The 144,179-nt window shown below is 50.1% G+C and overlaps 1 protein-coding gene across 1 annotated transcript; it reads right to left on the bottom strand.

Moving 5' to 3' along the window:
- Positions 1–45,719: 45,719 nt before the first annotated feature.
- Positions 45,720–137,041, bottom strand: SPTLC2 (serine palmitoyltransferase long chain base subunit 2). The gene is made up of 12 exons (XM_055132001.1): positions 136,844–137,041; positions 103,930–104,124; positions 82,985–83,139; positions 80,558–80,706; positions 77,959–78,083; positions 71,387–71,480; positions 68,004–68,109; positions 66,584–66,803; positions 62,875–63,001; positions 54,024–54,159; positions 53,470–53,599; positions 45,720–51,907 (listed from the first exon to the last, which is right to left on the bottom strand). The coding sequence occupies exons 1-12, from the start codon at positions 136,970–136,972 to the stop codon at positions 51,788–51,790; spliced, it is 1,686 nt and encodes a 561-aa protein (XP_054987976.1). The 5' UTR covers positions 136,973–137,041; the 3' UTR covers positions 45,720–51,787.
- Positions 137,042–144,179: the final 7,138 nt, after the last annotated feature.

The raw sequence follows: 144,179 nt of genomic DNA, 5'->3' as shown, positions 1-144,179 counted from the left end.
GGATGTTAGGAGCAACAGTGCAGGTATGACACTAGCCCAGCCAAGAGGCTGCATGTCCCCATGGGGACAGAAACAGTGTCATGAAGTATGTGGGTGCTTTGTGACCTGCAGTGAGGGGATCAAACCTCTGCATGCAGATAAGGGGTCCTCTGCTGAGCCGCACCCGTGCCCCCCAAGAGAACAGCAAAGCATCTCTTTGAGCTATTGTGAAGCAGCAGAATACACTGAGCATCCTTTGGGGGAAACAGGGTAATGTGACGGAAGGACGAGAGGAGCCCAATTCTGCCTCCACTGGTAACATCCTGTGGATCAGCATCCATTAACCTCTAGTTGGTGCGTGTGTGCTAGTGCTGAAGCTCAAACCCAGGACACACACACACACACACACACACACAAACACACACACACAAACACACACATATCCCACACATACATTTATGCACACATATGCACAGACCTGAAGATACTCAGAATATTCTCTCTGTCTGTCTGTCTGTCTGTCTGTCTGTCTGTCTCTCTCTCTCTCTCTCTCTCTCTCTCTCTCTCTTTCTCTCTGTGGGCCACCAGCCCCGCAGCACCCACAGACGCAGCACCCCACTCTGAACCCCGGGAAAGCCTCTCCCTGCCACAGTGCTCGACTCAGCGGTCGCTCCTGGCACAGCCCAGTGCCCCGCCGCACCCCAGCTCACCTGCGCCTTCCTGAAGGGGTTCCCGGCCGGGGCTTCAGGACTCTCGGGCTCCGTCACAGGGACCCCATGGACAGCACCCAGCAGCAGCGTGAGCAGCAGCAGGCCCAGGAGGGGCCGCGCTCGTTGGAGTACCAGAAGCCTCATCTCGTCAGTGCTCCACAGGGACTCGGCGCCTCTCCAGTGCTCTGTGGCCTGTCCGGGCTGGGGCTGGACGTTTTCTGTCCTGGGGAGGGGGGTGTGGGCGGGGCCACACCCACCTTGCTGCCCACCTCTCCCTTACCCCCAGGGCCTGCCCTGCCCAGGCCTGATCAGCCCCAGGATGGCCCTGCCCTCCCCAGGGGCTCTCAGTGCTCAGGGCCGCTGGGCCCCAGGGCCGAGTCCTGAGACCTGAAGCAGCTGCCTCAGGCCCCAGAGCTGTCACAACTACCCTGAGCAACTTCCTGGTCAGGGCAGGGGCCTCTTCTCTGCCTCCTCTTCCCTCCCCAGTGACCCGAGGCCACTCCTGGGACCGGGACCCCAGGGCCGGCAGATCATGGCCACTGTCTCCTGTTCCTCAGGAAGGTTTCTGGGGAACACGGCCTGGGGGCGACTCCCCCAAGTCTCCAGCTTCCCTGGTGCTGGGAGAGACGAGAGGAACAGACCCAACTTCTCCTCTCTACACTCAGGGTCTCAGGGTTTCCATGGCACCCCCAAACCTGACGGCGTCAGACTCCAGAGGAACAACGATGACACCTTGGGGGGCACATCCCAAAGAGCAGAAACTGACACTGGGTGTCACCAGGCTTCAGTGGCCAAACCTGGGGCCTCCCACCCTCTAGCAGGACATGTGGCAGGTCATCACAGGGCCAGCTGCGGGTCAATATTGAAAATCTTATGTCAGATAAAGCCTCAGGCCCAGGCATAGAAACGTGGGTGTCTCAGGGTCCTGTTGGCACGAGGAGCTCAGTGACCCCGGAAGGTCAGTGCAGGGGAAGGCATCAGGGCGGGGCCCACCCTGGCCCTAACAAGGAGCCCGGGGCTGCTGGGCTTCAGGGCAGGGAAGCAGAGCCCAGAGGTGCTGGGAGGCTGGTCGGGACAGGGGCAGGGCCAGCGTGAGATGTGGGGGACTGGGCAGAGGGAGCAGCACGGGAGGGGCGCAGGCCTGACCCCCACCCCACCCCATGGCCAGCAGCACAACCGGACATGCGGGTTCGAAATGGTGCCGGCCCGGTGGCCTCGGGATGGGGCTTCTGCGTCTGGGACGCACCGAGGAGCTGACGGCATGGAGAGTTCCTGGGCTCTGTGTTTGTCGTCTGGAGGAGCGTGTGTGAGTGTGTGTGTGATATGTGTGCATATGTATGTGTGCTAGTGTGTATGTAACCTGTGTGTATGTGTGAGTGTGTGTGTGATATGTGTGCGTATGTGTGTGTGCTAGTGTGTGTGTGTAACCTGTGTGTTGTGTGTGTGAGTGTGTGTGTGTGATATGTGTGCATGTGTATGCGAGTGTGTGTATGTGTGTGTTCCTGCTCCCACATCCTGAGGAACTATAAGAATCCATGTTAAACGTTAAAATGCAGTGAGTTCTCCCACAGAGGCGGGGTGGGATGGGGGGGGACAGGATTGGAGGGTGGGAGGGATACTGGGTTCATTGGTGGTGGAGAATGGACTCTGGTGGAGGGATGGGTTCTCGAACATTGTATGAGGGAAACACAAGCACGAAGACGGGTAAGTTTGTAACTGTACCCTCATGGTGACTCACTAATTAAAAAAAATAAATTTAATAAAAAAATAAAAAATAAAAAAACAATGAATAAATAGGAGTATTAAAAACTTAACAGAGGGGCTGGAGTGATAGGTAAGGTGTTTGCCTTGCACGCGGCCGACCCGGGTTCGAATCCCAGCATCCCCTGATATGGTCCCCTGAGCACTGCCAGGAGTAATTCCTGAGTGTAGAACCAGGAGTAACCCCTGTGCATCGCTGGGTGTGACCCAAAAAGCAAAAAAAAAAAAAAAAAAAAAAACTTAACAGAGTAAAAAACAAAACAAATAAATAAATAAAATGCAGTGAGTTCTCTTACATCAAAGGTTTATTAAGAAGGTTTCGTTTGGGACTGTGGTTTGGGTCTGTGGTATGATTCTTTTATTCTGGGAAGAGGCGGTACTTATAAATCCATGTCTAAATGTATACACTTATAATTTGGGGTAGGTGACCATTGCTTTTGCTCTTTTTTTAAAAAAAATATTCACAATAATTTATTACATTCAATATTCTAACACCAATTCCACCACCATTATACCTTCCCATCATCATTATTTTGAATTATGCCACCACCACCCAAGTCTGCCCCAAAAGCAGGTCCTAAATAATTTATTTTGTATGGCTTTTTATGAATAATCTGCTAATATGATCCAAAAAAGTTTCCTTAGAGGAAAGTGTGTGAAGATTGTTATTTCCCACCCTGGAGCTATTAAGCCCTTCTATAAGAGATTACTAATATGTTGTGACAGATTGAGCCATGTGTGTGCATGTATGTATGTATATATATGTGTATATGTATGTATATATACATATATGTATATATGTGCTTTTTTTATCAAGATCGATTGCCTTCTACTTTGTACTCCATCAAATGTGGTTCACTACTCTTGGTACATCAGTGGTATAGAGTATGAGATGTTGCACCACCCAATTCCAGGAATTCTAAAATTTTAGAATTTTAGAATTAAAATTTAAATTTAGAATTTAGGGTGATTCAGCTGGAGTTAAATTTTTAGCTGGATGGTGACTTAGGGGTCTGGAGCCATCTCTGAATCTTGTTGCTCACTTCTGAGATTTATTTGTGAGTTTCTGGATCATGGCTGCTCATGCGCATATACGGTGCCAGGGGCAGTTAATGGGCATAACTACCAGGCTTCTGGAAGGACAGGGATATGTGGGGAGGTACCCATTCCCAACTCTGTGAGATCCTAGAGATTTTGGTCACAAAACCTGCATACCTGAGTTTTTCAGCAGATTCATTCTCATGGATGAGGCTTGTCCCGAGCTGTGGAGTCTTGCCGTGAGTATGGCAACAGATGGATTGTGGAGGTTTCCGTCTGCTGGGGCTCTGTTTGGGCGGGTAGTGGGCTTACCCACCCCGCTCTGGGGTGCCCCGGATGAGACTCAGACTGGTGCAGGCTCCAGAGGCATCTCTGCAGCTTGTTGGGCTTTTCCAAGATTTATTTGTGAGTTTGTGGTATGATTCTTTCCTGATGTGTATGAGATCCTGGGTCTCATCCCCGACGGTGCAAAGAAAGAAATGGGTGTCTATTCCTGGCACACTTAGGCGGGTCAACCTGTTCAGAAACTGGTCCACGAGAAACCTGCCTACATCCTCCAAAAGACCTGGGGTGGCTCCTGAGGATGGAGTCTGGAGGCATCCAAAAGAGCAGTACTGGGCTGGAGCGGGTAGGGCGTTTGCCTTGCATGCGGCAGGCCCGGGTTCAATCCCCAGCATCCCATCTGGTCCCCCCAAGCACTGCCAGGAGTAATTCCTGAGTGCATGAGCCAGGAGTAACCCCTGTGCATCGCCAGGTGTGACCCAAAAAGCAAAAAAAAAAATAGAAAAAAATAAAACGAAGAAAGAGCAGCACCATGCAGATCCCCATCGGCTCTCCTATCACACCACCCCAAACAGAAGCAGGCGCCCTAAACCCCACACACACAACTGTTGACTGTGTCCCAAAAAGGCTGGGAAGGTTTCAAAGTCTGTGCAGTCAGGCCAACTTTGAGGCCTTCCCAGTATGAGACCTAAAGTTCTGTTGTGTTTCAGGATTTTCTTTCTGAGGGAATTGGGGTGGGGGAGGAGGGTGTTAGAAGAAGGGCCACACCTGGCAGTTCTTGGGGCTTATTCTTGGCTCTGTGTTTCGTAGTGACCAAGGAACCCCCGGCAGTGCTCCATCGTGCTGGGGATTTGGGCGAGAGTCCTGGCCACAAGCACCTTCCCCGCTTTCCTTGCTCCCCGGCCCGCTCCCAAAGGGCTGCCTTAACCCAGACACAGGTCAGCCGGGTCTTGAGGCAGGGGGGCCACGTGCCCGTGCCCATGACCAGATCAGCCTCACCTTCCCTACGGAGGAGCCAAACTCATTGTGGCAGTGTCCAAGTAACAAGCGAGAGTCAGAAAGCAAATTGAAAAATGAATTTTGCTTTTGTGACCCAGAGACAGCCCTGTGGTTCATTGCCCAGCACCACATGGTTTGTTTCCTACCAACACATGGTTTGATTCCTGGCACCACCCCTGAGCGTCTCGGGTGCAGGCCTGGAGGCCCCCACAGCGTGTGGGGTACTAAAGGGTTCATCAACACGGTGTCCTCGGGCCTTGACTGGAACCCTGTTCTTGCTGTCCAGGAATCCTCAGTGAGTCCCCGAGTCTCCTAAACACAGTTTGGGGATGCCCTCACCCAAAAAGTGAAGCTTTTTAAAATTTAAAACAAAAGCCCCTGAGTGGCTGGAGCGATAGCATAGCGGGTAGGGCATTTGCCTTGCACGTGGCTGACCCGGGTTCAATTCCCAGCATCCCATATAGTCCCCTGAGCACTGCCAGGGGTAATTCCTGAGTGCAGAGCCAAGAGTAACCCCTGTGCATCACCAGATGTGACCCAAAAAAAAAAAAAAGCCCCTGAGGTCTGAGGCCCTGTAACTCCTACAGCCTTGACTGGCCTAAGCCAAGTTCACCTGAGACTTTAGGATTTTGTTTTCTTTGGAACTGGTTGGGAGGACGGCAGTAAAAATATCAGCATCCAATGAATCTTTTGCCGTTTCGTCAACTGTGTCCCCCTTTGTGGCTGTTACTGTTGGAACCATCAAGGGACCCGTCTGGTTGGGTTGCTCTGGGGGGCTTGCCGGGAGTTGCATGTTTCTTTCTGATGCTGCTGCTCCTCCTGGTGTGGTCTTTGCTGGGCTCACTTTGGGGCCAAACACCCTATTAAAGCATCAGGAGTCCAGATAGCACAGGTGCTGGGCCATGCCTGCGTGCGTGTGTAGCCTCTGGCAGCAGCCACTGAGTCATTCCCTGGGTCCTTTGTTAAACTGGAGCCCACTTCACCGTGTCCAACTGCAAAGCAACTTTCATTCATTCAGCCCTCTGTCTTCCACTCAGTCCCGACCTCTCAACTCTGTTGCTGTCCCCCTTACCTGGAGAGACACAATAGCCTCTAGAGGAGGCCACGTCAGTGTACACCCAGGGATCTGCACCCACTCAGGGCTCTGGGTGACTCTCAGATGTGTTTGGGGACCGTGCTCTCCCAGCACCGGGATCCGAGTTTCCGCATGCACAGCACACACCCCAGCCCCGGGAGCCCTCCATCCTGCCCCAGAGCCTGTCATCTGAGAAAGGACATCCCGACAGGATCCAGCAGCGGGGCATGCTGTTGGCAGGCAGTCTTACACGCGAGACAGCAGTCAGCGTGACCGGCCTTATCCAGCCTATGATTCTGTATGAGATGAGCCGGGATTCGGGGTGGGTCTGAGCATCCTGGACTTTGTGGGGTTAAGTGGATCCAGGGGCTGGGTGCGGGGCCACTGCTGGGTCCTAGTGTTGGGACAGAAAGGATCCCTAAGAAGGCAGATGGAATAGAGATGGGATCACTAAGAAAATGATGGCTGGAGGAACCAGTTGGGATGGGAGATGCATGCCGAAAGTAGATAATGGACCAATCATGATGACCTCTCAGTGTCTGTGTTGCAAGCCATAATGCCCAAAAGTAGAGAGAGAGTATGGGGAATATTTTCTGCCATGGAGGCGGGGGGAGGGTGGGAAAGGGGGGATATACCCCGGATATCGGTGGTGGGGAATGTGCACTGGTGGAGGGATGGGTGTTTGATTATTGTGAGATTGTAACCCAAACATGGAAGCTTGTAACTATCTCACAGTGATTCAATAAAATTTCACTGTCACTGTCATCCCATTGCTCATCTATTTGTTCGAGCGGGCACCAGTAACGTCTCTCACTGAGAGACTTATTGTTACTGCTTTTGGCATATCCAATACGCACGGGTAGCTTGTCAGGCTCTGCCGCATGGGCTCAATACTCTTGGTAGTTTGCTGGGCTCTCCGAGAGGGGCGGAGGAATCGAACTCAGGTCGGCCGCGTGAAAGGCGAACGCCCAACCGCTGTGCTATCACTCCAGCTAGCCAGTGCAGTGATCCACCTAGACAGACGGGGGCCAGGGCTGTGGAGTGTCAGGAGCTTCCTGACGCTGATCTCCATCATTCCTGAGCAAGTTCAGTGGCCTCCTCCTCCTCAACTCGGTTCTCTGAGCCTGAACACCTATGCGGTGGCTCCAAACACCCTTTCGTAGTTCACCTCTCTCTAGAACTGTATCTTTGGCTTCATTATTTAACTAAGCTACTATTTTTTGAGCTGCAACAACACTGCTCAGGGGACACTGCGTACCAGGATTCAGGTTCCGAATGGTGAATAAAAAAAAAAACAGGCGTGTGCTCTACCGCCTGCTTATCTCTTCAGGCCTGACGCACTTTTCTCCTATTTAGTTTTAGGGCAGGGGAGGGGGACTGGGCACATAGGAGGTGATACTCATGGGCTTCTCCCAGCACAGTGCTTGGAGTCCATGCGATGTGAGGATCCAACCCTGAACAGGGACTGTGATGAGTGACGAATCAGACACATTCCTGGCATCCCTTATACCCTACACGGACAAGTCACAGCTGAGCATGCCCATGAACTCTTAAAACACAGTTACTATAAAACAAAAAAAGGTGGCATGATCCCGTTTGACTCCATGTACCTGACATTATTATTTTTTTAATTTTTAAAATTTATCCCAACAAGGGGCTGGAGTGATAGCAGAGGAGTAGGATGTTTGCCTTGCACACGGCCAACCCGGGTTCTATTTCCAGCATCTCATATGGCCCCCCGAGAACCACCAGGGGTGATTCCTGAGTGCATGAGCCAGGAGTAACCCCTGTGCATTGCTGGGTGTGACTCAAAGAAGCAAAAATAAATAAATAAAATTAAATTTATCTCAACGAAAGCCCTCTGACAGCTGAAAGGCATTTTCAGGAAGGCATACAGGCTTGGGAAACAACTGATTCTCCTCTTTGGGTTAAAACTGACCAACAATGGGTAGCAGGAAACTTCCCCGTTCGAGGAAAAGGCCATGCTATATTTCAACAGATGACGGCCACGACACTCTGGGTCCCGCTATGCCGTTCCATCAGGAATAGAGACACGAATCCACCCAAGCCAGCCACAAACTGTCCAAGACTCCACAGCCCTCCAAAGGAGCCTGTCGCCATGCTGACCTCGGCGGGAAGTCACAAGGAAGTCGGTGGGGGAGCCCGAGACAGAGGGCCTGCCAAAGAGAATGCAATCCCTATGGATCAGAAGAAAACGTCCCCAGAAATAGGCCTCTGACTCCTCTAACATACCACGGGGTCATGGTAAGGACCTGACTCAAAGAGGAGAAGCTGCCCTCAGACCCTCCAGCAACCCACTCACCCTCAAAAGTCTGTTCCTAGCCATGGCGGCAGTCTTGTCCTACAGTCCTGGGCTAAGTGAAGCTAAACAGGTTAATTGGACTTACATTCCTTACCCCTTGCTTATACAGGTCACAGATTAGACAATGCCAAGACCCCGTGTATGGACTAAGGACTCCTTCCTTTTACCCCCTCCCTGGGACCCACGGATGCCCCAGTTCCCAAATGAAGAAGGAACCCCTTTGAACTCGCTAGGATACTTCCCTGATCCCATTTGTGTTAAACCTCCTCCTGGTCTCTCTCCCCGCCCCTGGGCATGGATTCCTACCAAGTCCCCAATGCTCACCATTTCTGTTTTTGTTTTCTTCTTGGGTCATACCCGGCGATGTACAGGGGTTACTCCTGGCTCATGCACTCAGGAATTACTCCTGGCGCTGCTTGGGGGACCATATGGGATGCTGGGAATCAAACCCGAGTCGACCACATGCAAGGCAAACGCCCTACTCACTGTGCTATCGCTCCAGCCCCACTCACCATTTCTGACCACTTACAAAAGGTGTTTTCTCTCCTGTGGGTTTGTTTCATTGATGTATCAGTCGCTAACTTAACTTCTCTAGGCCAACCCTCCCTTCCAGTTTGTGAGTCCATCTCTACGAAAGATTGGACAGTCTCACCCAGGGACTGGACAGAATGCCGGTCCGCCCTAGGCAACATTTCTCACCGTGTTGGTTAACAAACTGGGGGCCCAGAGCCAAGTTTATTCCTGGCTGTTTTGATAATCTGAATTATGCTAAAAGCCATTTTCTTCCTCCAGCCAACTGGCGTTACACTTCCCCTCTCAGCTTTCTCATCCAGACCCAGGAGCCACTGGGCTGGCATGACTGGAACACGGGACCCCCTCACCCTCGGGCGAAGAGCAATGGAACACTTTGCCCCCAGCATACTGACCTGTGGAAGCTGGCCACAGCCTTGAAACTTGGCCACTATTGGCATGGATACTCCCGTGGCTCAAAGCAACCCAGTTTTTCTTATAACATCAACCATAACTCCTCTTGCCACGTGAAAGCATGTATAAAACATCCTATGTGTTTGCTTGAGGCACTTTCTATTTTAACCCCATAAAAAGAGGTTTCTTGTCATGACTGTGCTTTCTTTATCTGACTCGATTCTTCCCTCTCAGTCCAAAGTTCTTCCTAAAGTATGATTTTATTGCAGGCCAGGTCACATGGACGGCTGCCAGTGAATCTAACCAGAGAATGGCAGTGTTCCTCAGCTGAAGGACTTGTGACCCAGGTCGTGACAGGCCTGCACTCTTGGAGGTTCGCTGGACTCTTCATGGTTGCTCTCATGAGGCTCATCACTGTTGCCACTACAGCGGCTATTGCAGGCGCCTCCATCCAGATGCAAGATTTTGTCAAAACGTGGCAAAAAGACACTGTCCACCTTGAACAGTGCAAGCCATGATCTACCGTGACATCGAGCAATTGTCGATTGGACGTTTTACAACAAGCGCTGCTCTGGCTCCAGGCCCAGGGGCAGGTTGAGATTTTGGATCTCAACAAGTAAGACTGTTTTGTGACTGGAAGAATTAATTCCTCTTTCTGGTTACCCCCACCCCCCCATAGATGTAATAGATCTGGTTATTCTTGGGACAAAATTAGATGCCACTGGCAGAATTTGAAGGAAAATATGTCTCTAGATACTCTCGCCCTTCAGGATGAGATTGTTCAAGTATTTAAAGAAAATCTCCCAGAAATTCAGTATGAGAATTTAGCCCAGGGGGGTTTCAGATGCACTGCGGGGCCTCAACCCGAGGTTGTGGTGCCAAAGCATCACCCACGCTGTTGGCAGCGCTGGTACCATCTTGCTTATCATGTTCACTTTATTAATTCCAGGATCCTGGCTCTTGCAGAGAAGACCAGCCTATGCAAAGACCACGACCTGTCAGGGCTGTTTTAGTTTTTTGCGTTTTGCAAACAGAAAAGTGGAAGATGTTGAATCCCCTACTGGAATCTCCCCTGAGTCTTCTAGGCTATACTACCATTGATTATACATCCGGGGGTTCTTCTTGAGTGTGAGATTTTTTGAGACATTGCCTCAAAAGCAAAGGACAGTGCCCCAAATCGGCGCTGTCTCTCCATAATTTGTGATTATTGCTCCTCTATTACGAACAGTTCAGCCGGGCTCAGGTCTGTTCCCTTGCCAGACCAGTTAATGTTCATTGAGTTACCTGCCATCCTCTGTCTCGCCCACTGCAATGCTTCTGTGGCTCATCAACTCCCCTGGGATATTCGCAATTCCCCGTGCCAGGGTTAAGCTTCTCCCATGTGCCACACTTCCCCTGCACTGTTTCCCAGCCTACCACTTTCCCCCCACTCTCTAGCAGGGCCTCTCCCCTGTATCTAGTCTGTGGAATTGGGAATAAAGGGTGTTGATTATTGTCTGGCGATCTGTGACCCCGTGACTGCGGGTCGGTGACATAGACACAGGAAATGGGAAAATATTCCTTGTTCAACTATGGGAAGAATCAATGTTGTCAAAATGACAGTCCTACCAAAATTATCATATAGATTCAGTGCGTTCCCAATCCAGCTCTGGTGGTATTCTTCAAGGACTCCATCAGACAAGGTGAAGAGATGAGATTTATTGGGGGGGTTGGGGGGAGAGGTCCTGAGCTTCAGTGTGGCCCGAGGGGGCCTAGGGATGCCTGACCTTGGGGCTCCATGACCCGAAGACAGGGGCCACCTGAGCACTGCAGCCCTTAGCAGGCAGGGACGCAGGGCTGGGGACACAAGGATGAGGCAGGGAGGTTCTGGGAGAGGCGGGAACCTGCTTTGAGGTCATCAGTTCCTGGTGCCTGTGGACCCCTGGGGACCCCACAGACCAGGCTGGGCTCTAGTGCTGAGCAATCCGGGCCCGTGTGCGTCCACACAGCCCAGCCCTGAGAGACCCGAATTCATGTACCAGTCTGCACAGGCCCTGGGGGAGTGCAGGTCTGTTCCGCAGCAGCCCTCCCACACACCAGACTCTCCCCAGAGATCAGTGACCCCCCACCCCAAGTGTGTCTGCGTGAAACCCACCACCCCACTGGGCCGTGCCCCTCCCAGTCGACCACTCAGACTGGAGCTCGGGGACCTGGGGGACGAGGAAAGGGCCAGAACGAGGGAGCCCTGCCCTGCCCGCAGCCTGCCTGGTCTCGCTGCCTGATGCCCGTGTGCCTGCCTGTGTGTCCATCTGTCTGTCTGTCTGTCTCACTGCTGAGCTGCAGTGTCCATCAGAAAGCAGGAGAGAGGAGCTGGAGCGATAGCATAGCAGGGAGGGCGTTTGCCTTGCACGCGGCCGACCCGGGTTCAAATCCCAGCATCCCATATGGTCCCCTGAGCACCGCTAGGAGTAATTCTTGAGTGCAGAGCCAGGAGTAACCCCTTTGCATCGCCAGGTGTGACCCAAAAAAAGCAAAAAAAAAAAAAAAAAGCAGGAGAGAAAGGACCCCCGCGAACATGTCCCCAGCACCGCCCCCACTAGGCTTTGGGGACGGGGTTTCCTTCCTCACCCTGCGCCTTCACGCCTGTCCCGACCCCACACAGACACCTGAGGCTCGGGGCTGAGTGGGGTTCACGGACAGAGAGCACGGGGGCCCCCGACGGGCCCACCCAAAGCTGCAGTGGAGGTGGGGCCTGCTCCAGGGACCCCCCCCCCACCACGTCAGTACTCCTTGGCCTCCCGCAGTTGGGCCTCATATATCTCCTGGGAAGGGCGCTCGGGACAGGACAGGCCGTTGTTGGGGGGCAGCACCTTGTGGATGCGGCTCCAGTCCCCCTTGCAGGCTATCCAGGGGAGACGGTCCACTATGTAGTGGTCTATCGGCAATATGAACGCGCTGACGAGCTCGGGGTAGCCGGCGCCCTTGCCCCGGGTCAGCAGGCGGAGGCGGCGGTCGTAGCAGCAGACCTGGGCGCTCAGGGTGACGGTGACGTTTGGGGGCTTGGAGCGCAGGCAGCGGTGCGCCGAGGCGTGGTAGATGTGCTTGTACTCATTCTTCCCGCTGGCGTCCTTCCAGCAGAACGTATTGTTCCGGCGCTGGTCGAACAGGCTCGCGGTTTTGTTCTTGTCCAGAACTGGGTGCGTGCAGGGGCAGTCGGGCAGCTCCATCTGAATCTTGGCTATGTACTTCATGAAGAAATCTTTCTTGCAGCTCATCCACCGGTCACACAAGTCCATGTCTGCAGGGGAGGGCAGGGGAGGGGAGTGGTCAGTCCTGCAGGTCGCGGGCAGTGATGCAGGGGAAGGCCGGACCTCACGGGGTAAAGCTGCAAGCTTGGCAGGGCCTTAGAGGGGGAGGGACCCGCCTAGCGGGGAGCTGCTGACAGATACGGCCACCCGCACCCCAGGACACTTGAACAGGAGCCCTGCAGGGGATGGAGCTGGCCTCAGGCTGAGCAGGGCCTGGAGGTCCCTCTGTGCAGGGCGGGTCCTTCAGGGGCTGCATGGGGGAATCCCGGAGTCCTGGGGGGCAGGGATGAGACTCTGAGCTGATGGCTGAGAAGCACTGTGGTGTTTCCCAACCAGCCACTCTGACCCTGAACTCGGCCTTTTTCAGCCTCTCTGCCCACCCCCCAGCCCCCCAATGTTAAAGTGCTCTGACCCCCACAGCACACGGGCGCCTTCACTGTCTCCCTGACTCTGGGGGCCCTGGGTGGGGCCGGGCCCGAGGCTCAGGTGCATCTCCCGCAGGTGAGCTGAGGGCAGGTGACAGGCTAACGCCGGGAATCTCCACCCCAAGCTGGGGAGTCAGGCCTCCCCCACCCCCGAACCCCACCCCGGCCAAGGTGAAGGTGAGCTTCCAGCCCTCACGGCGAAGGTCCCTCCACACCCGAGAGAGGTGCTGCCTGCCCCAGGGGCCCCGACCTGCTGTGAGATTGGAGAGTGCCTTCGCGATCTGGCTTCTGGGACCCTTGCGATCCTTGGGGCTCCGGTCCGAGATGTCTGTGGGGAGACGGAAACCAGGTTGGAGGTGCTCAGGCTGCCCCAGGGGGTGCTCTGAGCTCTGGGGGGTGCCCACCCCGTCTCGGCTCTGGGTGCCTCCACAGCTGGGGCGACCCTGACAGGAGCTCCCCACCCGAGTCCACCCCACCCCGGCACCAGCTCCAGGTGCCCGTGCCGGGCCAGAGTGTCGCCCTGCCCTGCAGGCGGGCCCCTCCCCAGGGCAGGGGCGCAGTCACAGCTCAGGGCTGCTCTCGGGGTGCACCCGGGAAGCTCCCGGGAGGCAGACTGAGTCTCCCTGGCACCCCCAGCACTAGCTGAGCACAGATCCCCAAACCATTCGTGTGTCCCAAGGTGAACAGGTGACATGGCTGGTGTGGGGCTGGCTGGGTCGGTGCTGCAGCCCTGAGTGCCCCCCCCACAACCCCCAGAGCCGGGCAGCAAAGCACTCAAGACCCCCTTAGCCCCAGGAAGCCGCCTAGCCCAACTGTGGCTATTGCCCAGTCATCCCACCTGCCCTCAGCTGGGCCCCCTGTGTCCTGGCACTGCCAAGCCTGTGCCCAGGAAGCTCAGCCCAGAACCGGGCAGCGCCTCTGGACCCACAAGGCCACAGCGAGGGTGACACCTGGCCCATCGCGGTCACCCTCCGAGTTCTCTGGTTTGTGCGTGATTCAAACCCAAGGGGTCACCTGGAGGCCACCTACTCCGTAGCCCCTCCCCCAGCCCCCCGGAGTTCCAACCTGCCACCTCTCATTTCCCCGCAGGCCCCAGGACGGCTCTCCGAGACACCCCGGTGTGCTGGGCGTTGGCAAAGGCTGCTGCCCACTCAGCAGGAAGGCCACCCCGAGCTCCAGGAAGACTCGGGCCACCACCGCGCGTGCCCGCGTCTCACCCAGACACACCTGCCTGTCTGGCCCCGCTGCAGCTGGCTGTGCCCGACGGGTCAGCGGCAGCTCGCGCCCAGCCGGGAGACGCACAGCCCCTGCCTGTCGCTCTGCGCCTTCTCAGCACGCAGCATGCCCGCTGAGGCTGCCACAAGAACAGCGGGCATGGAGCTACTGCCCACGCCCAGCAGTGGGCCCAGGGCAGCGCTGGTTCTCATCTCCGTCACCAGTGTCCACTGCGTCCTGGGAACTGCGCCTCACCGCGCTGTGCAGGAAAGGCTGGTGCGCGCGTGCGCACAGAGCAGGCGCAAACGGCTGTCTGCGGGGGCCCAGTGGGGGAGAGAACTTTACCGGTGACTTCACTGAGGACGGTGTGTGTGTGCAAGCTGGCACCCTGCTTCCTGCTGCCCTGAGCTCTCAGCCCCTGCCCCACCCTCTTTTTCTATCGGGGGCCTCAAGACCATCCACTGGACACTGAAAGTGTGAGGCCTCAAAGGATACGGGCAGGGCCGCGCCTTCCCATCTCCCCACCCCTATGGGGTCCTGGCTGTCAGGACCACCATGATCCAGAGATTCACAGATGAGTCTCGGCACCGGGCAGCTCGCTGTAGAGATGCCTCTGGACCTTGCACCAGTTTCACGGGGGTGCCTCAAAGGGGAGCAGGCGTCGTCCTTCCACCTGCCCCCTGTGAATCCTGGTGGCCAGAGACCTCCAGAACCCAATGGAAAACCCAGGTACGCAGGATCAGTGGCTGCAAACTCCAGGCCTCAAGGGATAGGAGACGGGCCAGTCCTTCCCTTCTCTCCCCTACAGGGTCCTGGCCGTCACACCCACACACTTCCTCCAGGTGCCATTTAAGTGCACTAACAGCCATGACCCAGAGACTCACAAATGAATCTCAGCACCAAGCAGAGGTGGAGACATTTCTCTGGACCCCTAATTATTTAAAATTTTAGAATGCCAGGAGCATCTCATGCTATTTTATAATGAGCAATACAAAATAAATAATCTAGCATCTGAAAAAATAAAAATAAAAAGACCATCCACTGGGGGTGCAGGAAGCAGATGGGGGGGGGGGGCTCACCGGAGTTCTCAGCAACAACTAAGACCAAGCCGTCCTCCTCTGATCCTTGCTGCTCTTCGGAATGCATCCCGGCCTGGTCATCGTCTTCCAGGAGCCCGGTGCCGCTGGGCTCCATCACGGAGCGGGGCTTCCGGAGAATGACCACCTCGGTGGGTGGCTCGAAGTCGGCCACAAAGGTCTTCTCGAGAAACCGAGTGCCGGCGTTGAGCAGGGGTGAACTGGTCGTCCCCTCTGGCTGCTTGTCACCCCTCTCCAGGATAATCACCTGCATCCGACAGATGGCAGGTGACCCGTGACAGAGGCTGACAGTGGATCTGTACAGGAGGCGCCACTTGGGAAGGACAGGGTAGGGGACGGGCTCCCCAGAGTCGCAGCAGCACCCTCGGGGGGTGGAGCTCGTGTGCACGAATGCAGGGCCTTTGCTTGGCACGCGGCTGACCCGGGTTCAATCCCTAATACCCCAGATGGTCCCCCGAGTCCCACCAGGAGCTCTGAGCACCTTCCCGAGTGTGGCCCCCAAACAAACAAAGAATGGTAGAAAGCAGGATTCTCTCAGCTTTGACAAGCTTCTCAAAGGCCAGGGGCTGGGACCGCTGGGCCAGGACATCTGTTCTACCTGGGAGGGCACACAGCAGGGGACAAGGACGGACACCCCACAGTAGGAGCAAATCCCGCGCCCCCCGGGGCTGCCCTCCTCTTCTAGAGGGGACGCCAGATCGAGCTGGCTCCTTCCTTCCTCAGGAACAGTCCGTCCCCTGCAGCTCTCCTGGGGGTGCCTCTCTCTGGGACACCAGGACCCAGATGGCACAGCCCAAAGGAGCCCCCGAGCTGTCTCCAGCCCCAGCCTCTCTCCTGGCCTCCTCTCCCACAGCTATTCCTAACCCCCAGTCAGCCCCCCCACAAAGTATGCTTGGACTTTTAGTGACTATCACACATTTCTAAGTCTAAGACCGTACAGAGACCCCTCCCTGACTCGCCCACTTCCTGCCGCCTGCCTTGCCTCCACGACCCCCCAGGGCTCCAGTCCCTCTCAAGATTTGATTTAAGAGGCTGCATCTGGGCAGGGGGCGGGGGGCGATGATGGTGGTGGAGGTGATAGAGGGGGTCACAGGACTGAATGTGTGCAAGCCTGGCAGCCACTCCGATGAAGTGTGGTGGGGTAACTGACCGCCCCTTCTCCCAGCCAGTGTGTGCGCTGAGCACAGGGGCTGCAGGAAGGGTTCGTTCAGGGCGGCGGGACATTGCAAGGTGAAGCTGCTGTGGCTGGAGTCCTTGGGCTGCTGTCACAGTGCTCCACGCAGCGCTGGTTTCTCCCACACCTCAGTCCCCCGCCCCGCACCCCGCAGCTCACCTTTGGCTGTTTGGGCTGGGTTGCAGGACTCTGGGGCTCCATCACAGGGAGCCCACAGACAGTGACCAGCAGCAGAGTGAACAGCAGCAGGTCCTGGGGAAGCCGCACTCGTGGGGGGACCAAAAGCCTCATCTTCCTCGCTGCTTCACAGGGGGCTGGGCGCCGCTGCCCTGCTCTCTGGCCTGCCAGGGCTGGTGCTGGACCTTTTCTTCTCTGGGGAAGGGGCTGTGGGCGGGGAAAACTCACAGCCCACTCAGGACCCCGCCTACCCGGGACGCTGCCCGAAACACATCCTCTGTTGCTGAATTTTGACATGCTGTGTGGTCTCCAGGGCTGGAGCACATTCCTGCCTCCTCTTCCCCCCAACCCAGCCACTCCGGCACAGGGACCCCCCCAGGGCCTGCGGATGGGGCTGATGATTCTGTGTCTCCAGCACAGTTTGGGGAGGTGGGGGGGAGCTCGGTAATGTTCTGGGCCAGAGAGGGGGGCTCCCATCAGAGGAAAGGCAACAACCCAGCCCTTCACTTGCAGTGCTGTTCCTCCAGGGGGCATCTCTGAGCACCCCCACAAGCAGGAGTTGACCCTTTGGAGGGCATGGCCAGGAGGGCAGGCATGCAGGGCCCTTACGTGAGTGTGTGTGTATGTGTTTGTGTGCACGCCATGTGTGGTCACCGTCACCACCTAAAATCTCCATCTGGGATCAAGTTGCTGATGCAGATAATCCACTCATTCTTGTCTCCATCTCTGGGTTGTTCCGACACCCCCAGCAGCCTGCTGCCCTCATTCTCACTCCTTCCAAGTGCTCGTGGAGGCCTTGCTCGCTGTTTCTCTTTTTTTTTAAAAAAAAGAATTTTTCCCCTGGGGCTGGAGCAGTAGCACAGTGGGTAGAGCGTTTGCCTTGCATGCGGTCGACACGGGTTTGATTCCCAGCATTCCATATGGTCCCCTGAGCACAACCAGGAGTAATTCCTGAGTGCAGAGCCAGGAGTTACCCCTGTGCATCGCCGGGTGTGACCCCCACCAAAAAAAATAAAAAGAAAGAATTTTTTTCCCTTTCTTACCACACCAGGCTACACGGTCCAGGTACTATTCTCAATCCAGGAGCTCGAGGGTAGCTATTTGGGAAGGACCAGGCATTATCGGGATCAGACTCCCTCTCCCTCGCACACTTAGACCCACCCTTTACCCATCACTCCCTGCTTCCTCTGTCTCCTTCTTTCTCTTCTTCTTTCGGCTTACTTTTTTTTTCTTTTCTTTTCAAGACATGGTTCTAATGAATGTTTGTGGCTGTGATGTAGAAAGTTACTGTACCTTTGCCATCTCCAAAGTAGCAGGAGTCTACCCCACTGTCATTCTGCCACTTCCTTTTTTCTTTTGGCTTTATTTGAACACCAGAGTTTACAAAAGTTGTTCGGGATGCTTTGTCGCAGGCATTCAAGATCCCAGCACCAATCCCAAAACCGTCACCTTCCCTCCACCACTGTTTTCATTTTCCCACCCCTCCAGCCTGCCTACAAAGCAGGCCCACAATGATTTATTTTAAATTTATTTACCATTATTTACCACTTAATGGCTAACCATTAAATGGCTAACGGAATGAGCAAAGAATTATCTCCATAGGAAAAAAATTGTGAAAATTGTTCTGCGTCACTATAGGTACATTAAGTTCTTGTCTGAGGTTTTACTAAGCTGTTGTTGCAAGTTGAGCCTGCCGTGTTAACGTTTGGGTTAGTTGACATTGGTTGGCTTCTGCGTTACATTTTCCACCCAATCTGATGTACTGCTACCAGGATGTCAGTGTTGTAGAATTTTGACATGCTGTGTGGCCACAAATGTGGTTGTGCACCCGAGAAAATCCCGTCATTCTGACTCTTCTAATACTCTTCTTCCTCCCCTTATCCCCACTTCCCACTGCTTGCGAACCTCAGTTACTACGATCTAAGAACACCGGTTTGTTACAATCAATAACAAACTCTTCCTTTGTGCGATATCTTTACATGTCACAGGTGAGTGAAACCTGCCAGTATCTGTCCTCCCTCTAACTTACTTCAGTCACGTGACATGCTCCAATCCCACACACGTGCAGACTGCATGATTTCATCTTTCACCGCTCCCCCTTTATATTTCACCTCTCGCCCGGCAGCATTGGCTCTTTCCAGTCCTCTTGACACCTTGTCACACCATTCTCACTGGGGTGAGATTTCTCATTGCCAAGTTGATTTGCCTTTTCCTGATAATAGGTGGTGACGGGGGACTGGCTCTCCCACACACATTAGGCCAACAGTTCACTAGCCTATTCCAATCTCACGAAAATAGCAGTGAACACTAGAAACTGAACAAGCCTAATATAAAAAGAACGCATCCTCTGAAGCTGCACTAGAGGCCTCACAGAAGTCACAGAAGAGCACCAAAGAGGGAGTTAGTATTCTAGAAGGGGGAAAAGGTGACCACCATTGACTGAGTCATCCAGAATCCTTTCCCACAGTGAGAGGGGGACACTATAGTGAACTGGAGGGTCCCACCTCCATACTACCACAGCAACATGAAGAAACAGCGCAAAAACTGACCACGGGGAAGTGGATGAAGAAAAGAGCCCAGAAGTCTCAACAGGGACTACCCACAAATACAATCTCTCCGATAGAGAATTCAGAGATGGGGGCCTCCAGTGAGGAGGGTGTTTGCCTTGCACATGACTGACCTGGGTTCGATCCCCGGCATCCCATATAGTCCTCTGAGCACCTCCAGGAGTGATTCCTGAATGCAGAGCCAGGAGGAACCCTTGAGCATCACCATGTGTAAACCATCGCCCTCAAAAAAAAACAAAAAGAATTCAGAGATGAAATGTTGAGGATGTTCAGTGAACTCAAAGGAACAGTGGAACAGGTATCTAGAAAATTAAAGGAGGACATAAGAGAAACAGTGGAGGGCTGCAGTGATAGCACAGCGAGTAGTGCATTTGCCTTGCATGTGGCCAACCGGGTTCGATTCCCAGCATCCCATATAGTCCCCCAGCATCACCGGGCGTGATTCCTGAATGCAAAGCCAGGAGTAACCCCTGTGCATCACTGGGTGTGACTTAAAAAGCAAAAGAGAAAAAAAATAAAAAAAAAACAGTGGAACGGACAGCCAATAAAATACAGGAAGAAATGAGAGCAGAAATAAGCTACAACAGAAGTGTCACTAGTAAAGGATTCAGTAGATGAAACCAGGTGTATCATTGCTTCCTCAGGACAAACACATTTCCCTCCAGTGACAAGGAACCTGGTGTGAGCCCCTGGACAGCAGCAGCTCCTCCTGCCCCACAGGGCCCTGACAGTCCCTTCGGGTCCCTCCTGCTTAGCTGGGTGGGGCGGTCACCTGCACAGCCCTGGGAACAGGACTTGGGCACCAAGCAGAGCTCCCACGCCCTCTCCCAGGGCCCAGAGATTCCATCAGATACAAGGTGAAGTGCCAAGGTTTATTGGGGCTGGGGGCAGGGATGGTCCTGAGCTTCAGCTCAGCTCAAGGGGGCCTAAGGCTGATGCTCAATCATGGGGCTTCGTGACCCGGAGACTGGATTGGGAGGCACCTGAGCACTGTAGTCCCTAATAGGCAGGGACGAGGGGTCGAGGAGACAGAACATCCCATCAGGTAAGGGAAAGGAGACCCCACACATATACCCACTGTCCCAGGTCCCCAGGTCCTTTTTTTTTTCTGCTTTTTGGGTCACACCTGGCGATGCTCAGGGGTCACTCCTGGCTCTGAACTCAGGAATCACTCCTGGCGGTACTCGGAGGGGACCATATGGGATGCTGGGAATCGAACCCAGATTGGCCACGTGCAAGGCAAACGCCCTCCCCGCTGTGCTATCGCTCCAGCCCCCATCCCCAGGTCTTGGGCACTAAGCTTCCTTCCTCACTCTGCCCCCTGTGTCCCTTTCCCCCCTCTCCCCAGCCCCACACGAGCACCTAGGGTGCAGGCGGCACTGGGTTCCTAGGCAGTGAGCCCAGGGGCCCCGCCTGCATCACCCCCTCCCCCGGGCAGGGAGAGGGGGGTGGGGGCTGAAGCAAGAACAACCCCCTCGTGTTACGGCTGGCTGGCCTCCTGCAGCTGGGCCAGGTACACCTTCTGGGAGGGACGCTGGGGGCAGGACAGGTCATTGTTGGGGGGCAGCACGCTGCGGTAGCGCCTCCAGTCCCCGTGACAGAGCTGCCGGGGAAGCAGGTCCAATACGAAGTGCAGGTCCGGGGAGTAGTCGGGGCTGACGAGCTCGGGCGTCCCGGCCCCCCAGCCCCGGGTCAGCAGGCGGCCACGGGAGTCGTAGCAGCAGAGCTGGGCGCTCAGGGAGCTGAGGGCCTCGGGCAGCAGGGAGCGCAGGCACGAGCGCGCCGAGGGGCGGTAGATGTCCAGGGCCTCCTCCGGGCCACTGGCGTCCTTCCAGCTGAACATGTCTTGCAGGCGCTCGTCAAACAGGCTCACGACCCCGACTGCAGCCTGGAGGGGATACTGGCAGGGACAGCTGGGCAGCTCCTGCGACTTCCTCTGCACGTACCGGCTGATGAACTTGCCCTTGCACCTCAGCCAATTCTCACACCTGTCCTTATCTGCACAGAGATGCAGGTGGGGGGAGCGGTCAGCCCAGCGGGCAGGGGACTGTGAAGCGGGGAAGGCCCAGATCCTCCCGCTGGGGCAAAGCTGCAAGCCTGGCTGGGCCTTAGACGGGGAGGGACCCGCCTAGCGGGGAGCAGCTGACAGATACAGACCCCAGGACACTTGAACAGGAGCCCTGCAAGGGATGGAGCTGGCCCCGGGCTGAGCAGGGCCTGGAGGTCACTCTCTGTGCAGGGCGGGTCCTTCAGGGGCTGCATGGGGGGATCCCGGAGTCCTGGGGTGTGGGGCGGGGGGTGGCAAGGACGGGACTCTGAGCTGATGGCTGAGAAGTACTGTGGTGTTTCCCCCACCGGCCACTCTGGCTCTGAACTCGGCCTTTCTCAGCCTCACGCGTCTCTCTGCCCCCAACCCCGCACTGTTAAACGTGCTCTGACCCCCACAGCACACGGGCGCCTTCACTGTCTCCCTGGGTGGGGCCGGGCTCCGGACTCACACGTGTCTCCCCCATGTGACTGAGCTGCCGGGGGATGGGGGAGCAGGTGCTGGCCTGACTCTGGTGCCCCTGATTCCTGCCCCGCGTGTCTGTCTGGTCTGGAGGTCAGGGGTCAGTGTGGGCAACCACCAGTCGCCTCTAAGGGGCAGGAGAGACTCAGAGAAAGTAGTGTAGGGTCCCTGGAGGCGGGACAAGGTGCCCTGTGGTCTCCAAGCACGGGACCCCAGCAAGGGTCTTCCCAGCAGAAACAGCACCAAGCAAAGTGAGGGGCCCTCGAGGTTCAGCACCCTGCACTGGGGAGTCGGCCCTCCCCCCACTCCCGCCGTGTGCACTCCTGCCTCCCAGGGGGAGGTGGGCTTCTAGCCCCCACAATGACACCCCCAACCCAGGGGAGGTGCTGCCACCCCCAGGGGCCTCCTGACCTGATGGGGGAATGTTCAGTCCACCGGGGGATGTGAGTTGCCTGGAGTCCATGGCCTGGTCATCGGGGTTCTTGGGGTTCTTGGGATCCTTGTCCTTGGTGCCTGTGGGGGACAAAACCCGGCTGGAGACACCCCAGGCCACTCTGAGCTCTGAGGGCGTGACCTGCCCTTCTAGGCTCTCAGGGCCCCGACATCTGGCGGATCCCACCCTCACCCCCGGCCCAGCCCAGCCCCCGTGCCGGGACGGAGCGGCCTCTCCTCACCGGGACAGGGCCGCAGCCTGCAGCTCTGGGTCTCGCTGGTGACACAGGCGTAGCCACAGCTGCGGCTCCGGGACTGGGTTCCATTGCCGCAGGTCCTGCTGCACGGAGACCAGGGCGTCCACACCATCAGGAAGTCCCAGTCTGGGCCAGAGAGAGCCGGGGGTCAGCACGGGCCGGCATGCGGCCGACCCCGGCTCCAAACCGCCAGTGACCCCGAGCCTGAGCACGGTGGGGTGTGGCCCCAACTCCTTCCCTCCAAAGGGGAGAGGAAACCAGAGGGGCTGAGGGCACCCCGGGCCTGGGGCGATGCACCCGAGACTCCCACCACCACATAGGAGGCCTCCGGGCTTGGCCCTGCTCAGTGCCCGGTCCCTCCCCCTCCAATGGGCACCCCCTTGCCCTGGAGAGCCCGTGAGAGCCCAGAGAGCTGAGCACAGGAGCACCGCCCAGCACCCCCGGACCCCACAGCCATGGCGGGGTGACTGGTCAGAGGGTGGCCCAGCTCTCTGTCACCTCTGAGCTCTAGTCTGTGCCTGATTCAAGGCCCAAGGGGGCATTAAAGACCGTCCAGCACCACCTGCTGCTGAGGGACTCCTGGTGCCAGCTGGGGTGCAGGGAGGTGCAGTTGGTGCTCACCACTGTTGGCTGAGTGCCCGGGGTCTGGTCCTCGCTGCTCTCCCGACTCACTGACCTGCATGAGACAGATGACAGGAGACAGTGACAGGCTGGCTGCAGGCTCTGTGCAGAGGGCAGCCCGGGAAGGGAGGGAGCCCCACTTCTCCACAACCAGCTCATTCTCTCCAAGCCCTTGCTGTCCCCAGGACACATGGGGTAACCACGTGGACGGGCCATCCCTCGGTCCCCATCCACTGGGCTCCCTTGGGCACCTACACGTGGGTGAAGTCTGGCAGAGGACACAGGGCAGTGCCAGCTTAGCTGGGGAGTGCCACCAGTTGAGAAGAAATTGCTCTGCATCCCCCGGTCATGGGGGTTCCAGGATTAGAGGTGATGAGCGTTTGTGACCCTTCAGTCCTCGAGGGGTCCACATGGGGACAGAGACAGTGCCATGAGGTGCGGTGCATGGGGACCCGGTGTCCCTGCAGTGAGGGGACCAGGCCGGGGCCTCCAAAGGCTCCTCTGAGCTGCACCTGGGCACAGGTGAGTTCCAAGACTCCCCTGAGGGCCCAGGGTCAGAGCACAGGGTCAGGGCACTGGCCTTTCATGTGGCTACCCGGGTCAACCCCTAGCACCGTACTTGGTTTCCCAGGCCTCACCAGGACTGATCCTTGAGCACAGAGCCAGGAGTAATCCCTGAGAACAGCCAGATGTAGCCCCCAAATGAACAAACAACAAACAACCCTGGAGTTGCTGTAGAGTAAGAGTGGAAGCTGAAATTTGGGTGAACGGGGATCTGCATAATATTAACAAAAAGCAAAAACTCAAATTCTGCCCCAGGCTGAGCAGTGTGAATTCCAGGGGGTTTATAGGTGAGGGTTGGGCACTGGAGCTCAAAGCCAGTGTCTCCCACCTTGTGACGTAAGGAAGGAGCCATATGTCACAGGGACACTGCCCAGAGCTCCACAGTTACAAAAGCACAGGAAAGCATGCAACATAGGTGAGCACACATGAAGACACACACAGGTGAGAAGACACACACACACACATACAGCCATAAACACATACACGCACACACGCACACACACAACACAGAGACACACACACATGCACACTCATGCACACATATGCACATACAACACAGAGACACACACGCACACACACATACATGCACACATGCACACACACAACAGACACACGCATACACATACACACATATGCACACACAACACAGACACACACGCGCACACACATACACACATGCACACATGCACACACAACACAGATACACACAACACACGCACACATGCACACACATAACACAGAGACACACACGCACACATGCACACACATAACACAGAGACACACGCACTCATGCACACACACACACACACACACATGCACACACCTGACTAAGAGACGGAAGGGAATTCCAATACTCAGGAGAAAGTCATGTGAGGGTGTCTGTGCAGAGGGAGCAGGAAAAGGGTCATCAGTGACTCGGACCCGATCCTCCAGGACACGTGGCCGCAGGGCTGGGCACCAGCAGGCAGGCAGAGGCAAGCTGGAGCCCAGGGGCAGCTGGGCGATGTCCAGCAACGTGGACTGGGCACTCTCGGCATGTGGGGGACAGAGACTCGGGTGCTGCTCAGAGCCTGTGGGATTCCCCACCCCACCCCACCCCCCAAAGTAGCACAGCCCAGAGCAGCAGGTGCCTGACTATGCCCTAGGGGGCACAAAAACTCTTGGTTCGCGCCATAGTTGGACACCCCAGAGGGTGGTGGTTCCTCAGCAGGTGACGCATCTGGCCTGCCTGTGGAGGCTTGGGTTCCACAGCCGCACCACCGAGCCCTTAATGGCACTGGGTGAAAGGAGAGAGCAAGAAGGAAAGTGTCTGCCATAGAGGCAGTGGGTGGGGCGGGGGTGGCGGGAGGGATATGGGGGACATCGGTGGTAGAAAATGTACACTGGTGGAGGAGTGGGTGCCTCATCATTTATGACTGAAACTCGGTCAGGAGAGCTTTGTAACTGCAGCGCGTGGTGATTCGAACATGCGCTGGGTGTCGCCCCAGAAGGAACTGTGGGGAAGGCCTTTCTCCCGGTGGCCTCCGCAGGTCTCGGCACGGGCGCTCACTGTAGCCCCAAATCTTCACTCCCTCACAGACCGCCTTGGGACCCTCAAGGTCCTTAAGCGGAGAGTGAGGCGACCAGCTCTGGCCTCTCCTGGAGTAGCAGAGAGCCCAGGATGACGCCCCCCCACCCCCCCCCACCAGGCGGCCCTGCAGACTTGCAGCAAGGGTGGGGGCAGGGCTGCACGGCAGCCGGGGGGGGGGGGAATGCTGACCCTAGGCCTCCACAGAGCTGGCAGTGCCTCCTCTCCGAGGCTAGACCTCTGGCTACGCCTCCACAGCCCCAGGACCCCAGAGGGGACGCCCCAACAATACTGACTCCCCCGCACTTCCAAGTACAAGATCACATAAAGGTCAGTGATGCCCCAAGTTGGAGCACCCCCGAGCTACCACCTGGCCTGGGCTGCATCCAAGCGGGAGGCTCAAGCTCCCCCTCAGATTTGATTTTGGACACTGCACCCCTGGACGCAACCTATGAAAGCCCAGCTGCCCGCCCTCAGCCCGCTCCCTGTCCCCCGAATTCTCCCAGTGCGCACACCGACAGCGTGGGCTGCAGGAAGGGCTTGTTCAGGGAGAGGCACCTGTGTGGGGCAGCCCGAGGCACAGACGAACGCAGCCTTTCCAGAGTGTTCCAACCCAGCAGGCTTCTCCCCACGAGAGACCTCACACGTCCCCACTCCCACAGCCCCACCACATGCATCTCACCACAGGTGCCTTCGAAATGTTCCTGGGCGGGGTCCCGGGGTTCTGCGGCTTTGCAGGGACCCCACAGACAGCACCCAGCAGCAGCGTGAGCAGTAGCAGGCCCGAGGGGAGCCGCGCTCCCGGGGGGACCGGAAGCCTCCTCTCCATCAGTGCTCCTCGGGGGTCTCGGCGCCTCTGCAGTGCTCTCTGGGCCTTCAGAGTCCACATCTCACCAGGAAACTGTCAGGTTCATGCCAGGGCCAGGCAGGGTGGGGGCGCCAGGCTCTCCACCCCCTCTGGCCACCACCTGACCCTGACACTTGACCCCACTGCCTGGGTCCAGTGCCCCGATCCCCCAGCATGCCTGAGGGCACCTCCAGCGCTGCAAACGGGTCCCAGCCTCACAGCGGGCAGCTCCCTGGGAGCCGGGCATCTGCCTCTGTCCCAGCACGCACCCACTGGACCTCAGCAAGTTCCTGGTCAGGGCCAGTGGCCGCCACAGCCCTGGGCTTCCAGCTGCCCTGCAGGCCCCGGGTGGCCAGGCCCACCCTCCAGCAAGACATTCCTGCTGGGTGCTCACGTGGCCACACGTGGTCTGCAATGCGACTCTCAGTGTAGGGCCAGGCCAGGCTCTGGGGCAGAGACCGTGTAAGTGGCTGGGAGAGGCTATGGGAAACAGGAGCTCAGGGACCAGGAAGGTCAGTGCAGGCAGGGGAAGGCATCAGGGCGGGGCCCACCCTGACCCAAACAAGGAGCCCGGGGCCGCTGGGCTTCAGGGCAGGGAAGCAGAGCCCAGAGGTGCTGGGAGGCTGGTCGGGACATGGGCAGGGCCACCGTGAGATGTCGGGGACTGGGCAGAGGGAGCAGCACGGGAGGGGCGCAGGTCTGACCCCCAACCCATGGCCAGCAGCACAACCGGACATGTGAGTTTGCAATGGTGCCGGCCCGGTGGCCTCGGGATGGGGCTCCTGCCTCTGGGACGCACAGAGGAGCTGATGGCATGGAGAGTTCCTGGGCTCTGTGTTTGTCGTCTGGAAGAGCATGTGTGAGTGTTTGAGTGTGTGTGTTTGTGTGTGTGTGAGTGCATGTCTGTGTGAGAGTGTATATTCATGTGTCTGTTCTATGTGAGTGTGTGCATGTGTGTGCGTGTGTGCAAATGTATCTGTGTGTACCATTGTGTGTCAATGAGTGTCAGTGTGTGAGCGTGTGTGCGCGTGTCAGTGTGCGAGTGTATGTATGCCAGTTTGTATATGTCAGAGTGCTTGTGTGTGTGCATGTTTATGTATGCGCAAGTGTCTGTGTATGTGTGCTAGTGTTTGTGTGTGCATGTGAGAGTGTGTGCAATAGTTTGTGTATGCATGTGCATGTGTGTGTGTGTGTGTGCGTTTGTGTGTTTGTGTTCCTGCTCAGTGTGAGGAGTAACAAGAATCTGGTTTGATGGACAAATCTATATTGGGATGAACTGTCGATTTTGTCTCAGACTAAAGGGTCCATTACTGGGACCAGAGAGAGAGAGAGCACGGTGGTAACAAACTCGCCTTACATGCAACTAACCTGGGTTCGACCCCCCAGGACCCCATGTGACTCCCCAATACCTTCCAGCAGTGATTCCTGAGTGCAGAACCAGGAGTGATCCCTGAGTGCTGCTGGGAGTGACCCCCAAAAGAATAAATAAACGACTGGCCTGCCTGGCACGGGGGAGGGGCTCAGCAGGAGCGCCTGGCCGTGCCATGTGAGACTCTGGCTCCATCACCAGGCTGAGGAGCTTCCCCCTCTGTGCCAGGCTCGATGTGTTCAGGTGGTTGGTCCCGGGAAACCCCCCAGTGCTCACCAAAGGGCCTGGGATGGAGCGCCTGGGACCCTGGGGGTTTTGACGAGACTCAACGCAAGGCCACGGTAGCGCTTTGCCTTGGCTCTGCTTACCGCTTTATTTGGTGGGACGTGTACACATATTTTTTTCTTAAAACACCGTAGTTTACCGAGTTGTTCATCCTACAGTTGTTCCAGGCATTCAAAGTCCCAGCACCAATCCCATCTCCAGTGTGACCTCCCTCCCGCGTTGTCCCCTGTTTCCACCCACCCACTCCCCAAGCTTGCCCCCTAGCAGGCACGGGATAATTTATTTTAGATTTGCTTGTTGTGCCAAAATGGCTAGTGGCCTCATTGAAAAATCCTTCAGTTGAAAGGAATTTGTGAAAATTGTTTTATCTCCCCGTGGGGTCATTAAAACCACTGAGAGTTTGCTGAGCGGTCTGTGGCCCATGGAGCCTTCCGTGCTGTTGTTTCTGTTTGTCGAGCAGACGAGCAGACGTGGCTTCTGTGCCACTTCCCCATCTAATTGCTGTGCTCCTCCCGGGCTGTGGGATTCAGGGACGCACAGGGGGCCTGAGCACCAGGAAGTCAGGACCTCACCTTGCATCTCTCCCAAGGTGAATCCTGAGGCTGTGATGCGGGGCCATTGTTTCCCCGGCAGAGACTAGGGGGTGTCAGTGTGGCTGCAGGGGGGGGCCTTTCAGCAACATGTGGTGGGGGAGGGCTGCCCACTCTTATTCTGAGAAGGTCCCAGAGTTTTCAGCCCCCAAACCAGTGTACCTGGAATTTTTCTTTTGGTATCTCTGCAGAGATTAGCCATTAAATTGAGCCATTTGCATAGTTTGCATAGGGATAAGGGACTCAGCCCACCCCGCCCCAAGGGCACCCCCGAGTTTTTGACCTGAATACCTATGTACCCATGAGGTTTTTCTGTTTTTTTGTTTCTTTTTGGTTTTTTGGGTTTTCTTTTTTTTTTTTTTTTTGCTTTTTGGGTCACACCTAGCGATGCACAGGGGTCACTCCTGGCGGTGTGACCATATGGGATGCTGGTAATCAAAACCAGGTCGTGCAAGGCAAATGCCCTACCCGCTGTGCTATCGCTCCAGCCCCTGTACCCGTGAGTTTTAGCAGCCGGTTTGCATCTCTTCCGAGACTAGTGATGAAGCTGGAAGGTTGTGTGGCAGCCACGGGATTGATTGACTTACAAACATTTTCATGTCAACCTAATACTCTGTCTTTTCATCAGACTCATTTGCATGGCGGGTTTGCATGGAGGGCAGAGGGCCTCCTCTTGCCCTCTCTTTGTTGCTATAGTTGTTAATAGAAAACTATCAATTTTGTTCCTTGATTGAACTGAGAGAACGCGCAGCTAAAGCCAGCAGTGCTCAGAGCACTGTGAGTAATGGAATTGAACTCAGAGCATCAGACATGCTGGTCGTATGCTCCACCTGTCCCCCCTGGTCCTGGCTGTATATTCCTTCCTGTTTATTATTTGTGGGTGGGGAGGGAGCAGGATAGTGGGGGCTGGGGCTGGAGCTCCCTGTGGTGCGACCCGGGTCTGGGACTCCAGCAGGCGAACCCTGTGCCCCGCATGTGCAGCCGTCTTCAAGAATCTGCCCTGATCCTCAGGAAGACTCTGACATGAGGCCGGTTACGGAGTGGGCCGATAGCACAGCTGGTGGGGCGCTTGCCTCACAGGCTGCCGACCAGGGTTGGATCCCTGGCACTACAGATGGTCCCCGAGGCCTACTAGGAGTGATCCCTGGGCACTGAGCCTGGAGTAAGCCCTGAGCACCACTGGGTGTCGCCCCCCACAACCAAGATATACAAATAGGCAATTTAGAGTGTCACTTCCTATAGGTTGAAACTGAAAATGGCAGGCCTAAAGAGAGAGAGAAGTGTAGGATAACATTGGTTTGTCCTTTCTCCCTGGCCACAGGGAGCTTAGGTTTACTGAGTAATCACTTGTATCATATTTCATACCGATGTTCATCGGTTTGCTCCAATGGGCGCCAGTAACGTCTACATTCATCCCTGTCATGTGCTAGTGTAGCCCAGTGGTGTCTGCTCACTCCAGGAATACAAAGAGCCTTAAACCATTCATTCAGGGTCTTGACGAAGAAGTCTGACCACCTCATAGGTGGGCGGCCACACGTTCATTTGACATCCCATGGAATCCAGTTGGTAACAGTCTAGTCCAGCGGTCGTCTCTGAATCGCATTACATGTCCGGCCCATCAGGCCTTGGCAAACGAGACAGCATCTCTGATTCTTGCCTGTCGACAGAGGTCAGAACTCCGGATTCCTTCTCTCACTTGAGTGAAATGTGATACTCCTAGCATAGCTCTTTCAATTCTTCCTTGGGATACCCGAATAGCGTTCTCATTCTGTTTGCGTAGGGCCCAGGTCTCTGAGGTGTATGTTAGTGCAGGAAGAATGATGGAGTCGAAAAGATGTGCCCAGAGCTGGAGGTTCTTCACCCTGGGTGTTACTGAGTAATACCAATCACAATGTTCCCGAAGCACCTCCACTTCCTAAGTATTCATCTTTAACTTCTCTGTGCTCTGCTTTCTCTACCTGTTAATCACTCATTTTCCCTAATCAGTACCTGTGACTTGTAAAGTCAAATTCCTCAGAAATCTCTGATTTCATACATTTAAGTGAAACATTGCTTTTCTCCTTCCCTTATGTCCTCTTGCATAGTTTACTTCAATGTCCTTTCTGTATAGACACAGGAAGACAATTAATGCTATGCTTTTGAAACTTGGGAGTTAACTGACTCCAAATAATATTCACTCCTGGACATCTGTTTTCTCAGCTTAAGCCTCAGTTGCCCTTACTTCCTAGCATCCCAAAAGCAGGGGCCCAACGAGGGACTGGATGGACCCAGGGCAAGCCATGAGCTACCCTGGCATTGAAACGTGCCAGGCCAAGCACCATAAAAATACTTAACTATAAGTTAAGAGCCTGGTCATGGACAAACTCTGTCATGATCCAAAGAGTAACAGCTGGATTAGACCCTGCTAGGGTTAGGAAAGACGAATCTGGCCTGAGCACTGTAGTCTGAGATCTATAGCGAGATGTCCCCAGGAGAGACACCCTACAAGCTTAATGTATCTCTTACTGTGTCCATACAAAACGTCTAAATTAAGAAGCAGAATTAAGATGAATGTTTAAATGGCTGTTAGACTAAGAAAAGGAGAAACACACCCTCTGGTGGTTTTTAGATCTTTGTTTTAGCTTAGAAGAGGCTCCCCGGAGGGAAGGGCTTTCATGTGTTGATTGTGCTACCCACCTGGGTACAGTGGCTACCCCCAATTCTTGGAGGGGCTCGAGACCAAGGCTGAGAGACAAAGCGTGGAGAGAGGAGACGGGAATGAGGGGTGGGGTGAGGCTGGAATGGGGAGCTCAGTGAGACTGAAACAGTCGTGTGGGCAGAATGGAATAAATGGCAGCTGGTCACCACCCAGCATGACTCCCTTTCTATCCTCTTTTCATCCATCCCTGTCGGCCATCTCAGGTGGGAAAACAGCCTAACCACCAAACACACATGAAGAAAGAGTGTGCTCCCTTTTGGAAGGAAGGAAGGAAGGAAGGAAGGAAGGAAGGAAGGAAGGAAGGAAGGAAGGAAGGAAGGAAGGAAGGAAGGAAGGAAGGAAGGAAGGAAGGAAGGAAGGAAGGAGGGAAGGAAGGAGGGAAGGAAGGAGAAAGAAAAATAAAGAAGAGAGAGAAAGAAAAAAGAAAGAGAGAAAGAAAGAAAGAAAGAAAGAAAGAAAGAAAGAAAGAAAGAAAGAAAGAAAGAAAGAAAGAAAGAAAGGAAGGAAGGAAGGAAGGAAGGAAGGAAGGAAGGAAGGAAGGAAGGAAGGAAGGAAGGAAGGAAGGAAGGAAGGAAGGGAGGGAGGGAGAGGGAGGGAGAGAGGGAGGAAGGGAAGGAAAAAAGGTGTAGGTTAGAGACTGCTGTTTGGTAAAGATTTAACTTAGTGTATTCCTGTGGTAAGGGAGTTAATAAGAGATATGAGGGAATTAGCAGTTTTCTGGTCATATAGACACTGAACTCTCTGTCCTCTTACATCAGAGTTTCTGCTAGGCCAGGGGACAGTGCTCAAGGGGCAGACTCAGGCCATGCACTGGGCAGGCCCTGAGGCCTGTCCTGGCCCAGATACCCGCAGCCCCTCCGAGAGTGGCCGCTATGGAGTCTCTGTGAGACCCTCCGCAGTTCCCTCTGCATGAGGGACCTGGCCCGGCTCTGGGCGGCAGCCGCTCCTCCTTCCCCGAGCCCCGGCCCCATCCCCTGGCAAGTACTAGGCCCCGCCTGGTCCCTCCTGCCCAGCTAAGTGAGGCGGTCACCTGCACAGCCCTGGGAAGGGGGCTTGGGCGCCAAGCAGAGCCCCCGCACCCTCTCCCTGGGCCCAGAGACTCCGTCAGACACAAGGTGAAGAGACCAGCTTTATTGGGGGTGTCCTGAGCCTCAGCGCAACTCACAGGGGCCTAGAGCTGATGCCCGACTGTGGGGCTCCATGACCAGGGATGGAGGGGGGGCACCTGAGCACTGCAGCCCTTAGCGGGCAGGGACACAGGGCTGGGGACAAGGGATGAGGCAGGGAGAGGAGGGAACCTGCTTTGTTCCACCATCAGTTCCTGGTGCCTGTGGACCCCGGGGACCCCACAGGCCAGGCTGGGCTCTAGCGCTGAGCAATCTGGGCCCGTGTGCATCCACGGCCCAGCCCTGGTGACCCGCACTCACCCGGTAGCCTGTGCGGGATCTGGGGGAGCACTCGCACCACAGCAGGGCCCACAGACTCCTGGAAGCGGGGTGACCCCATCTCCCAGGGCTGGGTCAGCACCTCCACCAGGCAGGAGAGGGAGGGCCCTGCAGACATCTCCCCATTGCCACGGGACAGGGCTGCCTTCCTCACCCTGCACCCCCGTCACCCTCTCCCCGGCCCCACACGGACACGGCGGCTGCCGGGCTGAGAGGGGCTCAGAGGCAGAGCGCACAGGGCCAGCCCGGCCCACCCAGGCCAGTAAGGAGTGAGACGGCAGAGGCAGGAGTTATATTCCCAGCACCTCTCGAGTCCATTCTACCCAGTGCTCCTGGCCCTGCTTCCTGGGTGGGTGCTCGGGGCAGGACAGACCATTGTCCGGGGGCAGCGTGCCCTGGTAGCGGCTCCAGTCCCCCTTACACAGGACCCACGGCAGCCGGTCTGCGGGGACATCCTGGTCAGGAGAGAAGCTGGGGCTGAAGAGTTCGGGGTAGCCGGCCTTCCGGCCCCGGGTGAACAGGAGGCCCTTGGCGTCATAGCAGCACTGCTGGGCGGCCAGGGTGGGGCTGTCCACCTCCAGGACGGAGCGCAGGCAGAAGCGGGCCGCGGGCCGGTACACAGCCAGGAAGTCCTGGGGGCCGCTGGCGTCCTGCCACTTGAACTCGCGGCCCAGGCGCCAGTCATACAGCTTCACCACCCCGAGCCGGGCGTCCTCCGGGTAGTGGCACGGGCAGCTGGGCAGGCTCTGCACCATCTGGTCCAGGTACTGGAGGAGGAGGTCGCTCCTGCAGCTCAGCAACTTGTCACAGACGTTAGCATCTGCAAGGCAGGGGGTGGGGGGCAGACAGCCCGGTGGGCGGGGGGCAGCGAGGCAGGGAAGGCCCAGGCCCAGGGAGGGACCCGCCTAGCAGGGAGCAGCTGACGGATAAGGGCACCTGTACCCCAGGACACTTGAACAGGAGCCCTTGTAAGGCTGGGTGCAGGTGCCACAGGGATGGCAGGTGGGCACCATGGACCCAGCTGGCAGCCTCCTTTTGGGGGGCAGCAGAGACTCAGAGACACAGAGGCAGTACACTGTGGGCGGGACAAGGTGCCCCCTGGTCTCCGAGCGTGGAACCCCAGCAAGGGTCTTCCCAACAGAAACAGCACCAAGCAAAGCAGGGGACCCTCGGGACTCAGCTGCAGGTCCCCACCCTGCACTGGGGAGTCGGCCCTCCCCCCACTCCCGCCGTGTGCACTCCTGCCTCCCAGGGGAGGTGGGCTTCCAGTCCCCACAGTGACACCCCCAACCCAGGGGAGGTGTTGTGGCCCCCAGGGGCCCCCTGACCTGCTGGGGGCAGGTCTAGACCAAGGGGGCGTGTGAGTTGCCTGGAGTCCATGGCCTGGTCATCGGGGTTCTTGGGGTTCTTGGGGTCCTTGTCCTTGGTGCCTGTGGGGGACAAAACCCGGCTGGAGACACCCCAGGCCACTCTGAGCTCTGAGGGCGCGACCTGCCCTTCTAGGCTCTCAGGGCCCCGACGTCTGGGGGATCCCACCCTCACCCCCGGCCCAGCCCAGCCCCCGTGCCGGGCCGGAGCGGCCTCTCCTCACCGGGACAGGGCCGCAGCCTGCAGCTCTGGGTCTCGCTGGTGACACAGGCGTAGCCACAGCTGCGGCTCCGGGACTGGGTTCCTTTGCCGCAGGTCCTGCTGCACGGAGACCAGGGCGTCCACACCATCAGGAAGTCCCAGTCTGGGCCAGAGAGAGCCGGGGGTCAGCACGGGCCGGCATGCGGCCGACCCCGCTCCAAACCGCCAGTGACCCCGAGCCTGAGCACGGTGGGGTGTGGCCCCAACTCCTTCCCTCCAAAGGGGAGAGGGAACCAGAGGGGCTGAGGGCACCCCGGGCCTGGGGCGATGCACCCGAGACTCCCACCACCACATAGGAGGCCTCCGGGCTTGGCCCTGCTCAGTGCCCGGTCCCTCCCCCTCCAATGGGTGCCCCCATGCCCTGGAGAGCCCCGTGAGAGCCCAGAGAGCTGAGCACAGGAGCACCGCCCAGCACCCCCGGACCCCACAGCCATGGCGGAGTGACTGGTCAGAGGGTGGCCCAGCTCTCTGTCACCTCTGAGCTCTAGTCTGTGCCTGATTCAAGGCCCAAGGGGGCATTAAAGACCGTCCAGCGCCACCTTCCACTGAGGGACTCCTGGTGCCAGCTGGGGTGCAGGGAGGTGGGAGCTCACCACTGTTGGCTGAGTGCCCGGGGTCTGGTCCTCGCTGCTCTCCCGACTCACTGACCCCCTGGATGAGACAGATGACAGGAGACAGTGACAGGCTGGCGGAGGGGAGCCTGGAAAGGGAGGGGAGCCCCACTTTCCTTTTTCTTTTAAAATTTATTTAATTTTGTTTTTTATTGAATTACCAGGAGTTACACAAGTTTGTTCATGAGTGTTTTCAGCCATGAAATGTCCCAATACCCATCCCTTCACTCGTGTACATTTCCCAGCACCCACCACCCAGGCCGCCTCCATGGCAGACACCCCACGCTTCTCTCTCTCTCTCTCTCTCTCTCTCTCTCTCTCTCTCTGCCTCACTCTTGCTCCCTCTCTCTTTCATCTGGGGCATTATGGTTTGCAATACAGGTACTGAAGGTTTATCTTGTACAGCCCTTTACCTACTTTCAGCACACACTTCTTATCCAGAGTGACCATCTCCAACTATCCTGGCCACAGTTGTCCCCTCCCTGTCCCAACAGCCTTCCCTCCTACCACCCATGGCAAGCTTCTAACCACGGACCAGTCTGCCTGACCCCTGTTTCTACTGTTCCTGGGTATTAGTCTCATGCTGTCTTTTATACCCCACAGATGATTGAGAGCATTCTGTCTGTCCCTCTCCCTCTGACCCATTTCACTCAGCAGGGTACGCTCCATGGCCACCCATGTATAAGCAACAGTCACGATTTCATCTTTCATCCACTGTGTAGTTGTACCAGAGTTTCTTCATCTAGTCCAGACGCCCTGTTCATCCAAACCAGCTCATTCTCTTCAACCCCCCGGACACTCAGGGTCTCCACTTGGGATACACCGGGCTCTGGGGTCCCCTGCAGGTTTGGGGCTCCCTTGCATGTGCCATCATGCACTGCACCACTCTGTGTGGGAAGACCGACCATCCCCAGTCTGATGTCCCTAACGTCCCTCACACCTCTCCACCTTGTGCTCAAGCCAGAGCTAAGGGGACCCTCTCCCTAACACCACCAGCCCATGCCTCACCCCCGACATGCCGACACCACCCAGGAAAGGGAAGGAGAAATCAAAATCCACTTAAATCCTGTGTGGCCAGGAAGAAGCGATTTCTCAGGCCAGGCACGTTTGTCTCTGGCAGGAATTCAGGCCTGGGAGACCCCAACACAGCACGTCCCAGCAGCCCCTGAGAACCACGGGGTGTGCCCGAAACCCAAACTAAAGAAAGAAATGGCGAGGAAAGGCAGTGGATCACAAGACACGCTCCACGCATGAACTGTGGGCCGGGGCCTGGGCGGGGGGGGGGGGGGGGGGACTTTGCCCCGTGGCCTCTGCAGATGGCAGCTCCTAGGTTCCCACTGTCACCCTCACAGCACACTCAGGGCCTCTCTGTGTCCTCATCCAGAAAATGGGGGCACCAGCTCTGGCCCCGCTTACCGAGTCCTGGAGGAGACAGGACCCCATGCCTGCAGCAATTGGGGCGTCCCAGGGCACTGCAGGGGGATGGGGGGAGCAGGGGATGCAGAGACACAGGGTTCAACTGTCCGATCACAGGGCCCCCTAGAGCGTGTCAACATTTCTGACGCCCCCACCCCTCTAAGCACAAGGGTCACCTCCCGTCCCTGCCCGACTCTCCCGTTCTCCTGGGTGGAGCTAACATCGCCCTGTTCTTTCCTCCACCCACCCGGAGGCCCCAGTCCCCTGCACTGGGGCATTGCAGGGCTGGCCCTACAGCAGCCTGGCTGCCACTCAGGAAAGCGTCCCCTGTCCCTGACTTCTGCCCGGGCACGTGGGCTCTAGGCAGTGTGTGTTCAGGGCGAGCCCACATTGCGGGGGCAGCTCACTGTCCCCACGCAGAGCTGGCTGCTCCAGGCTGTCAACACCCGGATCCACCTCCCCAGGGAGCTGCTTCTCCCGTCACCACCACCCCTGTGTTCCCGAACCAGCAGCCCTGAGCCCGGCTACTCACCTCAGCCTGCTTTGAAAAATTCCTGGGCGGGGTCCCAGGGCTCTGCGGCTTTGCAGGGACCCCACAGACAGCACCCAGCAGCAGCGTGAGCAGCAGCAGGCCCAAGGGGAGCCGCGCTCCTGGGGGGACCGGAAGCCTCATCTCCATCAGTGCTCCACGGGGGGTCTCGGCGCCTCTGCAGTGCTCTCTGGGCCCTCAGAGTCCACGTCTCACCAGGAAACTGTCAGGTTCATGCCAGGGCCAGACAGGGTGGGGGCGCCAGGCTCTCCACCCCCTCTGGCCACCACCTGACCCTGACACTTGACCCCACTGCCCGGGTCCAGTGCCCTGATCCCCCAGCATGCCCGAGGGCACCTCCAGTGCTACAGATGGTCCCGGCCTCGCAGCGGGCAGCTCCCTGGGACCTGGGCATCTGCCTCTGTCCCAGCACGCATCCACCGGACCTCAGCAAGTTCCTGGTCAGGGCCAGTGGCCGCCAGTTCCTGGGCTTCCAGCTGCCCTGCAGGCCCCGGGCGGCCAGGCCCACCCTCCAGCAAGACATTCCTGCTAGGTGCTCACGTGGCCACACGTGGTCAGCAATGCGACTCTCAGTGTGGGGCCAGGGCCAGGCTCTGGGGCAGAGACCATCTAAGTGGCCTGGGAGAGGCTGTGGGAAACAGGAGCTCAGGGACCAGGAAGGTCAGTGTGGGCGGGGGAAGGCATCAGGGCGGGGCCCACCCTGACCCAAACAAGGAGCCCGGGGCCACTGGGCTTCAGGGCAGGGAAGCAGAGCCCAGAGGTGCTGGGAGGCTGGTTGGGACATGGGCAGGGCCACCGTGAGATGTGGGGGACTGGAAATGGGCTCCCTATTTGTTATCTGGAGGAACATGTGCGAAAGTACGTGTGCAAGTGTGTATGTGTTAGTATGTGTGTGTGTGTGTGTGCAAGTGTGTGAGTGTGTGTGAGTGTGTGTGTATGTGTGCAACCAGGTGTGATGTGTGCATGCAAGTGTGTGGATGTGTATGCAAGTGTGTGTGTGTGTGTGTGTAATAGTAAGAATCCGTGCTGAGGGTTCGGATTAGGGCGGACTGCATTAGGGGACTTGATTGTGGTCAGGTGACCATTCCCAGGCCCAGGAAGAGGCTCCGCCTGCTGGAACACACTTGCCTGGCACGCGTGAGACCCGGAGTCTATGGGAGAAACAAAGTGAGGACACTGACCACTCCCCCTGCCCTCTGGGTGGCAGCTGGCGTTGGCCTTGGGAGATGGCCCGGCTAGACCGCTCTCAGGGTTGAAACCAAATCCTGTCTGTTGGGCTTGGGACACCCTCCTCGTGCCCCTGATCATTCTCTTGCTCTGCCTTCGCCCTGTGTGCTAGAAGCCCCTCCTTGCTGTCCTGCAGTGGCTTGAACAGACTGGCTGACTTGCTTGTCTGATTGCACTGGCCCGCGAGTCCCAGTGACAGCGTGTAGCTGCTGGCTGACCAGTGGCCTCTGCACACTCTCCTGGGGCTGCTGGGTCTCTCAAGGCTCTGGGCATGCGCTGTCCCAGACCCCCGGCACCCCCACCCAAAGCAGGTGGTAACGGTGTCAGTCCTGGACAGTCACCTGATTGCACCTGTGACAGTGCCTGGTCCCCGATAAACCCTCAATGTTCACCTGTAGACCTGGGGCTGGGCACCCTCGACCCCTAATGGCTTTGATGGCAAAGTCACCGCAGCTACTTGGGCTTCCTTTGTTCTTTCCGATGGTGGATATAAAAAAATATATATTTTCACTGCAGCCTAATACTTGGTCTTGTCATCAACTCTCCCGCCTCCCTCTGGCTGTTGTTGGAATGATTAAGGGGCCCACAGGGGTTTGCTGGGAGCTGCACGTCGTTTTTTGATGCTCCTGACCCTTCTGCTGTATCCCCACTGTGGCCACTAAGGGGTCAGCACCCTGTTATAGCACCAGAGGTCCAGAGAGCGCAGGTGCTAGGGCCAGGCTGGACACAAGTGGAGGATGCCGGGAATCGCACTGACGGCCTCGTGCTTGCAGAGCAGGTGCTTTAACCCCTGAGCCATCCCGGGACCCGTCATCCTATTCGGCACCTCCCACTGTACTCAGAGTCCAGATCTCGTTTCACGCATCCAGGTCAGCCTGCTCTGGCTGCCCGGCGCCTCTCTCTGGATCTCTGGAGAGCCGCACTGCCCCCTGCCTCATCTTCGCTTACTCTCTTTCCTCCCAGAACCACTGGAGGGAGGGCTTTTCTTCTTCAAACCATTCGCATGGATGTGTGAGTTCCCGGAATAGATATCCTTCCTCTTCCTCTCCTCCGTCCACATGGAGGTGTGGCACTTGCTGGCCCAGGGTCCTGACGTTGCAGGATTTCCTGACCATGCTCTTGCCCAGCTGGTTGGCCGTCCTCACCCGTGGGGAACTATGGTGCTCCCACATGCAGTCTCTGAGGCTTGCCCTCCTCAGGCTTACGGCACATGCACATCTTTGTCAGTGCCTTGTGGGCGTCACACCTAGCTGCGGTGTGGCTGAGGTTGCTTGAATCCCAGTGACCAGGGTCAGCAGAACTGCTAAGGTCCTGCTCGATGCAGGAAAAGTAGTGTTGGACTCACTGCTTCACACAGCCAGGGAAGTGCTTCAGCCACTGAGTCACCTCCTATTGCCCCCCTACACACACACACACATACACACACACACACATACACACACATACACACATACACACACATATAACACACACACACACACAACAAACATTTTCACTGGACCATTCACTGCACATTAAAAAATTTTTGTTTTGTTTTGTTTTAGATTGGAGCAATAGCACAAGGGATAGAGCGTTTGCCTAGCATGTGGCCGACCCAGGTTCGATTCCTCCGTCCCTCTTGGAGAGCCCGGCAAGCTACTGAGAGTATCCCACCCACACAGCAGAGCCTAGCAAGCTACCCATGGCATATTCAATATGCCAAAAACAGTAACAACAAGTCTCACAATGGAGACGTTACTGGTGCCCATTCGAGCAAATTGATGAACAACAGGAGGACAGTGCAACAGTGCTTTGCTTTGTTTTGGGGTGTTTGGGGTTTGTTTGGGGCTACACCCAGCCAGGGCTCAGGGCTTGCTTGCTCTTGACTGCACCCAGGGGTCACTCCTGGCGGGACACGAGGTTACCATAAAAGGTGCTGGGGATCGAACACAGGTGGGTCATGTGCAGGTCCCTGCTCACTGTACTGTCACTTCAGCCCACAAATGTTTACATCTAGGTATCAGCAGGGTGAGATCCAGGCCCCCAGAACATCCATGATATAGGACCTTCCCGTCATCCCTTCTGTGCTCGGTGAGGAAGTCTGTTCTCTGCAGAAACCAATGTTTCTTTGGAGCCAACTCCAGTCCTTCTATGCCTTTGAATTAAGTCACAATTCTCAGGATTGTGCAGAACTGATAGCAAGGCAGAGAAATTTCACCCTTAGAAATAGAAGTTTTGCCCTGTTTTGTTGAAATACAACTGAACTTTCTCCCCCTCCCAAGTCTGCAAGAAATCTATTTGCCTTTACTTGCACATCCTTTTCAATTCTCCTGATCTAGAAATGTAAATTTTAATATACCTTTTGAACTGGTGTAACAGTCACACCAATTCCCTCATGACAGTAGGGACTTTTATCAGCTCTCTGGTTAACTTCTGTATCATGAAAAATCATCATTTCTGGGCCAGAGCAGTGGGAAGGGCGTTTGCCTTGCATGTGGCTGACCTGGGTTTAGTCCCCGGCATCCCGTATGATCCTCTGCAGTAATTCCTGAGTAATTCCTGAGTATTATATTCCTGCATAACTAATCCCTGAGTATTGCTGGGTGTGACCCAAAAAGAAAAAAATCTTAGGGCCAGAGAGGGGGCTGGAGTGATAGCACAGTGGTAGGGCGTTCGCTTTTCACGAGGCTGACCCGTGTTCAATTCCTCCACCCCTCTCCGAGAGCCTGGCAAGCTACCGAGAGTATCGCTCCCGCACAGCAGAGCCTGGCAAGCTACCCGTGGTGTATTCGATATGCCAAAAACAGTAACAATAAGTCTCACAATGAGAGACGTTACTGGTGCCCGCTCGAACAAATCGATGAGCAACGGGATGACAGTGACAGTGACAGGGCCAGAGAGACAGTACGGGGGTAAACAGGACTTACCTTGCATGAGAACAACTTGAGTTCAATCCTTGGTACCCCATAAGATCCCCCAAGCACTGCCAGGAATGGTTCCTGAGTGCAGAGTCAGGAGTAAGTCCTGAGCATTGCCAAGCGTGGCCCCAAAACCAAAACCAAAACCAAATCATCATTTCCTGGGGATGGAGCTCAGTAGTAAAGCCCCTTGTATGCCTGAGTTCAATTCCGGAACTTGTCCCCACTAATAATAAGATAAATGTTGATAAATAATCATGATTTTGTCCAATAATCTTTTGTTGCTTAATTTCTGGTTTGGTTTTGGGGCCACTCCCAGCAGTAGCGGGGGGCAACTCCCAGCGTGGTGCTGGGACTGTGGGGTGCTCGGGGATGTGGGTGACTGTGGAAATTAAGGTGCTCAGGGGAGTATGTGGGGCTGTGGATCCATGACCAAAAAGAAGCAGGGGGGACCGTGGCAATGAATGTCTCGGGACAGACTGAAACCATGATGTGATCTAAGGGTTACCAGCCTCAAACCCGCCCCATAACATGAAGGATGAACTCCTTTCAGAGATGCAGGGAACTGTGGCCCAATCAGACTCTAGTTGGCACCCTTGCCAGTCCAGAGAAGGTTGGACCCTGCCTCAGGAAGGGAGAAACGTCAGCAGAAACGGAAAGCCCTAAAAATGAGAACTTGAAAGAACCCCCAACTAAGGCTCAAAGTCCTTTCCCTAGATAACACCTTAGCAGTAAGACTTTTTTTTTCTTTTTTGGTCACACCCAGTGATGCACAGGGATTACTCCTGGCTCTGCACTCAGGAATTAATCCTGAGGTGCTTGGGGGACCATATGGGATGCTGGGAATTGAACCCCGTCAGCTGCATGCAAGGCAAGCGCCCTACACACTGTGCTATCACTCCAGCCCCAGCAATAAGACTCTTAACCCCTCAGACAGCCTCAAGAGGGTTGGTTTGGGAAAACCCCCTAGAGAACCATCTTTGCAAAACTAACTACCCCATCCTGGCGTCATCCACATCTCAACTTAGGGTATGTAAACCTGAGGTAGGAAAATGACCAGTGTGAGTAGGATATGAAATGACCTGAGTTATAAACTTTTATTTAAAAAACTGTTTCTTGGTAAATAAATGTTCTGGGTCTGAAGATAGTACAGAGAGTAAGGTGATTGCCCTGCAGGCAGCTGACCTGGGTTCAATCCCCAGCACCACATACGGTTCCCTGAACCCTGCCAGGAGCAATGACTGAGCCTTAGAGCTAGTAATAAACCCTGAATACAGTTAGGTGTGGCCCAAAAACAAATGTTCCGATGCGGAGATTATCACTTCTTCGAAATGACTTATTCTGCGTATGAATCACATGATGTTTTTGTCAGAAGTATATTATTGATGTTAAATTACTCAAGAAGTGAGGACAGTGAAGACCCAGCCTTGTGGTATACTGGTTTGAGCCAATGGAGTCCAGGATGAAAACCCAGGTGACCACAGAGAATGAATTCCGGTTTCTCCTGACATACATTTGCATAACAAACATCATACCCACCTGCTCCATGACCAAGTGTAGTCACAATCCCGAAATCTCCACGCCAGAGTCCTCCTCCTTCCCTGAAAAATTATAACTATTCCACTCATTCCTTTTTTAAAAATTTTTTTTATTAGAGGATCACTGTGATGTAGTTAGAAACTTATGAACTTTTGTGTTTGCGTTTTACTCATGCAGTGATTGTTTACCCTCCACCAGTGCCCATTCACCTCCACCAATGATCCCAGTTTCTTTCTCACCACCCCCACCCGATCCCCCACCACCCCACCCTGCCTCTGTGGCAGGGCATTCCCCTTTGTTCTCTCTCCTTTTGGGTGTTGTAGTTTGCAATAGAGGTACTGACCACTCCTAGTCCTATACCTACATAAACTAGTTGTGTATAAATCATGCTCCCCTCTCTCTCTCTCTCTCTCTCTCTCTCTCTCTCTCTCTCTCTCTCTCTGGAATATGCCCACACTTCTTTGATTCTTTGAGTATAAACTATTTCAGTAAGCTATTGTTTAGTAAATAATTAATTGCTTGATGAACAACTTTTCGTATAAGCTTATAGCTCGGGTCTTACTGAGCAATGGCTGCTCACTCTTTGGGTTCGCCTGCGCTCTGGCTCGCTGAGTTCATACCATTCCTGAGTAAATCCTTTCTACCGTTTTATTTCTCTGGCTCATGCTTGAATTTCTTCCTGGGCCTGGACTAGGACCAAACAGCCACGGTCCTGACTGCACAATTCTGCATCAGTTCCTTTCTTTTACTTTCTGCTCTCTCCTCTTTGAAGAAGCACATTCTCCCGTGCATGTACTGCGTTCTTTCTCTCTCCCTCCTCTGATTTCCTAAATAAAACAATTTTACCTCACTATTCATCTCCTCCTGAAATGTTTGAATGCAAAGGTTGCTGGCGAAGCTGGAAAACCCGGGTCAAGATCAGGACTGACTTTCCTTTCGCTGCCAAGAGAATCACCTGCTGAGGGCCTGGGGCCACTGATTCTTGCAAATCACCCTGATGATCAAGTGAACCTCAGTGGCAGTTTGACTGGGGCTCGTGTGGGTGGTAGGACCCTAGTGTCCACGCCATGCCGGTGCTCCTGGCTGACTTCATGACGCTGAACCATGCCGGGAACTTGCCCTGGAGACTGAGGGGGGCCAAGCCTGCGAGCAGTTAACAATCTACTCTCTCCACGCTTCCACGTCAAACTCCAACAGCATGTCAGGAGCCGCTCAGGGCACAGCTAGAGAAGCCGGGCCTCCCGTGCATGTGCTCCAATCCATCGAGCTATGCCCCCAGCCCTTAAATCATCATTTAACACCCTCACTGTACAGTTAATCCATACATCACGCCCTCTGCCTCACCGTCTTTGCTCCTGGGACCACTGATTTACTGTCTTCATCTGTTAATTAAAAAAATTTTTTTTAAATTGTTTGTTGGTTTTTTTTTTTTTTTTTTTGGTCACACCCGGCAATGCACAGGGGTTACTCCTGGCTCATGCACTCAGGGATTACTCCTGGCAGTGCTCAGGGGACCATATAGGATGCTGGAATTCAAACCCGGGTCGGCCGCGTGCAAGGCAAACGCCATACCCGTTGTGCTATCACTCCAGCCCCAATTTTTTTTTTTTTCCTTGAATCACTGTGAGATAAAGCTCTTCACGATTAGGTCTCGGTCATACAGTGTTCCAACACTCATCCGCCACCAGTTTTCACTTCCAAATGCTCATTCACCACCAATGTCCCCAAAATTCCCCCCTTAATTTTGGTCTCTTTGGATGCTGGAGCAGAGATTAGTGCTTATGTGGTTTTCACTAGTGTATGTGTCATCATGTGGACACTCTGCCACTCACTTGCCTGCCTCTATGATCGCGCTGGGTGATTTCGAACTTGGGGTTACTCCTGAACAAAGCAGCTGTAGATATTCAAGTGCAAGTCCACGTGTGGACCTTTTTAACTCCTCGTGGGTGAAATTGCTGCCTCCCAATTGCTCCACTCTGTGTATGTGTGTGTGTGTGTGTGTGTGTGTGTGTGTGTGTGTTTGTGTATGCGCACGCACATGCGCCCTGGGATAGAAGCCAGAGTGTGTCACATATACAAGTGCATGACAAGCTCAACAAACTGGTGCACCCCCCCCCCTGCGATCTGCGCCTACATACTTGCCTGAGATGCCCATCAGGGTTGATCTCTCAGGTTGTTGCATTTACACACTTTGTCTCCCAGCTCGAGGAGGCTGGCCCTCCTTTTGTTTCAGGGCTTGCACTCTTGATCAAGGCACACATGTAAGACGGTGGAACGCATACACAACTCAACAGAGCTCACACTGGCTGGCCCTGGTCGTGGGGGCTGCTCCCCTTGGAGGCGCTGACACAACGCCTGGCTAGGGTGAGGCTGCAAAGTACTTCCGGTGCCAGGGACAAGGGGCTCATGCTTGGTACATGTGGCACACCAGGGACGGGACTCCGAGGCCATCGCTCGCACGGCAGGTGTTCTGACCCAGTGCTTCTCGATGCTGTGGGCCTTCTCTGGGCCCCACGGCCCCACGGTATCCCAAGGGCGCTGCTGGGTGAAACGCACGGGTCTCAGTGGAGGGCCACGGCACCACGGGGGCAAAAAATGTCTGGGTGAGAAACAAGGTCCGAAGGAGGCCACAACCCATGTTCTAACCTAACCCCACTGTGTTGCTCCTCCGAACCTTTTTGTTCCAGAACCTGAAACATTCTTTCTACACTTTGGAATAGAGTCTTGGTCAGGGTTTTACCCCAGTCAGGAGGTTTTATTTTTAATTGGTCTTTGAGTCACACCCCGAGATGCTCAAGGATCATTCCGGGCAGGGCTCTGAGGAACCATGTGATACTGTGGGTTCCTGCCTGCAAACACCCAATCCCCCACTGTACAATTTCTCCAGCCCTGCTGGCAGTGGCTTTTCATTTTAAGTATTTTGAAAGCGTTGTTGTTGCTGTTGTTGTTTTAATGAGGCCTGTCACTGTGCAGAGCACAATGGATTAGCAGTCCAGCGCCCTAACCACTGGGCCACCTTGTCCCCGTGGACGAGGCCTAGTTTATCAATTTGATTGGAGTCAGTCCTTTTGAGCCATTGAGAAATCATTGCCTGGGTCCAAAGAGAAAGTACAGCAGGTAGGGAGACTGCCTTGAACATGCCTGACCAAGGTTCTGTCCCCAGCATCCCACATTGGTCCTCCAGGTGTGTCAGGAGTGATCCTTGACACAGGCAGAAGCCAGCCCTGACACATCAAGGTGTGACCCAAAAAAGCAAATGAACAAAAAACATGGCTTAACCCAAAATCACAAATTTTCTTCTTTTTTCTGTAAGTTGTAATGTATAGATTTTGTGTACTATGTGAGCCTGAACTTAATTTCCCTAGATTTTTCAGGTGTTTCATCAATAAAAGTAGTTGAAGTAACTCAACTTTCCATATTAAATATACATGGGATTTTTGTTAAAAATAAACCAATGAGGGGCTGGAGCAATAGCACAGCAGGTAGGGCGTTTGCCTTGCACGCGGCCGACCCGGGTTCGATTCCCAGCATCCCATATGGTCCCCTGAGCACCGCCAGGGATAATTCCTGAGTGCAGAGCCAGGAGTAACCCCTGTGCCTCGCCAGGTGTGACCCAAAAAGAAAAAAAAAAAAAAAAAAAAACCAATGAGGGGTTTTATTTCTGGACCTTCATTTTATCAATTCCTACAAGTATCCAAATGCTAACTGCAGTTCAATGACAACAGCTTTACAGAAAGTCTGAAATCAGGTCTGAGTTCTTCTAGGTTACTAATATCTCCATATAGATCATCCTGGCAGCTTGCTGGGGCCTGAGCACTCGCCTCGCGTACTGCCAACCAGGCTTTCATCACTGGCACCCAGTCTCCTGAGCACCACCAGGAGTGAGCCCTGAGCTCAGAGCACCACCTGGAGTGGCCCCCAAACCAAAAACTAACGACTAAACTTTTAAAAGCCTGTCCACTTGTCAACATCTACAGAAGTGTGCTGGTGCTCATTACCTTTCAATCCTTCAAAATTTTTCACTAGTTTCTACCAGTGCCTAAGCGGAACTAGTCAATACAAGGTTAGGATTAGGGTCTGAGCCCAAGACAGCCCCTCTTCCATCTCCTGCTACCATTCCCCCAACCCAAAAACACCCATGGCTCACAAAACATCAACCAACCATACTCCCTATTCCTTCTAAGAATTTTTGTTTGTTTTAATCACTCCCCTGTGCTGCCTGGGGGACCATATGGTAGCAGGAACCCAGCCCAGTGCTCCTGGCATGCCAAGGATGTGCTACAACACTGAATCATCTCCCTGGTCACAATCTTCTTTCAAAAGAAGCCACACACCCAGCGGGATAGTACCACAGTTCAGACACTTGCCTTGTATCCTATCCAAATCGCCAATGCCACACTTGGTCTCCCCTGGGCTACCTAGGATCAACACTCAGAGAATGTCCGAGGAAATATGCTAGGGATGTGTTCAACCCCTTGAGTTATCTCCCCTGGAGTTTTTTGGTGATGCTAATGATCAAATGCATAACTACTGGGCCACACATTCTCTACTCCATAATACTAGTTTTATCAGGACCATCTATCTACATCAGATGTTAGTTATAATCTTTCGTCATGTGTTTTTTTCACTCAGCCGTTTGTAAAATAACAGATAGAGTCACGTGCTATTCTTCTGGCTAGCAAGTCGGAACCACACTGATGTGCTCACTGCACCTAACAGACACGATCCGTGGAGTGTGGGGTGTGGACATGGCACTCTGCATTGATTGGTGGAATGGAAAAACAAAAGGGAGACATATCATTTTCAATATCTGATTGGGACAAAACAATTTATTTGCATGGGGGGGATTCTTAAGACATCAAGTTCACTTTCAGTTCTTGACATGTGCTCTCAAATCAGGTCCCATCTCTCCCCCCTACTACCTGCGGCTTCAGTCATCCGACAGAGTCAAAGTGACAAATCATTGTCTGGCAAAATTTTTAAAAAAGAAAGAAAAGGACATATGAGGTAAGGAAGAAAGAGTGACATCTTAACACATTGCTACAATTTTACAATTTTATTTACATGTCCCCTCTCACTGTCTGGGATTACGTGAGCATTACAGCAATGGAGAGGGGTTCTCACAGCACCTCTTGCAAATAAATTCTAGTTTACAGGTAAATTGGTCATTAGAGAATTACAGATCAACACGGGAAGAGCTTAGCTCCCCACACAACAGCGACCCTATTTTGGTGCATCTCTTCCCCCTTCTCTTAGTAGCGGCTACTTTTCACAGAGAGGGATCATCAAGACCGTGTGGGAACAGGGCGATCTCACCCGCGCCTGTGACGAACCATCCAGAATGGCTTTTATCATTCCAACCATTGGTCTCACATCACAGAGTGTCACGGTCTAATGTGAAGGATGAGGACGGCTGAGCCCTCGGCAGAGCCAGTGGTGTGTCCCACGTTCCCTCAGGAGGCAACCACGCTTCTCAGGAGATTCTTAGGGATCACGGGCGGGGGTGGGGCAGGGGGTGGGCGGTGCAGGCAGGCTGAGTTGGTGCAAGGCTCCTCATGCAAGCAAAACTCCACTGATTCGGGCAGATGGCAAAACAAGGGGGAGATGCTTAGCACAAAGCTAGACTCTGGCTATTCCCTTTCCTTAACCCCTCCCCCCCCCGCGACTCTAAATGGACAGAGTTTTGGGTCTCCCTTCCCTCAAAACAGTAACCGCAGGCTGAGTCGTAGCAGTTCCTGTGGTCAGTGAACTACAACTCCTCACCCCACAGAGAATCACAGTAGAGGTCACTGACTCCTCCCGAACGCCCCACACTCAGGGGAGACCGGACGGGACACTCCAAACAAGGCGCCGACACCTTGCTTCCTCCTGAGAAACACTCCACGGAGAGCAAAGAAAGTGCTTGGAAAACAATAGTTACTGGAAAGGACGAGAGGGCCATGACCGTTTCTATACAACAAACAGCAGAGGGGAGGGGCTTGGGTGGGGGGATAGCTCGGGGGGGGGGGGGGTGTAAGGCCGTGCATGTGTGAGCCCCTGGGTTCCAGCCCTGGCACTGCCGATTTCTCTTTCAAAAGGCTGGGGTGGTGTCACTGGCTAGTCCAGCCTTCCAACCTGGTACAGGGTAACACGACTCCGTGAGTATCAAAGGAGCGCACATTTCTCCACGGGAACGTGTCTTGATTTATGGGCCTGCTGACAGAAATTCTGCTGGGCCCAAGCTCCCTCTTCCAGCCAGCAGCAGGGCTAGAGGTTCCGGGGTTTCACGGAAGCGGAGAGCAGCGGAGTCTCCTCGGCCTTCCTACTGCCCCCTTCACCACCCCTCTGGACCTCGCTCGCTCTAGGAGAAACGCTCACACGAAAAACCACGGCTCTCTCCTTTTTGCTAGCCGCATAGGTCAGAGCAAGCAGAGACTAAAAAACACGTTTTGCTCCTGGGGGACGCATAAGTCAGGCCCTGGAGCCGTCTCCCGGGACCCAAAACTATCTGGGCTTACCCAGGATACTCAGAGGGGAGAGACACCTGGGAAGGAGGTCACAGCAACTCCTCAGGCAGGAGTGAGGACACAGTCAATGCACTTGACCTTCTCTAGATGGCTGTGCAGCCTATAAATTCATGCATGGTAAGGGTTCTTTCACTGCCTATGGGCTACCCTGGAGCTAGAGATTCCCATCACCCCGGGAAGGGGGTGGCAGGTGAAACGAGGCAGTGATGGTGTTCTCATTCCCCTTCGCCCTCCCTGAAAAGCCAGATTCTGTCTCCACATAAGTTATCCCTCCCTCCTCTTGGTTTTCCCGAAGCAGCAGCGGGCAAGAGTGCATCTAGACTGTACTCATCCTAAGAACTGAGATGCAGCTTCGCTCAAGCAGGCCCAAGGGATGCCCCCGGCCTCCTCCCGACACGTGAGGCCGAGCGAAGGAAGAGAAGGAGACTGCTCTTCCACACAGCCCCGCGTCAGGTCCCACGAGAGCCAGAGTCCTAACCATCAAGAGCGGAGACAGGAAGGAAGGCCGGACACAGCAGGGGCTGAGGACTGACGGAACAAGGGCCTGGAAGTGTCAGGTGCACTCCCCGGCCTCTACAACGCACACCCCTGGGAATTACGGGGATGTTTCCACTCACCACAGGGGCTGGTGAGCAAGAAGCTTGCTTTCACCGCCCGAAATCCTTCACCCACCGTGTGACTTTAAGGGAGCGGCTCCAGGGCCACTGTTCGAAGACGCTCTTTTTCAAACAAGCAAGCTGCGAGGCAGCAGAAGAATCTTCTTTAAAGAGGAGAAATTTTTCAAAGCAGCAGACACAAATTCACTTGAAGTGTCTCACAGACCCTCCTCCGCACATTCCCTTTCAATGAACACTTTCCAAGCAAAGGCGGGAGGAAAGACGGCCACTTCCCCTAGGCCGTTCATGGAGTGGTTTTGGGGTCTCCTGCCCATACACTTCAGTTTCGGGGGGATCTGCCGGGAGAGGGCATGGATCAAGGCAAAACTCAATGAAAAAAGGGAAGAGGAATGGGGGGTAAGTCCCCAGCTCTGCTTTCAGTGTAATTAACGGTCAGCTGACACCCCTGTGGAACCCAACAGATTCTGGGGACAGGCCGTGTACGAAACTGCAGAAAGCGCACTTCTATGTCCCGGGCTTCTGCTCACTCCCAGTGGCTGTTATTTATCTGCACTTGTTTTTCACCACGTGCCTGGTTAAACAATGACTTATGTAACGTGATGGAACCCTGGGTCTTAGAACAGAGTTTCAGGAAGAGCGACTGTGCACGATGTTCTGCCCTCAGAAAGTAAAAGTCTTAAACGATCACAGAAGTCTTGGTTCTTCAAATTAAACTTAGCTGTATTTATCCTGAAATAATTTTGCACCTGGAAAGTTTTATATATATATATATGTATATACATGTAAAAGTTTGTGACTTTGGCAAACCCACCAACACAGTAACTGCAGCACAAAAGCTTAAGGAGTTCTGTGTCAAGAAGCCAGAGGTGCAAAAGGAGTCAGCAAAGCCTTTGTATTTGCTTATAACTTGTCCCTTCTCATCACAGTCTCTTCTTCACTTCAACTTGCATGTGCTAAATACAGACTCTGCATCTTTATTTGGTTCTTTTATTAACTATTTTCTAGTCCTTAAAAAAAAAATACAATAAAATTTTGGAAAATCTCAAGGGCTTAAAGCTCTCAGATGGCCAAGATAACTTATTCTTGAGAACATTTTTTAAAAAGTCACCAACAGAGACTCCACTTGCATCTTTAGTGGAAGCCATTGCACAGACATACCAGCTGGTGGTCAGAGGCCTGGAAGAAGTTGGACTGAGACTCTTCACCAGCAAAAGAAGCCATTAAAAAAGCAGAGACATGGAAAACTATCGGCCCCCCTTTCTCCCATTCTGATCCCAAACCCTCCCTATCTCCCCGGCAGCTACTAAAGGGTAAGCTGATCGTGCACACAAGGAAATCAGAAGCTCCGTCCACTACGCTTTGGTCATCAGAAGGAAGTGAGAACTCTCACCTGGTCACATCCACATTTGCTCTTTGGTTAGGCAGTGAGTATAATAAAGCTCTCCGACAGAGATCCTCCTACCTGCTATGAAAAGACTCAAAGCAGAGGACCCCGGTTTAGCAAAGGGTTTAACATGTGCAGAACTTGTCAAGAAAAAAAAAAAAAACAGAAAGTAACAGATGGGCAAAGAGACCAGAATCACGTCAGAATTACCTCAGGACATCAAGAACCAAGGGAACCAGCATTCCCAAGATGGAGCATTTCAGCGGGCCAGGTTTCGCAAAGGAGAGTGGTACCTTCAGTCCCTCAGAGCGACATGACAAAGCGATTCACCTGAGCAGAGCTGTCACCAGCCTTCCTGGTTCACTCCTCACGGGGACCCTGACCTGAGGGTGTCTAAGCTAGAGGAGGACGTGCCAGACACCACCCCTTGGTCGCCCACCTGGCAGGGCACCTGCCACTCTCCCGAGCAGGGGGGAGGTCCTCCCACCCCGACCCCGCAGGGATGAGCAGGGCGGGCGGGCTGCCAGACAGGGCGTTTCGGGAGAGCCTGGTGAGCGGGAAAGAACCCAGAAGCGGGACGTCCCTTGGGAGGGTGGAAAGAAGAGGCCATGTGGAGGGGACGGGGCAGGAAGACCCCGGCTCAGGAGGCGCCCGGCCAGGGAGAGCTACGGGGAGCTGCGCGCTGCTGCTCAAAAAAAGGCGGAACTGAAGAACACACAGCCCGCGACTGCCTGGCGGGTGGGTAATGATCCCACGGCCGCCACCTCTGAGAGCCAGGGTGGTGGCCGGCGGAAGGCACTTGCTCCCGAGAGGCGGCCATGCCGGGGCCAGCAGGAGCTGTCCAGGGAGGGTGACGGCCTGGTGGCGAGCCAGAGGCGGGCCAGGGGGCCGCGTGATTTCACGAGGGGAATAGTTATAAAATAAAATACTTTTTAATGGGAAAAAAAAAATGCCAGTGAGTTCACCTCTCTTTTTTTTAAAAAAAAAAAAAGGTGAAACGTAGCGAAGGAAGGAGGTGAAGTCATTTTCACTATTTACAAAATGCAACTGAGAGGGGAGGTGGCCACCGTCGGTAGCTGAGGAAAGTGTCTTTCAGTGGAGACGGCCACGCAAGGGTGGCTCCTGGCACTGGCTCAGAAAGGCCACGCAGTGTCCGGCGTGAGGGCGAGTTCCTCGGAGGAGCACCAAAAAGGCTCAGTCTTCCGTCTCTTCATACGTCGTCTCGTCAAAGGGTCTGTCCAGGAGAGGAACCAACCGGTGTCGGGAGTACTTGATCTGCAACAGGTCCCCGACTTCATCAATCTCCTTGAGCGCCTGAAACGCAGAGGCAGAGCAGGGTGATGCGGAGGCAGACTCGGGCACAGCCAAAGCTTCATTTTTCGACCATCACGGTGAGGGCGGGGACCTCTGAGGGGCTGCCGGGGTCTCGGGCGTGTCTGCACCGACTAGTCAGATCCCCCAGGGCACGGCTGAGGCCAAAGCTGGCTCCGGAGCCGACCGGGACCAGCGCGTGTGGGCAGCAGGGATGCAGGAACAAGGGTGACAGGCTCCCAGCGCAAGGCGGCCACAGCCCTTCATCTCTCCTTCCACTTCCAGCCCTTGCTCTGTTACCCCACACCAGAGAACAGGGGGGACTTGGGGGAGGGCTCAGGGGGTGTACGGCCGGCGAGGGAGCAAGGAAAGGGAAGAGGAGGGATTTGAATGCAGGCCTGAGCCGAAACACCCAGACTTAAAGTGGAAAGGTCATCTTGACTCGACTCAACATTCGCCCTCCCTTCGCTCGGCTGCCGGAAGACAGAGACTGGGCGTTGGCTGGGCGTAGCCCCCGGGAGCAGGGCTCCTGTGCTCCATCTGTGGTGTTTCTGCATCCCGGCGTGTGCCTGGGCTGGCACACCCTGCCACGGGGGTCCCAAGCAGCAGAGCCCAGACCACACTCGCCACTTGTGGGCCGCTATGGGCACCGAATGCTTTTAGCCACTCGGCCAGCCCCTGGGATTACCCCCGGGCCCCCAGTGTAATGTTTTTTGTCTGTCTGGAGGCCATCTGCGGTGGTGCTCAGGGGTTACTCCCAGCTTGGTGCTCGGCGGTCAGAGCAGGTACTGGGGCCAGGGACTGAGCCCCGGCCTCCCGCACGCAAAGCACATACCTCAGCCCAGCGAGTGAGCTCTCTGACCCGCAATATGGCTTTGTTTCTGTGAAGCCTGCTCTTCTTTCTTTCAAAGAAAAATAAGCTTTTGAAAAAGCAAAATTTTTATTAAATTACATAAAATTTTAAAAAATCAAAGTTGAGAAATAGTTTCTTCAAAAAAAAAAAAGTGGGTGGGGCACACCCAGCCCTGCTCAGCATTTATCCCTCTGTCTGCACTCAGGAATCACTCCCGGCAGGGCTCAGGGGTCCATGTGGGGTCCCAGAAAATTGAACCCGGTTCAGATGTGTCCAAAGCAAGTGCCCTACCTGCTGTACTACCACTCCAGCCACACGAAGCCTCTTCTAGACTGCGACTCTAGTCCTGCCTGCTGGAACTAATCCATGTACGTCTACGGGATTTGGTTGATGTGTCACATTCATACAAAAAAGAATGGACGTCACAGTTCAGAGATAACCTCCCCCCAAAATATGGAGCAAAACCAGAAAATCACAAATGAGAAAGGGTTAATTCGTTCAGAAATTTTCAGGGGGAAGGAAAAAAAAAATGGAAGGACCGTAAAACTCTACGCCCCCAAAAGCTCTCAGAAAAGCCAAGGAAGAGAACAAGCACCAAGCACGCTGAGTACTCCCTCCCCTAGTTTACACTGTCTGAGGCTCCTGCCCTCTGCGACACAGACCGCCCAGCAGGAGGCCGGCCCGCTTCTGCCCAGGGGAGAGGGCGACTTACTGTGTCGAGCATTTCTTTGGTATGAGACGCCGACAGGCAAAACCTGGCTCTGGACTCGATGATGGGGGTCGCCGGGAATCCCACCACCACGACGCCGATGTTGCGCTTCAGCAACTCCCGTCCAAAGGCGCTGCGGACAGAGACAGGGCCGAGAAGGCGGAGGTGAGTAAGCACACACAGCAAGGCCCCACTGCCACGCGGGGGCTCGCGGCCTGGGCGACAGGGGCACGAGCACTTCCCCCAGAACGACTACTGGGGGAAGTAGTCCAGTAGTCTACTTCCTGCACGGAGGGGGAAGCATCTGGGTCACGGAGCAGTTTTAAGGTTTGGCTACGCTGGGTTGGGCCGACAGCCATTTGCAGCTGCCGTCTCAATACTGCCCCTGACGTGTATCAGTAAGTAGGGCAGAGGCGTCAAGATGCGCTTGGCGGAGTCCTGCCAGGAATAAGCCCCAAACACCGCCAGGTGAAGCCCAAACACTGGCCCCCCTCAAAAAAAGTTTGTTTGTTTTTTAAAGAGAAAGAGACTGCTATGCAATAGGTAAGAAAATTTACCCAATTTTTGCTGGCATGTACAGCATCAAAGGCACCACTGGAGAATCTTCATTGCCGTAGATGATGAAGCCCATCTGCTTCAGACGGCGCCGGAAATACCTGGTGTTCTCCGCCAACTGCTGCACACACTCCCTGCCTGGAGACAACGAGGGGAACAGAATACACTGAGAGACGCGTAATCGGGAAAAGACGCTGACCTCCTCTCCATCCCGGCTCATCCACCCAATTTCAGTTTTTCCTCTCCAATATAACTTTTTTTTTTGCCTAGTGAACGCTACAGACTATCAACAGGCACTTCTTGGACTGAAGGCTTGGGTGTGGCTGACCCAGGTTTGATCCCCAACACCCTATGTGGTCCCTGGTGCCCCGTCTTGAATGTAGAGCCAGGAGTAATCCCTGAGTATCACCAGGTGTGGCCCAGGTGCTGTCAGTCAATGTTACTCCAATAAAAAGTTTTTCAAATGCTACTTTCTATTCTACCACAGTGACTCAAAGACTATGCTGCTTCGTGATCATTTAAATTAATCGCATTCTCTTGCACTGAATTCAACAAAATCTAATTAGCCAGTACAACAAAATCTAATTAGGACAGCCGTTCCATCTCTTCTCAGCGGGAGGAACCTTGGGCTTATGCTGAAAAAGGGATAGGTGTGGGGCTGATAGCACAGCGGGTAGGGCGTTTGCCTTGCACGCGATTGACCCAGGTTCTATTCCCAGCATCCCATATGGTCACCCAAGCACCGCCAGGAGTAATTCCTGAGTGCATGAGCCAGGAATAACCCCTGTGCATCGCTGGGTGTGATCCAAAAAGAAATAAATAAAAAGGGGGGAGTGTGCCTTACCGGTTGCTACTGCAACAGTTCCAAGAACTGTTAATAGTTTGCATGGTAGAAAACCTCAGATGTAATCAAAATGGCACTTTCATAAGAGACCACTGCACTTGGGCAAAGAAAAACTCAGATGCCTTTCATGCTAAATACTTAAACCGTAACATTCACTAGTAACTTCTGCTTGAGATGAAGAACAGACTTAGTAAGCTTTGCTCCCTCCTTTAAAAGTAATTTCTTAATTACTTTAAGAATTTAGAGACTTTAAAAGTAATTTCCCAGGAGAGGATTCTTCATTTCTATAGCCGAGTGAGAACACAGAGTGGAAGAAAAAGGATTTGAACTCCCTCGTTTCAAAGACTGTATTCTTCATCCCTACATACTACGCCACTCTAGTTTGATCCAAGACACACGAACCAAAGGGACTGTCAGGTTACATGGATGCACAAGAGGAGAAAGCACTGTAGCACTGCAGCACTGTCATCCCGTCGTTCATCGATGTGCCGGAGCGGGCACCTGTAACGTCTCCATTGTGAGACTTGTTGTTACTGTTTTTGGCATATCAAATACGACCCGGGGAGCTTGCCAGGCTCTGCCATGCAGGTGAGATACTCTCGGTAGCTTGCCAGGCTCTCCGAGAGGGACGGAGGAATCGAAACCAGGTCTGCCGTGTGCACGGCCAACGCCCTACCCGCTGTGCCATCGGGAGTTAATTTTTTTTTTTTTAAACTTACTGACATTCAAAACATTAGACTCCGGGGTTTATAAAGGTTAGCTTTCCTGGTGAAAGCCAGCTCTCAGTTTCTGTTGCCTTTGGGTATTTGTTATTCCCATTTCTTAAGAACCCTCCTGTGAGAGATCATTCCGTCCCTCTCCTTCTGGCTAACTTTAACTGCCTGTCCAGCTCCAGGAGAATCTCTACTTCACACTGCCTGCATGGCCCCCTGCAGAGCCCCCCCCCCACACACACACCCCTCCGCCACACCTCCCTGCCTCCTCAGCCTGCACACGTGCTCCCAGGGGCGGAGGGGGCCCCCAGACACCTGGTTTCAGCCCGCACTCCCCTCTCCAATCTCCGCCACAGGTTTCTGCACCCCTCCTGCCTTCCGAAGGGGGTACCCTGGAAAGCTTCCCCACATTCTGAAGACTGTCTTCACATTCTTCATAGTGTAGTTCAAGGAACCAATGCTTTACATTTAGAGGTCAATTTATCTATTTTTCCCTTTGGTTTGCTTGTTCTTTGAAGTGTCATAACTAAGAAACCAATGACCTGAAGGTTTTTAGCTATGCTTTCCTTTTTCCTGGTGGAGGAGGCCTCCCAAACAGTGTTTGGGGCTCTTCGGTGGCCCCTCCTGGCAATTCTCGACTTTGCCTACCGTTCACGGTGAGGGTCCAATGATGCAGAGTTGCTCAGGCCCTGTGGTGCCAGGGATGGCCCCAGTCACCTGCCAGAGCTCAGAGACACATCTATGTTGCCTGGAAGTTTAAATTTAGCTCTTTCTTCGGGGCATTTTATCCATGGTGCTCTTCCTGCATATAGTGTGAGGTAGGATTCAAATGTAGATATAGAAGTGAGCAAATAATTTACAATTTAATTACTGAGTTGTAAAAGCTCTTTATTCTATTTGCCAGAAATCAAAATAGTGACTAGAAGTCAAAATAGCAGAGAGAAATGGACTGGCAAGAGGACCTAAATCATCTGTACCAAGACTCAGGTGACAGTTACTGGTATGTATTTATTTGTTGAGCTGTATGCCTAAGACTTGGGTACTTCACTGTATGAATGTCAGGTGGGTCAGAGGGGCTTAGAAAAGGTGCCAGAATCAAACCTGAGGGGCTGGAGCTATAGCACACAGCGGGTAGGGTGTTTGCCTTGCAAGCGGCCGACCCGGGTTCGATTCCCAGCATCCCATATGGTCCCCCAAGCACCGCCAGGAGTCATTCCTGAGTGCAAAGCCAGGACTAACCCCTGTGCATCGCTGGGTGTGACCCAAAAAGCAAATTGAAAAAAAATAAAAAGACAAACTTGGAAAAATACTTCATTCTTGATGCTAGGTGAGGAATTACAAGCAGAGAGAGTGTTATGAGAATGGCACTCAGGGACTGAAAAGAAAAAAAAAACTCAGCAGGGGCAAGAGCACCTCCCTGCAAGCCGGAGTCCCTCAGTCTCCAGCATCTCCCACAGGCTCAGCACGACCCTTGCAGCTCTGCAAGCCCCAGCACAAGTGCACAGGAGACTCTCAGTGGCACCTTAGCTGGCCGTCAGCAAACTCCTAAAGGAGTATGATGCCCAGTGAGGGCACACGGTAAAAACAATGTGCATACTACACAGCGACCCCTGGTGGGCACAGCCAGAAACTTCTGTCTCAATACAGTACGCACAAGCACCAGGTCAGCCAGGCTTGTGTGCAAACCCCAGACAGCCCAAGGGCAGCAACGACGATGATGAGGATGATGAGGATGATGGTGATGATGATGAAGACAAGGGAGAGTGGAGGAAGAGGGAAAAAACTTCACTTGATCCTTAAAGGCCTTGTCCAATGGTAAGTATAAAAAAAAGGGCTCACACTTCCTTTCCTCTACTTTTCTTTGATAGGAGCAAAGTAAATTGTTTTATTTAGGAAGATGAAGAGGAATAGGAAAAAGAAAGACAGACTCACACGGAGCAAAGGGGAATGACACCCCTTCCTGGGAGGCAGGCGACCCCACAAAGGGTTCACCTGCTCATCTCCCTTGTGAAATAGTCTTCTGAATGAACGCCCCCAACTCTCAGAGACATGCCCAGAATCATGTGTTTCTTTCTTTTCTTTTCTTTTCTTTTTTTTTTTTGGCTTTTTGGGTCACACCCAGCGATGCTCAGGGGTTACTCCTGGCCCGGCACTCAGGAATCACTCCTGGAGGAGCTCAGGGGACCATATGGGATGCCAGGGATCTAACCCGGGTCGGCCCCATGCAGGGCAAAAGCCCCACCTACTGTACTATCGCTCTGACCCCACCAGAAATCATGTTTGACCAAATATTTGGCCACTATGGGCCAGATAAGTTGACACATCAAGTTCATGACTGTAGAACTTTTTTTTTTCCCAGTTGATTAGGCAGCTTCTTTCTGATACTGAAATCTGCCTTCCAAGTTTCATAAATTCTTGCCCCTTGCCTGAGTTGGCACTCTTAGGATCCTGCCACTTGCCCGAGGTTGCACTTAAACCCTAATCATAAAGCAGGGCACCCCAGGAGCCAAGTCAGCAGGAAAGGAAGGCCTGATGAGACAAGTGAAGATGAAGGAGAGAGATGAGTTCAGTTCCCGAGCAGCACCAGGTTTAGCACTGAGGCCCCTGGGAGCACTGTAGGGCTGGAGCAGCACTGAACTGCCACTGGCTGGCCAAGAATCAACCCCAGAACCCCTGAACACTCTTCAGGAGGCCCCAAGTAAAAAATAATAATAATAATAATCACTGTATCACTGTCATCCCGTTGTTCATCGATTTGCTCGAGTGGGCGCCAGTAACGTCCCCATTCATCCCAGCCCTGAGATTTTAGCAGCCTCTCCTTACTCATCTTTCCCAATGAGTGGAGGCTCTTTCAGGGTCAGGGGAATGAGACCTGTTATTGTTACTGTATTTGGAAGTAATACAGGGACGCTTGCCAGGCTCTTCCGTGGAAGTTCAATGTAGTCATAAAAATCACCAACTCTTCTTTTCACCTTCAAACTAACCGCTACTTAGAACCAAAGCCTTCTGTGCACATAATAATAATAATAATAATAGTAATAAGTGTACATATAATTATTTCAGTTGATGCTTATTGGTATGAGGGTCAGATCTGGCAGTGATCACTGGGGCCTTGCAGTGCTGGGGGGTCAAACCCAGGGCCCCCAGCCTGTGCTCCAGCACTAAGCCACGTCCCCAGCTCCTTCATTCTTGAACCCCAGGTGCTAAGAAGATGAGGCTAGTCCCTTGAATGCAGGTGGTGCACTGACCAAGTTTCAAACAGGAGCTTGAGAGCTCACCGGATCATGTCTTCTGAATCTCCCCGCCCCCCCCCCCCAACCAGGGAGGGTGGCGAGATGCCAATCACACACAGGCACACCTCTGAGACACCGCAGGTTGGGCTCGGGGCCACAGCAATAAAGCAAATGATGCAATACGGCCAGTGCTGTCATAAAGTGAGTAACACAGATATGGTTTCTCAAGTGCATATAAAAATTATATATGAATTATACTAAGTTTGTTGAGTCTGCAATCATGTTCTATCTACAAAAGGATTTATGCAAGTTGGGGCCTGTATGTACGTCAGGTGGGACTGAGGGGCATATAAGAGGTGCCAGAATCAAACCTGAATTGGCCTTGTGCAAGGCAAGCACCCTACCTGCTGTAATATCTCTCAATATAAATGACCCCCCTCTCACCAAATAAGCACAACTCCTTAATTGGATGAATTATTTTCAGAACCGAGTGACTTTTTCTGTAAAACAATTTTTAGGTCAACTTAAGAGTTGTGGAATTTCTAGGAAAGGATTTGAGGAAAGAAAGAATGAAAAATCTGAGACCCCAAAATGCGTTTTTGGTTAAAAACTCCTTTCATGCGAGGGGCCGTGAAGGCAGAAGGGGTATTCCCCTCAAAGAGAGCTTTTTCTCAGAAGCTCAATTTTGTTCCCTTGCTCCAGGATGACCATGTTCATCAGGAATTAGTCAGATCTCAGCTGACATTGTTTTCCACAGATGGTCAAAATGAACAGCTGACAGCAGGGGCTTGAAACTAGCTGAAAAAGTCCAGAAGCACTTTTGACTTTTTGTGGACACAACTATTACCGCTCCCTGCCTGTGTCCGTGTCTGTTTCTCTGTTTCTGTCTCTCTGTCTCTATCTCTATCTCTATCTCTGTCTCTGTCTCTCTCTCTCATACACACACACACACACACACACACACACACACACACACTACCACCACCACCACCACCACCACCACCAAAAAAAATGTTTTTTTTGGAATATATCTGGTGGTACTCAGGGCTAACTCTGGCTCTGATGCTGGGGGACCATATGAGGAGCCGGGGATCAAACTCGGGTCAGCTGCATGCAAGGCAAATGCCTTACTCTTGGTACCATCACTCCAGCCCCCTAGACTCAAAAATTGAAAGGAGCAATTTCTTCTTCCGGGCATTGCTTGCTGAGAAAGTAAAGAAAGTTCTGTCTTATCTTGTGCTCTCCCTAGAAGCCTCCATAGGGAAGACAACAAAGGCAGAACCCTTCACTGGAATCTGTCTGTCCGTCCGTATTCAGCTCTATCACAGTTAGCTTTAGTACAGCTCATACTTTTATACATTACACAAGGAAATTCCTAAGCTAAGGGCCAGGCCTGGGCCACAGCGGTAAAGTGTGACCTTGCATGAGGAGACCTGGGTTCAATCCCCAGCACTGGGGGAAAAAAAACAAAACCAATCCTGAGCCACCACCTGATGTCACCTGACCAATAAGCCTGGCGCTTTGCCCAGTAAGTAATACTGCTAACTTGCTAACCCATTAACTGAAACTTCATTTTTGTGAAAAGGCTCCATCTCTTTGTAACACCATTTTAATGATTTATTACATTTCACCCTTATCACCAAAAAATCTTTGCTTAAGAAAAAAAATAAGATGTAACACTTATAGGATACTATGAGACTAAAGATTTATTCACGACAAAAACACCAGACGTGCTGAATATGATAAACTCACATACTCACTAAGATTATACTGTAGCTACATAGCACTGTAGCACTGTCGTCCCATTGTTCATCAATTTGCTCAAGCGGGCACCAGTAATGTCTCCATTGTGAAACTTGTTGTTACTGTTTTAGGCATATCGCATACGCCACGGGTAGCTTGCCAGGCTCTGCCATGGGGGTAGGATACTCTCGGTAGCTTGCCAGGCTCTCCGAGAGGGACACAGGAATTGAACCCGAGTCAGTCGCATGCAAGCAAACGCCCCACCTGATGTGCTATCGCTCCAGTAGCTACGTGATTAAATAAAATCAAAATCAAGTAACAAAATGCTTTAGACAATCAAAATTATAATTAAAATTGGAAAGTGAAGGTTTAAGGGTCACCTATAAAATGATAAAACTCCAGCAGAGTAATTTAGATAACCAGATGTAAGTTTATAATCATTAACCCTGGGGTAATATGTGAAGCCATGTGATTCAAACACATATGGTAGTATACAAACAAAACAAACATACCATCCTAAGTGCAATTTATTTCAAGCTGCTAATCCTATAGCTAATTCTTTGGAGTATTTAAAACTGCCCCTAGGGCTGGAGCACAGTGGATAGGGCATTTGCCTTGCAGGAGACCGACCCAGGTTCGATTCCTCCTGACCTCTTGGAGAACCTAGCAAGCCACTGAGAGTTTCTTGCCCGAACAGCAGAGCCTGGCAAGCTCCCCATGGAGTATTTGATGTGCCAAAAACAGTAATAAGTCTCACCATGGAGACATTACTGGTGCCCGCTCGAGCAAATCGATGAGCAAAGGAATGACAGTGATAGTGACTCTACGCTATGGATGTAGATGCAGTAAAAGCATCTTCAGAACAATGGTTTTCCCAGGAAGGAGGAAGAGAAATGGAATCATTATAGAATATACCAAAGGGGTCACTGAGGGGAAGGGGGGGACTTTTTGGGTCAACCCAGTGATGTTTGGGGGTTGCTCCTGGCTCGGCACACAGGAATTACTCCTGGTAACGATCAGGGACTGTACGGGATGCCAGGGATTGAACCTAAGTCAGCTGCATGCAAGGCAAATGCCTTCCCCGCTGTACTATTATTGGGGTCTTAGACATTTGGGTCTCGTTTGTTCTGTTTGGGGGCCACGCCCTGGGGGCTGCTGTAGAACTGGGAAGGGCTGTGTGGCACAGCTCACACCTCAGGCCTGTGCACCACTGGTGTGGCCCAGATTTATTTAACTGTTGAGTGGAAAGCTCAAGAGGGGGGAGGGGGAACTTGAACCTTTTAGAAGAGGGAAACTAATCTTAGAAGCACTGAAAATATAACAAGTCAAACCAGTGTATGTTTCATCTTTACAGCTAAGTCCTTTCAAGGGAAAAAGAAAACTTTTTTAATTTACATTTTTAATTGAATCACAGTGAGATACACAGTTACAAAGTTGATCATGATTGGAAAAAAGAAAATGTTTATCCCAACCTCCGCCACAAACTCAACCACACCCCTTCTATTCTAAATTTTTGCAGTCTACACTGCCCCCTGGTGATGCAGAATAAAAGTAGCAGAAAATGAAACACACTTGAATGTTCATTTTCGGGTAAAAGACTCGGAATAACCTCTATTATCTACTGTATATTCAGTAAGAATTCTTAAGAGGCATTACATCCTGGACACTAATTCATGGAAATAGCAGCTTTTACTGGAGCAACAGCACAGCGGGTAGGGTGTTTGCCTTGCACGCGGCCGACCGAGGTTCGATTCCTCTGTCCCTCTCAGAGAGTCCAGCAAGCTACCGAGAGTCTCTTGCCTGCACAGCAGAACCTGGCACAGCAGAACCTGGCACGCTACCCGTGGCGTATTAAATGTGCCAAAAACAGTAACAAGTCTCACAGTGGAGACATTACTTGTGCCCACTCGAGCAAATCGATGAACAACAGGACGACAGGGCTACAGTGCTATAGCAGCTTTTAAATACAATGGGAACAAAACCTAACTATACGGTCACCTGTAATTTTACATGCAGCCCCCCTCCCCCCCAAGCAAACCCTGTATAATTCAATAAAGATTCAGAAGCCTATTACCTAGGGCTTAGGAGGCCACAGGATAGTGTGAGAAAATCACCGGGAACCACGCCGGACTCCTTCTCCCGACATGCGTACCCAATACACCGAGAAGCGTCCGCAGAAACCAAGACCTCGCACCCCTGGCCAGCTCGCCCCTTACTCAGAAAACGAACAGAGAGAGAGAGAGAGAGAGCGGACAAAGCAGATGCCCGGCTGCTGGGCACTCTGTGGGCCCAGGGACTCTCCCGAGGGGACGGCACTTACCCAGGGTGGTGCCGTCCTCCCCCATGACGCACTTCATAGAGGTGATGATCTGCTCCACCACGGGCGGGGACAGGGACGTGGCGTAGACGGCGCTGTGGGAGTGAGTCCGCAGGTAGTCGATCAGCTCCTAGGGAGGGGACGGAGGCGCGTGAGCGGCGGGCAGAGCAGGAGAGCAGTGGGCACTCGTCCCTCCGGGAGGAAGGAGACTGGCCCTCCCTTCCACGGCACGGGAACGGACGCCCGGCCAACTGGCGCAGCCAGACGCCGAAGGCCACTGTGACACGGCAGCGCCCTGAGGCCCGGGGACGTGCCACGACGTGGAGGACGGGAGTCTAGCTCCACAGAAGCCCTCTCTAGAGGACACACTCAGCAGGACCAAAGGGTCGACAGTCCTCAGCTACCAGGTGGAACTGCTTTTCAGATATGGCTTACTTCCAAATGTCCCAGGCCCAGATGAGGCCCCGAGCGGCCGCACAGAAACGGCTCCTCTGCTCCTACAAGACCATGATCCCGGAGGCCCGCTAACTACTTTCGGCACCCAGCGGCTTCTTGCAGAAATGCCTCTAGACTGTGAACGGAGCTACGGCCCCATGCCGCCCCGGGAGGGGGAAGGTTTTTCTCCCTCGGCCTTTCCTTTCGGCAGCGGTGGTGGTGGCGGCGGCGTGGCAACTGCCATCGTATAGAGCCCACTAACCAGAGGTACGAGCTTGCAGTGACTCGACTTCTAGCAGAAATTTCTCTGGACTTAATTACTAAAATACCAGAAATCCAAAACCGCGCAGCCGCGACAGCGACCTCATATGCTCTTCATTCTCAGCAATGGAAAACAAATTATCAAATGATGCCTTTTTGGCAGGTTGGGAGAATATTCCAAATAATAATAGTGAGTTTTCTGTTGAAGTATTGCATGTAATCAAAGTAAAGAGAGAGTAAAGCGCGGGGGGGAGGTATACTGGGGTTCTTGGTGGTGGAACATGTGCACTGGTGAAGGGATGGGTAAGTTTGATCATTGTATGACTGAGACTCAAACCTGAAAGCTTTGTAACTTTTCTCATGGTGATTCATTAAAAAAAAATTGATAAAAAAATAATAAATGTTCCAGAAGATGACAACAGGGTATCAACACTATGTCTGCAAAGCCACCTGTACATTACTGCCTCAGGGGGAAAGAGAAACAAACACCACTTCCCGACACCAACTTAAAAGGCATCACTTACTCTCCAGGCACACGGGTTTATGAAATAATGTAAGTGTGCAGAAAGTAAACAGAAATTCACCGGGTCTTTCCTTACATCAGTAAAGGCATCTGACAGGATCAAGAAGCACATCAGTGACGAAAGTTTCACAATGATGAGCGGTGCAGTCCTACTGTCTGGTAAGGTCTAACCTGCTGAAACCGAAAGCACACGCTCACAGAAGCCAGGCGGGGGCCGGAGTGGCAGACGGGCACCCTGGGTTCAACCCGGCACAGAGCCAGGAGGGAGTACTGAGCAGTGCTGGGTGTGGCCCAAAAACCCAGAAGGAAAAGGGAAAAGAAAAAGAAACTCTGGGATTGCTCTCTCAGGCCCCGTTCTCCCCTTGAACACAGTGCTTTTCCATGCTGCCTTTTCTACTCCGAAGAAGCCCATGATCTCTCTAAAATACCTTTTTCTCTCTCCCTTAATGTCTAAGGAAATTTCTTTCAATAAAAACTATCTTGCCTTGGGGCTGGAGCGATAGCACAGCGGGTAGGGCGTTTGCCTTGCACACGATCGACCTGGGTTCGATTCCCAGCATCCGATATGGTCCCCTGAGCACTGCCAGGAGTGATTCCTGAGTGCAGTGCCAGGAGTAACCCCTGTGCATCATGGGTGTGACCCAAAAAGCCAAAACAAAACAAAACAAAACAAAAACTATCTTGCCTTGGGGCCTGAGCAGTAGCACAGCAGGTTTGCCTTGCATATGGCCGACCCCGGTTTGATCCCTGGCATCCCATATGGTTCCCCAGCCACCACCAGGTATAATTCCTGAGTGCGCAGAGCCAGGAGTAACCCCAGAGCGTTGCCAGGTGTAATCCCAAAAAGCAAAAAATAAGTAACCAAAAAAAAGCTACCTTGCCTCACTTAAAAAATTTTAAAAAAAAAAAAGATATCAGAACTAAGAGGAAACTGACCACAGAACATATTATTTCCTCAAGTATACTGAAAATCACATAAAATGACAAAAGTATATATGTGCAGCTACATGCAAACAATCTCCCGGAATATTCATTTTCTATCATTTCGTTTAGCAGCAAATCTTAACAAGCAATCAACTCTAGTTGATAGACGCCTAGAATCATGAACAAAAATCTGAGGAATAAAGGATGTTTATCAACACCTACGATGTGCCACAAACACTCGACATGGCAACGGTTTAATGGAGACAGAATTCACATGCCCTCGTGGCTGTTTTTTAAAGTGCACAATTCAATGGCTTTCAGTGCAAGCACAGAGCTGTGCAACTTTCAGAAACTCTGATTTTAGACTGTTCTGTGCCCAAAAAGAAACCTCACCCTCATCAGCAGTCAGCTCCTAACTTCCCACCACACACCCCCAGCCACCAACTACCACTAACCTCCTTTCTGTCTTTGATTGCCAACGCTGCATCGATCATTTAAAAAAAAAAATTAAGTTCTTTGATTGTTGATGGTGGGTTTGGGGTGGGTTTACTTATTTATTTTGGGTTTTTTTTTTTTTGGCAGGAGTTGTGGGCCGGGGGATCACACCAGCACTGATTAGAAATCAGTGTTCCCACCTAGGTGCTCCTGTCCTCCGCGTCCTCGACCCAGCCTAAGAGACAGCCAGTTCTGTACCTTCATAACCCTTTCAAGGTTGCTGCAGGGACATACGTCACTTTTTTAAACCCTACAACAAGAAGCCGGGCACAGCAGGTAGGGCATTTGCCTTGTACGCGGCCGACCCAGGTTCGATTCCCAGCATCCCATATGGTCCCCTGAGCACTGCCAGGGGGCAATTCCTGAGTGCAGAGCCAGGAGTACCCCTGTGCAGTGCCAGGTGTGGCCCAAAAAGAAAAAAAAAAAAAGAAGCCGGGCCAACTTCTCTGTTCTACAGATGAGGAAGCTGAAAGGCTTTTCCAAACCCGTTCAGCGTTTGTGGGCGGAAACCTAGGACTGCCCAGCGCCAAGTCACGTCCATCCCACAGGGACTCTGAAGCCCCTTGAAGTTCACTATCTAGTAGAGTGAAAGATCCAGTGCCTGGAGCACGAGAGACAGAGCCAGCAAACGATCTCCTTTCTGCCTGTCTCCATGCTCAGCCGAGATGCATTTAAGTCCCAGGGCAGGGAAAGCGTCTTCTGTTCCCCGGGGCTCCTGCCACAGCCTGCCCCGAGCACCCCCCCCCCCCCATAGCTGTGAGCACAATGCAGAGACGACAGAAAGCCACGGCGAGCGGGCAACGCCTCTGAGCACTATGCCACACAAGAGGGTGTTCTGTGCCTCAGAGTGTCCCATCGCGCAGAACGACTAAGGAAACAACGGACAATGAACAGAACTGCCCTTCAGATCCGAGGGGTTACCCGGCAAACAGCTGGAGTGTGAAGTCCGTGGGCTAGGAGCTGCGGCCACAAGCACACTCGGGAGTCAGGACTCGGGTCCTGGACTCGGGCTGTGAGCAAGCGGAGACTCCGGAGCCGGCGCCTCCGACCAGAACCACCGCACGGTCCACTTACCTTCTTGCCTCCAATGTACCCTCCAGAAGCACCGAAGCTCTTGGTGAATGTGCCCATCATGACGTCCACATCCTTCGGGTCCAGGCCGAAGTACTCGACCACACCACGGCCAGTCGGGCCCAACGCCCCGATGCTGTGCGCCTCATCCAAGTATAAGTATGCCTTGTATTTCTTCTTAAGGGCAATCACTTCCGGGAGACGAACAATTGATCCTTCCATGCTGGCAAGACAGGATGAGATCAGGAACTTGCCCCTTTATTTACAACTGAATTTTTAAAGTATATAACTTTTTATTTATTTTACTTTGGCTTGGGGGAATTACATCCAACAGTGCCCGAGGGCCACACCCCAGCAGTGCATGGGGAACCATGTGGAAATGGAAGGAAAGGGAAGGGAAGAGAATGGAAGGGAAGGGAATGGAATGGAATGGAATGGAATGGAATGGAATGGAATGGAATGGAATGGAATGGAATGGAACGGAACTCTGGGAATGGAACCAGAAAATAAAAATCTCCACCCCTTTGCGCCATCTCCCCGACCCAGAGTACTGCACTGTCTGACAACTCCGCCTGTGGTTTTAAGTTGGCAATGTGAGATGACGCCATGGTGAGGCAGATGTCTAGGGGAAAGGAGACTGGACCTTTTCTGTTTGGGGAAGACTGGATATTTTAAAACTTCACCAGAATAAAATGGATCTTAGTTCAGCTGAAAAAGATAAAGATTACAACAGATTCTGCTACAGTCTGCCTAGGCAACTGACTTTGTATTTTATATATATATATATTACACAAAATAATTTTTTAAATATGGGATTGCACAAAACAGTTTTATTTTTTAATGGGAGTTAAGAATAAGCAAAGAGGTTGCACATAAGTAAAAGAAGCTTTAAAATTATCTAGTGTGTAATTTGTTTTGTCTTATTAGAAAACACCAATTCTTGCACCTAAAAAGTTTGTCTACAAAACAGTAGAAGAACAAAGCACATAAACAGAAGGGAGATTTGGAGACCAAACAGTTTCATGGGTATAAAGAAGAACCCAGCAAATGATCAACAAATAAATGACTGTTGGTATTAACTCTGCTCCAGCTATTTTAACAAGCTGCACAAGCACCGTCTCCTCCTCAATTTTAGATTAATGTGTCTTTTAGATTACATTTTCTACAATGTCATGAGGCCAAATCACAAAAAATTCGAATAATATCACAGTGGGTCAGAGAGACTGTATAGGGTTTCAGGCGCTTGTCTTGCACACAACTGAGCCTAGTATAATCCACAGCACCACACTGGTCCCCCGAGCACTGCCAGCTGTGATCTCTGAGCACAGAGCCAGGAGTAAGCCCTGAGCATCGGTGGGTATGGCCCAAGTCCCCATCCCAAGAGGGGAAAAGAAAAAGTTGAAAAACAATAAAACAGAATTACCTATAGATTCCCTCCACGAGGATGAGGATTTTCTTCCAGGGTCTTCGTGTCCGAGGCTGACCATAGACAATGGCGTCTTTCAGTAACTTCTCTAGGCTTTGCATATCTAAAGCACACAAAAAGGAATTTCAGTACATTCTTCTCTCTGGTCTTAATTCCGGAAAGGCGACTCTATGTTTCTTCTTCAGGAGGAACGTATAAGGGAAGGACATTAGTTTGCATAATTAGAACTGACAATGCATTCAATAAAACGGCCCAATGGGTAAGCTAGTGCTATTTTGGGGTGCTGGGAGGGGGGGGTCTGTTCCCTGTGAGGGTCAGGGCCCATGCAATGCTGGGGACTGCATCCCGGGTTCCAGCCTTGCAGCCCATCTCTCTGGAACTGCTTTCTTGAAATCTCATGTTAGCTGGGTGGAAGAGACAGCTCCAAGGGCCAAGCACAGGCTCTGCATCTGGGAGACCCAGGCTCAGTCCCCAGCGCCATGCAGTACTCTGAGCACCACCAGGAGCGATCACCACGTAGAGGGTCAGGAGTAGCTTCCCAAATAGAGCCCCCAAACCCCAGTCTCTTCACTCCATCCCCACCCCCTGCCAAAAATTAGAGAAAACATACCAAAAAAATGTTCAAAATCAGAGAAAACTGATTCAATGACTGTGGCCGAGTCCACTGATGAGCAAGCTTATGCAGTGGCCAGTGTTTCTGGACAATACCTCATCTTTCTTCTACCTGTTTCCGTATTCACGTAGTCAATTTGATCCCTAATCCTAGGACATCATTCAAAAGTAGGTGCATAGGGGCTGGAGCAATAGCACAGCGGGTAGGGAGGGCATTTGCCTTGCAAGTGGCCGACCTGAGTTCGATTCCCAGCATCCCATATGGTCCCTTGAGCACCGCCAGGGGTAAGTCCTGAGTGCAGAGCCAGGAGTAACCCCTGTGCATCACCGGGTGTGATCCAAAAAGAAAAAAAAAAAAAAAAAAAAAAAAAAGTAGGTGCATAAAGAAGACTGAGCCAAGAGAGTGGCAAGAGAGTGGGCAAACACCACAAATACACAATCTCTACAGAGCCCGCAGGGAGGGAGGGGCTGACTTGAAATGACTTCCAAAGCACATGGTCCCTCTTCCCTTGCGAAGTGAAAAGGGCTCGTGAAACAGCTTTATCTTGGTGACGGGCTAAAATTACACCCGTCTGAGCACGCAGGAAACTGTTGTGTAGGTCTGGCAATCAGCTGCGATTGTTCCGAGTTTGACTGATCAGCTGTCTGTACGCAACCAGGCCCTACAGCGCCGAGGGTGGCAACCCCCCTAGGAAAGAGGCTGGCTGGCTGCCACTAAGGAAGAGCACAACTGTAACGATTGTTAAAAATGACATTTTTGAAAGGGGCCATAGTTTGGGCTATGCCCCAAATCCCCACCCCCCAAAATAAAAAATAATAAGTAAATAGACTAAAATAACATTTTGAAGACGACCGCTTGCCACCCCTCCAGGCATCATGCTACAAATATCTGCCCTGGGGCCAGAAAGGCTCTGGCCTCGCACACGGCTCTCTCTACCACAGCTCTGGCTGGAACCAGAGCACCAGCAGAGGTCACAGCTGAGCACAGCGAGGGACTCTCCCAGAACGCTGCCAGGTGGGCCCCAGCCCCTGAGGAAGGGGGTATACATATATATGAATATGTATGTATGTATATATAAAATGCTATTTCCCTGAAATAATACCCTGAGGTTTGACACCTGGTACCCCCCCCAAAAAAAAAAAAACCAACCACAACCCCCCCAAACCCCACCCCACCGTCTACACAACATTCAATCTGGTATAAAATTAACATGGGTGGGAAACATCCTATCATAAAATCTGATTTTACTTTGTGAGTGTGTGTGAGTGTGAGTGAGTGTGAGTGTGAGTGTGAGAGTGTGTGTGTGTGTGTGTGTGTGTGTGTGTGTGTGTCAGTGGTCAAACCCAGGCCTCTCCGATGCAAGACCAGTGCTCACCCTGGCTACAAGCTGGGCCTCCCATTAGTTATTACTCGATCCAGAGGAAGAGAGTTACTAAGGGATGTGGCTTTGATCTGTTTGTGAAAGACAGTATAGACAAAAGACAAATAAGGAAAGAAAACGGCATCACAGACATAGTAAGAGAAAAATTGAGGTTGTGCTTATACCTTCAATTTTTCTAAATACCCAGCCCAGACATAGGTGCCCCCAGAGATGTGATTATGTCCTGCTCTGAAGACTCCAGCTCTGCTGCAGAGGGGAGGGTGGCAGTCAGCAGGAGACAAGGAAACATGCACTCACTGTTCAGTTTCCTCTCCTTATAGACAGAAAGAGAAAAGGAAATACTTTCTCAAATGCTAGATGAAAGGAAATATCTACAGTAGAATGCCTAAGCATATTATCTACCAAGGGGGAAAAAAATCCAGTTATCTCTCATATTATACTCCCCATGTTCATGTACATTAAAAGTGCAAAATAAAAATATGCTACAGAAGGGGCTGGAGAGATAGGGTAGGGCACTTGCCTTGCTCACAGACACCCTGGGTTCAATCCCCGGCATCCCGTATGGTCCCCTGAGACTACCAGGAGTAATTCCCAGTGCAGAGCCAGGAGATACCCCTAAGCACCACCAGTTTTGACCCCAAAACAACAAAATAGTTAAAAATAAAAATATGCTACAGAGGCTGGAATGACAGAAGAGAGGGTATGGAGCTTGCCCTGCATGCATCTGACCAGGGTTCAATCCCTGGCATCCCATATTGGTCCCAAGCAGTGCTAGGAGTGATCCCTGAGCAGAGTCAGGGTTAAGTCCTGCACACCACCAGCTGTGGCCCAAAAGAAATTATAATATATATATGGAGAATATATGTGTAGAATATATCATACATTTATACACTATACAACATTATATATAATATATTGTATATATACTGTATATGTATATCGTACACATTGCATATATACAAATGTATGTATATCTTTTAAACATATACATGCAAAATATACATATACACACAATAATATACACACATATTACATAAAACTGCCAAAATTACATCATTATCTTAGAGTAGGGGACACATTACGCAAAAATCAGTCCTAAGATAGCAACTGTAACAATAATTTGAACAAGTCTGTGTAGCAAGACATTATACACAAAGTTAAAAACAAAAAGTTTAACAACATAAAATAATTATTATAAAATGTTCTTATAATCAGTTAAAAAAAAGCTGCATACAAAACATGGCTCCAATCCTTTGCACTGTCTCCCAGTCCTTTATTTTCTATTTTAACTGTAACTAATATTCCCACTGCCACCGATACAAAAACTATGTAGCACCAACTATGTAGCACCAAGCCCAGCGGCGGCGCATTCTCCCACCAACTCACTGTTGTGCTTGAAGATTCGAATGGTCGCTCCCGAGAGTCTGGCTCCTAGAACCAGGGAGGCGTGGTTCAGTTCATCACTCAGAATCAGACAGCCCTGTAAAACCACAAGCAGAGGGAAATGAGAAGTGGAGGGCAGACTCGGTTACGCAAATGACAAAACGCTAAAATCTTATGTCATAAGGAAAGCCTGCAAAATTGTAGAGCAATTAAAGAACAAGAAAAAAAATTTTTTTTCTTACTGCAAGATTAGAAATAGGTGCAAAATTCTACTCTTTTAACTTACGCTGTTTGGGGTTTTGTTTTGCTTTATTTTGGTGGTGCCAAGGAAGAAGCCAGGGTCTCTCTCTCACACATGAAGCATGTGCGCTATTGCCAAACCGCATCCCCAGTCCTTAATTTATCTCCTCAATCCTGTAATTGCCTTAAACACCTACAGAGCAACAGATTAGTACCTGAAACCTGACACGCCGGCATTCACTGCTCCCATTCATTGTTTTGGGAGAATTTCATGGTTCTGGTACAACTCTGAGTTTTATTAATGGAAAGCACGGTGGGAGAGATGGCAGCTGAGAGGATCAAGCCTGTGGAGATAGCACATTCTTCTTCTCATCCCTACCCTACATCAGAGAGGTCAAGCACACCCTACTTATCAATTCCCCCCCCCCCCAGCTACTATGAAGGGAAGGCCTCAGTCTGGCCTTAAAACCCACGCCCACGCTTCACGCTAGTGTGTGCATCTGGCATTCTGCTAAGGCGGCAAGGCTAAGGCCGCAGGCTTTCACTTCTTCCCCAGCTCTCACTCTGCAGAATTCCTGAGTCTGTTCAGCTGTACGATCTGACCATCTTCCATCTGAGCAGGCTTTTCTCTCTCAACAACGACATCAAAATACCCAGCTGGATAGCAGAAAAGGCACCGAAAGTAAATCACAGCTCTTCAAGAGAAGATCAATAGAGATACATTTGCCTATTTCTTGCAGAATATTCTCAGAGGAATACTTTAGAGGCTTGCAACTACAGTTAGCTATTTGTAATTCTTACTGTGTGTAAACTTTCATAAGCAATATTAAAAAGCAGCCCGGGGGATGGAGCAATGATACAGTGGATAGAGTGCTTGCCTTTCATGCAGCCAACCTGGGTTCGATCTGAGGCAAACCATGAGACACCAAGAAGTGATTCCTGAGCATCAAGTCAAGAGTAAGCACTACTGGTGTGGCCCAAAAAGAACAACAAAAGCAACCCAGTTAAAATAAAAATGAGGGGGGCTGGAGTGATAGTACAGCGGGTAGGGCGTCTGCCTTGCACAGGCCGACCTGGGTTCAATTCCCAGCATCCCTGAGCACCGCCAGGAGTAATTCCTGAGTGAAGAGCCAGGAGTAACCCCTGCCCATAACGGATGTGACCCAAAAAGCAAAAAAAATAAAAATAAAATAGAGGAACCATATGGCTTGTGCTTCTAAGTGTTTTCAAATATGTACATACATGCACAGAGATGTGCACATATATCAGTTAGCAGATGTTTATTTCTTTTTCTACTTCTATTCACCAAGAGTTAAAAAAGACAGGCCAGGGACCAGAGGAACAGTAAAGTGGGCAGGGTGCACTTGCCTTGCATGTGGCCAACCTGGACTTGATCCCCTGTACCCCAAATAGACCCTTGAGCTCTGCCGGGAGTGGTCCCAGAACCCAGAGCTGGAAGCAAGCCCTAAGCACTGCTGGGTATACCATCAACACCCCCCCACACACACACACACACACAAAAACAGGCCAGAGAGACAGCTCAACCAGTGAGTACCTGCTTTCTCATGCCTCCTCATGGGAAGCCTGAGTTAGAGCCCAGCACCGCATGGTCTCCTGAGAGCCAGGAGTAGCTCCCCGGGACACCAGGTATGGCCCCAAACAAAACAAATGAGAAGAAAATAGCAGCAACATTCCCGTGCATTCCAGTAGCAAAAAGTACACCAGACCTTAGTTTCTAAATAACATCCTCCAATAGAAGAAACCAGCTAATCCTCAGGCTGGGGCAGAGAAGATGGAGTTGAAGCATCTTGGCATGCGACCAAATAGAGGTTACTTAGAGATACAAAGGAAGAGGAAGGAGACATGCACATTTAGGGGCCCCGTCTAAAAGATCTCCCAATGGCCAGCCAACTGGAACAACTTGAACAATGAAACAGAAAGCAGGCAGGCTGGACGCAAATAAGAGAATACTTGTAAATCCATACTGTGTAAACACATTGGAGAAAAGCAACAGTGCTTACTTTAGCAAAAATTCCAACTAATAAACGTAGATGAAAGGAAAAAAAGCAAAAACTACCACTAGAATACTAAGGTAATAACCTCCACCATCAAGATCCACAGGCTGGTTGCTAAAAATGGTGATATAACTTTAATCAGATGCAGAATATTTACAAAATCCTAAAGAACCTCTGCCCAACATATGATCATTTCAAAAGGAATGGTACACGGGGCTGGAAAGATCATTCAAAAAGAAGAGTACAGTGGGTAGAGCCCTGGCCTTGCTCAAAGCCGACCCAGGTTCTAACCTATGATAGACTGTATCTATCATCCCTTATGGTCCACCGCCAGGAGTAATTCCTGAGTGCAAAACCAGGAACAACCCCTGAGCATCACCAGGTGTGCTCAAAAGAAACTTTTTTGGGTCATACCTGGCAATGCACAGTCACTCCTGACTCTGCACTCAGGAACTACACCTGGCATTGCTTAGGGGACCATATGGGATGCTGAGAATCGAACCCGGGTGGGCCACGTGCAAGGCAAATACCCTACCCACTGTGCTATCACTGCAGCCCCAAAAGAAACTTTTTTTAATTTAAAAAAAATGGCACATTTAGAATGTGAATCTTAGTGACACCTTAGGGTGAGTGCCACTAGGGACAAACAAACACCAAGGATCTGCCTGAGAAAGCACGTGACCTCTGGAATATCCTCAGACACACACGGGCTTAGCTGAATTGTGACAAAACAGCAGGCAAAAGAAACGGCCCGTGCCCAGCTCAACGGTCAAGTTCCTGAGAGACAGAGACAGACAGACAGACTGCAGGGAACTGGTGAAACACAACTAAATGTAATGCAGATGCTTAACTAGATCTTGGGATCTTGGGGTGGGCGGGGGAATTGGGGAAAAGGCATCAGTGGAAACACTGGTGAAACCGAAATACGTCGCGTGCTTAACAAACTCTAAAACTTCGTTCCTAAGCTTGAGACGAGTTCCGCTCCATTGTGATGTAAGCTGCGAGCCGAGAGGGAAGCTGAGGGAAGGCCACTCGGGCACCGGGCGCTCCTCTGCAGCTCTTCCCCAGCCTGAATCTGCCTCCGTAAAGTGCTGAGATGGCTGATGTGCCACGAGGGGCAGCCTAGCACGTGTGAGGCCCTGACTCCGACCCTCAGATCTGCCAACAGGAGGCGCCAGCACTGCAGCGTGGTGGCAGCGGCATCAGTGACGACATCTGTCAAAGCAGAAGGGAACTCTGTCTTCTGCAAGGCTTCAGGGCCTTTGCTTAGCATCCTGGCACCCCACTGCGCCCTGAGAGGACGTCTGCCCCTCGTCTCCTTCCATGCACCATCTGTCTGGCCAGATATCCATACACAACTTGTCTCTCCTCCTTCCAGCTAGGTAGTTTCCCCCTAGCATCAACGCAACTGCTATTTTTCTCATACTTCCATAGCGTTAGTCATCATTTCGATGTGGCTCTCTTTCTCCCTTCTTCAGATCCATGATGAGTCGCTATTATATCCTTGGTTCAAAACAGAAATAAAGCTTAAATGTCAGCAGGGAAAGGTAACTCCCCTGGGCTGGGCGGGGCACACTTTGCAGGCAGAAGACCAAGACTCAATCCCTGGCAGTGTGTGCTCCTCAGAGCACCCCCGGGAGTCACCCCCGAGCACTGAGCTGGAAGCAGCCCAAGCACTGGGGGAATATGGCCCAAAACAGACAGACAAAGAGCAGGAAAGTACTTCAGGGCTAGGGAACAGCTCGAAGAGCTGGAGCACATGCTTTTTCTGCAGGAAGTCAGGGTTCAACACAGGTAACATGTATGGTCCCCAGAACACGGCCAAGAGTGATTCCTGAGCACAAAGCCCGGATTGCTCAAAATAAACCAAAAGCAACCATTTAAACATCAATGTATCTAAGTGCTTAATATCTTCAGTTACTAAAAGTATTTTTGTTTAGTATCTATTGTATCTATTATATCTTCAGATACCAAAACAGATGTAAAAGTTTTTTAATGTAGTACTATTTTCGATTCTCACAGCAACTCTTTAACATGGGCACCATTATTATTCTATCTTATAGAATATAGAATATATTCTATAGAATATATAGAATACAGAAATAGCAAGGGAGAAAACTTGCTGGGGAAGTACCCAGGTTCCCCTAAGGTTACAACCACACTAAATGACACGATACAATGTTTCTGCTTTGAGGACAGAAGCTCTTAAACCAGTACACCCTCTCCTCTAGTCTTTAAACTAGAGGACTGAGTAAGCAATCCCCCCATAGATTATTATCAGATTTTTAAAATATTAAAATGGAATTTCCTGTTGAGAATGTTAGAGAATGACTTAAATATTTAATAACATTCAATTATCAAATTTGATCTGGAAGAAGTCTCTAAGGTAAGAATTTTTCATGTCTGTTTGCAAACTGAATTCTAGGTAATATTAATAGTTTTTAATCAGAATGAGATTATTTAACCCAAAAGTTGAGAAATTTTAAAGAAATTCCAAATAAGAATCTTAGGTTGATACCGCCAAAATGCAAGCCATCAACGTATGGTATTTAAGGTTAAGTCAAAGCCTGTTCATTTATCTTTTAAGAAATCTGTCCAGTACATACCGAGTGAATTTACTGATATCAAGTTGTTTTTATAATTCTTTTATGTCTATAGTCTGCATAGTGATATACCCTCTTTCATTCTTGCCACTTGTGATGTGTTTTATGTTTGTTTTGGGTTTTTTTTTTTTTCAGAAGCAAAATATACATAAACACATTTGTACCAAGATTTTTTTTTAAATCAAACAAGTCAACAACTGAGATGTTAGGAATAGTACAAAAGTGAAACTAGAGGGACCACACATATGTAGAACATAAGAAAAGCTAAAATGAATTTGCTTAATAGATGCAAAAACTACTGGTCTTTTGTTTCTTTCCTCTCTTTTCATCCTGAGTAGTCTGGTAAGAAATTTCACCCTTTTTCCATCTGTTTCTGTTTGCGGGTCACGGCCCCTGGTGCTCAGGAGCCACTCCTGGCAATGCCTACGGGGACATGTGGTACCTTGGTACAAGGGATGGATCCCAGGGCTTCTGCATGCAAAGAACACAACAGCCCTTCATTGAGCTTCCCAGTCCAGGGATCGAATCATTTTTCCCATTCTGGGGCTGGAACGATAGCACAGAGGGTAGGGTGTTTGCCTTGCACGAGGCTGACCCGGGTCAATTCCCAGCATCCCATACGGTCCCCCGAGCACTGCCAAGAGTAATTCCTGAGTGCAGAGCCAAGAGTGACCCCTGTGCATTGCTGGGTGCAATCCAAAAACCAAAAGAAAAAAAAAAGTAAGCATTTTTCCCATTCCTCTCTAGAAACCAACTTTTGGCTTCACTGTTTTCTTCTATGTATTTTCAAATTCACTGATTTCTTCATTTACCTTTATTGCACTATCTGACCTGCATTTATCAATATCTTCGGATTTAATTTGCTCTTCTTTTGTAATTTCTTTAGGTGAAAATTTAAATGACCTGGCGGCTGGAGCGATAGTTTGCCTTGCACTCAGCCGACACGGGTTTGATTCCAAGCATCCCATATGGTCCCCTGAGCACCGCCAGGAGTAATTCCTAAGTGCAGAGCCAGGAGTAAGCCCTGTGCATCGACCGGTATGACCCAAAATGAAAAAGAAAAGAAAAGAAAAGAAAAGAAAATTTAAACGACCCAATTCAAACCATTTCTTTTCCTGAATATATATATTAGTCCCACCATGGGACTAATATATATATTAGTCCCACCATGGGACACAATTCATATGGCAATGAATTGTGACATAATACATCCCCACTTAGTTCATAATATCTGCACTTACTGTATCTTATCAGATTTTAAAAATATTAAAATGGAATTTACTGTTGAGAATGTTAGAGAATGACTTAAATATTTAATTTGGCAAATGCTTTGCTACTGCAAATGAAGGGTTTCATAAATATCAATCAGATCAAACAAGTTGGCAATGTTTTCAAATGTTCTATACCCTTGCCTTGCACGGGGGCTACCCAGTTCAATCCCTGGCATCACATAGAGGTCCCCAGAGTCCTACTAGGAGTAGTCCCCAAGCACTGAACCCGGTGTGGTCCCAAACAAAAACAAACTATATTAAATGAAGAAGGCAAGAGCCACTGAGTGGAAAAGGAAAGAATCCTGGGTCTAGCCAGAAAGCTTAGTCTCCACAGGACATCGCCAAAACACATCTAGGAAAGCCACTCTAGCCCTGGCTTGCTCTGTGTGCTCGAAGAAACAAAGGACAGACACATATAAAGGAGTTCTCGTGATTGACTGTCTCACCTTGCCAACAAGAGCAGGAATGTTCATTGAATTCGTTGCAAATCCCATGCCATAAGCCATAGTAGCTTCTACACCCAAGAACCTTGCCACAAGCTTCTCTAGCTCTTCATGCTTGTCAAGGTTTCCTGTGGAGGTTAAGAAGGTCAAGATGATCAAACTCCAAGTTTAAGAATTACTTGTTACTTTATAAAATAAAACTGTAATCTATGTATTATAATCTTTCAAGACTAAGGTTTATGAAAGACAATATTACAATGAGTGATGACTCATAAAGAACATAAATGTTGGGCCAAAGAGATAGTAGAGTTTAAGGTGCCTGCCTCGCACCTAGCCAACTCTGGTTCAATTCCTGGCACTACATAAGGCCCCCTACTACTCCCAGCAGTGATCCCTGAGCACAGAGTCAGAAGTAAACCCTGAGCACTGCCAGATTTGGTTCAAAAAAATTAATAACATTACAATAATGCTAAAAAGAAAAACTAAGGGGCTGGAGTGATAGCACAGCGGGTAGGGCGTTTGCCTTGCATGCGGCCGACCCGGGTTCGATTCCCAGCATCCCATATGGTCCCCTGAGCACCACTAGGGGTAATTCCTGAGTGCAGAGCCAGGAGTGACCCCTGTGCATTGCCGGGTGTGACCCAAAAAGCAATAAATAAATAAATAAAGAAAAGAAAAGAAAAGAAAAGAAAAGAAAAGAAAAGAAAAGAAAAGAAAAGAAAAGAAAAAAGAAAAAGAAAAACTAAGCAGCCCACTGTAAAAGGAAGGTCATGTAGAGGAGGCCAGAGAGATAGTACGGCAGGGAGGCATCTGCCTAGTGCATGGCCAACCGGGTTCAATCTCCACATCCTTATGATTTTTCCCGGGCAGCACGAGGAGTAAGCCCTGAGCATCGCTGACTGTGACCCAAAAACTGTAAAAGAAGAAAGATCACGTGGAGAGCTAAGAGCTAACGTGCTGAAGGACTCTAAACGGTGGAGGGGGTAGGAAGGGGCCGGCCTCGGCTGATCCCCCCTCGTGGCTGAGGGGTCAGGAGGGCGCACACACTCGTGGAACTATGATAAACGTCAACCTCCCCGAAGTGCAGAATCACAAGCACATAACTTGTGCCGGGACACTTGGGGACAGTCTGTCACACAGCAGAAGACAGGCTACAAAGCACCGTCCCTCACCGGCTCTGACGGGCAAACTTTCCGTGTGAGTTCATGCCAATACTCAGAGCCTTAGGGACTGAACACTACTCATCCGTGATAGAGGCTACATAACGAGAAAATAGGATGAAAGAAGAGTCCGAGTTTTAATGCCAGGAGCCCTTAAAGCTCCAGCAATTCATTCAGCCTTTCTGGGTCCCAGTTTCTTATCTGGCAAATACATATAATAATATGTATTTTATAGTAATATAATAATGTAATAGTATTTGTGCTACCCACTCCATGGTACTTGCTAAGAGCAAGAGATTATATACTCAAGCACTTTATAGAGTAAAAAGGTCATAAAGATGTATGATATGATTAGTGTTTGTCTTCACTGCACAGTGCACCTCTAACTGAGGCCCCCGAGTCTGAACAACTCAGCAGCATGTGAAAATCTCCTGTTCCATTAATAAATGAATTATTGTTTTAGTTATTTTGTTTTGTTGGGGCTGGGGACCAAACCCAGGGTTTTCCACACATAAGTACAAGCTCTACCGGGGCTGGAGCGATAGCACAGTGGGGAGGGCGTTTGCCTTGCACACGGCCGACCCGGGTTCGATCCCCGGCATCCCATATGGTCCCCCAAGCACCGCCAGGAGTAATTCCTGAGTGCAGTGCCAGGAGTAACCCCTGAGCATCGCTGGGTGTGACCCAAAAAGAAAAAAAAAAAAAGGACAAGCTCTACCTCTGAGTCATATCTCAGAATTTATTATTCATTAAATAAATAGCAATTTACTATTTTAATTCATTTAGCTTTGGGGTGGTCACAGTAAGAATATCCAGAAAGCTGCCTTACACCTTCTATAGTTATTCCCTTGGACAAAACAAAGAATTCTGAATCCTCCTTTCAACTAAAATAAATCTCCTCACATAAATATGTTAAACTTTATACTTTATGGGTATATAATAATAATGAGTTAACATTCACACAAGTTTATTACATGCACTAACTTATTTAATTCTTGAAACAGTCCTGTAAAGTAAGAATAATTATTAGCCCCAAATTACAGGTATGGAAACAGATTAACCCTTGTATGCCCATAGGCTCAGTAAGTGGCACTCATAACAGCTTAATTGCTAAAGCCAATAAAATCAACATCAAAGTCACAAATTAAATACAGAACCTTATGGAGATATCCTGTATATGCTGAAAAATATATAAGAAAGATAAATATATTTCAAGATGTGCTGAAAGCATCAGTCATCAACCAGTTCCAAAAAACAAAGCATTTTACCTGACCTAAAACTTCATGGTTAAAATAAACAAACAAACAAACAAACAAACAAACAAACTGCCTGGCTAAGTATATACCTGGGTCCTTAATATTCTAACTCTGCACCAGTAATATTCCCCCCTGCACACAAAGTCAAGAAGAAAACCTGGGCGGCCCAAACGCATGCTCACTCACCAATTTCCTGCCGCGTGCTGCAGACACCAACTCCATAGTCCTCTAGGACTTGGGCAGCTGCTTCTTGACACGGCCCAGTATTTCGTGCAAATCCAAGGTAGTTGTAGGAGCCCATGTTTATCACACCTTTGATTATATTCCCTGTATACCTGCATTGCAACAGCATAAAAGTCTATGAGACTCATAAGTAAATACAATGCTTATGTGGAATAACAGATGCACCAATCTACAAGTACCGTATACAGGAGAGAAACTGTTCTAGAGCAGTTTCTTAACCTTTTCCAGAATGTGGCCTCTTCCAACCCTGTTTCCTGGTGAGCCCTCCTCCTATCCCTGTGTCATCCATCCCTCCTCCATTAGCGTGACTTTTCCCAGGGTCCCTTGGAATATGGGGTGGGGGGTGTGCACATAGCCACTGCCTAAGAAACTCACTACCAATTAGCATAGTGGAACTTAAAACAAAGCCCCCAAGTTTCACCTGTCAATAAAGATTAAAAACTGAGCATGTGGGGCAGGAGTGATAGCACAGCGAGTAGGGCTTTTGCCTTGCACAAGACCGACCTGGGTTCAATTCCCAGCATCCAATATGGTCCCCTGAGCACTGCCAGGAGTAATTCCTCAGTGCAGAGCCAGGAGTAACCCCTGTGCGTCGCCAGGTATGACCCCCCCCCCAAAAAAAAAAACTGAGCATGTTATCAGTTGGTCATAATAGTCTCACATACAAGATAAGAATAATCAGGGGGACAAAGAGATAGTGCAAAGGTAAAGGGGTTACGATACTGAGTCCAGAGGTTAACTCACTTGCCTAGCAGGAGGCCAACCACAGTTCAATTACAAGATCCCTGAGCTCCAAGCTGGGAACAGCCCCGAGCTCTGGGGCTCTGGCAAGCACCAGATGTGGCCCTAAATCATTCCACACACACCCGGCATTGAAAAAAAAAAATAATAATGAGTGCTTTTGTGGGGAGGAGGGCAATTTGGCAATGCTTATCCACTGAGAGACAGACATACTCTTAGACTTCAAAATTCCCACATCCATGGAAGGATATATGCTGAGAAGTCCATGGAACCACTATAAAAGTTATCCTGGCAAGCTACCGAGAATATCCGGTCCTCACAGCAGAGCCTGGCAAGCTCTTCGTGGCATATTTGAGACCCAGGCCTCCAAGTGAGAACAACGTGGTTTAGGGACCCTTCTGACCTAAGAAAAATGTGTGAAAGATTTTAACTGTATGGTCTGGGCTATCTTTGGGGGACAAGATGACACAATTCAACCCGCTATCCCTAAAGGATAGCCAGTTGTCTTTTAGAAAGAAAAAAAAAAGACACTATAGGAAGATACTTGAAGGGAATGGACTGTATGATTTGCATACAGGCACCCTAGTTTCAATAACCAGCGCCACACATCCCTCCACCAACCTTCAGAGCCTGTGTAAGCCCCCCAAATAAAGACAATTCCATCATGCACTACTTGGGTGTCTAATAAAATCATATGATGGTAAAAGTATTCTATCCACTTAAGTAAAAACATTCCCTACATATCTGAAAAAATCAAAATATCCAGAAATAAATTCAGATACTTGATTCTGGAGGGCCTGAGCAATAGCACAGCGGTACGGCGTTCGCCTTTCACTCGGCCGACCTGTGTTCGATTCCTCTGCCCCTCTCGGAGAGCCTGGCAAGCTACCCGTGGCATACTGGATATGCCAAAAACAGTAACAATAAGTCTCACAATGAGAGATGTTACTGGTGCCCGCTCGAGCAAACTGATGAGCAATGGGATGACAGTGACAGTGACAGTGACTTGATTCTGGTAAGTGGCCTTACAGAAAGGATAGGGACTCTGTTTTGTTTTGTTTTTCGTTTGTTTTAATACATCACATTTTATTGTAAACTGTATACCGTGTCAAATGTAATAGAATAATGCATTTTACAATCTCAAGAAAACTGAGAAATATACGAGGGAAATAATCAGAGTGTACTGTCCTCATATGGGATACTGGGGACCAAACTCATGCCGCGTGCAAAGCAAATGTCCCACCCGCTGCACGATCACTCCAGCCCCCGAAGTGCAGTCTTGGAAAGTTGCTTGGGCACCAGAGCAATGGAACAGTGGGGCAGGGTGTTTGCCTTGCATGCAGCTGACCCAGGTGTGAAACCCAGCATCCCATAAGGTCCCCTGTGTCTGTTGGGAGTGATCCCTGAGTGCAGACCCAGGAGTGAGCCCTGACCACCTCCAGGTGTAGCATAAAAGCCAAACAACAACAACAGAAAAATAAAATGAAAGAAAAGCTGCTGAAGAACAGGCAGGACATAAGCTTACTGTAGAGAGCATTTCACATTGTATACAAACATCAGATTATGTGATACACCCAAAACGAATAGAGTGTTGCACATCAATGATGGGCCAAGTGAAAAAATACTCACTTGAATGACCAGTTGTAGTCATGAGACTGTCTCTCCAAAATGTCCACCGTGGCTCCAGGCACGCTGCAGATCGGCCGATTCCAATTGTCTCTGATCCTCATGTAGAGGTTCCTTGTATAGAAGTTTTCAAAATCCTGATACAATGACACAAAGTCCTGCCAACAAATAATGAAATGATTAAAAACTTAAGTGGGTGACTCTAAAATTATTTACAACTCTTCTTTTCATATGCAAAAGCATTAGAAAAAGTACAACAATAGTGAATTAACTGGTAAGCAAAAAATTTGGAAAGGCATTAATTCTTACCTAAAAAAGTAACTAATTATAGATAATTACAGATAAGAGTCAATTAATTCTGATGACTGACCTAATTAAAATGTTAACTATCGGGGCTGGAGCAATAGCACAGCAGGTAGGGCGTTTGCCTTGCATGAGGCAGACCCAGGTTCGATTCCCAGAATCCCATATGGTCCCCGCTGGGGGTGATTCCTGAGTAACCCCTGTGCGTCACCAGGTGTGACCCAAAAAAACAGAAAATAAGTCACTTAAAAAAAATTTTTTTTTTAAAAATGTGTTTTGAACTTGAAACAGCGGGACGCTTGGGAAGTCTCGGGCTGGGGCTGGTACGGGCTCCGGCTCGCGCTCTGCCGGGATTCGAACCGGGTGGCCATGCGTTTGCACGGCCGCTCTGCTGATGAACACCCAACATCCAGAGCCAGCTAGATGACTTCTGAACCCAGCAAGTGCTCCCAACCATGTCCCCAGACCGTGAACGAAGCTTTTGCTTTTTGTTGCCCCAGAAAGGGAAATGATGAAATTTCCCACTTAAATCTCCATGTACTTAATTACCCAAACAGAGAAATCCTAAGCCGCGTGGGCCGCTACTGCGGCCGCGCAACCTTTTACCTCCTTATTCTCATTCGTGGAGAACTAAATATCAAATGTTTCCTTGTCAATAGGGCCGTATTTTGGGGGATAAACTCCAAGGAGAATAGCGAGTTCAGTGTTGAAAAACCAACAACAACAGTGAGCTTTAAGTTGAAATATGGAATGTAATCAAGGTAAAGAGAAAATGAAGTGAATTTTATCAGTTATGCAGGAGGGGATAGGGGGTGGTGGGTGGGATGTGTACTGGTTTTTTCTTTTTTCTTTTTTTTTTTGGTGGTGGAATATGGGCACTGGTGAAGGGATGGGTGTTTGAGCATTGTATAACTGTGACATAAGCCTGAGAACTTTGTAACTTTCCACATGGTGATTCAATAAATTAAAAAAAAAATTTTAAACGAAACAAAAATACAGGGGCTAGAGAGAGACAGTACAGCTGGTAGGGCACTTGCTTTGCACGTGGCCAACACAGGTAGACCCCTGGCACCCCACATGCTGCCCTAAGCCCATCAGGACTCCTTCCGTACTAAGGGCAGGAGAGAGTGAAGCAGCTTCAGTCCCCGCAGCGCACGGTCCCCAAGCACTACTGGGAAAGACCCCCAAGCGCAGAGCAGGGAGCCCCTGAGCACCACTGGGTGTGCCCCCCAAAAAGCCATTGTGTGTGCATGCTTAAATATTTCAAATACTCTATCACAAATAAAATTTATATTGTAATAACCAACAACAGTTTAACTCTATAGATAACAGTAATAAATCACAGCATCTAGTCCTGTTTACCAGGATTGCTAAACCCCAGAAAGAAACGGATCCTCACGCAAGAAAGAGATGGGGCTTTGACTAATGAGACTTGCAGAATGATAAAAGTTGTCATCAAATAGCCAAGGATAACGACCCCATGTTAATGGACATTTAATTCTCGATAAACAAGAAAAAACAGAAAATGGAACAAAGCTAGCCTCTTCAACAAATGGTGCTAAGAAAACTAGATAACCACCTATAAAAAATTAAAGCTGGATCCATATCTCATACCTTACACAAAAGTCAATTCAAAGCAAATCAAATACCTTGAGATCTAACTGGAAACTATAAAGAACAATGAGGAAAAAATGCTCCAAGATTTGGACCTCAAAAGCATCTTTAGGGGCTGGAGTGATAGCACAGTGGGTAGGGCATTTGCCTTGCACACGGCCGACCCGGGTTCGATCCCCAGCATCCCATATGGTCCTCTGAGCACTGCCAGGGGTGATTCCTGAGTGCAGAGCCAGGAGTAACCCCTGTGCATCGCCAGGTGTGACCCAAAAAGCAAAAAAACCAAAAAACAAAAGGCATCTTTAATAATCTGACACCACTGGCAAAAGCAACAAAATTAAAAATAAACAAATGGGACTACATTAAAGAGTCTCTGTATGTCAAAAGAAATACGGGCTAATACTAAAAGACAGCTTATTGGGAAAAATATTCTCTTTAAATACATGGGATAAAGGGTTGATATCCAGGATATATAAAATACTCAAAGGTCAACAACAAAATCAAAAAATGGGGAGAGAGGAAATGAACAAACACTTCTCAGAGGAAGGCAGGAAGATGGCCAACAGATACATGAAAAGTACTCAGCATTACTTATCATTAGGAAAATCCAAATCAAGACGACAATGGGATACAATCTCACACCAGTGAGAAAGCCACATATCAAAAATAGTGAAAACAATCTATGTTGGCAGGGGTGTGATGAAAAAGAAAGTCTTTCACTGCTGGTCGGAATGTGATCTGGTTCAACCCTTATAGAAAACAGCATAAAGAGTTCTCAGTAAACTTAGAATTGAAAAAAATATGACCCAGCAATTCCACTTCTGGCTATCAACCCCCAAGACAAAAAAAATAAACAAAACCCATGCCTTCTAAAGGATGGATGCATACCATTACTCATTGCGGCAGGAAGTGCTATATTATAGCGAGATAAGGAATTAACCTAGGTGTCTGATGACAGATGAGTGGATTATGAAGATGTGGTATGTACACACAATGGAACGTTTTGTGGCTGCAAGGAACAATGAAATCGTGCAATTTGCTGTGAGCTGGCTGGAACAGGGAGGAATCATGCTGAGTGAAGTAAACCAGAAGGACAAACTCGGCAATGACGTCACTGATCTGTGCAACGCAAAGAAGTAAAAGGGGGATGTTTAAATCAGCCCTGACCCCAGAGTACAGGGAGGATAAGGAGAGAAGTCCGAGGGTGAAGGAAGATGAGGAAGGGAAGGAATGGGGAAACAGGGGTCCGGTATACTGTGAGGTGGAAGAGCAGTGTAGCTATACAGCCAAAGCATACACACTCAGCAACACTGGAAACATGGTATCTAAACTACAACCACGGAGCTTTCTGGTGTGCCTGTCAGGATGGCAGAGGTGGGGGCTGCAGGAGGGGGCATGAGTTACTGGTGGAGGGGAGCAGATGGGTAAGATGGGAGTCAAAGTACTGGATGCCTAAAACCCAACTATGTAACTCTGAAATCACAAAGTTAATTAAATTTTTAAAATTTTTTTAAAAAGAAAGCTCCGGGGCTGGAGCGATAGCACAGTGGGTAGGTCATTTGCCTTGCACGCGGCTGACCCGGATTCAAATCCCAGCATCCCATATAGTCCCCTGAGCACCGCCAGGAGTAATTCCTCAGTGCAGAGCCAGGAGTAACCCCTGTGCATGGCCGGGTGTGACCCGAAAAGCAAAAACAAAAAAAAATAAATAAATAAAAATAAAAAAATAAAAAGAAAAGCTCCATAGCAAGATGCGAAGATGAGCTAAGCAAGTTCCCTGCAGTTTAGCAAGGAGAGAGGGAGAAAGCATTGCTTTTCCAGGATTTCCGTTCTGGGCAATGAGAGCGCTGGTTTCCACACAGAGTTCACACATCTATCTCACACACACTTCATACAGGACCTGATTCTAAGACTAAAGTTAGGTTTCACTGCAGCTTATCTCTTGGAGGAGGGGCAGGGGAGCGTAGCAAGTTATTTGGAAGACTGGTACAAATGAAAGATTGAAGTCGATACCTTGGTACAACTTTCAGAAAAGATAAAGGTAAGCCCAATGTGCATGTGCTGCTTTGGCGACCCAGAAGTCACCCCTCTTCATTCATTCAAAAATCTTTAACTGAATCTTCAGTATATGGTAGACTGTCTGCCAGACTGAACACGCATTCAAGAGTAACAGAGGCGCTGGGTAGGGCATGTGCCTTGCACACGGCCGACCTGGGTGCGATCCCCAGTATCCCATATCAGATCACCCCCACCCCCAGCACCGCCGAGAGTGATTCCTGGTACAGAGCCAGGAGTAAATTTCCCCTGAGCGTTGCTGGGTGTGGCGCCTTCCCCCCCCTCCCAAAAAAAAAGCCAAAAGAAGAACAAGAGCTCTTTCTGCAGTGACACACACTGTACTATTCTCGCCGTCACCCCCTCCCTCTCTCCTCGGTTTAGTCACTGTGAAATGACTTTGGTCGGAGCCAACCTCACACGCATTTGCCCAGTCACTGAACAAACATTTACCGAACCGTTCTCTCCAAGCACTAAAGGAGGCACCGGGGATAAAAATGAGTAAGACACAACCTTTGACTCCTCGGGATCTCTAAACAGAGTACAATTGCACACCCATAAAAAGTCATGATCCAATGTAACAAGCACTGTGAAGGGATGTTTGCCCACCGAGAATATGGGACAAAGTGGGATGTGAGTGGCAAGTCAAGCTCAAATAGTTCGTTTCCTGAGGACCTTTCACCAGCCCCTACTCCGAGTAAGTTCAGGGAAACTTAACAACATTCATGCCGAGTTGAGATCAGCACCGTACTGCTGGGTCTGAAACACTGACCCGTAAAACAACTTTTACCAGGAGCCTCAAAAAGAAACTACAGGCCCAGGGGTATGGCCCAGCGGCAGACCTTGCATGAGTGAGGCACTGGGTCCTGGGTTCAATCGCTGGCCCCAGAAAAAAAAAAAAATCCAAGAGAAGATTCAAATTCATATGAATCTGAAGATTTATTTAGACACTGTTGGAAGAACTTACCAAAAGTAATCTGGAATCATCTCTATAATTATCCAGTAAATATCCTTTATCATGTATGCCTTTGAGGCCTCCTAGAAAACATATATAATATGTACCACCTATCATAAAGGCCTTATGATTACAGGGGGGAAAGCCTGGATTTGTGTGTGTGTGATACCAATGCCCAAACCCATGCCTTGTACATGCAAGACGTGTGCATTTGGTGTCGGGCTCACACTCACAGCTCATGCATGAGAGGCATATCTTTCCCTGTGAAGCCACATCCCCAGCCAGACCCCTCACTTTTAGGCTCAAGTTGGTCTTGGGTAAGAGTAATTCCAGTCCCAATGTTTTCATAAATAAAATGAGTAGTCATAGGAATAGCAACAAAAATCCCCGCTCACTAAGTACTTGATGAACCTGGTCAGCAGTTTATGTGCATTTTCTCTTAAACACAGTTGAAGTCTGAGCTACAGTTCAGAGGGAGGCCACGAGCTTTGCAGTAATGAGATGCTGGGTCTGACACCCAGCCCACAAAATGTAGCATTCTTCCCAGCATCCAAAGCAAAGCACACTACAGCCACTGAATTACGGGCTGTCCACTCTCCTCCTCTCCTCCACAGTGGCCTGCACACGCACTGACCAGCTCTCCCTACCTCGGAGTCCTGAGGGCTGAGCTGCCTTGCTGAGGCCCCGTCCCCACAGGGCTGTGGGTGTGCTGTGGAGGGGCGCGGCGAGAGGCAGGCACGGCACGAAGCCAGCCTCGGCTTCTGCACCAGATTCAAAAGCAAGTTCCAGCAGACCTTGCCCCTGGCAGTGCCAGCTGGAGTCCCTGCGCCACTGTCCACTCGCCAGCTGCGGGGCAGCTTACAGCCACACCTGTACTGCTCCTGCAAGAGCCCCGCTTCCCAGCTGGAGCGGGGAGGCCCTGCCACCACCGGCCCGGCAACCTCCACCGTGTCGGCGACGCCCTCATCTCATCTGCACAAAGCACCCACGGTGGAGTTTTGCTCGGCTCCACTGAAATGTGACCGTTTCAACAGCATACTCACTCATTACCTTTGAGAAATACTCAATAAATGACTGTATTTTGTATATTTGATGAATAAAGGGCTGGAGAAATAGCACAGTGGTTGGGCTTCCGCCTTTCACGCGGCCGACCTGAGTTCGATTCCTCCGCCCCTCTCGGAGAGCCCGGCAAGCTACCGAGAGTATCAAGCCCGAGCGGCAGAGCCCGGCAAGCTACCCGTGCATACTGGATATGCCAAAAACAGTAACAATAAGTCTCTCAATGAGAGACGTTACTGGTGCCCGCTCGAACAAATCGATGAGCAACGCAACAGGATGACAGTGGCAGTAACAGTGATGAATAAAAGTCAAACTATCCAAGTCACCTAAGAATTTACTGATATAACTGAAAGACTCTACCACTAGTCCCAACTAGAAACTTCAGTGCCAGTTCTAACTTAATCACTTTTACATATTTTAGATTACAACAAGTAATCTAAATCTTAGATTTAGATTTGCATGAGATTTGGCACAAATCTCAACAAGTCAAAAGAAAAAGTCATCTCAAAATTAGATAGTTGAGGCATATAATCACTTCTGTGTCTATGAAAGAAAAGCTTAGACAACTTTCCCAGAAACGTTTCAGTGCCTTTTCAATCACGAAATGATTGTAAGATTCCACCCTTGACCTACTGTGCCTCCTACAGAGGAAAAAAAAAACTGAGATAAGCAAACTAATCTAGCAGTAACACCAGGATGCAGTCCTTCAACAACAATCAGAATCGTGATAGCTGTTTCTGTCTAAAATTTGGTTAAAGGGGCCTGAGCGATAGCACAGCGGGTAGGGCGTTTGCCTTGCACGCGGCCGACCCGGGTTCGAACCCCGGCATCCCATATGGTCCCCCAAGCACTGCCAGGAGCAATTCCTGAGTGTAAAGCCAGGAGTAACCCCTGAGCATCGCTGGGTGTAACCCAAAAAGCAAATAAATAAATAAATAAATAAATAAATAAATTTTGGTTAAAGTAGGATAAAAACCAGTTTCTATAAAGTGAAAATACAATTATAATATCTAGACCTCTAAGGTTCTTTTTAAAAAGTATATTCTTGGGACCAGAGAGATAGTACAGTGGGTAGGGCCCTTGCCTTGCATGCAATCAGGCAGGGTTGAGTCCCCAGTACCACATATGGTCGACCAAGCTCCGCTAGGAGTGATCCCGGAGCACAGACCAGGAGTAAGCCCTGAGCACAGTCAGGTATGATCCAAACACCTTCTTCCCAAATAAATGAAAATTGAACAAAAATGGGCCAGAGAGACACTACAGGATTAAGAAGTTCATCTGGTACGTGGCTGACCCCAGTCTGATTCCCGCAGGGATCGCCAGGAGTGAGCACCCAGCACTGAACCAGGAGTAGTACCCAAGCAGCACCTCAGAGTGTGGCCCGAACCCCCTCCTCAAACAACAACAGCAAAAGTAAGAGATCAAAATCAAAACTGGATTCTTCCTGAGGCAATGGGACACCCCTAGCACCTCCTCCCCACCAGTTTTTTAAAGTAATTTTGATCTTACACCGCCAAAAAAAAAAAAGACAAACCATGAAATGTGTGATAGGGCCTCGAGGTGGTAGTGGCTCAAACTGCTGAAACACATGCTCGGCACGTGCAGCCCCAGGCCTGATCCCCGGAGCCACGTGATCCCACAGCACCACCGGGACCGACCCCCAAACACTGAATCAGGAGCAGTTTCCAAGCACTGCTGCTGGGTGTGATCCCAAACTGAAAGAATAAGAAAAAAAATGGGGGGTTCCTAATCTTATGAAACTATAAGACACAGGGAGGGGGGCCGAGAAGAAGGTGTACACTGCTAGTGGCAATGTAAAATGGCGCCGGCACAGCAGGGAACAATTCGGCTGTTTCTCAACAGGGTAATAAGCAAAGAACCTTCACGTGACCCAACAATTTCATCTCTAGATATAGACATAAATTCAAGGAACTGAAGAGGCCTTTATCAAGTGCTTGTATACAAATGTAGCAGCACCACTAACCGGGGGGCGGGCTGGGAGGTGGGGGGTAAGGGCGTAGTCAAACACTGAAGATCATCACTCTATAGATTCACTGACAAGAGTCACCGAGAATGGTCTCCCTATGCAGCTGCAAGGCAGAGCGGAATCATGCAATTCACCGCGACTCGACAAAGCTGGAGGCCGTCGTGTGCTGTGGAGGCCACCATGTCACCTGACTCACCTCTGGGGTAGAGGCACGGGAGGAGGGAACGCACGGCATCAAAGGGATACCCAGGTTCACCTTGACCCCGGGTCACAGAAACGCTGATAGGGAAGGAAAGAAACCCAGAGGGTGGAGAAAGAGACGAACGGAGAGAAGAGAGGCAAGGGGCAGGGCCCCTGCACACAGGGGTGTGGAGGGGTGAGGTCTGGGTCTATGTCTCAGTCAGCAACACTGTTGGCCCAACAAACTTAAAAACGTGCCTGTCGAGGAGGCTTGTGCGGGGAGTGACCCGGGGACAGTGGCGGAGTTAAGTGACTCCGGTGGTAGGACTGGTGTTGCAACATTTTACGCCGAGAGGCAATTATGAATGGCTATGTAAATACTGGGGGCTTAATATTTAATTTTTTTTATATCAAAAAGGTAAAAAAGAGCATGGTGCCACCCCTTGACACAGAGCAGAGTGGTGACTGAGAGGGACGAAGAGAGAGGCCAGTGGGCAGTGACTGTTACTGGGGACGGCGGGGTCTCCTTCGGAGGGGTGATTCACGGGACTGCAATACAAGCCACGGGGGACTGGGGAGATGGCACAGCAGGTAAGGCACTGGCTCTGCTCGCGGCTGACCCAAGTTTAATCCCTGATAGCCCCGATGGTCGCCTGAGCCCACTAGAAGTGATTCCTGAGTGCAGAGCCAGGAGTAAGCCCTGAACACCACCGGGTGTGGCCCCAAAAGAACAAAGCAAATTAAATAAAGGTCACTGAATTGTATATTTGAAATGGCTAATTTTATGTGTATTTTACTTCAATAAAACAACAGCAAAAAAATAAATACGGCCATAGAGAAAGCATGAGAGCACGGTTTGCGTGCAGGAAGCCCAGAGTCCAATCCTGGCACCACATGGGCCCCACCCAGCCCCACCCCTGCTGGGACTGACCCCAGGCACAGAGCCAGGAGTCATCCCCGAGCACCGCTGAAAAAAAAGAAAAAATTCTCAGGCCAGAGGGACAGTGCAGTGGGTAGGGTGTCTGCCTTGCACAGGCCGGCCTGGGTTCCACCCCCAGCACCCCATCTGGTCTCGAGGCACCGCCGGGCGTGATTCCTGAGCGCAGAGCCAGGAGTAACCCCTGCGCCTTGCCAGGTGCGGCCCCAAAACAAAACAACAACAAAATCCTCTAGTTTTCTATGAGAAGCTTCTTGGTTCGGGGCCAGAGAGACAGTACGACGGGTAGGGCACCTGCCTTGCAGGGGGTCTGGAGCCCACCAGCTGTGATCCCTGAGCATGGAGCCAGGTGTGCCCCTAGCCCCCCCACCCCCAGCCCCCAAAAAAGAAGTTTCTTTTTTCTTTTTGGGGACCGTACCCAGCAGTGCTAAGGGAATCACTCGTGGTGGAGCTTCGGGGGACACATGATGGCCCCCACGTGGCAGACAAGCGCCCTGCTGGCTGATCTATCTGTCAAGCCCTCCAATCAGAAGTTTCTTGTGGCTGGAGCGATAGTACAATGGGTAGGGCGTTTGCTTTGTACGCGGCCGACCTGGGTTCAATCCCCAGCATCCCATATGGTCCCCCAAGCACTGCCAGGAGCAATTCCTGAGTGCAAAGACAGGAATAACCCCTGAGCATCGCTGGGTGTGACCCAAAAAGCAAAAAAAAAAAAAAAAAAAGGAAGAAATTTCTTAATGGACTGAGAATTCAGTCTGAAGTTCAATCTGTCCACACCTTCCCATCGTTACTTAAAGTTAAATGTGGTTCTACTACTTCTCTTGAGTCTGCTCCTCCCTCCACATGAGAGGAGCCCCCAGGATCCTTGTTTTCATCTCCTGGCAATTTCAGGCCGGCCCACGACCCGCATCATGTGACGCCACGGAGCTGACAAAGAGGAACCGCCAGCACAGAGCACGGCGGAAATGGGCCGGAGCACGAGTGCGGCCACCACGAGAACCAACTCAACCCCGCTTGAAATCTCCTCGTCACTGTCATGAGAACACTAAGGGACAAGAAAAATCAGCCCTTGTAACACGCCCCTCATGCCCTCAGCATCTCTGATGTGGCTGCCGGCATCTATGAGAGAAAGATCCTCAGAATATACAACTTCCGGATGAATAAGATATGGATCGTCTTTCGTTTTTAAATCCTCTCCCCCACTCCGGTCGATGCCACTGCTGTGGTGATCAGAGACTGCACAGACCTGTTCCACGTTTTCACCTGTTGGAGCTTGCCAGGAGTTGCACGGCAAACCTGGCCAGGGTGCTCACGACCTCTGGACTCCTTTAGCGGCAGGACTTGAGCGCCAGCTCACCCAGGTCCCCGTTCTCTCCCGCGGAGGCCCACAGGCTAGGGCTGCCGGCGGGGGAGAGGGGAGGGGGGAGGGCCTCCGGCCACCAGGGGTCACTGAGGTGCTCAAACATGCCAGCCAAGGGGCACACTCCACGGCATGCACTCAGACACTAAGCTGCCACTGCTCAGGGCTCTGAATGATTGCTTTCAACAATGACAATTCAGTAGAGACAAGGACAAAAATCCCCCACGCATTGGTCTTCCTAACAAGAGAAGGCAGCTGTGAAAATCTTGTATAAAATGCTTCATCCAGTTTAAAAACCCAAAACCATATTGAAAAGCCCTGCCCGCCCATCAAAAAGGGGTGAGGCGGGAACTCATCACTGTAACGGGGCTAAGTGAGCAAAAGTGGAGCATGCGGGCTACTGTGAGCAAGGGTTACAAGTCGAGAGTTCCCCAAACGTCTCAGAGTAAAACTTCTGAGTCTGCGCATAGGAGGACAGCAGCCCTGAGAAGTCTTCTCGGTATCTGAGCAAGGACGGTGACCTGGGTGGGAGCACGCATCAGATTAGACAAGGAACTGACCTGCGCTTGCTCTGCATCACGTTGTCTTTTCGCTGAGGTCAGAAGCGTTAGAAGCTTTCTGACTGAGAATGAGGCACTTTTCATGGAAAAATCAAGACTTGGAGCCAAAGCGCTCAAAGAACTGAATATATACTCTTCATATACTCAGGGTGTGGTTCCAGCACCATGTGGTGCTGGGCACTGAGTCTGAAGGAGTCCCTGAGCATTACTGGGTGTGGCCCAAATCCCCTTCCCACACAGGGTTTCGAGGCACTGAAGAAACCGACCAGCAGTGCCACAGGGATCGTGCTCAGTACGGGGGCAGTGCCAGGGGCCAAACCTGCGGCCCCAAGCTGATAAGTCAAGTGCTTGACCCACCGAGTTACCCCTGCACCCTGGAAAAAAATTCAAAGGACAAAGAGTACAATTCATAGAGAAAGGCTGGCAAATTTGCTTACTTCAAAATAACTTCATTTAGAAAAAAAAAAAAACGGTGTTCATCACAAGATGCCATTCACAGAGGGAAAAAACAACCCACAGGATGGGTCACAACAGTGCAGAGTCTCCTAGAATGCATGAGCACTTCCTACAAGCATCAAGAAAAAAAAAAAAAAACAGTCAGAGCATTTGAACAGGCACGTCAGGTGATCGCCAAACTCAGGAGAGGGTGTTCCTGCTTTGTTGGGCAACAGGGAAACCACAAGATTAAAACCACAAGAGATTATCTAAAACTTTTATCTATAATGGGGGGGGTACAATTGGAAGAATCTCCCCATCAATATTTAATGTTGGGAAGGATGTGTGTGGAAAGAGAACTCTCCAACATAACTGGGAGATGTCTAAAATGTTGCAATGACCTTGGAAAACGGGTCAGTACTAACTAGTGTATCACCCCAAATCCTCATCCTGGAGAAATCCACATATCACAGCAAGGAAACGCCTCAGAATAGCTACACCTTTGTTATCACTAACAGAGTGGAAATAAGTCAATGCCATAAATATTGACAGTAGATAAACTGTGGTTAGGTCCTACAATGAACTATTATATAGCAGCGACTAGACCTACACCCCAGGGCTTAGGAGTATATTGAGAAAACAAAGTGCAGCACAGAGGCACATGCACGAAACATATCTATTTGCACAACTTCAAAAACACAAGCTTAAATTCTATGGTTGACTAATTGTTTGGGGGGCACACCCGGCTGTACTCAAGGCTTACTCCTCGCTCCGTGCTCAAGGATGACCCCTGGGAACCATGTATGATACCGGGAATCAAACCCAGGTCCACCACACACAAAACAAGCACCTTAACCCTTCTTCTGTCTCCCCAGCCCAAATTTGTATTTCACAGATGTACACACAGGTGATAAAACCGTGAGGGAAAAGGGTAATGGGTGATGGTATGGCTGCGGAGGGGCTGAGGGCAGTAGCTTCTGGGGTAACAGCAATGTATTACAACTATTTTTTTGGGGGGGAGGGGATGACTCTGGTTTTGAAGCCACATCCAGCTGCTCAGGGCTGACCACTGGCCCTGTGCGCGAGTCTTTCTCCTGAGCAGTGGCTGAGTGTCTGGGCCGGCCAGGGGACAGCAGGGAAGAGGGCTTGCCTCACATGCGGCTGGCAGGGATTTGACCCCCAGCACCCCATTTGAACCGTCAAGCCTGCCAGGAGTGGTCCCTGGGCCCAGAGCTAGGAATAAGCCTTGACCACTGACAGGCATGCCCCCCTCTCAAAAAAAAAAAAAAATTTTTTTTTAAGTGTATTTCAACAGACTCAAACTCCACAAAATTATAAATTCCAAAGAGATGACTGCTATCTTTTTCTTCGTTACTGCAGGAAATGCGAAGACATGAATAGCAGTGAGTGGTGACGATGGTGACCCACGGTTTGAACTGAAGTGGTCAGTTGTGTGAGTACGTGCACGGGAAGTTGGGGGCTGGGGGAGTGTACACACACACATATACACACACACACAGACACACACACACACACACACACACACACACAGTGAAGACTTGGTTCGAGGTCTAGGAAAAACAAGGGCTTTAATCTTGAAATCTTACTTTATGCCTTCAAGGACAGCACACAAACAGCAGGGAAGTGGCTTCCTATCTAAAGAAACAGGAAAAAGGGGCCAGGAAGTCACTCCAAAGGCGAGTTCAAACCCCCCAGTGTCCCCAGCACTGCTGGAAGGACCTCCCCGCCCCCAGGGCCACACCCCAAGTAGCCCTGATCACTTCCAGGTATGGCTCAAAAAAAAAAAAAAAGTAAATAATAAATAAAATTAAAGGAGAAACAGAAGTAGGACTCAGATGGAAAGCTCTTACACAATCATGGTTCCAAGATTTTTAAGATCGCCACTAAAAGCCATTCCCAGGTTACCGTGTCCCATTTTTGTAGAGGTCAAGGCAACACTGCTCGAGTATAAAATAAATACTGCAAGCTGGGAACAGATTGTTAACCACAGGGTAAGTCCATTGCCAACACTTCTTAGGTCAGGAATAACTTCTGGGGCTGGAGCAATAGCACAGCAGGCAGAGCGTTTGCCTTGCACACGGCCAACCTAGGTTCGATCCCCAGCATCCCATCTGGCCCCCCCGAGCACCACCAGGAGTAATTCCTGACTGCAGAGCCAGGAGTATCCCCTGAGCATTGCTGGGTGTGACCCAAAAAGCCAAAAAAAAAAAAGGAATGACCTCTGATTCTGAAGTTCTGTTTTCAGTTTTGAGAGTTTCTTGCTTCAGCTCTCCACCCAACCCTCACCAGGGACCCATGGGGTAGGTGGGTGTATCTAGACACCTGTGGTACATCAAGGGTTCAGCTCAGAACTGACACTGCCCTGGGCGCTTCCTGGGCCACGGAGCCTTCTCCAGGCTCCTTTTCACTGAGGACCCCAGATCTCATGGCAGGGTAGTGGGGCTGCAGGTCTAAGCCACACTCTCGGGGAAAGCACGTAAGCCAAGGAGCCACTTTCCTGCCCCTCGATGGCAGCCTGGGAGGCAGCTGCCTTCTCTATGAAAGACATTAAGAAAATAAGGACCTGGGCGTCTAGGAATTTTTTTTTTTCATTAGCCTATACACAGTATTAGCACTGGCCAATGTCTTAAGTTTATCAGCAATACTAAGCCACAGACTACCTGAGAATAATATCCTTGTGCCAGTGGGAATGACCTAGTAGTGAAGGGCAAACTATAAACCCGACTTAATAAAATCCTGATGGTCCAAACTAGAGGGGTAGCGCGCTGCCAACCCCTTACTACGTGCTATCTCCAACACGCTCTACCGGATGGCCAGACTAGACTAGATCATTTTTCACACTGCCATAAACTCTATCATCACATTTTTACTATATATTTTTTTCAGGATAATAAACATTTTTTAAAAATCAGTTTGCCACTTAATACCCCAAAACTCTTCAATTCAGGTTTGGAGCTGCTTTAGGATACCTTAAAATACACCTTTTTATTGGGGGGGGGGGCACCTGGTGATGCACAGGGGTTACTCCTGGCTCTGCACCTCAGGGATCACTCCTGGCAGTGCTCGGAGTGACCATATAGCGGCATGCCAGGAATGAACCCAGGGCCGGCCACTGACAAGGCAAACACCCTACTTACTGCACTCTCTCTCCGGCCTTTAAACACTCCGATTCTTGGCCCTGAGGGGCGGGGGTGCGTGCCAGGCAGCCGTGCCGCACTGCCCAACACTGAGCCAGCGGCCTAGGGGCCAAAGTATCACCAGGCTCGGCTTCTGGGTCCCCTGAGCAATGTGAAAAATGATCCCAAAATAAATAATTTTTTTTTTTAGATTTTACATTAATTCTAAGAAAGAAAGTTACAAACTGTTAAATGGAAAGGGGGTTTAATCAGAAACTGCCCCGAGGGCCGAAGTGCACGTCCTGCCTGAGGGAGCCCAGGGCTCCTTCCCCCCACAGGATGCGGTGCCCTGGGTCCTGCTGGGAAGGGCTCCTGAGCACCAGCGGGAGTGCTCCCTCCCAGAAAGAAGAGATCCACGCTGAAGGGGCAGGAACACAGCTGAGTGCTAGAGCACTTAAGTGTTTTGCATGTGTGAGGCCCTGGGTTCAGCCGTGGGCACAGAATAAATAAGTAAGTGAACAAAGACAAATGGGCCTGGGACAGAATAGTGGGGATGGATCCTCGTCACCACAGGTCCTCTCGAGCACCTGTGGGTGCTCCCCGGGACAGCCTGGAGGCATTACAGGGCAGGTGGGGGAGCACTTCAGAATCACTGGGAACAGGGAAACAAAACAAAGACAACAAAGGAATGAAGCAGCCAAAGGACACAGAAAAAAGCAAAAAAAAAAAAAAAAAAAAAAACTTGTTACAAGAAAGCTGTACGGTTGCTCTGTAGGAAGAGACAAATAGGCCTCAGGAAACGTCTTACAATCTGAAAATGTCACCAGTGCCCAAGGATCAAGAGGTGAGGTGCCACAAAATTCTCCTTGATGATTCATTCTGCGTAGTGTTACTTACCGAGAAGTCCCTTGAGAAAATAAAAACAAACTACCGACCGCTCTATGAGTGAAAAAGAATGGATTACTGAAACATGCCACATCACGGGTCTCAAAAACATTACACAAGAGATCCTCCCGAGGGGACAGAGAGAGGGCTGAAGGTGGGGCACTTGTCTGCACGCCTCTCCGGCGGCCCAGGCAGTCCCCGGAACCTGCCGGGAGTCCTGAGTGCAAAAGCAGAATAACCCCTGAGCACCACCAGGTGTGGCCCCCAAACAAAAATAACAAAGCTCTTAAACAAGAAGACATTTCATGAAACGTCTGAGACAGAAAGCAGAGCGGTAGGTTTTGAGGGTTCGGAGAAAGGAGAAATGACCATTAATGATCTCAGAGTTTCTTCTTCAGATGATAGGAAACTGCCAGTTACTATGCACCTTTTTTGCAGGGGAGGGGTTGTCGGGCTGGGCCTTACCCTGCTGGCTACTCCTAGCTCTGGGGCAGGGGTCACGCTGAGGGAACATGTGGTTCAGGGGACCCCAAGGATCAGGGCACGGCAAGCACCGTGATCCTGGTACTACCTCTCTGAGCACAAAGTGTACATTTTTTCTTTTTTTTTTATTATTGAGAAATAAGAAATTTATTTTTAAATTTTTTAGATTTTATTTTTTAATGACTCACCATGAGGTACAGTTACAGACTTACAAACTTTCGTGCTTGTGTTTCAGTCATACAATGATCAAGTACCCATCCCTCCACCAGTACCCATCTTCCACCACCAATGGTCCCAAGTATCCCTCCCCCACCACCCACCCTCCCTCCCGCCTCTGTGGCAGGCACACTGCCAAAGTGTACATTTTTTAATAGATCTTTAAAGTATAAACATCTTACATCTCCAAAAACTCTCACAAAATAAAATAGATGACTGTTGCCCATCCCAGATTTCACACATGCCACAAAACAGTGGAAAGCATCGCTCCCTTAAGTCTACGGAACTGAGAAAGACAAACCGCTCATGATGCCACAGATTACACACCGAGCAGCTATGCTACCGTAATTGCTTCTGAGCATACCAAATGGCACTTTTCACAAAATTCTTAATGAGCAACTTTTTAAAATCAGTTAAGATGATCCTTCCAAAGAGAAAAGAGAAAAGCGACTGCCATAGAGGCAGACTGGGGGGTGGGGGGTGATGGGAGGGAACCTGGGGACACTGGTGCTGGGAAACATGCCCCGGTATGGAGGGATGGGTGTTGGGACACTGTAGGACTGAAACCTAACCTCAGTGAACGGCTTTGTAAGGGTGTAGGATGACATTGCTTTGTCCTTTCCTAAGGGTTTATCTTTTTTGCTTTTTTTTTTTTTTAGAGGGGGGTCACACCCAGCAATGCTCAGGGGTTACTCCTGGCTCTGCACTCAGGAATTACTCCTGGCGGTGCTCAGGGGACCCTATGGGATGCTGGGAATCGAACTCGGGTCGGTCGCGTGCAAGGCAAATGCCCTACCTGCTATATGCTATTGCTCCAGCCCCTGTAAGGGTCTATCTTACAGTGATTCTTAAAAAAAAATCTTAAAATTAAAAAAAAAAAATCAGAATTTAAGACAGAAAAAAAAAAAAGACAAGTGTTTCGGGTCTGGGGAGACGCTCAATGTGCTGAGCAGGGCTCCGCCTGCAGGAGGCCCAGGCTGGAACCCCAGCAGCACAGGGGGGGGTCCAGGGTCCGGAGCCCTGCGATGGGAGGAGCCCCTGGGCCCCAGGAGGCGGCATCCAGTTCTACCAGCCACCAAAAAGAAATCAGCTAAAACCCAGACAGGAAAGACGAGATTCTCATCTGAAATGTCACCAAGAACGAAGAATCGGGCTGGAAAGAATTCCAAGGATTCCGAGCAACCTAGACTGAAACAGAACAAACTCACACAACTTCATTTTAGTAAACGGGACGATCTGATGCAGCGCGGCAGAACTGAAGCCACGCGAGGAACTAGCAAAGCCAAAACGAACTCTCTCCCGCCTCGGAATGAGGAAGGAGACTGGCGCTAGCTTTGAGCACCACTAACTCAGCGAAACGCGGAAGCAGACACACGGTGGCAGCTGAAGATCCCAAGAAAGCACCTTCCCTCACCTCTCTCCAGACGGACTCCGGGAAGCTGCAAGGCCACAGGCCAGAGAAGAGTACGCAGGACGGGCGCCTGCCTGGCACGCAGCCAACAGGGCTTCTGCCTTCCGGTTCCCTGAGCCCCCCAAGAGTGATCCCTGACCCAAGGGCCAGGAGTAAGCCCTCACGGCCTGGCAAAAATAAATAAATTAAATAAAGTCTGCCTATCCTGTAGAGGTAGCCCAGGAGTTAAGTTTGCCCTGGACAAGGCCAACCCAGGTTCAATTCCTGGCATTCCATATGGTCCCCCAGGAGTAATTTCTGAATGCAGAGCCAAGAGTAAGTTGAGCATCAGCAGGTAGTATGCCCCCACCCCCCCCCAAAAAAAAGATGCTTTGCATTTGTCTGACCCAGGTTTGATTCCATGCACTGCATGGTCCCTTGAGCACTGCCCAGAGTGATCCCCTTGGGTCCTGCCAGGTATGAAACCAACCCCACCTCCCCCCGAAATAATAGTAAATAAAATTTGCCTATCCCTCTCATTACATCTAATGTAATATCAAAAAGCAAATACGAGGGACCGAAGCAATAACATGGTGGGTAAGGTACTTTCCTTGCATTCAGCCAACAGGGTCTGATATCGAGCACTCAGATGGTCACCAAGGTCCCTCCAGGAGTGATCCCTGAGCACCAAGCTAAGAGTAAACCCTAGGCACTGCCAAGTGACCCAAAAACAAAACAAAACAAAAAAAAAGGAAGCATCCATGGAGCCCCGCCAGTAGGGATTCTTTAGCACAGAACTAAGAGTAAGCCCTGAGCACCAATGGGTGTGGCCCAAATAGGGGGAAAAAAGTAAATATGATTTACCACGGACTGGAGCGATAGGTTTGCCTTGCATGAGGCCGACCTGGGTTTGATTCCTCTGACCCTCTCGGAGAGCCTGGCAAGCTACCTGTGTCGCATTCAATATGGCAGAAGCAGTAACAACAAGTCTCACAATGGAGATGTTACTGGTGCCCATTCAAGCAAATTGATGAACAACGACGACAGTGCTACAGATTTACCATAAGACCAAATGACCCTTCTTTTTGCTTTAAAGGCTTATTTTTCTAAAGAAATTAGCAGAGGGGCTGGAACAATAGTACAGCAGGTAGGGCATTTGCCTTGCACTCGGCCGACCTGGGTTCGATTCCCAGCATCCCATATGGTCCCCTGAGCACCACCAGGGGTAATTCCTGAGTGCAGAGCCAGGAGTAACCCCTGTGCATCGCCGGGTGTGACCCAAAAAGAAAAAGAAAAAGAAATTAGCAGAAGTTAGCTCTTTTAATTGCCAATGTTGTCTACTGTGAACATCCTTTTGAAATAATTTGAATAAATTCTATTTCTAAACAGAATAGAGGCAAAATACATGGAGGCAAAATACCCACCATGTATTTCCTCCTATTACTTCCACCAAGAATTATTTCCTGATTAACTCTAAATTACTCAGTTAATTCTTTTGTTTTACATCTACATATAATCCAAGCACTGTTGACCTGTATAGTGCTTTGCAGAGACCATTAAGGTCTGAAGAGTTTATTTCTTCAACAAAATTATAAATTACTTAAGAATGAAATCTGTGTGATCTTTTACAACAAACTTGAATTCTTTTACACAAAGTTAAGTACACACGGGCAGCCTCAGTACGTAAAAGAGTAAATTTACCCTCCGGAAACATCAAACAAGTTCCAGAGATAATGGACTCATTCACAGAGTCAATCAGTCGCAAGCAGGGCACAGGGGTGCTCACAGCTGCCCCCGAGCCTCACCACCTCTCTAACTTCTCCGCGGCGCCTTCACACACCCACATTCCAGGTTCTGCCAAGCATGCCCTGTGCCTTTGTCCGCACCATGCCCCCTAGCCACAAATGTTCCCTACACCAGCTGGCTACGAACCACCAGACCTCGGATGAGTACACAAGACTGGCAGGTGCACCAGGTGAAGAGAGGTGAAGGTCACCGGGTGAAAAGGGCTGAAAATCACTCTCTACACCAGAGTCACCACCTCGCCTCGCCTCGCCTCGAACATAGGCTGACACCCGAAGAGGTTCCTGTAAGAGGAAAAGCTTCTCTAGTTTGAACGTGTGAGTACAAGTCAAAGCTCCCAGTTGCTGGAGAGAGAGAGAGAGTACACAGGTTAGAGGACTTGCATGAGAACGACCCATTAGATCACGGCATATGGTTCCCCAGGCAGCACCAGCAGTGACCTCTGAGCACAGAGCAAGGAAACAACGGCTGGAAACTGCTGGTATGGCCCACCCTCCGCCCACCACACACCCCCCCCTGACTTCAGAAAGCTTTCTCTAGCCCCGCACATCCCCTGCAGGACAACCTCTCCATACGCCATATGCCAAGAACAAGTCTGATTTTTTTTTTTTAATGTAAGGCATCTTCCAGCCTGCTTCTGCTTATTTTGAGAAGAGATACTACATACAGGTGGTCCAAAACTCTAGAGGCGCTAACTCAAGGAGTCCACAGTGAGCAATGAAGTGAACAAGGTCCTTCTCCCCAGAGACCAACCTGATTAGCTCTGAGTGCCTTTTCTAAGCAACAGTGTTTTCCAGCTGAAGACGTAGCTCCGTGGTTGAGCATTGCTGCTTTTCATGTGTGAGGTCCTAGCGTATTTTTTTCTAGTGTCATCCCCCACCCCCACCCCCACAAAATTGCTTTCTGCTATAAACAGAGCCTCACAGCCACATTCTGATTCAAAGCTGGTACCTGTGACATGATCTGTGCATCAGACATTCTGCTGTAACATGTCTATGAGAAGATGCACCGTGAGTTAGGTGTGGGAGTCACACCCAGGGATGTGCTGGGGGCTAGGGTCACCTCGGCACAGCGCCAGGCCTGTGTCCTATCCGAGTCGGGCTCCCCAGTTCCACACAATGAACTGTCAAGGACCCAATCTCCTCGGGAGACTGCAGACAAACACGGGATACACACACGGGGGCGTCTTGAACTGCGAGAACTTCACAATGGGCACCGGCACCTCAAGCTCCAGTGCTGGAGTCTTCAGACAGTGGTTTTAACCCGGGAACCGGCAACAGGCTGGAACTGGCAACTGAAAACCACTGTTCTCGGGGGACATGACGCAACTTGTGAAATGCAGCTTTCTTATTCAGAAAACAAGGCAAGGTTCTCATGACACTAAACTTAAATATGTTCACTGCTCTAACTTCTCCTAGATGTCAATCTTGTTTTCCATTTTCTTTGCAAAACATTTTCGTGGAAGTATGTCTGAGATTTTTTTTTTATTTTAACATAAACCCAAAAGTCCTACAGAAAGCAACGAGTGTAAATATACCAAGATTTCTAGAAAAGGCTTCCACTTACAAGCTCAAAAGCTCTGTAACAATTACCTTTTGCTCTTCTCTTTCCGTTGCATGGTGACACTTTTCAATTCTCCAGTGCCTCAGGAAATCGCGAAGGTAGCCGAAGAGGGTGAGCACACCATATCCCACGTATGTGAGCACGGCGACCAGCATCGGGGTCTCTTCGAAGGCTTCGTTAAATGGTCTTTTGTACAGTCCTCCATTTTGCATAACATGATGGATCTAGAAGGGAAGTTTAAAATATTGATTTTAATCATGGGAATGAAAAAAGAAAAATCCCACTTGGGGCTAGCGAGACAGCTTGAGAGGCTAAGTGCTTGCGAAGCAGGAGCCCTGAGTCTGCTGCCCTGCCAGCATGCGCCCCAAGCACAGAGCCACAGTAGGCCCCAAATACTACCAGGTGTAGTCTGAATAATAACAATGATGATGATGGTGATGATGATGATGATGATGACATGGCTGGGGAGAGAGCTCAAAGACTGACGCTCATGGCTGCATGTTGGAAGCCCCCTGTTTGATTCCCTGCAGCAGGTGTCCTGAGCAACACGGTGACCCATAAACCACAGATGAAGTGTATACTGCCCCCGCCCCCCCAACATCACAGCATGTGGTCCCCAAACAAAATGAAGCCAATCTGTATCCTCAGATGTTTGCAGAGGTGTGCCTTCAGGATTCTGTAAGAATTCTCTTTTAAAGTCCCCCAAGAATGAGACCAGAGTAGGGCATCTGCCTTGCACACAGCCAACCCGGATTCAATCCCTGGTATCCGAGATGTTCCCTCAAGCACCACCAGGAATAATTCTTGAGAGCAGAGCTAGGAGTAACCCCTGAGCACGATCCAAAAACAAAACAAAACTTTTGGTTTGGGGTGGGATCCAAAAACAAAACAAAACAAAGTCCACCAAGATTTAAGCAGGAAACTTTTCTCAAAAGAAAAAATGTGCAAGTTCACATCCAAAAGAACAAGAGCAACCAGTGCTGGCATGGATGTGGGGAGAAAGGGATGCTCCTTCACTGTCAGTGGGAATGCCGAATGGTCCAGCCTTTCTGGAAAACAATATGGATGTTTCTCAAAAACCTAGAAACTGAGCTCCCAATTGCCCCAGCAATACCACTCCAGGGAATATGCTCTGGGGGCCCAAGAACACGCAGCAGAAACACCATCTGCACTCCTATGTTCACTGCAGCACCATTCACAATAGTCAGAATCTGGAAACAACCTGAGTGCCCAAGAACAGGCGAATGGATAAAGAAACTATGGCACATCTACACAATGGAATACTATGCGGCTGTCAGGAAAAATGAAGTCATGAAATTTGCCTACAAGCAGCTGGACACGGAGAGTGTCATGCTGAGTGAAATGAGTCAGAAGGAGAGGGACAGATATAGAATGACTGCATTCATTTGTGGTATGTAAAAATATATACACTAGAAAACTAATATCCATAGTCAGGGAAAACAGGGTCTAGGAGAACTGGTCACTGGTTGGAACTAACCACAAGTGTGTGGTGGGGGCTGAGGGCAGGTAAGATAGAGAAGAGACCAGTATGACAATAATAGCTGGGAATGACCATGGCGGACAAGATCTGAGGGTTAAAAGTAGGTAAAGGGATTTTCTTGATAAACTTTCAGTATGAATACTGCAAACCACAATGCCTGAAAGGGGAGAGAGGAAAGGAAGGAGGGAGGAGGAGGAGGGGAGGAGGAGGGGAGAGACAGAGACAGAGAGACAGAGACAGAGAGAGAGAGAGAGAGAGAGAGAGAGAGAGAAGCGCCTGCCATCGAGGCAGGCTGCAGTGGGGGGTGGGGGTGATGGGAGGGAACCTGGGGACACTGGTGGAGGGATGGGTGCTAGAATACTGTCTGACTGAAATCCAATCTTGAGCAGCTTTGTAAGGGTATATCTCACAGTGATTCAATAAAAAAGTAAAAAAGAAAAAAAAAAGAAGAAGGGGCTGGAGCGATAGCACAGCAGGTAGGGTGTTTGCCTTGCATGCGGCCGACCCGGGTTCAGTTCCCAGCATCCCATATGGTCCCCTGAGCACCGCCAGGGGTAATTCCTGAGTGCAGAGCCAAGAATAACCCCTGTGCATCGCCCAGTGTGACCCAAAAAGAAAAAAAAAAAGAAAAGAAAAAGGAAAAATGTGCAAGTTCTACATACACCAATAAACAGCAGACACATAGGCAGAGAGAAGGGACTGCCTAAGAACACGACCCAGCCCCAATTTCCACCATTATTTGAGTTTATGAAATAGATAATGAAAGGTTTGGGTTGGAGAATGTATAATTCCCATGTTCTAATAGAGAAAACAACAAATACATAAATCAACAAAGAGAAAATATTCTAAAATATAAAAAAAAAAAACAGCTGAAATGATCAAAAACAAATCAAGGCAGGGGCTGGAGTGACAGTAAGGGGTTCGGGCATTTCCCATGGACACTTGGTTTCTATCCCCAGCACTCCCTGGAGTCCCTGACACGTCAGGAGTGACAAGTGTAGAGCCAGGAGTAAGCTGAGTCCTGCCCAGTGTGGCCCCCAAATAAAACAATTATAATAATCTTAAAATAACGCCAACTGCTTGGTACCAGCATTCAATTTCTAATCTTTTTTTTAATGATCTGCTGGCAGTGAGACACACCGTGAAAAGGCTGCTCTCGGCGCTCCCGGGTTTCTGCCTACAAGGTGTGAAGAATGCTGTAGGTAGATCTGGAGATAACTGCCCGACGTGAGCGCGTCCACGCCAGCAGGCACGCGGCTCACTCTCTAGGAAGGAGGGAATGAAGTTCACTCTATCACCGGCTCCCTTAAAATTAGGTGCATCTTAGGGCCTTTAGAGTCAACTAAGCGATGACTCTGAATGTGGTCTCCGTTTAGAACCCAGGTCGCTCTGATCACACAGGGTCAGAATAAATTCTGTACTTCACCCGCCCCCCCCCCTTTCTTTTTGCAGTGCCAGTAACTGAACCCAGGATCTCACACATACAAGGCAGGTGCTCTATCACTGAGACAGTCCATAAGAAAACTGGGCTGGAGCGAGAGCACAGCGGATATGGCGTTTGCCCTGCACACAGCCGACCCGGGTTCGATTCCCAGCATCCCATATGGTCCCCTGAGCACTGCCAGGAGTAATTCCTGAGTGCAGAGCCAGGAGTAACCCCTGTGTATCGCCAGTGTGACCCAAAAAAAGGAAAGAAAGAAAGAAAGAAAGAAAGAAAGAAAGAAAGAAAGAAAGAAAGAAAGAAAGAAAGAAAGAAAGAAAGAAAGAAAGAAAGAAAGAAAGAAAGAAAGAAAGAAAGAAAGAAAATTGAGCTTCAAGTAATGGTAATAAAACTACATCTTTCACACAATTAAAATAGCATTATCATCGAATACATATACCACAGAAGAAAGTATCAGGTTTGGTGTTTTGTTTGGGGGCCACACCTGGTGGTGCTCTGGCCCGCCCTGAGCTCAGGGATCACTCCTAGAGGCCTCAGGGGACCGTCCAGGAGGCCTCGTGCAAGGCAAGCGCCAGGTGGCTGCATTCCCTCACTCCGGTCCCAGGACCAGGTGGGCTCTGCTCATCAGGACACCTCTAGCAGGGGGAGGAGCCAGTGCGTGCCCGAGTCCTCGGCACTCGGCAGTGTCTTATTGTTATTACTACGGAAAATAGCGCCTTGCGCCTTGCTCGCTCTTGGCCTTGCTCGCTCTCCGAGCCCGGGTTCTCCCTGGAACACGTCTCTCCCCTGCTGGCCTCCATTTCTTCGCTTGTAGATTCCCAATCTGGAGGGGGCTGTGTTCTCTCGCAAACACGTACTACTCCCTTTCTGCCCCAGCATTTTTCTAAAGGAGTTTCAATATAAATTTCCTTGTGTCGTGGAAGGAAGGGAGGAAGGAGCACCTCTATAGGAACTCGACAAATATTTGCAGAATGAATGAAAATACACAATATACTCTTCACTCTTACAAAAATAAGTCCTCTGGCATAGAGATGGTTAAGTTAATTACAAAATTAAGAAAATTACTAGGACATTTCTAAAACTCATATCGAATACCTTTTGTCACGGCTGACACTAAAGCAAGGGTTACGATATATTTATTCTTACGATACATTTCATTCAAACTTTGGATCTGGCAGGAAAGAGAGCTCTTCAGAGGTCTCTCAAGCATTCTAACATGTGAATCATACTAACACCAAGGCAATTAAAATATGCATATATTAGAGAGGTCAGAGTGATAATACGGAGGGTAGGGCATTTGCCTTGCACGTGGCTGACTCAGGTTCAAAATCCAGCATCCAGCATATGGTCCCCCAGGACCTACAGGAGTAATTTTCAGAGGCAGGAGTAACCCCTGAGCATCACTGGGTATGGCCCCAAAACAAGCAAAATTGGAGTATCAGTCCCTCCAAATTAAAGAAAAGAGGACTTCAGTGTGTCTACTTAGGCAGGTAAGAGATGACATTATTAGTCAAGGGAAGATGTAAGAATTCTGATAAGGGGCTGGAGCGATAACTCAGGGCACTTGCCTCGCACATGGCCCACCCAGGCTTGATCCCTGGTATCCCATACGGTCCCTGGAGCACAGCCAGAAGTGACATCTAAGCATCCCCGGGTGTAGCCCAAAAAACAAACAAAATAAAAGAATCCTAAGGTATGCTGAAACCTCCTCCCCCACAATGTTTTTAATCACATCTAAAACAAATTATTATAAAAAAATATGTAATACGGAGCGATAATACAAGAGGTTAGACTTGCCCTGCATGCAGCTAAACCCAGTTTGAATCTCTGGCACCACATACTGTCCCAGCACTGAGCCAGGAGTAGGTCTTCAGCATCGTGGACCAAACCCTTCTCCCCTCAGGGAAAAAAAAAAAAATATATATATATATATATATTATATATATATATATATATATATATATATAGGGCAAGGCTGAAGATCACAGCCAATCACTAACACAGCCAGTGGGATTTACTAAGCACCTTTTCAGGCCCAAGGCAACCAAAAAAGGTCTGATAAAGACGCAGTGAGTGGGGAGGAAGGAGGGCAGAGAAGCTGGCTGCTCACAATCCTCCCAACTGCTCAATTTTTCAATTCTGAAAAATCCACATCACAGTTTTCACATCATTTTATATTTTTATGCATTTAAATGAAAATTTCCTAAAATTTTAGAAAATTTCTAAATTTAGAAAATTTTCTAAAGCTTCTACTATTTTGACTGAAACATTTCAGCTAGTTGGGGGGCGGTGAAGGGGAGAGGGAGCAACAAATCTTTCACCATCACCTCAGGTCATCTCACGTCTCCCTGAGACTACAGCTCTCTGGAGAAGTCTGTCGACCCACAGTAAATCTGAGGAAAGGTGCTGAGGAGTGCGTCCAGATTTGCATTTCAGTCCCGTTTGTTTGTTTTCTCCAACTCCAGATTTGCATTTCCAACTGCCCTTACCTATGCCAAACTCAACATCTAAGCTGAACTTATCTCTCCATCCCGACTCCTCCCTCTATTAGAGACTATTAAAGACTGATAATAGGCAGCTCCTCCATCCAGTCCACCCAGTCCTCCAAGTCGGGAGTCATTTTTGGCTCCACCTTAGTGCTTGTATTTTCTGGCTTCCATCAAGAACTAGTCGGGTATTTACTTACTCCTTTGATTGTGGAGTCTCGCCCTCTCACCCAGTGGGATACTCCTGGCTCAGAGGACTATGTGGTGTCAGGCACTGGACCCAGGGCTCCTACATGCAAAGAACCTACACCAGCCCTCTGAGCATCCTCCTGGCCCTAGCTGTGATTTTTTTTTTTCTTTTTGGTAGTGGGAAGGGTTCACACCAGGGCTACTCCATGCTCCGCTTGAGGGTCACTCCCGGCGGTGCTCAGGAGACCGAGCCTTGCTAGGGACTGAACCTCCTACATGCAAAGCCGGCCTCCCGCCCACTGAGCTGTCTCTCTAGTCATACTTGTGAATTCTTGTCTTAATCCAAGGCCTTCTTGTGAGACACCAGGAAGCTAGAAAAATTAAATATCTTGACAAGGGTATCTGATGCAAATTTTTAAAAATTACAGAGTGGACAGAAAAATAACACAGCAGACGAGGCACTTGCCTTGCATGCATCCAACAGAGAGTCAATCCCTAGCCCCACATACAGTTCCCTGGGCACAGCCAGGAATGCCCCTGAGCACTGAGCCCGGAATAAATCCTGAGCACAGTCAGGGCCAGGTATAACCTAGAAGTCAAACCAACAAAAAAAAAACACCATGGAGGGGCGAAAGAGAGAGTACAACAGGACAGGACGAAGCACAGCTCCGGACGGAATCCCAGCCCCAGCCTGGTCCCCAGCCTGAGCACCCGGACTGCATGGAGCAGGGGCAGAGACAGCTCAGAGGGGCAGAACATAAGCTCCGCTTGCAGGAGGCCCAAATCTTAGCCCCAGCACCTCTGGTCCCCCAAGCACTGTTCTGGAGTTCCTAAACAAGGCCAGGTATGGCCAAAAATATAAATTAATTAATTAATTAATTAATTAATTAATTAATTAATATAAAACCATGGAGCTGTACCTTTAGCTTACTTTATGCGCTTAACTAGATGTGTGCAGGGCTGGAACGATAGTACAGCGGGTAGGGCGTTTGCCTTGCACACAGTCAACCCAGGTTCAATCCCCGGCATCCCATATGGTCCCTCAAGCACCAGGAGTAAGTCCAGAGCATCACTGGGTGTGACCCCCTAAGAGCCTAATAATAATAATAATAATAATAATAATAATAATAATAATAATAATAAACAACTGCATATATGTAACACCTGAACTATAAAATTAACTATTGGCAGCCAGAGTGACAGAACAGCACATAAGGCTGTAAGCAGTTGCCTTGCACTTGGCCAACCCAGACCCAGGCCCTGGCACGCGTCTGTCCCCCAGGCTGCCAGGGGTGAGCCCCGAGTGCAGAGCCAAGAGTAAGACCTGAGCACCTAGTGTGGCCCCAAAGCAAACAACTTGAGTATCAATGCCCTTCTCTTTAATGGTTGCTACATTCTCCTCCACATCTGTTCAGCCACCATGAAGACACTTCCTGTCACCAGTCATCCTAATGGCCACACCATACTACTTGTCACAATCTTTCACCGAAATTAAAAATCGGGTCCGCGGAGATAGTACAGCAAGTAGGGCGCTTGCCTTGCACACGGCCCTTCAATCCCAGGTGCCACGTACGGTCCCCTGGGCCCCGCCAGGAGTAAGCCCCGAGCACTGCCAGGCATGGCCCAAAGGAAGAGTTCACAGGAGCAGCCCGCGGCAGCCTGGGGTGACACCTCTCTCACCCCAATGGGCCCGAGGGTAGAGTGTCAGGTCAGAGAGAATAATTCTTGAGTCATAAGATCTGACGGAAGGCCAGGGGATAGTCCAGCAATTCAGCACCACATGGCCCCCCGGATACAGTCCTGGAGGCCCCCAAACACTGCCAGAGTGACCCTGGTACTGCCCAGCGCCACAGAGGCCGAGCAACACCACCTCCTCCAGCCCGAGCACAGAATCACAGGCCTATTCAGTCAAGGATCACCAGGAGTGGCCCCAGGAGTGGCCCCTGAGCACCAACTGGGAGGGCTTCTCCCAAACAGTTTCATGGAATTCTGCCTTGTTGGACGCAGGGCTTGGTTAGGCCTGTCACCCCATTCTTCCTTCCTGGGACGAATCACGTGATGCAGTCCTCTGAGAACTCCCCAAGGGCCTTTATAATGGGGTGGGGGTAAGCGGGTAGAGGGGTGTGTGCTTGCTTCCGGGACACACTCCGGGAGCCTGGAGACTACTCCCAGTAGGAGTCGCAAATTCGGGCTCAGCAGAATACTGGAGCCCCCCAGGGCAGCCCTGGTGGAGCTCAGGGGAGCACACAGCCCCAGAACCCAACCCAGGGCCTCTGCAGACAAACACAGGCTCCAGCCCTTTGACTTACCTCTCTGACCTTGATGATTTTTAGACAAGGTTTTGATTTCAGAACCCACGCTGGCATGAATAAGGCTTTGGGGGATACTGAGATGGAATCAGTGTATTTTGCAAGTGTGAAGGATTTGAATTGGGACAGGGGAGTGTCAGAAGTGGTCCTTCCCAGTGCCCCCACTGCGGTGGTTCTTGGCGGCGAGCTTTGGAGGTTATTAGGAATAGAGGCAGGGAGGAGGGAGGAGAGAAAGCAGCGGTCTCTGGTGGCAGGACCACAGCTGTCTACGGACCTGGGGGAGAGCTGCACCAAGAATCAGATTTGCCAGAATCTAGAACTCACGCTTCCCAGCCTCACATGAGAGACCAATGGTTTGCGCTGGTTTACAGTCTGGCTACAGCTATCTGAGCACTCTAGGACATGGCGAAAGGGACACTATGCAGACAATATACTCTTAGATAATGCATGCAACATACTCTCAGCTGATACAGAAAAGTGTGGTGTGTGTGTGTGTGTGTGTGTGTGTGTGCATGCACGCGAGTGTGCGTGTGTGCAGGGACACACACAGAAGAACATTGGGGACAATACTTCAACTATTTGTGTATCACTTGCAGTCTGACCTCTAGACAATTTGGTGTATGCGTTTCTTAACAACAAAGGCCAGAGAGAGACAGCTCAAGTGCTGGCCCCTGAGAAGCACTGGCCCTCCCTGTCCCATCACACACTGCCAGGGACAGCCTCGGTTGTGCCCCAGCACCACTGGTTTGAGCCAGCAGAGTTCTGGCCGGATTTAGCTTAATAGAAGAAAAAAGAAACTACTAAAATCAGAAAATAGATACAAGAGTCCTCGTATCTAGATTCTACCAATTTCAATAAGCAACATTGAAAACAAAATACATTTGTTATACGCCTAAGGAGACAGGATGGGATTTGGAGGGAAACTGGGAATATTGGTGGAAGGAAGGTCATACTGGTGGCACTGGAACACTAAATGTCTGAGACAACAGCAATAATGAACAACTTCATAAATCACAGTGTCTGTAATAAAAATTTATTTTTTAAAAAGGATTTTACCAATTGTAGGAGTCGGAGAGAGAGGACAGTGGGTAAAGCACTTGCCTTGCACGCAGATGACCTGATTTTGATCCCCAACATCCCATATGATCCCCAGGGCCTGTCAGGAGTGATTCCTGAGTACAGAGCCAGGAGGAATCTTTTAGCACTGCCAGGTGTGGCCCCTAAACAAAACAAAAGATTTTGACAATTGCCTAATGATCTGTTTCATAGCAAAAGATAATCCGGGATCAGTGTATGGCATTCTACCTCCTTAGTTCCAAGAGGGAAAAAGGGAAGTTGTAATTACACATGATGACTTAGAATAATACTGAGCATAGGTTTCAAGAATCCGATGAAAGGACACAAAACAATTACATAATATTGGAGATTTATGCAACACCAAGGAAAGAATTATTGGGAAACAGAAACAGACACTTCTGATGAAGACAGAATCGCATAACCATGATTCTTTTAACAAATTAACAGTAGGATGACACCAACTGTCCTGTCCCCACAGAACCTGTCCTCCTACTGGATATATTGAAACAGTGTCTGAAAAACTTATGTCCAATATGAACCACCTCTTATTATTTAGTAATCAAAGAATTGTTAACCTGCCTTTTCCATTACATGAACCCCAGTGATTTCCCACAGTATGTCCCATTGGCCCTTCAACCAGTTATCAAAATGATCTTGCCTTGAAATTTTATTGAAATGCTCCACACATACCACAGAAAAAGTTTCTAGCTTTGTGCCCGCCACAAGATGTTCCATGTGATACACGTGTGTTTCCAGCAGTATCCTCTAGTCCAGCAGGCAAGGTTAGGGAAGTGGGGAGTCCCCGTACTAACAGCCAGGATACTTTCCCAACTCTTGTCAATAAGTTGCTGATTCAGAAGAGTCTGAGTAAGCCCCCGCCCCCCACCCCCAGCTAGCTGTAGAACGAGTTCTTGTTTGTTTAGGATTTGGGACCACACCCAGCAGTGCTCAGGGGTTACTGCTGGCTCACACTCAGGAGTCTCTCCGGGCCATGCTGCGGGAACGATAAGTGAAGTCAGGACTGAACTCCGATTCGCTACACACAAAGCAAGCACCCTACCCACTGTACTATCTCTCCAGCCCCATCTTCTGTTTCATTTAGCTGGTTCATTTCTATTGCTCTAAACAGGAAGAATTTAGCAATATTTTCATCTTAAAATATCCAAAATACCTTGTCTACACTTACTAGGAATTTATGCTATGCCTGCATACTTTGAAAGCTCTCATAATTCTTCTTTTAACGGCTCCCAACTTTATCAATTTTATGCATCTGGAATGCTGTTTACTGTCATACCTGAAATAATACAGTAAAAAATTACAAGTATTTTCCTACATTGAGACATCAGATACTTTTTCTGATCATCTTTTTCCCAATTTTTCATTAAGTGACATGAATTAAATGCCACAGAGGAACAGATTTTTTTAAAATATGAACTAGCATTTTCAAGTTGGGGATATAACTCAGTGGTAAAATACAGGTCTCCAATGCATGAGACTTGGGTTCAATCCCTGACAATCCCTCACACACACAAACCACAATAAACATTCAAATTAAAAAGTCACTGAAAACCATAGTCAAAATTCAGATAGTACTGTATCCGCTTTAGTCTCTCTAACTACAGAGAACAAGCTCCTAAACAGTTAAGACTTTCATGGTCAGAGAGATCACAAACCAAAGGGAAAGTAAAAGATCATTTAATATGAGATTTTAGGAAAACTGACTACTTAAGAAAATATTTTTAGGGGCTGGAGCAATAGCACAGCAGGCAGGGCGTTTGCCTTGCACATAGCCGACCCGGGTTCAATTCCCAGCATCCTATATGGTCCCCCGAGCACCGCCAGGAGTAATTCCTGAGTGCAGAGCCAGGAGTAACTCCCGAGTATCGCTGGGTGTGACCCAAAAAGTAAAATAATAAATAAAATTTTTTAAAAAAGAAAATATTTTTTATGCTTTACATGTCATACTATGGCAGAGACCCTGACTGCCCCCCTAAACTACTCTCCCTCCCTCCAGAACAGCCTGCCCAGTTACAGCTAAGCCCACTTCTCCCAATCACTGCAGAGCTGGGGGAGGCTCAAATCTGGCTCAAAGACTGAAGGGAAGGGCCAGGGCCAGGGCCAGGTTACACACATCCCTGAAAATAGCAGTCGCTTTCCCTCCACTTTTCCTCTCCTGGTGGGCTGGAAGAAAGGTGGGAGAAGATTCCGCTGCTAATGAAGACAACGTCTTAAAGGTACAGAAGCACCAGGATGCCTGATCCCCTACCTACATGGGCTACCTGACCACCTCCCGACTACATAGGAAACAAAGTATTTCTATTTTGATGTTTCACTAATTGATGCAGTTGCGGGGTGGGAGGGCGAGGGAGAGAAGTGGGTCATACTCTCTGTGCTCAAGGCTTATTCCTTGCTCTGCGCTCAGGAGTCTCTCCTTTAGGTACTCGGGGGCCCAGTGTGGTGACCAGGATCTAATCTGAGCTACATGTAAGGCAAGTGCCTTCACTAACCCCAGTAATGTCTCACTAACTTGTTTTTTTTTTATGTCACAATGCAACAAAAACAAAAAGCAAAGGTGAAACTTCTATTTCCAAGTTGGAGTCAGGTAGAAACAAAGTATCACAAAGAACTAGAAAAATCAATATGCATTACTCCCCCCCAAAAAAAAAAGTTTGAATGACATTGGGATTGGGGGTGGAAGATGTGCGTGTGTCTGCGGGCTTCACCCAGAGGTGCTCAGTAGCTACTCCAGGCTCTGTTTCTGGGCCTGGCTCAGGTGCCGGGGCGGGGGTGGAGGATGGATGGGGCGGAGTAGGATACCTCTGGCCCCAGTCTGAAAGATACTGAAAAGCTATCGCCAACTATGCAAAGCAAGGAGAACAAAAAATTCCAGAGAGGGAAGAGTGTTTCCCAGATGAGCTGGAAGTACCAGTCATCTTTTGCTCCTACTAGTATTTGTCAAATTCGAGCATGACTTCATCACAACGAGACTTGCCACAAACATAAGAATTCTAACGAGGGGCTGAAGCGATAGTACGGCGGGCAAGGCGTTTGCTTTGCATGTGGCTGACCCAGGTTCGATTCCCAGCATCCCATGTGGTCCTCAGAGCACTGCAAGGAGTAATTTCTGAGTACATGAGCCAGAAGAAACCCCTGTGCAACGCCAGGTGCGACCCAAAAGAAGAAGAAAAAAAAAGATTTCTACCGAAAGGGTAAAAACAAAGAGCAAAGCTCCTGAGAGTTGTCTAGGTCACTATGAGCTGTAAGAAGCGCCCCCCTCCATTCCCCCCGCCCCCCCACACACACACCTCCTACAGGCCCAGTTTTCTATACAAGACATTCACTGAGCGCTGGGAAGCTGGAGGGCTAGACTAGCAGGGAACCTGTCACAAGCTCCAACAGCTCGGTGAAAGGAGGGTCCTAGAGGCATCTCTGCTCACTCCAAGGCACTGGATTCACCCAAAGCTGCAGCCCAGCCCTGCCCCTGCTCAATCCCAGGTTAGATAAGAATCGCTCATTTTTCCTAACATGGCAAGAAAAGGCGGCAAGGCAAGGGCACTGACTTTTCTCAGGTCTTTCATGCATAATGACATAATGTCCAGCAATCAATCAAAAACTACTTTTCCCAGAGGCAGGGAAGAAAGATCTCACTCAAAGCGGAGGAAATACCCCACCGTCTACATGGTCACCTCGCATTATCCCAGCACCGCCCGCCCTGGGAAATCCCACAAGCTGGTCTTTTCTCCCTTTAACTGGATGTGTCCAAAGCAAATATTGCTTTTTAAATTTTTTTAATACTTACGAAAGTGTTAAAATAATTTTCAAACATCAAAGTGTCTCAGGAACCCACAGCCTCGTTCTGCCAACAATCATAATTATCTCATTTTTCCCCATTCGTTCAACAAATATTTCATTTCCGTCTGTCAAGAAATGAACCGTAGAGGTCAGAGGTTTAGCACTTGTTCTGCATGCAGCTGCAGCTGCAAACAGCAGATCCCAGCAATATGGCCCATGAGCACCGCTTGGTGTTGCACCTGTGCAGAGCCAGGTAGCCATTAGGTTATGGCCCCTGAGCACTGCCAAGAGGAGCCAAAAGAAAAAAAAAGGAAAAAATGCACTTTGGGGGCCTGGGAGATAGCTCAAACTTCCCCAGCACTACATGGTCCCTAAGCACCTGGCTGGGAGTATTTCTCCGAGCTTCTGCCAGGGGTACACTTTGGGAAATGGGGCTTTAGATCTTAGTTTTCCATTAAACGAAGCACGAAAGCTAACATTCGTTCATTTATTCATCCATTTACTCAAGTAAAGTATTTATCGAGCCTTCACTATAAGCATGATCTGTGTCACTGTAATAGCACACTAAGAGAGATACGCCGGAATAGTCAGATACTTACTAAAAGTCAGATAGACATAAGTGCTATAACCAGAAGGGGGGGGGGAAATCACGGAACATGTTGCAGAGACAGGACAGGCAGGAAGAACCTCTCTACAGAAGGTAAAGGGTAGGCAGAGTCCCACGCGGAACGGGGAAGAGAAGGAAGAGCCACGTTTTCCAGGCTGAGGTAGGTCCTGTACGGGCAGAGCCCTGCGGCAGGTGCGGCCTGCGGTTCAGGGAAGAGCGGAAAGGCCAGTTTGATGGAGGGCAGCGGCCAGGCTGGATTTAACGTTCCGTGTGTGGGAACGCCAGATCATTGGGCCCTGTGTGTCAACAGAAACTTGGTCTTTTGTTCTGAACCCAAGCCACTGGGAGTGGCCCCAGAGATAGTACTGTGGGCAGGGCTCCTGTCTTGTGCGTGGTCTACCAGGGTTTGAGCCCCAGCACCCCACATGGTCCTGTGAGCCCTGCCAGGAGATCCCTGAGCACAGATGCCTAGCAGCGTGTCCTTCTCGGATGCAAAGCGTAAGGAGCCCTTTCCCCCGTCCAGGGCTGAGGAGTTCGCACAGGGTCAGGAGCACGAGCTTTGCACGTCAGCACCCCAGGGTCCTCCAAGCTGGAAAGGGAGGGGAGCTCTAAAGGACCCCAAGCACGGCCCCAGCCCCAGCCCAGAGCACGCAGCCATCCGCCATATCACAGGAGTGGCCTCTGGCCCCCTGAGCACAGCCTGGGAGTCCCCCCCCCCACCCCGGAGAAACGGTGAAAGGCGGTGGGAAGGAAGCTGGGGACGATGGTGCAGGGAAGGTGTGACACCGGTGTGGGAATACTGTATGTCTGAAACCCGACTAAGAATAACCATGTAAAACCCATGGGCCAGTGCCCTAGTGTCAAATTGGTTGTTTTTGTTGTTTGTTTGTGTGGGGGCCACACCCGGCAGGGCACAGCGGTTACGCCTGGCTCTGCACTCAGTAATCACTCCTGACTGTGCTCAAGGATAGGGAATGCGGGGACCAAACGCAGCCAGTCACATGCAAGGCAAGTGCCCTCCCGCGGTCTCTCTCCTCCTATCTCTCTGGCCCCTCCAATCTTTTTTGAAAGTGAACGGAGCTGGAGAGAGAGGCTGAATCCCAGCATCCCACATGGTCCCCCACCGGGAGGGATTCCCGAGTGCACAGCCAGGAGTAACCCATGAGCATCATTGAGTGTGGCCCAAAATCAAAACCAAAAAAGTGAAGAAGTCCCATATTTAGAGACGTTTGCCCCCAGGGAACTGCTAGATTCATTTTTTTCTCCCCACCAGTTCAGTAGATGCAGAACAGCTACCCTCCTATGGGGTTATTATTCCCATGTGTTTACATAAATATCTTTACTATATCAATACAGAGCACCTGCCAATATTGACCTGGATGTTCTCATCCTAATAAACTAAAGCTGTTATCTATCTTTTTGCAACCTAGGTTGCACAATGTTTCTGAGATGTACCCATGTTGATAAGATAAAATTTTTTCCATTGCTCTGTATATTCCACTGTATAAAAAGGTCATACTGCTTTTTTTTTGCGGGGGGGGGGGGATTCTCCTATTAAGGGACTGCTGGACTGCTGGGTTATTTCCATTTTATTTTTATTTTTAAATTTTTGGGTTATGCCCAACAATGTTCAGGACTCCTGCACCGAACTCGGCAATCACTCCCAGCGGAGCTTGAGACCATATGTGGGTCCAGGAACAGAGCCCGGGCTGGCTGCATGAAAGGCAAGCACCTTACCTACTATCCCTCCAGCACTTCATACACACACACACACACACACACACACACACACACACACACACAAACCCCACACACAGAGGTTTTGGGGGTCACAGCCAACAAAGCACAGGGGTTACTCCTGGCTCTGTGCTCACAAATTACTCCTGGCAAGCTCAGGGGACCCATATAGGGTGTCAGGGATTAAACCTGGGTAGGCTATACACAAGGCAGGAAATCTACTTTCAGTCCCCAGGTATAGAACTTCCAGGGAAAACAATTCTAGAGAATTTTAGGGAAAACAACAGTCTGAATTGCACTGAGTCCTTCTCAGAAAAAAAAAAAATTGTGATAGAAACCTAAACACCAATACTTCAAAATTGTGACAAGGTCTTTAAAGTGATAATCAAGCTAAAAGGTCACTGGGTGGGCACTACCTATTATGACTGGTGTCCTGATAAGAAAAATATTGGAAATCTCCAAGTCAAGAAGAAACTAACACTGCCCACGCCTTGCTCCCAGGGGCCTCCAGAACTATGACAAATACACTTCTGTTGCTTACAGCACAGAGTCTGAGGGGCTGTGTTTTGACGGCCCTGCCAATAACAGTGTTCAACGCATACTTACAGCTTATCAGAGAGTCCTGATAACCAATTTACAGAATCACTGCGTATTCCAAAATAAAAAGCATCCTACTGTGTTGCATGTTTCAAGGGCAATTAAGCATTAACTGAGCTGGGCTCGGTGCATGCTAGCATCCTCAGCACCCCACGGTCTCCCACACACTGCTGGGCACAGCCCTGGTAACCCCGGCCCCCTTCCCAAACGGGAGTCAAGACAGAACTCAATAGCTAAAGTACACGCTTTGCATGCAGGAGTTTATTTCCAGTAAAGCATGGAGCCCTGAGCACCACCAGGAACAAATTAGCCTCTGAGCATCATTGGGTGTGACCCAAAAACAACAAATAGTTCCACAAAACATCCAAAACCTTGTTTTGGGGCCAGCACTGATTTATGAGAGGTTTGTTTCAGTTGTATTATACACATGAACATATACAACACGTAAGTCACATTAAACATACCCACATCCAGTGCGCATTTGGTTATCGTGATGTGAAAAGGCTATTTCTGCACAAGCTTCAATAAAGTCACATTGAAGAAAACTTCAGAAATGAACGACTGGGGCTGGAGCAATAGCACAGCAGGTAGGGTATTTGCCTTGCACGCGGCCAACCCGGGTTCAATTCCCAGCATCCCATATGGTCCCCTGAACACCACCAGGAGTAATTCCTGAGTGCAAAGTCAGGAGTAACTCCTGTGCATCGTCAGGTGTGACCCAAAAAGCAAAAAAAAAAAAAAAGAAAAGAAAAGAAAGAAAGAAATGAATGACTGCCTACTGAGCAGGAACCCAGGAGAGCAGGACAGCGAAATTTCCTAAGACCTGAAGGGTTTTCCACTCCCCATCCTCTCTGAAGTCTCACTCATGCCACGGAGGAAAAGCCATCTTTAAGATGGACAGGAGAAGGGCGGAAGTAACAGTACAGCAAATAGGGCACTTGCCTTGCACGCACCCGACCTGGGTTTGGGGTGGGGAGAAAGAGGAGGAGGAGGAAGAAGAGGAGGAGGAGGAGGAGAAGGAAAAGGAGAAGAAAAAAGAGGAGAAGGAGAAGGAGGAGAAGGAGAAGGAGGAGAAGGAGGAGGAGACGAAGGAAGAAGAAGAAGAAGAAGAAGAAGAAGAAGAAGAAGAAGAAGAAGAAGAAGAAGAAGAAGAAGAAGAAGAAGAAGAAGAGGAGGAGGAGGAGGAGGAGGAGGAGGAGGAGGAGGAGGAGGAGGAGGAGGAGGAGGAGGAGGAAGAAGAAGAGGAGGAGGAAGAGGAAGAAGAGGAGGAAGAAGAGGAAAAGGAGGAAGAGGAAGAGGAGGAAGAGGAAGAGAAAAGAAAAGGTAACAAGAGAAAAGAAAACAAAAGAGGCAGGCCTGGGGATGGTAGGGCAACTGGGGACACTGGTGGAAGGAAGTGGGCTCTGGTGAAGGGATTGGTGTTGGAACATTGTATGCAAAGAGTTTAATCATGAAAAACTTTGTAATTTACAGAGATTCAATAAAAAATAAATTGTTTTTAAAATGAACATGAGGGGTGGAGAGAGTACAATGGGGAAGGCCCCTGCCTTGCATACAGCCGACTCCAGTTTGATCTCCGGCATCCCATACAATCCCCTGAGTACCACCAGGAGTGACTCTATGTGCAGAGCCAGGAGTAACCCTTGAATATGGCCGGGAATGGCCCCAGAACAAACAAAAAAAGAACAACCACCTAAGGGGCTGGGGAACAAAACAGCAAGTAGGACAAGAAGGATGGCCCAAGTAATGGTCCCCAGAGCCTGGTCAAAGTGAGCACTGAGCAGTAAGCCCTGAACACAGCCGAGAGTGGCCCCAAAAGAAAAACAACAAAAATAAGATGGATATGAGCCACAAAATGCACTGCCAAAACAGGGACCTCCATGCCAATGCCCCAGCCTAAACGGGGCTCTAGGACAGCCACGGTCGCCACTTGGCCTTGGGATATCAGGGGACAGTTCTCTGTAGGACCGAAGCCATCCACACCTAGTGGGGCAACAGCTTGAATATGTCGACTTCTCTGAAAACTGCCAAGTTTCAGGTACAGAATGTCCTCCCTCACCTCTAGGATATAAAGAAACACGGTAAGGAAACGACAACGGCCAAAGGCAGCAGAACTCAGAGATGGTCCCCAACAGGGAGTCCGTCCCTGCAGGGGGTGGAGGGGAGGACACTGGGGCACCCGACTGGGGGGCGGTGTCGGGATGTTCCTGTCCTCATCGATATCAGACATCTCGGTGCTTGAAATCAAATAAAAGCTGCCAAACTGCACTAAAAAGCAATCGCACCGACTTATGTAAGCTCCCACGCATCTATTTAAAGATGGTCAGTACCCAGAGTTGTAGCTCTGTTGGTTCATTTGGGGGAGTGTGCCTCAGCCCTGGCGCCCGGTGGGTATGGCCCTGTGAGCCCGGCGGTGAGCCAGGTGGTGCTGGGAGGAGGGAGCACTGTGCATGGTGTAAGGAGCCTACCGATGTAAGGCAAGTGCCATCATCCCTGTATCATCTCTCTGGCCCAGATTTGTAGTTTATATACTTACAAATGCATACAGTGACTTTCCAATTGCTTCTCAGCAGGGCTGAAGCAACAGCACAGTGGGTAGAGCGTTTGCCTTGCATGCGGCCGACCTAGGTTCAATTCCCAGCATCCCATACGGTCCCCTGAGCACCACCAGGGGCAATTCCTGAGTGCAGACCCAGGAGTAACCCCTGTGCATCGCTGGGCGTGACCCAAAAAGCAAAAAAATAAAATAAAATAAATCATTTTTCAGTAAGTGCCTGTTCAGTTTCGGTTTTCTACTGTAAGGTATGCTTTATTTCTCACTAATTTGTTAGGGTTTCGCAGACGGTGTATTAGCCTTCCCTTAGTAATAGTACTAAATACACACTCCCAGTCCTTGCCTTGTTCTTTTCAGTTTTGGTGTGGCTTTTTCTGTTGTGTCATATTGTACAGAAGGCTTCTGCTTTTTAAATAACAGGTTTTAATAAGATATCATTAACAACATACTATTTAATCACCCTTTTTGAGAGCCAGTGTGCTGGTTTTTATGACCGTCCGTGTGGTGCAACCACCACCCACCAACCATAAGTTAATTTTAAAGCATTTTCATTACCGCCCAAAGAAACTCCGTACCTATCAGAAGCCAATCCACAGACTGCTCAACTCCCAGCCCCTGGCAATGTCCTAATCCACTTTCTGCTGCTGTGAATTTACCTCTCTTGAACATTTCACATAAAAAAATTCACAATGTGGGCTCTTAACACTCCGCATGTTCTATAATGATGGTGGCATTTCAAATTAGCGGGGAATAGTGTAACATTTATCTGTACCTCGTTTCTCTTTATTGTTGACATAATACGCAACTGTATGGATATGTTCTATTTTGATTACTCATCAGTTGATGAACATTTAAATTATTTCTGTCTGGGACCAGAGAGATTGTCCAGGGGTTCAGGTTGCACCAGCTGACTCTGGTGATACCTGGCGCCACTTACAATCCTCCCAGAAAGGAGCCCGAAGCACCTCTCGGTGTGGCCCAAAAAAACAAACAAAACAAAACAAAAACTATTTCCACTCTTTTGGCTACTAGAAGCAGTGCTGCTACAAATATGAAGGTACTAGGTTTTATATCTACATAAATTTAACTTCTCTAGAGGCAACTTGCTGGGTCATCCGGAAACTCTATGTCAAACCTTTTCAGACCCGTTCTCCAGAGTGGCTGCATCGTTTTATGGTTCGCAATGCTCTGTACGAGACTCCAGCTGCTCGGCACTCTCACCAACACCTACTGTTGCCTGCACTGCTGGGTGGCGTCCGCCACAGGCACAACCAGAGGGGCTAGAGAGGACACACTGTGGCAGGGACTCACCCCGGGCCCTGGCTCTTGCCCCCACCCTTCTTCTCTTGAGCTTCCCGCCTGGCTGCGGAGCGTGCCCTCACGGGGGCTCTGCTTTGCACTCACTCCTCGACCACAGCTGATGTGAAGTCTCCTCTCGTTCCCAACGTGGCAGCATTGGCCGTTTGTGTTCTTTTAGTTCGGGCACCAGCACTTACAACAGCACTAATAGTGTGTAAGGGGTACAACATCACTGCCTCACACCTACCAGCCACCGGCCAACATCGCCACTCTAGGCCAGCTAGAATTTAAGGTTTTGTTCACTTGGGGCTGCAGAAATAGGACAGGGGCTAGGACACCTGTCTTTCATGTGGCCAACCACAGTTTGGTCCTCAGCATGGGATATGGCCCTCCTGGCACGGACCGAACTGACCCGAGAGCACAGAGCCAGTAGTAAGCCAGATGCACTGCTGGGAGTGGCCCCAAGCAAAAACTACCAGAATTAATTCACTGCATTAAACTTGTGGTCGGGGGCTGGGGAACACGGTTCAATTTCTAGCACCACACAATGGCCCCCAAGCCTCCCCAGGAGCGAGTGACCCCTGAGCACCAAGGTGTCCAGGAATAAGGTCTGAGTGCTTCTAGGTGTGTCCCCCAACCCGAAACAAGATTAAAATGGCTTGTTGTTTTTCACAATTCAGCAAAACAATCACGTTAGCCAAATCCCTTTCTCATAAGCTGGTACAAGATATAACATAGGGCCACGCTAGAGGTAAACGTCTTCCCACTGAAAATTTGAGAAGGTGGGGCCACACCCAGCAGTGCTAAGGGGCTATTCCCATGTCAGTGCCTGAGACCAGGCGGAGCTGGGGGTACACCTGGCCTCCCGCGTGCAGTCTACACTGCAGCCCGCTGAGGCGTCTCTACTGCAATGTCAACACTTCTCAAGAAAGGTGTGCTGCTGGGGCTGGAGAGATAGCACAGCGGGGAGGGCATTTGCCTTGCACACGGCCGACCCGGATTCAATTCCCAGCATCCCATACGGTCCCCTGAGCACCGCCAGGGGTAATTCCTGAGGTGCAGAGCCAGGAGTAACCCCTGAGCATTGCCAGGTGTGACCCAAAAAAAAAAAAAAGAAAGAAAGGTGTGCTGGGCTCGGGTCACCACAGGCGCCGAAGCCTGTGCCAATGAGCTGAGAGCCAGCAGTCACAGCCAGCGCAGGCGTGACCACCAGGGGTCCAGGCCGGAGTAGCGGGGAGCATTCCCCAGAGCAGGGAGAAGAAGCGAATCACGCCAAGGTGCCATGCGGTGTCCACCGCCAGAATGGAGGGGATGGAGCTCGGACCAGGGCCCAGTTCTGATGGGCAACCACAGGGGGCTGAGGGCTGGGGGGCAGACTTTCTGCCCGCTGTGTTCCAGACCACCCTGTCTGCTGCTCTGCCAGGCTGCTGCAGAGCAGATCTGAGAGTGGGGGAAACAGCTACGCCCACGCAGACCCCCTGCCACTGACCTGAAGCACGGCAGGGAGAGCCCCTTGCCGAGTCCTGTTCCTAGGTCAGAGCAATCACACAGCAGGTAGAGCACTCGCCTTGCACGCAGCTGATCCAGGTTCAATCCCCAGCACAACGCATAGTCCCCCAAGCACGGCCAGGAGTAATTTCGGAGTGCAGAGCCAGGAGTATAGCACTCCCAAGCATAGCAGGGAGTGCCTCCACCCCCACAAAAAAAAAAAAGAATTTGCTAGAGGTCTCAGAGCCAGTCATAAGTGATCCCTGAGCACAGGGCAGGGAGTAACCCATGAGCACTGTTGTGTGGTCCAAAACCCTAAACAAACAAAAAGAACTTGTTCCGGGATGAAGTGATAGCACAGCGGGGAGGGCCTCTGCCTTACACATAGCCGACCTGGGTTCGATTCCCAGCATCCTGTATGGTCCCCTAAGCACCACCAGGAGTAATTCCTGAGTGCAGAGCCAGGAGTAACCCCTGTGCATCACTGGGTGTGACCTAAAAAGAAAAAAAAAAAAAGAACTTGTTCCACGGTTAGCTCTGGAGGTTCAACGAGGTGTCTTCCAAATCAGTAACTTTTCCTTTTTTCATTTTTGTTTCTGTTTTTAACTTTTGTTTTTGGTTGCTTGTTTTTGAGTTGGGCTGGAGCCATAGCACAGCGGGTAGGGCGTTTGCCTTGCAGGTGGCCGACCCGGGTTTGATTCCTCCATCTCTCCCGGAGAGCCGGGTAAGCTACCGAGTATCCCGCCCACACAGCAGAGCCTGGCAAGCTACCCGTGGCATATTCAATATGCCAAAAACAGTAAAAAGTCTCACAATGGAGATGATATTGGTGCCCGCTCGAGCAAATCGATGAACAACGGGATGACAGTGTTACAGTTTTTGAGTCACACCCAGTGATGTTCGGGGCTTACTCCTGGTTCTGCACTCAGAAATTACTCCTGGTGGTGCTTGGGGGACCATAAAGAGTGCCAGGGATCAAACCCAGATCAGCTGTGTGCAAGGCAAGTACCCTACCTGCTGTACTATGTCTCCTGGCCTCATGAATCAGTTACTTATTAGCAGAGTTGGGGAATTATCCTGGTTGTACAAAAAAAAAAAAAAAAGAAGGACTCCCTGATTCCCAAAACTTGCCTGCTGAAAAGGAGTACGCTGCTGGAAATACACGTCTAAAGTGGAATCGCTTCTGGCAGGCACAAAGCTAGAAGCTATTTTCTCTGGTATGTATGGTATGCGGTAGGGACTGACTCTACATTTCGGTAAAATTCCAAGGAAAGATCAGCCTCTATAATTAACTCTCATGAGATAAAATCTGTTGTGTATACACACACACACACACACACACACACACACACACACCAGGAATCAAACCCAGGGCCTAACACATGCAAGGCAAATACTCCACTGCTGAGCCACACTTCCATTCCCTCTAATATCTAATTTGCACTCCTTAAGAGTTTGGGGGCCAGGGCCAGAGGGATACTACAGTGGGTAGGGTGTTTGCCTTGTACACAGCTGACCCAGGTTCAATCCCCGTCATCCCATCTGGTTGGTCCCCTGAGCACTGCCAAAAGTAATTTCTGAGTGCAGAGCCAAGAGTGTGACCCTGAGCATCACCAGGTGTGACCCAAACACACACACACACACACGTTTTGGGGCCACAGCGGTTATGGCATTCTCCTCCAGCGGAGTCTGGACAAGCCCCAGAGCAGGGCAGGGGTGACTCAAACCTACACCCCCACTCCCTGCCCCCCACAAAAACAGTGAGTTCTAAACTGCCAAAGTTACATTCATATGATTTGACGTAATAAGACAAACCATATGAATATACACCAACTAACAACTGAGCTACTTATTTCAACTGTCCCGAAATCAGTCTTCTTCATTTATAAGGTGGGGGACCCAGTCCTGCGCAAGCCCTTGTGAAGATTAGCTAGGCAAAGAAGCTGAGAGGGCAAGGGCATGACTCAAAGGGATGGGGCGCCTTCAGCCCCTGGCTCTGCACTGTCCCTGGGGGCTTCACTAGGGAGTGACCTCTGAGCACCAAGCCAGAGGGGTCTTAATGTGGCTGGGTATGAGAAAGAAGAGGAGGGGAGGGGGAGGGGAGGAGAGGGGAAGGGCAGGGGAAGGGGCAGGGGAAGGGGAAGGGGAAGGAAAAGGGGAAGGGGAAGGGAAGGGAAGTTGTGTGAGGTCCTGGTCACAAGTAAATGGTACTTATTAGCACTATCATCCTTGGTTGCTTGCCACTAAGACCCTGCTTCTCTCTCTTTGAACTTCCTAATGCCATTCTTTCAGCAGTGTGTATGTGTGTGTGTGTGTGTGTGTGTATGTGTGTTCCTTCTCCCCATTTTTACATCATTAGTGCCCCCTCTTCTTGCCTAATGGTCTCTTTATTTTCCCAATTCTCATGGTACCAACTGCTACCCAATTTATTCCTTCAAACAAGATTTTTCTGGGCTAGAGAGACAGTACGGCAGGGAGGGTGTTTGCCTTGCACACGGCCAACCTGGGCCGGACCCCCAGCTCCCCAGGTCGTCCCCTCCGCCTGCCAGGAGTGATCCCCAACGCACAACCAGGAATAAGTCCTGAGCACAGCCAGGTATGGCCTAAAAAAAGAACCAAAAAAAAAAAGAATTCCTATTATATGTCAAGCACAATGCAAAGAAATAAAATTTCAGATTTGTGCTGAGATTTTTTTTACAACTTAGGCAGAGTTTATGATTACATTTAGAATTTAGGCAGCAACTGTTCAGACTAATTCAAAACTATCTTATTTGACAGGTCAGTATTTTATATAGAAAGCAGTTTCTAAATCTTTCCAGATCACAAAAATCATGAAATACTTTCCCCAGCCTCCAATATGGTATCAGAGGTCAGGGATTTAGCTCAAAGATATGTGTGAGGCCTTTGCACCACAGAAAAAGCAAGGTGACTGGCATTCACATTTTCTTACACTGGCATACATTCTCTTTTAAATTATCAAATAGCATCAGACTAATTGACAACAGACGCATTTTTAAAAATTAGCTTTGGGGCTAGAACAGTAGTACAGTGAGTAGGGCGTTTGCCTTGCACATGGCCAACCGGGGTTCAATACCCGGCATCCTATATGGTCCCCCCCCAGCACTGCCAGGAGTGATTCCTGAGTGCAGAGCCAAGAGTAACCCCTGAGTGTCACTGGGTGTGACCCAAAAAGGAAAAAGAAAATGCAGCTGGAGGCTTGAGAGATAGTACAACAGGTAGGGCGCTGGCCTTGCAAAAGGTCAACCTAGATTTAATCTGCAGTATCCCATATGGTCCCCTGAGCACTGCCTGGTATGGCCCAAAAACAAAACCCCAAGAAGAAGAAGCTGAACTCACAGGGGTTATTCCAGTTCTCTAGGCTACTACAATAAACATGCACAATCTCTACAATTAGAAGAAACATTTTAATTTGTTTTGGTTTGGCTTTTCGGGGCTACACCCAGTGGTGCCCTAGGACTCACAGCTAGGTGCTAGGGGCGGGGGGGAGGTGTTAGGGCCAATCCCAGTGGTGCTCGGGGGTGTCATGCCAAGAGTCTGGGGTTTCCACATGCAAATCATGCACTCCAGCTCTCTGAACCATTTCCCCAGGCCACAAAACTCATTTTAGAAGAAAAAACAGCTACTTTTACCTTCGTAATGAAGCTTGACTGAAGACTGGCATGCAACAAACATGAAATAAATTTTCTGAGATTAACTGAGTCCAGAGTAAAAGTGCTTTCTTGTTGAATCGGCCACAAATTATAAATGATGTTACAGAAGTCTTCTTAGAAGCTACTGAGAAGGCAACGGCCTTCTGAGGCCACAAACCACGTATTTGATCAAATGTAACACACCCACCCCGACTGCAAACTCCGTCTCAACGCAACCCTCTCAACTGCCTGTTCTGCCCATAAACACTGCTTCATTCTTTCTGAAATGGAATCCAAGTGAATCTCAACCATTAGCTATCTTCCTCAGAGAACAATGGGATTTCTAGGGCAGCAACACAAACTTTAAGAAGACAGTTAAAGGAAAAACACAAAAACCTCCTCCTGAAAGTTGGGGGGGCGGGGTATGCAGAGAGAGAGTGTGGCGGGGCAGTGTGCTCATCTTGTATGCAGCCTACTCAGGTTTGATCCCCAGAATCCCATACAGTCCCCTGATTCCTGCCAGAAGTGATCATTGAGTGCAGAGCCAGGAGTAGGCCCTGAGCAATGCTAGGTGTGCCCCACCCCCCAAAAAAAAAAGTCAGAGTAATACAAAGGTGGGGCCCAGGCACAGCAGCCAGGGCACTTGCCTTGCACGCACATAGCCAACCCAGGTTTTTTCATCTCTGGCACCACCAGGAGTGACTCCCAAGCACAGAGCCAAAGCCAGGAGAAAAGCCTTGAACACATAGGCTGGAGCGACAGCACAGCGGGTAGGGCATTTGCCTGGCACTCGGCCGACCCGGGTTAGATTCCCAGCATCCCATATGGTCCCCCGAGCACCGCCAGGAATAATTCCTAGCCATCACCGGGTGTGACCCAAAAAGGAAAAAAAAAAGTCTTGAGCACAGCTGGGTGTGGCCAAAACAAATCCAATGGTATATCTTTTATTATGAAGACAGAAATCTTGAGTTGTGTTAAACTGGCGGAACAGATGGGCTTTGGGGCAGGAAATTAAGTTATGTTGTGAATAAAGTTCCCCCAGGAAAAATTTACTTGGAGAAAAAAAAAAGAATACAATGGTTTTTGTCTTGTTTCATAAAAATTTTTATTAAAGGGAATTCCTGAGTACCTCAAATGACAGAAATCTTCCATATCCAGGTAGTAACAGTGAATGGTTCTTCGGCTGAGAACAAATAGCATTTGAAACAAATAACTACTTTCATAAATTGTAAATCGTTACATTGTCTTTCTCTTCTGCTCTTTTAGGGAAATTTTTTTCCACTGGGAATTACAAAGATACAAAGTTACTGGAGATAAAGTTTCAGGTATAAAATGTTCAACAATGTACACCAATCCCTTTACCAGTGTTTACTTCCCTCCACCAATGTCCTGAGTCCTGTCATCCTCCCGTCCCTGGGTCCCCTACCTGCCCCACCGCCTGCCTCTCTGGCAGGGACATTTCTCCATTCACCATCATCTCAGTGTCCTACCCAAACTTATCCCCACGCCCAGGCCCACCCCTAACCCCACCCCCAGTAGCAAGCTTCCTACAGAAGACCAGTCATGCTCTTCATTTCTATTGCCTTTGGGCAACTGGTCTTGGGATTGTTGGTTTGTTTGGGCTCTTCTTTTTTAAAAAAAATTTATGGTTTTTGTTGTTTTGTTGGGGGCTATACCTAGCTATGCCTAGGAGTTATTCCTGAGTGCAGAGCCCTGCACTCAGGGCTCTGCAATCAGGCATCACTGCTGGCAGTTGTTCAGGGTATAGGATGCCAGGGATGGAACCCAGGTCAGCCACGTGCAAGGCAAGTGCCCTACCCACTTCACAATTGTTTGGCCCCTGCCTATGGGCATTTGTTATCCCCCTACAAACATTTTTTTATATCCCACATATGAGAGAGATCATTCTCTGTCAGTCCCTCTCCCTGCTCTGTTTTGTTCATCCCTCTCCCTGACTAACTTCCACTCATCACAATACTCTCCAGAGCCAACACATTGCCTGACTTCATCTTACATGCAAGTATCACTTTTGAAAAGCTGTGATGCCTTCAGTTATCTCACCAGGCCAGTGACACCTGAGCAGGTAAACTGGCCTTTCTAGCTCCTCCTCCTGTTTTTGCTCAGGAAAAAAAACTGCTCTCGGGGCCAAAGAGATAGGACAGCAGTCAGGGCGTTAGCCTTGCATGCAGCCAACGCAGGTTGGATCCCTGGCATCCCATAGGGTCCCCTCAGCACCTCTAGGAGTAATTTCTGAGTGCAGAGGCAGGAGTAAATCCCATGGATCACCAGTTGTGGCCCAAAAGCAAAAAAAAAAAAAAAGGAAAGGAAGGGAAGGGAAGAAAAGGAAGGGAAGGAAGGGAAGGGAAGGGAAGGGAAGGGAAGGGAAGGGAGGAAGGGAAGGAAGGAAGGGAAGGAAGGAAAAAAGGAAGGAATAAAGGAAGGAAGGAAGGAAGGAAGGAAGGAAGGAAGGAAGGAAGGAAGGAAGGAAGGAAGGAAGGAAGGAAGGAAGGAAGTCTCTCAACAGTTCCCAGTTCCTCTCATGCTATTATAGACTGCCCTACAATATCAGCTACTCATTGCTTACTTCAAAGTATTAGCAGCAGGACCCACATTTTATTCTCTCTGGTTTGTTTTGCGAGAACATAGCTTGTGCTTCAACTCCTCCTTTGGATAAAATCTCATTCTGGCAGTCAGAAGGTTCATATCCCGTTAAAACTATGCCTGGGATCCAAGAGCACAGGTGGTAAGGCCCTTGGCGAGCAGCCAACCTGCTCCCCTCAGTTCCATCCACAGCACCCATGGTCTCCCCCCGGCATTGCTGGGAGTGACCCCTAAGCACAGACACGGAGTAGCCCCGATGTACTACCGGGGTGGCCCTAAAACTAAAAAGTAGGAGAGGGGGAGCTCCTTCTAAAGGAAAGAAAGGCTCTAAGCTCTCTCAAAGTCAGGTCGTCCCGCTCCTGGGTTAATTCAGGGAAACTGCATACAGTTGCAGATCTCAAAAAATTATATAAAGAGTAGTCAGACAAGACTGAAGAGGCAGCATACTGGGTAAGGCATTTGCTTGGCACAGAGTAGACCCAGGTTCGATCCCCAGCATCCCATATTATGTTCCCCTGAGTACTGTCAGGAGTAATTCCTGAGTACAGAGCCAGGAGTAACTCCCATGCATCCCAGGGTATGGCCCAAAACCAATAAATAAATAAATAAAGCAAAATAATAAAATGAAAACAGGAGCAGGAAGACAACTTGGGCTGGAGCACAAGTCTGCGCGCAGAACGCCTGGGTTTGCTTCCAGGCACCGCACAGTCCTCTAAGAAATGCTGGGAGTGATCCAAACCCAGAAGGTACAATAAAACAAAGAGACTCTAGATGCAACGAAGACATGGCACTTATTTCATCAAATGTTAAATCCGCAGTAAGAAACTCTTGGTAATTAAAATCACTGATTACCAGAATATGCGGAGAAAATTCCCCACCGATCCTCTAGAGGTTTTAAAAGAACAGAATAGAACCATCTATCAAGACTCGTTTTAATAAAGTCCTACACAGCGATAAGCGGACTGAATTACATAAACCCCAAAGGTTCCTGCCAGCTCTGATGCTGCCCAAGCTTCGACGCGGACGCTTTCCAAGTTCCCCTGGCCCTAACGGCCGCCCTCTCTTCCCTGCAAAGACAGGCTGGCGGTCCTTTGCGTGGCAGCAAGGAGAGATGCTACTTACCAGGACTGTTCCCTAGGAAAATCCTGGGTGTACTGCCATCATCAAAACCCAGAAAAGGGGGTCAGAGAGACAGCACTGTAGGGTAACACAGCTGCCTCGAACGTGGTCAACTCTTAACACTGCATACGGTGTCCCAGCACCACTCAGAGTGACCCCTGAGCACAGAGCTAGGAAAAGCCCTTAAGTACACCGACCCTTGCACCCCCCCTCCCCTCAAAAAGGAAAAGGAATGGGGCTATGGAGATAGCGGCATGGTCTCAAGAGCAAGTTTTCCCAGGCTGAAGGCTGCATCTGCCCCACGGCACCTCCTGGGTCAGGGACTGGAAGCAAGCACGCCAGGGACAGGCCCGGGGACCATGGGTGTGGCCAAAGGAACAATCCCAAGAATGCAAGAATGTCTATGTCCATGAGGACACAGTCACCTCCAGCACTGTTGTCCTGGATCCTCACTACTGCCATCGTCATGCCACTTTGCAAACCAGAGGTCTTTTTCCACCCCACCCAGCAGCATCCGGGGGAGGCCTGGGGAGGGGAGGGACACCCCCAGCAGTGTTCAGGGGCGACTGTTGGCTGTGCTGGGAGGTGTCTCCCGACAGTGCGTGTGGGGCACCATGTGGTGCAGGAGATCGAACTTGGGTTGGCTGCATGCAAGGCAAGTGTCTTCACCCCAGTACTCTCTCTCTCCAGCCCCATCCAGCAATTCTACCACACGACCAGGGTGTCCTATAATTCAACTCAACTCTAACACTGCTTGATGGGAATATAAACAGGCCAGTGGCTGGGGAGACGGTATGGAGGGTCATCAAAAAAATGAAAAGAATTGTCCGTAGGATCCAGCAACTCCAGTTTTAGGAGAGTCTTCAAAAGATATCTGAACCCACGGTCACCGCAGCTAAGACTGAGGGGCCGCTGATGAAACTGCTTAAGCAAGAAGGCGGTGTGTTCTGTCATGCCTGTCATTTAACAGTGGGGACACTCTGGGGGGGAGATCTTAGGTAATTTCATCACTACAGACAGGCCACCGAGTAGTCATAAAATCCTAAATGACACATAACCCATTAAACAACTAGGTTATGTAACAGAGTTTAGCGGGACCACTAATGTATAAATGGGCTACTGGTCAATGAAACAAACTGATCAACTCATGACCTCACATACAATGGACTATTGTTAGCAGCGACGGAAAGGCTGATACATGCCTCTACACTGTTAAGTTGTAAGGACACTCACTGTGTTAAATAATGCAGTCTCTCTCTCTCTCTCACACACACACACACACACACACACACACACACACAATTCTGTGTAAATACTTATAGACATAACAAATTAATGGAGACAGAAAATAGAACGTAGAACCCAGGAATAGAGTTACTGTTTAATCAACAGAGTTTCAAAAATGCAAAGTTAGTTCAATGGGTAGAGCACATGCTTTCATGCAGGAGGCCCAGGTTCGATCCCCAGCACTGCATACCCCCCTGAGCACTGAGCTCAGAGTAGCCCCCAACACCACTGGATATGGCTCCAAAAAAAAAAAATGAAGTTATGGAAATGAATGCTGGTGTTGGCTGCAGAATGTTATGAACAGACTAAAGATTACTGAACTTTACACTTACAAATGGTAAAAATGTACATTTCATGTCATGTATTTTGCCTTAACTTTTGCTTTACAAGGGGGAAAAAGAAACAAAAACAAAGTAATGTCTGATTGCGTTGTATGCTGTTTCTACCAAAGGAGGGACACATTACTTAAATTCCAAACCCAAATCCAATAAAGGGGTATACATATACATCCACCTTTTCAAACAAAAACTCTTCAGAGTATAAGGGATTAGGATAGAAAGCTAGCTCAAAGGGTAAGAGCACAAGCTTTGCTTGCTGGACCCCTGGTTCCAGCCCTGAATTCACCCCCCACCCCCCAAAAAAGTGTAAGGGATCTTAGAAGTCTCTAGCTGGTAAAGTTCTCCAAAAGACAAATGGGAGAAAATGAAAATAAACTTGTATTTTGATCCAAAGGATGAGAGAGAGTACAGAAAGTAAGGTGCTTGGGGGGCTGGAGCGATAGCACAGTGGGTAGGGCGTTTGCCTTGCATGCGGCCAACCCAGGTTTAAATCCCAGCATCCCATATGGTCCCCCGAGCACCACCAGGAATAATTCCTGAGTACAGAGCCAGGAGTAACCCCTGTGCATTACCGGGGTTGTGCACAAGCAGTGTTCTTTTTTTTTTTTTTTTTGCCCAAAAAAGCAAAAAAAAAAAAAAAAAAAGAAAGTAAGGTGCTTGTCTCACATGTGGCCAGCCCTGGTTTGAATCCCAGCATGACATATACACCTCCAAGCACTGCCGGGAGTGATCCCTGAGCACAGATCCAAGAGTAAGCCCTAAGCACTGGCAGGTATAACCCCTGAGCACAGATTCAAAAGTAAGCTCTAAGAACTGTAACCCCCAAACTCCCTCCCCTGCCCCCCAAAAGAAAGCATTAAATAAGGTGGGGGGGGGACTTTTAAGGGGCTTTGGCTATAGCTCAACACTTGATTTGTACGGTGCAAACCTGGTTTCACTCCTGGACACACTCACTCTCTCTCTCTCACATACACACACGCGCACACACATACAAACACACACACACACACACAGGAGGGAGGAGGGAGAAGGAAACAAGAAAGGGAAAGAGGGAAAGCTGAAGGATTTGGTTTTTGGCACTTTAAAAGTTTTTCTAAAAATGAAGAGAGGAAAGAGAGAAAGAGATGGAGAGGAGAAAAATGTTTTAAAGAAACTGGTAAAAAATAGTTTTCTAACAGGGATACTGAACCTCTAATACTTTTTAGGGCTTTCTAGAGACCATTCTTCCAATATATCACCTCCAGAGTGACTCACACGTGATTTTCACCAAAATGTATTTTAAATTTTAAAAAATCACCTAGGTATTAGAGTCATATAATCTTTAAGTCTCACTTTAGCAACCTGCTATTAGTCAGCAATCTCTGAAGAAATAAAATGCCCACAAATGCTGAGTTTTCAGGGATGGTGGGGTAGAGGAATTTGATTTACTGCTAAATCAGAACTACTATGTTACATGGGAGGAAGCACTTAAACACAATTCCTTTCTCCTGACACCTCTAATCTTTTCAAAATCATAACCTACTTACCTTATTCTTAAATATATAAATGTGTGCATACACACATACACACACACACACACACACACATATGGGCTAGAGAGCTAGTACAGCAGGTAGGACACTTGCCCTGCATACAACCTGGGTTCTATCTGGTACCCCATAAGGTCCCCCAACACCACCAGGAGTGATTCCTAATCCAGGAGAAACCCCTGAGCATCACCAGCGGTAGCCCAAAAATCAAAATAAATAAAAATGAAATCAGGACCTACTCATTCCTCTGCAGTGGGTCTTCTAACTCCTACCCTGTTATCCAAAGCCACAACAACTTCATCTCAATGCTAATGGTAGCATTACCAAGAAAACAACCATTCCTACCACCACTTAGAAATTCTGACACTTCCTCTCTCACACAAACATTTCTTTAAAGCAGAAAGCAAAGAACAAACAAACAAACAAAAACAGCAAGTGAAATAAAAGGGAAAGGAACCCCTTTGAAGCTGTGTATTATGTTGCTTTACACCTTCCAACCCCATTTCCTGTAGAGTCCCCTCTCCCCACAGCTTCCCTGTCATTACAAGGCAACCTGGAACACAGCATTAGTTTCTGTTTCACAGACACACAGTAACAGTAACCACAGTGAGGGGAAGAGGATGCCAGATAGTTACGTTCAAGCCAAAGTAAATCACGAGTCATGCTTAAGACATGTTTAAGTCATAAATAAGACAAAGAAGCTACTTTTTAAAAAATTAACTTTGCCTTAGTATGTAAAGGAGATAATTGCAAATAACTTAATAACTAATTGCAAATAACACGTGCCCAACAGCACTGATCATGCATTTTTTTTGAGCACTCTCTCTCTCTCTTTTTTTTTTTTTTTTGCTCTTGCTTTCTGGGGGGGATGCACGAAACACGCCTATCAGAACTTTCCCAAATTATTTCGGGACTGCCTGGCCTTGGTGATTCAGCCATCGTTAGCTGGCACTTAAGACTCATTCACTGGTCACCACCAAGGCTGGACAAGCCCCTGGGGTGATTAGCGCCCTGGCTCGAAAGGGCCAAGTGTCCCCAGGGCCGGAGGAAGAGCAGAAGCGGGCTCTGCGGACACCGGCCCGGCCGGCCCCGGGGGGAAGGGACGCGACAGTTTCCGCCTGGTACCACCCCCAACTCTCCCGCTCTGGCCGCCGAGGGCGGCTCGGGGACGCTCGGGGCAGCCGCAAGCCCTCGAGGGCAGGAGGGAGGCGGCCCGGGCAGGACCCGCGGGGCGCGCCCCGCGCGCGGGTGGCCGGCGAGCGAGCTCCGAGCAGGCGCTGGGCAGGCCCCGGTCAGCGCCGGGGCAGCGCCACGGCCACCCGAGCCCGGTGCCGCGTCCTACCTGGCCGGCGCTGGCGGCCGCGGCATCGGCGCTGCTCCGCACGTAGCCGTTCCGCACTTCCCCGTTGGCCACGCAGCCGTTCGGCCGCAGCGGGCGGCGGCAGCAGCAGCCTCCGGGCCCCGGACGCATCGTGCCGGCAGCACCCAGCGCGACTCAGGCTCTGTAGGCGGCGGCCGCGGCGGCAGGGACTCCCGGGCCCGCTCCGCACCCCACCCACCTCCCCGAAACCGGAAACGGCTGCGCGCGGCAGCCAATGCCCGGCCCGGCCGTCACGCGGGGGCGGGGCCGACGCCCGGAGAGCGCGCGGGCCGGGTGTGAAGCCGGCGGGCCCGCGGCCAATCCGGAGGCGGCGGAGGCGGGCCCACACCGCCTGCCAACCAATCACAGGCGAGAGTGAGGAGGGGGTGCGTACCGAGGTGGGGGGAATCTCGTGGGCCTGACAGCCGATTGGAGGCCCCAGCTGGGCTCTTTAATGGTCCACACTGAGGAGAAGGCGGGGTCCACAAGGATAGAGCCAATTAGAGTGTAAGAAAAGAGAAGAGGCTGCGTCCGAGTCCCTAAAGCGGGTCCCTGGCTTCGCCTGCACAGGTGGCGCCCTCTCTGCCCTTGCCTGCGGGGGAAGTTCTAAACTTTGACTCGCAGTCCCTGATGGGAGGGCTTTCCTGAATTAGCCGATTCCTCTGCCAGTGTTTAGAGAATGGCCTTTTTCACTTTCACTATTCTTTAATATGCGACGTGCGTTCGAGTTTATGTGCATGACATATTTTTTTAATTCGGGACTTGATAGTACAGGGGCTAAGGTCCTTGATTTGCTCCGGGCTGACCTCTGTTAGATTCCAGGTATCGCATGTGGTTCTCCTCAACCCCCCACACCCCAAACTGCACCACCAGAAATGATCACCGAGCACGGAGTCTTGAGTAAGCCCTAAGCATCACCTGTGTGCCCCCCCCACTACCCCTCCCCAAAAATTCAACTTCAGAGCAATAGTACAGCGGGTAGAGCGCTTGCTTTGCACGTGGCCGACCCAGGTTTGATCTTTGGCACCCCAGAAGGTCCCCCAAGTCCTCAAGAAGTGATCCCTGAACACAGAGCCAGGTGTAAGCCCCGAGCACTGCCAGATGTGGCCTTAATACCAAATTGTAAAAGGGCAGTTTGGAGAGATAGTACACCGAGTAAGGGCACTTGTGAGTTCGATTCCCAGCACTGTATGTATATGGTCCCCTGAACCCCATCATAGGAGTGATTCCTGAGCACAGTTGGCTGTGGCCCCAAAACAGAAACAATTCAGATGTTTGTCTCCTTCCTATCAGTTTCCAGTAAAGAGCCCTTCCTTGAAATCCAGAAACCTAGCCACAGTCCTACTTGTACTGGAAACAAAACTTTAACTATGTAACCACTTCTGGAGCCTAATTTTTGCTTGGTTTGCGGATCGGATATCCCCTACCAAGCTGGGGTTTCTCTGCGCTGTTGTGGAGTGATTTGGTGTTGAAGATTGAACTGGGCCTCCCACATATAAAGAGGGTGAGAGAGGGTGCTCAACCATTGGAGTCATCACCTGGGTTTTGGAGCTTAGTTCTTTATTTGGGGGGTGGGGTGGGAGGGGGCATACCTGGCAGTGCTGGCAGTGCTCTGGCAGTGCTCTGGGCTTACACCTGGCAGTGCTCTGGGCTTACACCTGGCTCAGGAGAACATATGGGATGCCAGGGATTGAGCCTAAATCAACCATGTGCAAGGCAAACGCCTGCCACCTATACATTCTCTCTGGCTCCCTGGGAGCTTAATTCTTTAAAATGGCCTAGATGCTTCATATATCAAAACTCACTGAAAAACAGGAGGGAAAGACCTGTCACAATAGCACGCTCTACAGAGGAGCATAGTAAGCATTATTTTTCACTTCTTTAGTTTGATCTTCCACAAAGTCTGTAGCACTGTCGCACTGTCGTCCGGTTGTTCATCGATTTGCTCGAGCAGGCACCAGTAACGTCTCCATTGTGAGACTTGTTGTTGCTGTTTTTGGCATATCGAATATGCCATGGGTAGCTTGCCAGGCTCTGCCATGCGGGTGGGATACTCTCAGTAGCTTGCCAGAGGAATCGAACTTGGGTCAGCCGCGTGCAAGGCGAACACCCTACCCGCTGTGCTATCGCTCCAGTCCCACAAAGTCTAGAAAGGAAATATTCTACATATAGTAATCTGCATATCCATCACCTACAAATGATTGTCTGGGGCAGGGAGATAGTTGGAGAGCTTGCTTTCCATTTGGAGGTCATGAATCAATCATCCCTGGCATCCCCGTAGCATCCCCCAGAATCTCTAAGGGTGTCCCCAGGCACCACAGTAGGCCCACATACCAGGGGGAGGAGAATTAAATGTCATAGTTTAGAATATCTCTGAAGTCAAGTTGAGTTTTAATCACCATTGTGCCACTTACTAGCTAAGAATTCTACATGTCTCTATCTGTTCAGTGGGGATAATAATAGAGGTCTACAGGATTTAATGAGTTAATCCGTGTAGTGCATTTTTTCACAACCTGGCTATTAGAGCCATTTATTAAGTGTTGATTATTATTAATTATTGTATGTGCCTATGAGAGTCCTTGCATACTTTCCCAACCTGGTATCCAAGATACTTTAGAGAAAAGTTGATAAGGTAGTTATTTAGCATCATTTAGGAGCTGAACGATCTAACAGCAGGTGGACAGAGCACATAGATAGTCAGAGTAAATAAAGACTAAGAACATAAGTCTGATAAATGTATGAAGTTTAAAATAGTCTATAGTTTGCACCCCATGTATCCTACCTCCTAGAGATTGACAAGACTATAGCAAATAACAATAAAAGGCAAACTAAAGGCAGGAGAGATGAGGTGACAGGATGATAACTAGATGACAGAGACATGAATAAAACACTTCATATTGGAATACATAGAGAGATGAAGGAGGGAGGAAAGAAAATAAGAAAGAAAGAAAGAAAGAAAGAAAGAAAGAAAGAAAGAAAGAAAGAAAGAAAGAAAGAAAGAAAGAAAGAAAGAAGAGAAAGAGAGAAAAAGAAAGAGAGAAAGAAAGAAAGAAAGAAAGAAAGAAAGAAAGAAAGAAAGAAAGAAAGAAAGAAAGAAAGAAAGAAAGAAAGAAAGAAGGAAGGAAGGAAGGAGGAAGGGACTGAGGAAGGAAGGAAAAAGGAAAGAAGGAAAGAAGGAAGAAACTAATTGGATTTCACTAAATTTTAATTCTGGGATGAATGAATTTGGAGACATGAGGGAGGAAGATATTGGACAAACTTGATCTTGAAAAATAAGAAAATTTGGAGAACTGGAAATTGGAAGGAGGAGTGAGTTCAGGTAGAGGGAACATGACACAGAAAGGTGAAAAGAGCAAAGCCTTGCACTAGAGTCTGGATGGTTGAGAGGAACCCTGTTATCCAGTCCCTCCCTCCTGAGGGCAGGCCATCGGGTCCATGTCACACTCTCCTTCTTACTCACCGTGTATGGTTTTGGACGAGTCATGCAACATCAGCCTAGGTTTCCTCACCCTCACCTGTCTTTCGAAGTTAATACCTGTGCTACTTACCTCACAAGGCCTTTGTCACCATCAATGATATAATGCACTGATGATCTGCTGACCTTGCAGGCCCTTGCAAAATCACAGAAGGGATGCCTCTGAAGGTGGGGGAAACACCCCAGGCTCCATGTAAACAGGAAAACGCCTCCTCCCAGATGTATGGGCATTATGTATTGTGCACTGTCGCCTCGCTCTTTCACTGAGTTCATATGCAAAGATCTGTGCTGGGTTCCAGAGTATAATTCTCTTCTTTAAACATTGCTCAAACCTCAGTGTCTATGAAACCTTTATTGCGCTCCAGCCTAGCCACGAACGAGTCTTCTTCTCTAGGAACTGAGACGTACCTGTGTTGGCCTGTCGCATCACTTTGGGATCATTCCCATCGACAGGGAGGTTCCACCATGGTTACAGACAGGAATTCTCTAATCGGACAAGAACTCTCTGGTCGGACAGGATTGGAGACCCACTGCCAGAACTTAGAAACCTGGGACAGGGGCAACACCTAAGTTCTCTGATTCAACCCCTTTGTCTAAACTGGGATAGAGAGCCCGCAGCATGGGCTGGGCTTGCTTTGCATGCAAGAGGCCTGGACTCCATCCTTGGAAGTACATAGTCCTGGAGCACCGCCAGGACACCTCCTCCACTGACCTGGAAGTGACCCCAAGTGCTGCTGCATGTGACCCCAAAACCAGTATTAAAAAAATTAAATTCTATCATTAGCACTACTGTAAATCACAGCACTTCAAATTAAAAAGTGAAATATCAAAAAATATTTAAGGTTGAGGCTGGAGTGATAGCACAGCGGTCGACCCGGGTTCGAATCCCAGGATCCCATATGGTCCCCTGAGCACCGCCAGAGGTAATTCCTAAGTGCATGAGCCAGGAATGACCCCTGTGCATTGCCAGGTGTGACCCAAAAAGCAAAAAAATATATATATTTAAGGTTAATATGAACAATATTCTGTACCAGAGCACTCGCATAATACTCAATGAGCACTGATAATCAATTATTAGTTAGGTAAATGGATATTTATTAAATGATGAATGATTGGTCAGAAACATTTATACACCCAATTAGGCAACAGAGAGCAAGCCCTGAGTTCAGGAAGTTGTCTAAATGATCTTTGGATTCCCAGAACTTTGCACACTTCCTGTCATCTAGCAGGTGTACAATAAACGTTCAGTGGATGAATGAATGAAAACCTGGCCCGGGTTCCAGGGAGCCATCTATTGCACAGTGCCTCTCGGGGGCGACTCCCAGAGGCGAGGGGGACTGTGCAGTGCTGAGGATTAAACCCAAATATCAGGGCTGAAAAGATAGTACAGCAGGCAAGCTGCTGCCTTGCACACAACTGACCTGGACTTGATCCCAAACATTACATAAGGTCGGCAGAGACCTTCCAGGAGGGATACCTGAGCACAGAGCCAGGAGTAGCCCTGAGCATCATTAGTTATGACTCCAAAACTAAATCAATAAACCCAAGGCTACTTAGGGCCAGAGAGGTAGCTAGGCTTTTGAAGTTATTCTTTTCCTTTTTTTTTTTTTTGAAGTGTGGGTTGTCACACCCAGTGATGCTTAGGAGTTACTCTTGGCTCTGCACTCAGAAATTACCCTGGCAGTGCTTGGGAGACAATATGAGATACTGGGGACTGAACCTGGGTTGGTTGCGGGAAAGGCAAGCCTCTTACCTGCTGGACTATCTCCCCAGGTCCAGATAGCTAGCCTTTTAAGCTAGCTCCCGGTCTTAATTTACAATTCTTCTGCATGCAGACACCATAAACCAATAATATAGGGGGATGGGGTGGGGACCAAATCTTTAAGAGAAAATGCCAGACTCTGAACACAGACTTTGGCCTGGGTTTGATTCCCAACACGGCATGGTTCCCTGAGCCATGAGCCATGATCTCTGAGCACTGCCAGAATTAATATTAGTTGCCCCTGCACCCCCCACAGTCTTGGGCCATCAAGCACTGAGCCAGGAGAAATCCCTGAGCATCACTGGTGTTCCCAAAAAAATCCCAAATAAAAAAAGAAAGAAAGAGAGAAAGAAAGAAGAGAGGAAAGAAGAAAGGAAAGAAAGAAAGAAAGAAAGAAAGAAAGAAAGAAAGAAAGAAAGAAAGAAAGAAAGAAAGAAAGAAAGAAAGAAAGAAAGAAAGAAAGAAAGGAAGGAAGGAAGGAAGGAAGGAAGGGAGGGAGGGAGGGAGGGAGGGAGGGAGGGAGGAAGGAAGGAAGGAAGAGAAAGGAAGAAAAGAAAAATCTGACAAGCTTGACATCAGTAATGACCAAAGCAAAGGTCATGCTGCTGAGGTGAGAAATCATTTACAGAGGAGGAATTACTGCAGAGAACGGATAAACAACCCTGTCATTGTCCTCCATGGAGATAGAACCAGGCAGTGAAAGGATAAATAACAATTGCTTGGAATGAGTGAAAGGAACTTGAGCCCCTCCCTCCCTCCCTCCCTCCCTCCCTCCCTCCCTCCCTTCCTCCCTTCCTCCCTTCCTTCTTTCCTCCCTTCCTTCCTTCCTCCCTTCCTCCCTTCCGCACACCTGACCAACTGTGATCAGGGTATTCTCTTGGCTCTGCACTCAGAAATTCCTCCTGGGATGACTCAGGGGACATATAGTGTTCTGGGGATTGAACCCCAGTCAGCCAATTTCTTTTCTTTTCTTTTTCTTTTTTTTTTTTCTTTTTGGGTCACACCTGGCAATGCACAGGGGTTACTCCTGGCTCTGCACTCAGGAATTACTCCTGGCGGTGCTCAGGGGACCATATGGGATGCTGGGAATAGAACCCAGGTCGACCGAGTGCAAGGCAAACGCACTACCCACTGTGCTATCGCTCCAGCCCAGGCCAATTTCTTTTCTAAAACAGCCTTGCAGGGGGCAGAGAGACAACACAGTGGGTAGGGCTCTTGCCTTGCATGTAGCTAATACAGTTCAATCCTTGGCACCCTATATGGTCTCCCAACTCTGCCAGGAGTGATTCCTGAGTGTAGAGCCAGGAGTAACTGCTGAACATCCTGGGTGTGGCCCCAAAACAAAATGAAAAGGCCTTGCAGGGGTCAGAGAGATAGCACAGGGGTTAAGGCATTTGAAACGCCTATGGTTCTCCAAGCATCACCAGGAGTGACTTCTGAGCACAGAGCCAGGAGAAGCCTCTGAACACCACTGGGAATAGCTGCAAACCTGAAAAGTGAATCGATTAAAATGAAATCAATTAGCAGCCAGAGACTACAGTGGATGTGGCACTTGCCTTGCATGCAACTGACCCAAGTTCAATCCCTGGCACCACGTATGGTCCCCCAATGCACACCAGGAGTAATCCCTGAGCACAGAGTCAGGAGTGATTTATAAGCACCATAAGTGTGCCCCTTCAAAAAAAAAATTAAATTTAAACTGGGGGTCAGAGCACTAGTAGAGCAGGTAAGGTACGCACCTTGCGTTTGACCAACCCAGGTTCAATTCCCAGCACCCCATAGGGTTTCCCTAGCCCAGGACTGATCTCTGAGCACAGAGTCAAGATTAATGCCTAAGCACCACTGGGTGTGGCCCAAAAACTAAAAAAAAAAAAAAATAAAAGATTCATGAAAACACCAGGGCAGTGACTCAACAGACAGGGTGCAGGCTTTGCATGTGGGGTGGCTGGGTTCAATCCCCAGCACTTTCTGGTTCCCTAAGTACCGCTGGGAGTAGCCCCCAAGCACCACCAGGTGTGACCAAAAGAACAGAAAATAATAACAATTAAGTAGCTAAAAGAACCATGCATGATTGCTGCCCA

Source organism: Sorex araneus, chromosome 3 (genome assembly GCF_027595985.1).
Source record: "Sorex araneus isolate mSorAra2 chromosome 3, mSorAra2.pri, whole genome shotgun sequence".
NCBI lineage: Eukaryota > Metazoa > Chordata > Mammalia > Eulipotyphla > Soricidae > Sorex > Sorex araneus.
Note: the sequence above shows the minus strand (reverse complement) of the source record. Positions and strands in the feature narration are given on the sequence as shown.

Excerpts from the sequence above, each read along its gene's own strand:
- SPTLC2 (XM_055132001.1), bottom strand. The coding sequence starts at position 136,972 with ATGCGTCCGGGGCCCGGAGGCTGCTGCTGCCGCCGCCCGCTGCGGCCG. Across the intron at positions 71,481-77,958 it reads TTCCTGCTCTTGTTGGCAAG|GGCTGTCTGATTCTGAGTGA; the intron begins GTGAGACAGTCA and ends GTGGTTTTACAG. Across the intron at positions 53,600-54,023 it reads TACATGCCAGCAAAAATTGG|CGCCTTTGGACGGGAGTTGC; the intron begins GTAAATTTTCTT and ends CTCTGTCCGCAG.